Raw genomic sequence first — 144,179 nt, forward strand, 5'->3', positions numbered from 1 at the left:
AAATAAGAGGGTGGATTATTATATGGTCAATGTAAGGCTGTGTGCCCATGATGCGTTTTTGGTGCATATTTGCAGCGCGTAAACGCTCCAGAAACGCATTGCATACCTTATCCCATGACTTCCTATGACATTCTGCAAGTTCTGTGCACATTGTCAGGATTTTTACTGCGCTGATTTTACTCGCAGAAAAAATACGGACATGAACAATTCTCGTGCGTTTCTGCATGCGTATTTGCCTATACAATGTATTGGAAAAACGCATGGCAAATACGCATGCAAAAACGCGTAAAAAAACGTCAAAAATGCATGTAAAAACCGCATGCGTTTTTCTGCCAAGGAGATGCAGAAATGCTCAGGAAAATTTCTGCTTCATTTCTGCATCGTGGGCACTAAGCCTAAAGCTTAAAGGGGTTGTCCACTACAAGGAAACCCCTTCTTAAACTAAATGTTCGGCCCCGATAAAATAAAAAAACCTATTCTCACCTGCAGAGCTGGCTCAGTTCCAGCGTCAGCACTCATAGTCACAGGGCTGTGATGTGGTTGTTGTGACACGTGGTGCCCAGCGCTCAAACAGCACTGGTGTCACTGTCGCCGCCTTCGGTGACGGTGAAGAGGAAGCCAGGGCTGCAGCTGATCCCAGACTTCCTCTTCATGTTCAGTTTGTCCAAAGGCCGCGACAGTGACGCCAGCGCTAATTGGGCACCAAGCACCACGTGTCATTCCATCGCATCACAGCCCCGGAACCACGAGTGCCGACACTGCTAGAACAGAGCCGACACGGGAGGTGAGTACAGTTTTTTTTTAATTTATCGGGGCTGAACATTTAGTTTAAGAAGGGGTTGTCCTAGTAGTGGACTACCCCAATTTGGGTCTTCAGGATGATGTACACTTTCTGACCAGTGTATCCAACCCAACCTAAATGCTCTTTTCACGGGCTAACTCCTCTTATACGGCAACCCTAAAGCCATAGGTGCCCTTTTACTGCCCTCTTCCCCCCTACATACTGTGTCCTCTCCTTTCCTACATTCACTGGTTATCTGATTGACTGATCATTTGGTAATCTTGATGGATAATTTATCTCTCTAAGATGTAGAGTTGCATTCCCTGATGATGGCGTCTGACCAGATATGTGATTCAGCACTATAGGACATGTTGGGAGTTGTAGTTATACTGAATTGTCGCTGCCTGTTCTTTGTGGATGCCAGGCTTTAATTTTTCAAGGTACCCAGGCGGCACCTACTGAGCAGACAGCATTCACTTTGTCTCCATTATAGATCGGAGCTGTGCCGACTCTTCTCCGCTCAGTAATGCACTGAACAGACATCAGTGCCATCTGATACAGTGACTGCGCCGTTACCTTACCCTGAGTGACTCATCCCCCCCTCACAATTACAATTTTGAGCATTAATGCCTAGTTGGGATTATTTACTTTGACAGGACACTGCAGGATAAACAGAGTCGATGAAATCTATATTGACAGTTACCATTATGTTGCTGTTATGACTAATAGAAGCTGACGAGAAATAAAACTAAATACGAGGAGGCGGGATATCGGGTCAGAGACGGAAATTCCACCGGCCTGGAGTAGTTCTTAGTGGTAGGAGCCGAATCTGATCATTTTGGATCAATGCTGGTAATGATTGAAGCGCCTCGTTGGATGGATATCCAGACCGGGACTCGTTATCACATGTCAGGGGCTCATCACATCTGTCAATCATGACTAAATGGTGCGTTGGCCAAGAACTCCGTCTCCATGAGGGTTCACTATACTGCTCCATGCAGATGCCAATAAGCATTATGAGGAATGGCAAGTAAAAATAATCAGATCGCTGGAATAATATTGAGAAGTCATGTAGGGTACATCAACATCAGTAACTCCACATACATTAGCGGGGTATCATGTCTCAAAAGGCACCTTTATTTTTTATATCCTATTCTGATCAATCATTTTGCTGTCACCATAAATGATAATATTATTTACAAGTCTGTAATTAATATTTATTTCATTAGCACACTCTAATGATAGAACCTGATGATGCTACAGAGATAAGCAGCGCTGCATAGACTCTACTTATCTCTTCCTGCTGAAACAATCTGTCACAGATCACTTTTGCATAATGCTGGAGATCACACAATGGAGCGGAGATCAAGCAGAGATCTCCTCTCCATTTACCCTTAAAGGGAATCTGTCAGTAGGTTTTTGCTATTTGACCTGAGAGCAGCATAATATAGGAGCAGGTAGTCTGATTCCAGGGATGTGTCACTCTCTCAGCAGTTTCCTGTAGTTTCAATACAATCAGTGTTTTATAAGCAGGAGATTATGACTTGAGGACTAGGTTTCATGTGCAGACCAGTCAGGCTAATCTTTATAACTCTGTCCCGACCAGTGATTGGCAGCTTGCTGACAATGTGCAGTGTACACAGGAAGCTGCCAATCAGTGGTGGGGGCGGGGTTATCACAGCTTAGCATTGTGACCACTACTACATCTACAGCAGAGAAAACAGGGATTGTATCAAAACTACAACAAGCAGCCCATTTAGTGACAAATCTGTGGAATCCAGGTCTCAGCCCCTACATTATGCTGCTCTCAGATTCCATAGCAGAAACCTGCTGACATATTCCCTTCAATGGGATAGCTAGAGATAGCTGAGCACAGCACTCTCCAGCACTCCCATTAAGAATAATGGAATGGAAGTGTGCATGTTCGACCTCCGCTTCATTCAGACAGGCCTTTTCTCAAGATTGCTGATTAGACCCCCAGTGATCAGGGAGAAACTCATACACACCTCAGCGGCAAACCTTTTTTTTGAAAGGAATGAAAACATTAAAGAGTAACTAAACTTTAATTTTTTTTTTATAATTTTGTCTAACTTGGAAAGTTATGAAACTTTGCAAATAACAATATTAGTGGATTTATCATCATTCCTGTGAAAAAATGCATGTAAGTGGCCTCTAAACCTCAACTTTTCCCCTGTCTATGAACCTGCCTTTAGTGGCATTGATATCATACTGTACTCTTTTGGAGTACAGATCATGGCAGTGATAACACCTGTCTCCTCCTCTGAGCTCTTTGCTTATCAGAAATCCCCTGCAGCAGCTTATTCCCAGGGTTTGAGAGACACAGCTGCACTGCTGACCCATCACTGCCATCATCTGTACTCCAAATGATTACACTCTGAGATCAATGCAGCTAACAGAAGGACAATAGACTGGGGAAAAACCAGGGGTTTAGAAGCCACTTACATTGAATTGTTTTTTTAAAGGAATGAAGACAAATCCCCCAATAAACTGATTTGCAAAATTTCATACCTTTCCATGTTGGACTAGATTAAATATATATATACCGGTATATATATATATATATATATATATATATATATATATATATATATACATACAGTACAGACCAAAAGTTTGGACACACCTTCTCATTTAAAGATTTTTATGTATTTTCATAACTATGAAAATTGTACATTCACACTGAAGGCATCAAAACTATGAATTAACACATGTGGAATTAGATACTTAACAAAAAAGCGTGAAACAACTGAAAATATGTCTTATATTCTAGGTTCTTCAAAGTAGCCACCTTTTGCTTTGATGACTGCTTTGCACACTCTTGGCATTCTCTTGATGAGCTTCAAGAGTTAGTCACCGGAAATGTTCTTCCAACAATCTTGAAGGAGTTCCCAGAGATGCTTAGCACTTGTTGGCCCTTTTGCCTTCACTCTGCGGTCCAGCTCACCCCAAACCATCTCGATTAGGCTCAGGTCTGGTGACTGTGGAGGCCAGGTCATCTAGCGTAGCACCCCATCACTCTCCTTCTTGGTCAAATAGCCCTTACACAGCCTGGAGGTGTGTTTGGGGTCATTGTCCTGTTGAAAAATAAATGATGGTCCAACTAAACGCAAACCGGATGGAATAGCATGCCGCTGCAAGATGCTGTGGTAGCCATGCTGGTTCAGTATGCCTTCAATTTTGAATAAATCCCCAACAGTGCCACCAGCAAAGCACCCCCACGCCATCACACCTCCTCCTCCATGCTTCACGGTGGGAACCAGGCATGTAGAGTCCATCCGTTCACCTTTTCTGCGTCGCACAAAGACACGGTGGTTGGAACCAAAGATCTCAAATTTGGACTCATCAGACCAAAGCACAGATTTCCACTGGTCTAATGTCCATTCCTTGTGTTCTTTAGCCCAAACAAGTCTCTTCTGCTTGTTGCCTGTCCTTAGAAGTGGTTTCCTAGAAGCTATTTTACCATGAAGGACTGCTGCACAAAGTCTCCTCTTAACAGTTGTTGTAGAGATGTGTCTGCTGCTAGAACTCTGTGTGACATTGACTTGGTCTCTAATCTGAGCTGCGCTTAACCTGCGATTTCTGAGGCTGAGGCCAGCCTCTTTTTTGTTTAGGAACACTTTTTTGTTAAGTATATAATTCCACATGTGTTAATTCATAGTTTTGATGCCTTCAGTGTGAATGTACAATTTTCATAGTCATGAAAATACAGAAAAAACTTTAAATGAGAAGGTGTGTCCAAACTTTTGGTCTGTACTGTATATATATTTTATATATTATATATATTATTATATATATATTATACATATAAGTTTATTACTTTTTAAATACAAGGTTGGGGCTACCCAGTGATGTCGAGAGACCAAAAACATTTGTGCAACTCGTTGGTGACGCGCCCCTGGGCCTGCTGTGTCGCGCATCGTCTCGCGCACGGGGGCTTACCCGGAACCGGATCAGATGAGGATTGTAGTCTCCGAGTGGCGGGGACCCGGTCCGTGCCCAGGGAGTCAAACTCAGTGTGTGGCAGTCTTGATAGATGTTATTTGAGTGTCGACTACGCCACCCGTTGATTTGCAGCTATGGAGCTGCCGCTGCAGGGCAGACCGCTGAGGCCGGTGTAGAATTGTGCAGCGTGATAGTATAACCCCCAACGGGAGGGGTATGGCCTCAGGGCAGCCGACGTGGAAAATGAGGGTAGCAGGAACCACTCAGAGACGGTGCGGTGTAATTCAGGGTCTTTACTGGTAACAACGATAGACCCTCCCGGAGTACTTGCTAGCGAACGGGGCCTGGTCAGTCCTTGAGCAGATGGGATCTCCCCTGGCCAGGCGGAGTTGTAGGCCTCCCAAACTGGCTGTACTCTTCTGGCTACCTTGCTAGAAGCGGATATAAGTAGCCCACGTCCCTGAGTGTACCGTGTGGTGCTCACCCGTATGGCCGGTGACTCGGGGCCTTCTAATGGCTTCCGCTCCACGATGGCGGTGCTGGTCCCACGCGTGTGACCGTGCCTTCGGGTTTCTGGGCCTGAGGACCTGAAATCCCCTGCCGGTCGGCTTCTGCTGCTGGGTAAGAGTTAGTCCCCACAGCCTCGGACGCCGGGTCCGGTAAGAAAGCTTCTCAGTCAGGGCGAGCTCTGCAGCTGCCAGCCCCTGACTTGTAGTAGTATTGCTCCCACTGAGCTTCTGCTGTTTCTTGTCTCTACTTTCCTAGACTCCTAACCCTGCTTCAGCCCCGGGTTTATATAGGGGAAGTTCTTCCCCTCCCAAGACTGGGCAGGAGGTGTGGCATGCACAGGATCCCTGACCAAAGGACCTCCCACCTGCTCTCAGACATAACATTACATTACTGTGGGAAACCAGACCCCTGGGGTGCCACATTCCCCCCTAGTGAAATTTAGTACTCCGGGACTAAACATATCTTAGAAAAATATAACAAGATATAACAACAATAATAGTACAATAAGAAGAAACACATAAAGGTGGTCACGGCATGTCCGCAACCGGGTGCAGTTTTTGAAGAAAAGCAAGGTGTCCATTTCACCAAAACAGGGAGACGTAACCAGGTAGGGGTTTGTCCTGCCCCGAGTCCTTAACAGTCTTTAGTCCGTCCTGGGTTACGCTCCAACTATGTACAAAGGATTCCCGGTAAATCCACCAAGGATTCCTACAAATAACTAGAAACACAAAATTATACACAAGCAACAATACACAGGTAAACATAAATAAAACAATTTATACACCTCAAATCCTCCAACGTGCGGGTAACTGGCCTCTAGTGGCCCTAGTGGACCTACGGAGCTGACTGGCTAGCCCTGAACTACAGGGTGTAGGAGCTGTCAAGGGTAAACTGGGCAGCTGTCTACCGGCTCTTTGGCTCACTAGGGATATGGCAGGCTCACTGCAAGCAGAGGGTTGATCCTCCTGGTCTGCGGGTGTGGGGTCTTCTGCCTCCTGGACCGGCTGATCTTCCAGCTCTACCTGTTGCTCCGTAGGTGCTTGGGATGCTGGTTGGAGGAAGGTGAGTACGGGTACCACAACTGCACCATTGACTTGAGTCCAAGACCGAGGGAAGTCCCCGAGCACAGTACTAACCATATCTTCCCTTTCCTCTACGGGTCGATGGTCTTCTGGTTCCTCTTCAGGGTTCCTCAGTTGTTCGGGACACTTCTTCAGGTGGTCCCGGGATACAATGGCTGTGGTTTCCCCTCCGTCTTTACTGATGGTACAAACCTTCGGGTTCTCGTGGCTTGAGGGCAGTACGGTGTACGGGTCCTTCTCCCACTGGTCGTCCAACTTGTGGAGCCGTCTCTTCCTCTTCAAGACCTGCTCTCCGGGTACCAGGGGAATAGCGGGAGCATACTGGTTGTAAGTTTTCTCTTGTCTTTCCCTAGCCTGACAGAGACTTCGCTCCACGCTCTCCTGTACTCTCCGGTACTGCTGCTGCCTCTCTGTGTCCCAGTCTGCTTCTGGTGAAGTGTCCTCGGGTGTCAGGACTCCCATTTCCAGGTCAACAGGTAACTTACCAGGTCTTGCCCTCATTAGGTAAGCCGGGGTACAGTTGGTGGAACCTACCGGGATGTGGTTGTATAGGTCCACCAGATCGGGCAGCTTCTCAGGCCACAGACTGCGTTCTTCCAGGGGCAACGTTTTCAGAAGATCCATTACCACCTGGTTCATTTTCTCACAAAGTCCATTAGTTTGCGGATGATAGGGTGTCGTCCTTATCTTCCGGCAGCCATACAGAGTGCAGAATTCTTGGAAGACCTCCGCTTCAAAGGCAGGTCCCTGGTCTGTCAACACTTGGTCCGGGTACCCGTGTGGACGGCAGAAATGCTGCTGGAAGGCTCTCGCTGCTGTCCGAGCTGTTAAGTCCTTGACGGGGACGACAACCAAGAACCGGGAGTAGTGATCCACGATGGTTAGTGCGTAGACGTAGCCACTTCTGCTTGGGGTCAGTTTTACATGATCCAAGGCTACCAGTTCCAACGGCTGCCGGGTGACGATGGACTGCAGGGGAGTCTTCTGGCTGGCACGGTCCTTCCTTCTTAGGTTGCACGGGCCACAGTCTCTGCACCACTTCTCAATGGTTCCCCTCATGCCTACCCAGTGGAATCGCTCGCGCAGCAGGAACTCCAGCTTCTTCCACCCGAAGTGTCCAGCTCCGTCGTGGTATGCCTCCATCACCATGGCTGCGTCTCTTCGTGGCACCACTACTTGCCAGAGTAGTTCATGCGTCCGGGAGTTAACCATTCTGCGGCACAACTTCCCCTTGTAAAGGAACAGTCGACTCCTCTCTGCCCATAGTTGTTTGGCTTCCTCCGGAGCGTCTGGTTCAAGGCAAGCCTCCGGGCGAGTCAGCATCTCCTTCACCAGTCGGACGGCAGGGTCGCTGTCTTGCGTTTCCGCCCAGTTGTAGTGAGGTAAGGGGTTCAACGTAGCAGCCTGCTTACTCCTTACCCGGTGGGAATACTGGATAGTCCCATGACGGTGGAACGCAGGGAGTTCAACTTCTTCCAGTCCCTCCGGATCTTCTCCTTCGTCCGGCAGGTTGGGCATCCTGGACAGGGCGTCCGCGTTGGTATTGGAGCGTCCGGCCCGGTATTTGATTGTGAACTCGTAGTTGGACAGACGGGCCATCCACCTCTGCTCCAGGGCACCGAGTCTTGCCGTGTCCAGGTGTGTCAACGGGTTGTTATCCGTGTACACGGTGAACCGGGAAGAAGCGAGGTAATGCTTAAAGCGCTCGGTGACTGCCCATACTACGGCCAGGAACTCTAGCTTAAATGAGCTGTAATTCTCGGGGTTCCTTTCAGTGGGTCGCAGCTTTCGGCTGGCGTAGGCGATTACTCGTTCCTTCCCCTGCTGGATCTGGGACAGTACGGCTCCTAGCCCGATGTTACTGGCGTCGGTGTAGAGGATAAAGGGCTGGCTATAATCCGGGTACGCCAGGATTTCTTCCCCTGTGAGGGCCATCTTCAGCTGGCGGAAGGACTCTTCTTCCAGCTCCTCCCATTTGAAGGGCGGCTTCTGGTTCTTGGCCTTCCGGGACTGGCCTATCAGGAGGTCCTGCATAGGTGCTGCCTTTTTGGTGAAACCGGGAATAAACCTTCGGTAGTAGCCTACCAACCCGAGGAACTGCCGCACTTCTTTTACGCTGGAGGGGCTTGGCCATTCCTTAATTGCGGTGATCTTATCAGGGTCGGGAGCCACTCCGTCAGCGCTCACCACGTGTCCCAGGTACTGCACCTTTGGTTTCAGGAGGTGACACTTGGAGGGTTTCACCTTTAGGCCGTAACTCGCCAGAGCTTCGAACACTTCTGCCAGGTGTTTCAGGTGGTCCTCATACGTCGTGGAATATACGATGACATCATCCAGGTACAACAGGACCGTCTCAAAGTTTCTGTGGCCCAGACAACACTCCATTAGTCGTTGGAAGGTTCCTGGTGCGTTGCAGAGTCCGAACGGCATGCAGGTGAACTCGCTAAGTCCCATCGGGGTGGTGAATGCGGTCTTCTCCCGGTCCGCCTCTGCTACAGGAACCTGCCAGTACCCGCTAGTGAGATCCAAGGTAGAGAAGAAGTTAGCAGATCTTAAAGCAGCCAATGACTCCTCTATCCTTGGTAAGGGGTACGCATCCTTGTGTGTGATACGGTTGATTTTCCGGTAATCTACACACACCCTCATGGTGTTGTCTTTTTTTTTGACTAAGACTAGTGGAGCTGCCCAGGGGCTACAGCTATCCCTGATCACCCCAGCCTCCTTCATGTCTCTAAGCATCCCCTTGGCGTGTTGGTAGTGTGCAGGGGGTACGGGTCGATACCTCTCTTTTATGGGAGGATGGTCTCCCGTGGGGATGTGGTGTTCTACCCCCTTGACTCGCCCGAAGTCTAACGGGTGTTTACTAAACACTCTCTCGTACTCTTGAACCACCCGATAGATTCCCTGTTTCTGATGTGAGGGAGTGGAGTCAGTACCCAAATGTAGTTGCTGACACCAGTCCTCCATTGTTTTCTTAGAGCCGTTACCTTCCTCCGGGTGAGATGGAGGCAAGGGTTCCACAGATTGTATAGCATTTTGGTTAATGGTATATAATTTGGCTAGCGTGGCATACCGGGGCAGGTACACTTCCCTCTTCCCGATATTGATTATGCGAACGGGCACCCTCCCATGGCGTACATTAACCACCCCCCGTGCTGTCAAGATGGTGGGCCTACTGTCTGAGTAAACTGGTTCTACCATTGCCTGGTAATCTCTACCTCTCAGACCAATAGCTGCCCGGCACCAAATCATCATTTCACTTTTTGGGGGCATGGCAATAGGAAAAGGGTCACACATTCTTACGCTACCAATCTCACCGCCGGAGAGTTCCACCTGTTGCCGTCGCATCAGTGCCCGGATCTCTTTCTGGAGCACCCGCTGCTCGCCGGAGCTGGCGTTCTTGGCAACCTGTTGTAAAAGGAAAATCACCTCTGCAAGACAATTTTCAATTACATTAGTTCCTAGCGTTATCTTTGGGTGACTCTCGTGTTTGTCAATGTCTACAATAATCAGTCCCTGTGCTGCTAGTTCGACTCTACCAATTTTAATGGTCGCCTCTTTAAATCCGATCTGTGGCACGGGCTGACCATTGCTGGCGATGATACTCAAGTCGTCGTCAGGGTAGCGGGTTATATCCGAGTCATTCCAGTACTGCTTGAAGAGCACGTACGGGATGGTGGTGACCTGTGACCCGGTGTCCAGTAGGGCACTCATAGGGATGCCATCCAGTACCACAGGCAAGACTGGACGTCCTCCGACATATTTGTCGCGCCAGTTCGATGGGCCTGGTGATCTTTTTCCTGGGCGTTGGCCCTCCACCCCCAGGCTGTGCCAGTCTAAAGGACAGTACCTTGCCATATGTCCGGGTTGATTGCAGCGGCGGCAGATGGGTCGTCCGTCCTCGTGGTACCGGTCACTGGGTCTTCCTCTGGCCGGTGGGGTCCTCCTTGGTCGACGCCACGGGATGTTCTCCGGTCCGGATGCCAGCTGGATCTTCCCTGGAGTGGAAGCCTGTAAAGACTGCACAGTTCGGGTTAACGCAGCAACGCTTTTAGCTAGCTCTTGGACCTGATGGTGCAGGTCTGGAGCCGGGTCATTGTTCAAAGCCTGCGCATCAGCCCCTACAGGCTCTGCCGACAAGGGCGCCGCCTCCTGGTGGTAAGTGATAGCTGGGCGCCTGTGGGTCACAACGCCATCCGGTGCCGGTTCTCGGAGCACCCGGATGGCTCTGTCCTTGAACTGTGCAAATCCCAGATGAGGGTCCTGTAGGGCCATTGCCCGCAACTGGGTTCGGTGGGCATTGCAATATAAACCCTCTATAAATTGTTCAGTCAACAGCCTGTCCTCGTCTCCCACGCCATCAGGGTCGGTCTGCTTAACGGCTCTCAGGGCCTCTTGTAGGTTCAGGGCATAGTCCCTTATACTCTCATGGGCCCGCTGTTTGCACCCGTAGAATCTAAGCTTGATCTCGGCTGAGGTGCGGGTATCAAAGGTGTCCCTCAGCCGGGTTAGTATCCCTGCGACAGTCCTCCCCCCAGGTGGCCAGGACTTTACCTCCCTTCGGGCTGCTCCGGTTAATTGGGCCACCAGGATGCTCACTTTTTGCTCTTCTGTGAGGGGGTACACCTGGAAGAGGCTATCCAGCCTTTCTCTAAAGTCCTGCAGGGTATGTGACTCCCCTGAGTACTGGGGTAGCCAGGCTGCCCCCGGGATATAGGGCATGGTGAAAGGCATGACCGCGACAGCGGTGGCGCTGGCGGGGGTTGAAGCGGTGAAGCTCTCCTCCGTATCCGACATCCTTCTCCCCCCTAGTGGACCGTGGCCTACCTTGCGATGATCCTCTTCCGTAGGCCGCGGCTCCGCAGTGGATCGTCAGGGTTGAGGACCTTCCGTCGCGCTCCGGTGACGTCGGCGTCTGCTGGGCTCCTTCCAGGACCTTACGCAACGTCCGGACGTGAGGCGGGGCTTCAGTTCTCGCGGGCTTTTCGGAGTCCACGCCCCTCTTCTTCCCGCGCGGCGTCCTCAAGATGGCGTCCAACGGCGGGAAAACTCCACGGATGGCGGGAAGAAGGCTGAAGATGGCGCCGGATGGCGGGAATCTTCACAGATGGCGGGAAGAAGGCTGAAAATGGCGCCGGATGGCGGGAATCTTCACCGATGGCGGGAAAACTTCACGGATGGTAAGTTTTAAAAGTCTCTTTTTCAGGCACGCAGTACCCGGTGGTTGCGGGCATGAAATCCTGCCGACTACGCCAAAAGTTGACGCGCCCCTGGGCCTGCTGTGTCGCGCATCATCTCGCGCACGGGGGCTTACCCGGAACCGGATCAGATGAGGGTTGTAGTCTCCGAGTGGCGGGGACCCGGTCCGTGCCCAGGGAGTCAAACTCAGTGTGTGGCAGTCTTGATAGATGTTATTTGAGTGTCGACTACGCCACCCGTTGATTTGCAGCTATGGAGCTGCCGCTGCAGGGCAGACCGCTGAGGCCGGTGTAGAATTGTGCAGCGTGATAGTATAACCCCCAACGGGAGGGGTATGGCCTCAGGGCAGCCGACGTGGAAAATGAGGGTAGCAGGAACCACTCAGAGACGGTGCGGTGTAATTCAGGGTATTTACTGGTAACAACGATAGACCCTCCCGGAGTACTTGCTAGCGAACGGGGCCTGGTCAGTCCTTGAGCAGATGGGATCTCCCCTGGCCAGGCGGAGTTGTAGGCCTCCCAAACTGGCTGTACTCTTCTGGCTACCTTGCTAGAAGCGGATATAAGTAGCCCACGTCCCTGAGTGTACCGTGTGGTGCTCACCCGTATGGCCGGTGACTCGGGGCCTTCTAATGGCTTCCGCTCCACGATGGCGGTGCTGGTCCCACGCGTGTGACCGTGCCTTCGGGTTTCTGGGCCTGAGGACCTGAAATCCCCTGCCGGTCGGCTTCTGCTGCTGGGTAAGAGTTAGTCCCCACAGCCTCGGACGCCGGGTCCGGTAAGAAAGCTTCTCAGTCAGGGCGAGCTCTGCAGCTGTCAGCCCCTGACTTGTAGTAGTATTGCTCCCACTGAGCTTCTGCTGTTTCTTGTCTCTACTTTCCTAGACTCCTAACCCTGCTTCAGCCCCGGGTTTATATAGGGGAAGTTCTTCCCCTCCCAAGACTGGGCAGGAGGTGTGGCATGCACAGGATCCCTGACCAAAGGACCTCCCACCTGCTCTCAGACATAACATTACATTACTGTGGGAAACCAGACCCCTGGGGTGCCACATTGGCATTTAGAGATACAATTTTGCTGTAAAAAAGAAAAACAGCTAAATCGCAGACAAGTCTCAATTGCATGCAGCTTTCTATAGTAAGTGATATGTATGCGACCTGCTACATATTCAACACATTTAGAATTATTTGCTACCTTGTGTTGCAGTTGCACGATAGAAAATCATTATCTCAATGTCATGTAGCCCTAGCCTAGATCAATGGTGAAAAGGAATTTCTGCCGTACACTTCAAAAGAGGTTCTGTAGCAGCTGAGGTTTGTATTATAAAGAACAATATTATTATAAATGTTAAGAATAACTGAAGTCACTTTAGAGCATTGTGATCACATAAAAATATGAGGTTGTAGCCAGACTGCATTCATGCAGATCCCAGAACTCGGAGGCAAATCCTAATATTATTATTATTTGTAGCAGACCAGAAATTATTCCACATAAAAAAATAAGAAATTATATCTGAGTGTGTTCTTCCAATTTTGCTGCAGACAATGATAGTGTAGCTGAATCTTTCAGTTGTGTGATTACTGTACGGCATTCCCACTACTGGTCAGATCCGCATTTACATTATTTATAAGGAATATTGTGTTTTTGGTGTTTGGGAAATAAACATGTTATTATCAGGAAAGGCGGCTTTAATTTCCGCTCGTCTCCCTATTAGTGCAGCATGATCATTAACACCCAGTTGTTCAGTAAACCAAAGCAGATAGCCAATTAAATTAAATGAGTAGAGCGAGGGGCCGGGAGATGTTCCTTCATCACTTCCACGCCGACAGCGCGCTGAGAAATGACAATAGAATCTTTTACAAGCAACTAAAATTAACATTTTCATTTCATTGTCTTCTGCGAGCACTTAAAGCCCATTGTCCACATAAAGCTGCGTTCATGAATTTCTCAAACTGGTTAATGGGATGGAACCTGATCGCGATTTTGTGTTTAACTAGTTCAAAGCTCTAGGATTTACTGATAATATAGAAAAAAAGGCAGGATTGTCTCTGTGTGTGTCGAGGGCTCCTGCCAGTTTTTGTGGTCTCTCCTGTAGATTCATTAATTTTTCCATATATATAAATTCTAGGATCCCTTTTCAACATTTGAATCATAAACTATGTTAGGAAAAAATTCAGTGTGGACAGGGTCCTTTTGCAGAAATGGCCATGCATGACATAATGTCTCACCTGCACGTATGATCGGGGAGGTTTCTGTTAGGCCTTGCACACCTACAGTAGTTGAGCACTACAAAAGCCTGATTGTCAACCATGCGTAAGAATCATTGTATGGCAGTTTATAGGAAATATGGTTGTCAATATACTTCTACTGTATGTTTTTATGGACAAGTGGTAGGCAGAGTAAGCAGCCGCAGAGGGCACTTTTGGAGAATGGTGCATCAACACCTAAAAAAAAAGAATGTCTTGTGTCTGGGGTGTATACATGGGCTTTAAAGGTCTGGTGGGTCCCAAAAGGTTCCTTTGCCCTCTGCACACCTTTGTTGTGTGTGTGTATGCATATGATTAATGAGAGCTTCTGGCAGTGTTCCTAAGGAATCTTGGTACTTGTCTCATTCTCAATAGCTTCCAGTTGACTTATACTGTATTCTTGGGTTGTCCAGAGAGAGGTCCAAAGAGTTAAGATAAGATATCACTGCTTTGTAAAAATGAGGAAAAGGATACAAAAAACACAAACACAGTTGGATCATAGTTTGCAAGCTCAAAGTTACAGAAACACTGACTATACTACCAGGACATGGCAGAAAGAGGAAGCTGTCACCGGCTGCCACCAGATTATTGAGGAGGCTGGTGGTCAAAAACCATCAAGTGGTTGCAAAAGAGAGGCACAAAGAATTGCTGGCAGCAGGCACTGAGATTTTTGTTTCCACAGTAAGGCACATCTAAATTCTAAAGATCTCCATGCTCGAACTCCAAGACGTCAACTCTAATGACCCAAAAGCACAAAAAAAGTTAATACCAATATGCTAAAAATATAAATAAATGAGTCTCCAAAATTTTGGGATTTTATTTTGAGGAGCTCTGAAAAAAATTGGAACTTTTCAGGCCTATGGTATGTCTGGAAGTGGAATGAAGCTTGTGCTGAAAAAACTCCCTGACTACAGTGGAGCATGATGTTGGGTCAATGATACCTACATTGAAGCAAGCAGTGGTTTGGTGATTCCTAGAGTGAAGCAGGATGGTGGCTCAGTGATGCCTATAGTAAAGAATGGTGCGGGCTTGGTGATACCTACTGTGAAGCTTGGTTGTGGATCGGTGATGCCTACAGTGAAGCATGCCAGTGGATCAGTGATGTCTACAGTGAAGCAGGGTGGTGGCTCAGTGATGCCTACAGTGATGCATGGCAGTGGTTCAGTGATGCCTACAATAAAGCATGGTGGTGGCTTGCTGATGTTTTGGGCCTGTTTAGCTTCCTTTGGCACTGGAAACCAAGCAATGTGAACTGAGGTCTAAGATGGTACACATGCAAGAAATAGGAGCATGTTCACACTAGCAAAAAGAAGCAAAACCTACAAAAGACAAAAAATATCTCTCATACCATACCATCATTATATATAAATGTAAAGCAAAGTTGCATATGACATATAGGGTACTTAGTGAACTATTTTTGATCAAAAAAAGTATACAAGCCGTCCCACCAGCGACAAGGTGACCCTAAATTGGGACGGTACCTACACTGTCTATATTAAAAACCTTACTGTATATCAAAGTTGAAGTAATGCATATAAAAGGGTAGACAAATAGGACCGGGTCCCAACTTCAGACCACCTAGGCCTGTGGTAAGCTACATATATACTAACCAGCTCAACAAGGGGGATGCCACACCCTTAATTTGCACAGAATGTCGCTGGTGGGACGGCTTGTATACTTTTTTTGATCAAAAATAGTTCACTAAGTACCCTATATGTCATATGCAACTTTGCTTTACATTTAGATATAATGATGGTAGGTTATGAGAGATATTTTTTGTCTTTTGTAGGTTTTGCTTCTTTGGCACTGGAAGCCTGCAGCATGTGGAAGTAAAATGGATTCAATCAAGTATCAGGAATTCCTAGAAGAAAACGTCATGTCTTCTGCGAGGAAGCTGAAGCTTGGACAACATTGGACCTTTCATAAAAACAAAAGCCCCAAACATACCTCAAAGTCCACCAAGGGTTGGTTTCAGAAGAAGTCCTGCATGATTCTGGAGTGGCTATCACAGTCACCTGATCATTTTTGGTGGAATTTCAACTGGTGGTTGCAGCACGCAAACCCAAGAATATTAGTGACCTGCAGGCCATTGCCCATGAGGAATGGCATAAGATCTCTCAGGAACATGGCCAGAAGTTGGTGTCTAGCTATGCATCACATCTGCAGCAGGTTATAACAGCCAAAGGTGCTCTGCTAAGTATTAAAGATGCTTGTCAAGAAGAGGTGAGTAATTCTGAGACAGCAGTAGTCAGTAAAAGTGGCATTTTTTGCAACTGTTATTTGAATTTTATTGAGCTATTTACATTGTTCATATTTCAAATGGAAGAAAGTTTTATACAAATCTTTAGGATAGGAAGAAGGGCTGGAGTTCAGGAGTCTGTAAGAAAAAATTATAAAGGCTTGAACACCCAGTTACATCCCTGTTATTATAATGGTTTGACAAATGAGGCACTTTAAAGACCACACAAAAGAGTATGAAGAGTAATAACTAAATTAAACTAAAATAATTTTGTATAAGGGATAAAAACAGATTTTTATTATTAGTTTGGTGGGGGGGGAGGGCTGCCCTCTGTGCTCAGAAAGGGTTAATATTCTAAATATCATCATTATCATATTACAAAATTATCACTTATCATATGGGTCCAGGTTAAAATCTAAGAGTATGATCCAGGTTAAATTATGACAATGAGATTTTGTTATGAGCTTCAGTAAATCCAATGGGCGCTTGAGATAATAATATTGTCCTGTAATACCGTTGGGCGGCACTAAATCAGCGGGATTCACGAGCAGCAGGAGGGGTGCATCTTATTGAAATTCATAAGGTCAAAAAGAAAGCTAAAAATCAATTTAGAAGCTATGAAAATTTAGGTTACAACTATATTCAGCAGCAATAAAAAACACATAGGAAAAAATCAGTTACAGAACATGAGGGGCCGGGGGATGAGAGAATTATTATCTGTACATATGAAGGAGGAGGAGAACATTTCATTTTGTCAGATATTACCAAATTCCTGAGTGTAATAGAGGAGACTTTGTGATATGCACCTGGCTGGTATAACCTGAGCATCTTATGTCTATACTTCTCTATGAACAGCTTGTATAGGGTTATAGAGCCTTTTAAATTGATATGGAGCATGCTGATATATCCTGGGTATATTCTATATAAATATATGTACTGTACAGCTGGTATAAGTTATACATCTACTCGAATACAGTGATATGGTGCATGCTCGTGTACCCTGGGTATATTCTGTAAATATATAAATATATATATATATATATATAAATACACAGTGGTGTGATTTCGTATTATTTTGCATGTTTGTCACACTTAAATGTTTCAGATCCCAAATCAAATTTAAATATTAGACAAAGATAACAAGTAAACACAAAATGCAGTTTTTAAAAAAGGTCTTCATTATTAAGAGAAAAAGAAATACCAACCTACAGGGTCCTGTGTGAAAAAGTGATTGCCCCCTAAATCTACTAACCGGTTGGGCCACCCTTAGCAGCAACAACTGCAATCAAGAGTTTGCGATAACAGGCAATGAGTCTTTTATACCGCTCTGGAGGAATTTTGGCCACTCATCATTGCAAAATTGTTGTAATTCAGCCACATTGGAGGGTTTCCGAGCATGAACCGCCTTTTTAAGGTCATGCCACAGCATATCAATCAAATTAAGGTCAGGAGTTTGAATAGGCCAGGATATATACATATGCAGCTAATATAAGCAAGTATTTGTGAAGTGTAAAGGAAATAATGCACTGTTTTCTAAATATTTTAAAAATATAAATCTGAAAATTGTGATGTGCATTTGTATTCTGCCCCCCTGAGTCAATACGTTGCAGGACCACCTTTGCTGCAATTACTGCTGCAAATATTTTGGGGTCTGTCTCTACCAGCTTTTCACATCTAAAGGCTGAAATGGGTCCCCCTTCTTCTATGCACACTCGCTCTAGCTCAGTAAGATTGGATGGAAGCATCTGTGATCATCAATTTTCAAGTCTTGCCACAGATTATCTGTAAGATTTAGGTCTGGACCATGACTGGGCCATTCAGACCCGTATGTATTCTTTGATCTAAACCATCCATTGTAGCTCTGGCAGTATGTTTAGGGCCCTTGCTGCTGTAAGGTGAACCTACTCCCCAGTCTCAAGTCTTTTGCAGCTTCTAACAGGTTTTCTCCATCCATCTTCCCATCAGTTCCGACAACTTCCTTATCCCTGTCGAAGAAAAGTCTTCCCCCAGTGTTAGGTTTCCGTCACACATAGCGTTTTGTATTTAGCCCCAAAAAGTTCCATATTGTTCCCATCTGACAATAGCATCTTCTTCCACATGCTGTGTCCCTTTGTTCATTTTTTTAAACTGCAAACAAGACTTCTGTGAAGACCTGGGGTCTTCCATGGACATACACTACTCAGACAACACAGGGTGTGGGTAAAACAGTGTGGCAATACTTTATTGAACCACAAAGAGGACAATAAACATATAGAACTGTCCCAGCAAGTACCGAAGATGGTGCAAATTACAGAGTCCTCACCCTTCCGCTGGCACACCTGGGATAGAACAGCTGCGATTTCGGGGCTTCCAGTGCCGACTACCCCCACCAGTGGCACCCCGCTTTTGGCGGGCCTCCAAAGAGAGGAGGTAACTACAAGCTTAGGAAACTAGCCGAGGGCAGTGAGGTCTGGGGCCAGGTGACCTGTTTGTCCCAATGTGGATTCTTCAAGACGTCTCTGAGGGTTCAGCAATGGTCAATGGAGCCGATCTGTATTCCTCCAGCTGGGGCCAAAGTCCCCTAAGCTGACATGCTGTAGAATGACACCGAATAGAGGCAGAGACCCCTTTTTTATAAATCACATTTGTCCTTGCAGCCATCATTCACAGGTCAAGGGTCAGGGATGAAGATGGAAAGAGCTCATGACTCATTGTTTGAGCATTTAATCAACTTGCATAGTTTTTCCTGCATTGCTCGGCAAATCAACAACTCCCTTTAACTGGTATAATACATAATCAGCATATTATCAAACAGTATTGCTGACCCTATGTTGCAAGATTTGCAGACAATAAGTTGTAGTACATCTTAACTCAAGTGTCAACATTCAGAATTATTCAAACAATAGTCTGTGCTAATCAACCAACGAAGATCACAGGTTAAAAAGTCAACAGAAAAATAAAGGTATACTGCTCTTGCCATCAGAAAGTATGTATGGCATAATTAAGAAGAAAAGCTGTGTTGTCACAACTTCTTATGGCTTGCTTTCAAAAATGGATTCCTTCTTGCCACTTTACTGTACCATAAAGGCCAGATTTGTGAAGTATACAACTAATAGTTGTCCTGTGGAAAAATTCCCCCATCTGAGCTGTGGATCTCTGCAACTTCTCCAGAGTGACCATGGGCCTCTTGGCTGCTTCTCGAATAAGTGCTCTCCTTGCTTGGGATGTCAGTTTAGGTGGATGGGCATGTCTTACTAGATTTGCAGTTGTGCCATACTCCTTCCATTTTTGGATGATGGATTGAACAGTGCTCGGTGAGATGCTGAGAGCTTGGGCTATTTTTTTTTTATAACCTAACCCTGCTTTACTCTTCTCCACAACTTTATCCCTGACCTCTCTGGTGTGTTCCTTGGTTTTCCTGATGCTCTTTTATCCCTAATAGTCTCAAATAAACCTCAGAGGTCTTCACAGAACAGCTGTAGTTATACTGAGAAAAAAATCACACACAGGTAGACTCAGTTTACTAATTATGTGACTTCTGGAGGCAATTGGTCTCTCAGGATTTTATTTAGGGGAACAAGACTACAGATGGCTGAATACAAATTCACGTCATTATTTTCCTATTCATATTTTTAAAATAATTAGAAAACCATGTATCATTTCCTTTAGACTTCACAAATACTTGCTACTTTATGTTGGTATATCACATAAAATCCCCAAAATAATACATTTGAGTTTGTGGGTGTAACATGGAAAAAATGTGGAAAAGTACAAGTATGAATACTTTTTCAAGGTGTTTACTGTGAGCTGCTCCTATAAATATAGATTTTCTGTGGTGGAAGTTTACAGTCATTAGCTGGTGACTACTAATAATCAGAGTCAGTGAATTACAAGCGAAAAGAAAAAAAGGTTTTATTCAAATATTCTTTGAGTCCTTTAAACAAATCTTTCCAGTTTTATTAACTTAAATCGGCCATTTTGTAACACATCTATAAGTAGTTGTGTTCCCTTTCAGTTATTTGTGATCATCAGCTCATTTAATGTTGCTTTTTTCACAATAGCAATCTTTTTGCAGATTTCCCCTCTCTGCCGTGTGATGACTTCTCGCCTTTAGTAATAGAAGGGACATCGGGAAAGGTGAGCGCGCTGCCTCTAAATGACTCTCTAATCACTACAGCCATGCTCTTATGACCCTTTTATCTAATTTCCTAATTGTTGATTTAGCCCTATGACCAAGAAGTCAAATATCACCAGTAATGGAAATGAAGTAAAAACTCATCTTTCAAAAATTAAAAAAATAAATAAATAAAAAATTAGACCCTTCTGAATTTGTAGCTATGGACTGCGAATATGTTAAAAAAAAAAGCTTACTACAGACTTTGCCCATATTGAAAACCTGCAGAATGAAAAAAGAGAAAATCATTCATATGCAAAAAACAAAACATTAAAGAAGACTTCACATATGAGACGCAGAAATGAAAGAATAAATTAGAGAAGGTTAAGATCCTCGTAGAGTTTTACTAACAAAGCTCGGGGGGATTCTGAAATTCTGTGTTCTTTTAATCAAACAGGGTAAGCGACCATAGAAAGTTGAGATAAATTAGCATGAGGAATAGAAGCTTCACAGAACCATGGTCCCAAATATAGATCAAAGGAGCAGGTTTAGACACTGGTGGATGAGCGCAAAAATAATGTTTAGCAAGTCCTGGTGCTCCAGTCACCATGTACCCCCATGTATGGCTTTATCAATGGTTCAAGGGGCAGACATTTTTTGCAGATGTCAGCAAATAGCTAGAAGTTATATCATAGGGCATGTTGAAAAAACTTCATAGTTGACCTCATTTTTTAGAGATCTGGGCCATAGCCAAAATTTACCTGCATAGTTGATGATGTTCTAAAACTTTCATTTAACAAATTCCTCACGAAATCTAGAGACATTTTCTGTAGGTTCCATATGGGGAAAGGTACTGGTGATAAATCAATGTCCTGCCATTTCTCATCTTCTTTCTGATCACCCATCTTGACAACCATCATAGACTCACTAGGTAAGATCTACTGGGTCTTCTGATCTTTATTCTTCCACAGGTTTGTTGCAAGGACCAGATTGTAGATGTGAGCAGATCAATTCATGGACGACCGAGGTTGAGATGAATTTTCTGAAATGCGTAGTTTCATGTGAATTCAAATACTTTGAGATCTGATTCGTGGTTCACATAAAAAAAAAAACTGTCTGCACCATTTCCCACACTGTTGAAGCATTAGAGAGTGGTCTAGCATCATATTTCATGACAGTGCAGGCTTCCCTATAATGCCCTGCAGCCATGACATCTAGTGGATTATCATACCTTGTTCAGTGGTGGTCAGATCACAGATTAGCGGTTCCCAAAAAAGCACAGTTTGTTTGGCTGTTTTCCATCTTCAGAGTCACTGGTTAAGTCTCGTGTAGAGACTGTAAGGTCAGACTCAGCGGGGTCCTCTTACTCTCTCTAGTAGAGTAAGCTCTTATGATTAACTGGATTCTCTCTCTCCTGTAGAGTGTAAGCTCTTATGGTCAGCAGGGTCCTCTTTCTCTTCTGAAGAGTGTAAGCTCTTATGGTCAGCACGGTCCTCTCACTCTCCCCTGTAGAGTGTACGCTCTTATGATCAGTAGGGCCCTGGCTGTTTCTCCTGTAGAGTTTAACCTTTTACGGTCAGGGGGTCCTCTCTCTCCTCTATTGTGTAAGCTCTTATGGTCAGGGGGTCCTCTCTCTCCTCTATTGTGTAAGCTCTTATGGTCAGGGAGTCCTCTCTCTCCTCTATTGTGTAAGCTCTTATGGTCAGGGGGTCCACTCTCTCCTCTATTGTGTAAGCTCTTATGGTCAGGGGGTCCTCTCTCTCCTCTATTGTGTAAGCTCTTATGGTCAGCAGGGTCCTCTCTCTTCTGTAGAGTGTAAGCTCTTATGGTTAGCAGGGTCCTCTCTCTGCTGTAGAGTGTACGCTTTTATGGTCAGTGCGGTTCTCTCTCCTCTAGAGTGTAAGCTCTTATGGTCAGTGGGGTCCTCTCTCTCCTGTAGAGTGTAAGCTCTTATGGTCAGTGGGGTCCTTAGTAGGTTCTCTCTTTCTCCTTTAGAGTGTAAGCTCTTATGGTCAGCGGGTTCTCTCTCCTCTAGAGTGTAAGCTCTTATAGTCAGTGGGGTCCTCTCTCTCCTGTAGAGTGTAAGCTCTTATGGTCAGGTGGGGTCCTTAGTAGGTTCTCTCTTTCTCCTTTAGAGTGTAAGCTCTTATGGTCATTGAGATCCTCTCTCTCCAGTAGAGTGTATGCTCTTATGATTAACAGGGTTCTCTCTCTGTCCTCTAAAGGGATAATTCAGCCATGATTCCTGTAGAATCCATTCCACTGTCATATTAAAGTGATTGTCCCATAAACAACATAGATCAGCTTTTCACAGGACAGGTGATACATTTACAATCATTTGGCAGTCTGTTCTTGGGATCTGTGGAGTCTTGGGCAGCCGTTCCTCCAGTAATTATACATTTATCACCCATCCTGTGGATAGATGACAAATGTTATTCCTTCAATGTACTGTACAGTACCTGTTGTAATGATTTTACTTCCCAAATCTTTGATCACTGGAGCAGTCACTGAAAAAATTGAGATTTCTGGAAGGTTTTAGCTCCGAAGTTGCAAAAGTAGGGTGCAATGAATTTATAAAGTTACTTAAAGAGTAACCATTGTTCTAATTTTAATTTCATGAATCAATAGCACACATGAAAGAAAGAAACTTTGCAATATATTTTAGCTAAGAAATTTGCTTCTTTCTCCTCCTGGACTGATCTTTCACTCTCAATTCATTGGTAAAATATGTATTCGGTTTGTACAGGTTTTAACATTACTGAGATAGGAGATGACAGTTGCTGCTCATGAAACTCTATGAAGGAGGGAGGAGCTAGAGGCACAGACAGACATTCTGCTGCAAGTTCTCATGAAATGACAGATACAGCTCTCCAAAGAACTTTATGAGCACCAACTGCCATCTCCTATCTCAGTAATGGAAAGTCTGTATTCACTGAATACAGATTTTACCTGTGAATTCAGGATTTTAAGAGTGAATGATTCAGTACAGGAGGAGAAAGAAGCAGATTTCTCTAATAAGATTTATTACAAAGTTGCTTCTATTCATGTGTACTATTGATTTCTGAAATAAAAATTAAAACTGCAGTCATTATAATTTTTATTTCATAAATCAATAGTACATATGAATAGAAGCAACTTTGTAATATATTTAAACTGAGAAATCAGCATTTTTCTCTTCCTGGACTGATCATTCACGTTTAATTTATGGGTAAAGTCTGTATTCGGTGAAGACAGATGTTTCAATTATTGAAAAAGCCCCTGAAGAAGCCACAGTTGCTGACGCAATGTGTGGAGCTCTTTCTCACACCCTCCTAATTCTTTTATTAGGGTTCATACCATTTACTGTAGGTCACACGCAGGGCCGGCTCCAGGTTTTTGTGGGCCCTGGGCGAAAGAGTCTCAGTGGGCCCCTTTAACACATACCACGATTCATGATGCACAGATACCGCAGAGAAATATATATGTATAGTACAATGACAAAGATTTCACTTCTTACATTACATGAGTGATATCTATTGTAAATTCCACAATAGCTCAGAAACCAGAATCGCACCATACAGAATACTGGCCTCCATAAAATGCTCCATACAGGATACTGGCCCCCATATAACGCTCCATACAGGATACTGGCCCCCATATAATGCTCCATACAGAATACTGGCCCCCATATAATTCTCCATGCAGGCTGTGCCCCCACATAATGCTCCATGCAGGCTGTTTCTCCCACAAAATGCCTCATACAGGCTGTTTCCCCCACAAAATGCCTCATGCAGGCTGTTTCCCCCACATAATGCCCCACGCAGGCTGTTCCCCCCCTTATAATGCCCCATGCAGGCTGTTCTCCCCATATAATGCCCAATGCAGGATGTCACCCCCCCTTATAATGCCCCACGCAGGATGTCACCCCCCCTTATAATGCCCCATGCAGGATGTCACCCCTCCTTATAATGCCCCATGCAGGATATCACGTTCCCCCATATAATGCCCCATGCAGGATGTCACTCCCCCCATTATAATGCCCCATGCAGGATGTCAACCCCCCCCTCCCTTATAATGCCCCATGCAGGATGTCACCCCCCCTGCTTATAATGCCCCATGCAGGATGTCACCCCCCCTCCCTTATAATGCCCCATGCAGGATGTCAATCCCGCTCCCTTATAATGCTCCATGCAGGATGTCACCCCCCCCTTATAATGCCCCATGCAGGATGTCACCTCCTCTCCCTTATAATGCCCCATGCAGGATGTCATCCCCCCTCCCTTATAATGCCCCATGCGGGATGTCACCCCCTCTCCCTTATAATGTCCCATGCAGGATGTCACCCCCCCTCCCTTATAATGCCCCATGCCGCCATACATAAAAAGAAAATCAAATACTCACCTCACTTCTCACCTGCTGCCGCTGCTCTGCTCTGGGCTCCAGCGTCGCCGGCGTCTTCCCGCTCTACGCTGTGACGGCTCAGGAGAGGGCGCGGTGGAAAGACGTCATCGCGCCCTCTGACCTGAGACGTCACAGTCAGAGGACGCGGAAGAGACCGGAGCTGCAGTGGAGGCACGGGGAGAGGTAAGTATTGTGCCGGCTGTCAGGGCCCTGAGCAAGCGGGGGGGAGCGGGCGCTCACACCGCTCTCCTCCGCTCACGGGTACCATAGCGCGTTGGGGTGCCCGACGACAAGTGGGCCTCCCGCCTGCTCATGGCACCGGCACTTGCCCGGGTGCTCCGGGTGCTGGCGCCGGCCATGGTCACACGCCTATTGTTCAATCTGGTATTAATATTTATACGTATTTAACCATTTTTTGGGGATCAGGTTTTCTGTGATCTGTTGGATATTATATGTAGCCATCTACTATTGTAATCTGTATAACTGCTGTTGTATTTGCAACATTTTGGCTACTTCTGTCTATACCACATGGGTCACATGTTCATGATTTCTTTATTTGGTATTCACATTTATACTTAATCTTAAACCTTTACATTATTTCTTATGTGACTTGTTTTTGATATATTGGTATATTACAGCCATTATTTACTATTTTTTATTATTGCCATTTTTTTCGCAGTGTTTGCAATATTTTGCCTATTTCTGCTCTCACCCTAAGAATTGCATTTATGTTTAGAATTACTCATGGGCCATAAGGAGTTTGTCTTGATCTCCCTCTATATTTTTATATGGAAGAGCTGATTCTGTGCAAAAAAACTTTTTTTTGCATTTGAAATGTTTTTATGCCTTGTTGTTCACCATGGCCATTTAATAAGATATGTCACTGATTTTTGTATGCAGGGTGTCTCATACGCTCACTTATTTTTTGGGTTACAAGTGCTTTTTGTCCACCATCCATCTACTTGTTACAATTACTGAAATAGGAAATGACAGTTGCTGCTCATAAAACTCTATGGAGGAGGGAGGAGCTAGAGCCAGACACAGACTTCTGCTGCACGTTCTCTTGAAACAACAGATCCAGTTCTCCATAGAACTTTATGAGCACCAACTGTCATCTCCTATCTCAGTAATGTGAAAATGTGTATTCACTGAAGAAACATTTTACTTGTGAATTGAGAATTTTGAAAATGAAAGATCAGTCCAGGAGGAGAAAGAAGCGTATTTCATTAATAAGATATATTACAACGTTTCTTATTTTCATGTGCACTATTGATTTATGAAATTGGAATTAAAGCGACAGTTCTTCTTTCACATTTGAACACATTATTGTATGTATAAACTGCACAATGGTGCTCGAAGGTGGATATAAGGGACTGTCTATGTTCTTATGTTTTATATCATACATTTCTAACATATTTATTATTATTTCTTAATATGTTACTATATTGGTAATACCTTATAACACTTGCAGGGCAGTCATCTATGCTTATCAAGCGCATTATAACTAATGACTGTTCATGTGATGTGCAGAAGCCATAACGTTCCCCTCCCCCAACATAAAGACCATCACTTATCATGTACAAAGCGGAACCTGGTGGGAGCTGTTAGTATGCGTATGGATGGGAGCAGGGCGTGGATGTCCCCAGCAAGGTAATAATTGTCTCGGAGCCTCACACCATGGACACCAGCATCATCCTCAGCCGTTCACACATTAATAATAATTCCTTTTATTTCTCTTGGAGGCAGATATGAAATATGTTTTCAATTTGCCCTGGAATCCTGTATATAGCGCACGTATCACAATGTGCGCACGGCATCCTCAGCGTTCATCATTAACAAACTGTCCTCTCTCTCCTGCATTAGACCAAAGCTAGCACATCAATCTGACCATTTCTAATGAGATATGGGATAATACTGCATGGCGTACATTCGCTGTCAGCCACTGGCTGATGGCTTTAGAATAAGAAACGATCCTTCATTAATTAACCTTCACTTTCTATGTAGATTCACTCATTGAGATGCAGGTAATTAAATCAAGGTCACCCCAAGGACTGACAAGAAAAAAAAAAAGGAAATAAAAAAAAAAAAACAGCCGTGTCTTATGTAGTCGTAGTCCAGACGTTTTGGTGAAAAGAGGGAAAATTCTGCAGAAGTGTCTGATTCTGTAACCTGCTTCAGTTTCAGGTCGTATTCTGCTTTCATACCTTTATCATACAGTGAGATGATGAGCGAGCGATGGTGCCCTCACGTTTGCTGAGAACAAAGCCACCATAAATTACTTTAGCACTAATGAAATGTTCCCGTATAAATAAAGTAAGCGTCTCAAGTCCCATCATCATGCCATGTGGTTCACAATTGGGACATTGTAATCTTATTGTCTCCAGGAGTGTTAAAGGACTTGTCCGGGACTTTAACACAGATGGCCTATCCTTAGGATAGGTGATCAATGTCTGATCAGAAGGGGTGCGACACCTGACACCCCAGCTGATCATCTGTTCTCGGTGTCTGCTCAGTTGCGGAGCTACACACAACAGCTCTGTCGATGGAATGATGGCCGCGGCCGGATACTGCACATCCAATCCCTATTGTTTCGACTATTGCGTCGACAGAGTTGTAACTGAGCAGTTCCTAGATGTCGCTGACACCGGGAACAGCGGATCGGCAGAGGAGCCGGATGCCACACTCCCACCGATCAGACATTGATGACCTATCCTAAGAATGGGCCATCAATGTTAAAGTCCAAGACAACCCCTTTAATAAATTAAAGGGGATGTCCAACAAAACAAAATATCCTGAAATGTGGATAAAATTGTGATAAAATGGTTCAATTATCCAAGTTTTTGACTTGTGCTAAACACATGAGAGCGTTTCCTGTATTGGCACATCATTAATGCTGTATGAGAAGGGGGCTGGCTGGCTGGCTTATTTCAATAGCTAGCCAAGCCTGTGAGCCAGCCCGCTTCACACACAGCACTGACGATGTGCCAACACAGAAAAGGCTGTCGAGCACACTGCAGAACGCGGATTGCCTGGACCCAAGATTTGAGCTGATGTCTGAAGATAGGTGCACCATAGATAATAAAACTATATTAGTAAGTTGTACCACATACCATTTAAAGAGGAGCTGTCACCAGGTCAAAAGTAGCCAGTTTTTGCTCTTATTTTATTCCTGATCTTCCTCTTAGTAGTCCATCTTACTTTTTTTTAATCAGCCATATTGTTCCAGGGATATGGGTTTTCATTGTGCACACCAGTCATAATGATGGGCTCGCTGAAGTAATATGTGCCTAATTCATTAACGAGGGCACATCACTTAATGAATTCAGCGCATCTTACAATTGCAGTGCGTCTCCTGCAACCCCTTCCAGAAATATTACTCCAGTCGAAGACTGGAATAACATTTCTGGCAAACTTTACACCACAACTTGTTATGAATTTATCTGGTAAGCTTTGCCACACCCCATTTCACTCCAGTTCCGCCCACTTTAGCAGATCTGGCAGAAACTGGCGTGAAAGCATCAAAAGTCAACACATTTTTGAGTAAAAATTTGGTAACATTTGAAGGTGTTTTATAACAGAAATTCATTTTATTTCCAAGATCTCTGCTTGCTGTCAGCGATTGGGAAGGGAATTTCTGCCCAACTGGTGCAGCCTTCAGCTTCGTTAGGATATGTTTACACTGCATTTGTAATGGATGTTCTGCGCATGCACCAGAAAAACTCTGATCTATAAGCTCTAATCAAATTATATTGGCCAAAAGAGTGTCCCATTTGGGTAATTATATTCTGCCACGATGTTCTTTTCTGTACAAAGGCGTCCCACATAAAAAAAAAAAAGTATACTGTGCAGTATATGTATTTTTTTTAAAAACGGATAGCTATGTGTGATGTATGGCACTATATAGACATATAGTAGCATAGACACAAAATATAGACATCTTACAAAGAGATACATCACCAAAAGTAATTAGAATATAAATAATCATCTTTATTGAATAAATATAAATACATAATGAATGGGAAGGGGGGAAATTTCATCCACATGAAATATGCACTTTAACTGTATCCATAATAGAACTGATATGTATGCATGATGTATAGAATACTAATTGTTAAACATCATACCTCTCACTATTTGATGTACTTACTGTTTTAATTTATCTGTGGATGAAATTTCCCCCTGTCCCCTTCATTATGTTTTTTATATTTCTTTCAATAAAGATTATCGTTTATATTCTAATTAGTTTTGGTGATGTATCTCATTGTAGGATGTTATATTTGAATTTGCTATATGTCCATATAACACTTACGTTATTTACTATGCTTTGTGTCTATGCTATATAGAAGCATAGGTCAGAGCCTTCCATTGGAGGTACACATATACAGTGAGAAGAAAAAGGGTAACGTTGTTTTGAACTTTTGACTTTCAGGCTCCATATCTCACCATCCACTACTGCTTTTAGCGTGAGTCTACCATCATTTCATAGACAATCATCCTGGCTATCTCATACATAAATTAGACTTGCAACTATTTAGCATATGATTAGTTCTGCAGATTCTTGTCATGTCACTACACTGTCACTGTTTTGCTCCTGGTGGTGAAAAACTCTTTTTCTTCCTGTACACTACTTACAACCTGTTCTCACATTCCCTAATAGCTCAGTGTGTTATTAGGTTGATTCCCAAGGGAAAGGTCACTGGTTTGAATTAAGGAGCAGTCATAAAGAAGATTTTACAAGAAAAGAGAAACAGCATCATCCAGGTCATCAATAGCGGTCTCTCGGCCAAGAAAATTGCCAAACTGCATCATGTGATGCCATGAAAGTTGGAAGAATGCGAAATGAAGTCCGTCCATCCAAAAGTCAAGAGGTGGATGTCCAGGCAAAATATCGGAGTCAATAAGTCAGCTCATCACAAGGTCTATCAGTTCTTGCGTGACAAACACGGCAGTGGAGGTGACTCGTATGCGTCATAGTAGTGAGATCACAAACGTTCATGCAAGCACCGTACGACGCACGTTACACGAGTCTGGAATGGTGGCTCCAAAATAGGTGAAGAAGCTTCGACTTCAATATCGTCATAAGAAGCGTCGGCTCGAGTTTGCAAAAAGTAGCATAGTTACATAGTAACGTAGGTTGAATAAAGACCTAGGTCCATGCAGTTCAACCTTTCTCACCCAATTGTACTCCCTACACTAAGACTACACTAACTTACTAACTTACTAGGACTTGGCCTCACAAATGTATTATTACCATTTTTATTATTAATGCACTATTACAATTAAAAATGAACAAGTTTGTAATTTTTTAATTAGTTTTATATTTTGTGTTACTCTTGTGATTCTAATAATGGTATTACTAAAATCCATATAACTAAATCTGTTGATCCAGAAGAAGGCAAAAACCCCAGGACACCTTCAGCCAATATGCATCATGGGGAAAAATTCCTTCTTGACCCCGAGAAAAGGCGATCAGTCCTAGAACCCTGAATGAAACCTAATTACTAGTTATGTAATTACTATTATCATATTAAATGTACTACTATAGGTATAATATTTTGTCTAATTTAAGTGTAGCCCACAATGTTATCTGTATCGAGGAAATCATCCAGCCCTTTTTAGAAAGCTGTTATAGTGTCGGCCATTACTACCTCTTGTGGTCGGCATTCCATAGTCCGACTGCTCTGACTGTAAAGAACCCTTTCCTGTTTAGGTGCCGGAATCGCCTTTCTTCCACCTGTAATGAGTGCCCCCTGGTTCTTAGTATGGTCTTTGGAAGGAATAAGTCATGTGCTAGTCCTTTGTACTAACCACACATATATTTATACATGTAAATGAGATCCCCTCTGAGGTGTCGCTTTTCTAAGCTAAACAAGCCCAACTTTTTCAACCTCTCATCATATAAGAGGCCTTCCTTCCATCCCTTGTAATAATCTAGTTGCTGCCTTTGAACTGACTCTAACTTCTGAATATCCTTTTTAAAAAGTGGAGCCCAAAACTGGATCCCATATTCCAGATGTGGCCTCACCAGTGATTTATAAAGGGGTAACAATACCTTGGGATCGCGGGATTTTATTTCTCTTTTTATACATCCTAAAATCTTGTTTGCTTTTGCGGCTGCTGCTTGACATTGAGTACCGCTGCTCAGCTTACTTGTAACCAGAATACCCAAGTGTGGTGCCCCTGAGGGTTCAGTCGCCACAGAGGTACTGCACCTCACCCAGAGGTGTGGCATCTCCTTCTCTCAGGTAAGGATGGAGTACTGCCCGGGACCCTAACACCTGCACTCAACACTACACTACTCCAGGCCGACTGGAGGGGCAATATGCACTGCTTTCTGCTGCCCCGTCTCTGGCTGGAGTGAGGGGGAACCAAAGTGAGGGGGAACCATGTAGTGGGTGTGGGTGGAGGACGCAAAACAGGGGAGAACTTGAAGAAGATACATATATATATGGGGGAACCATCTTTTTAGGGAGTTGAACGGAGGGAGAGAGAGTGTGAGGACGAAGGGAGCAGAGGCTCTTCATGAGCTCTGCTCGGGAGGCAGGCTCGGCCTGTCATGCCCAAGGCTGAGAGAGGAGTGGGAGCAAGGGAGGAAGGCTCCAGTAACAGAAGGGATCCCAGGGGGTACGGTGAGTGCAGGACGGCACCTGTATGCCCGAATCTGCCAGGCGGTAGAGGGATCAGGCCGCAAGAAGGGAACCGGTCCCTGGATTAGCCGAGTTACTTTAGGTCTCAGCTAGAAAACCGGAGGCTTCTCCACTTTCAAGGTGCAGTTGCCACATCCGCACCGAAGTCGCTGAAAAGGGCACCAAGCAAGGTCTGGGAACTCCAGGTTGCCCAGAGGGATCTCAAGGTACCTGATCGGGACTTTGTGTGGCGGGGCGCAGGGCAGGAGGGAGAGACCCAGCGGGGGAAGTCGGCTAAGCAAGGAACATACAGAGAGGGGTCCCGTTAAGTGCTCCTGAGATACTTGAGGGAGTGCTGAACCCCTGCCTGGTAAACGCAGCGCGACGTGGGAGATGGTCACCTGTATAGTGCCACCTGAGGAACCTAATAACTGTGAGTAAATTCGGATGACTGCACCCCACTGTTTCTGTGAGTTACTTCTACCACGTTATCGCTCCTGCACTACAACGCCCAGCATCACCAACTGCACCTACACTGCACTGGAGCTGAGCTCTGCCTGTGGAGAGCCGCACCAACCCAACTGCCCTAACACCTGCTCCAGAGGTCTGCAGCAGCGCCGGTACCTATTACCGGGAACCACAGGTGGCGTCACGAGACAAAACTGTTATTCATCCCTTCAAGTAACAAACCCCTTTTAAAGAGTGACCCCAGGTTACGGGCCCGGGAGTCGACTGCCGTGACATCCCAAGAAGGTAAAGGCCCGGGTACCGAGTCCCCATAACCCCCTGGGCGAGTCACAAGTCCTTCTCCTTTTCTGTAGTCCCGAGTATACTCCCATTTAATGTGTATGCAGCAATAGGATTACTCCATCCTAGGTGCATTACTCTACATTTATCTACATTAAACCTCATCTGCCAAGTGTTTGCCCATTCAGTCATCTTATCCAGATCGTTCTGCAATATTGTAACTTCAAGATCAGATTTTAATATCCTACATAGTTTGGTGTCGTCAGCAAAAACTGAAACTTTACTCTCAATCCCATCCACTAAGTCACTAATAAGTTAAAAAGAATTAGTCCTAGCACAGATCTCTGCGGCACCACACTGCTGACTATGTCCCATTTAGAGAATGTACCATACCATTTATGACGACCCTTTGTTTTCTATCATTTAACCAATTCCTTACCCATCTACATATAGTTCCCCCAAGTCCTTGCTTCAGTAGCTTCAGTATAAGGCTGCTATGTGGTACAGTATCAAATGCCATCCCAAAGTCCAGATACAGTGGGGGAAAAAGTATATAACAATGTATTAAGATGAACTTTTGTAATTGACCAAATACTTATTTTCCACCAAAATTTGAAAAAAAATTATTTCCAAATCAGACAATGTAATTTTCAGGATTTGTTTTCTCATTTTGTCTCTCATAGTTGAGGTCTACCTATGATGTCAATTACAGGCCTCTCTCATCTTTTTAAGTGGGAGAATTTGCACAATTGGTGGCTGACTAAATACTTTTTTTCTCCACTGTAAATCACATCAGCCGCATTACCAACATCCAGATTTGCACTTACCTCCTCATAGAACCCCAACATGTTGGTTAGACATGACCTATTTTTCATGAATCCATGCTGATTATCACTTATTATATTATTCTCTGCGATATAACTCTGCAAGTCATCTCTTATGATGCCCTCAAAAACTTTGCACACTACTGATGTCAGACTTACCGGACGGTAGTTACCTGAATCCACCTTTTTACCTTTCTTAAATATCGCTACCACATCGGCTATCCTTCAATCCTGTGGCACTAACCCTGTTGCCCAAGAGTCTAAGAATATGAGATATAGCGGTTTGTCAATTACTGAGCTTAATTCCCTCAGTATCCGTGGATGAATACCATCTAGGCCGGGGGATTTGTCAATGTTTAATTTGCTCAGACGCAGGCATATTTCTTTTTGTGTTAAACTAGTTATATTAGGTGGTGAACTTTGATTTTTGCCCTGTTGAAAGTACGAAAAGTGGACCGTAGAAGATTGGAAACGAGTGATTTGGAGTGATGAGATGAAAGTCAATAGATGATGCTCTGATGGGTGCAAATGGGTCTGGAAGAAGCAAGGGAAAAAGGAGCTAACTGATGGAGAAACTGAAGGAACTGTCAAGTACGCTGGAGGAAACCTGATGATATGGGGTTGTTTCACAGCCAAAGGCGCTGTAGACTTGACCAGGATCGATGGTGGTCTAAATGTTGAACTATATGTGAGTATCCTGCAAGGCGAGTTACTTCGTACACTCGAGTATTATGGGTATGAAAAGGACGATAGGACAGCAGGACAACGACCCAAAGCATATGTCGAGATTGGCAAAGAAATGGTTCAATGAAAATGAAATAGAGGTGCCTCAAACCAATGGAACATTTGTATGTAGAGTTGAAGAAAAAACTATATACATATACAAGTGAGTCGACCAGTATGCACCAACTTTGGAAACGTGTAGAAGAGACCTGTGATCAGATTTCGGTCTAGACATGTTTGAATCTGATGGAGGGCATGCCCAGAAGGATTCAGGCAGTATCGAAAGCCAAAGGTGGATTTACAAAATACTAACAAAATAAGAAAAATTTAAATTTAGATTTTTAGGAGCAAAACAATAACAATGCAGCGACATAACAAGAATCTGCATAATAAATCATATGCTAAATAGTTGCAAGTCAAATTTATGTACAAGATAGCCAAGATGATTGTCTATAAAATGATGGTAGTCTCACATTTAAAGCAGTAGTGGAGGGTGAGATATGGAGCCTGAAAGTCAAAAGTTCAAAACTTTTTTGCCCTTTCGCTTATCAGTGTATGTTGGGATATCTCCAACAAAAGGCTCCATTTTAATTTGAACATAGCTTTAGTTTACTGTAAGGGACAATGTTTCTGTCCATTGGCAACAAGAAGAGATCTTGAGAATAGTTACAAATAAAAAATAAACATATTTATGGAAGTTTGGCAGCACAAAATGACTGGTCAAACCAAGCACAGGCACTCAGTGCACCCTTATTGTGGCCAAATAGTTCAGTGCGCCCTTGCCATTGCCAAACAGATCAAGGCAACTCCCCACCTACTTGTTTTTCCTTAATCTCCAAATTCTCTTGCTTGTGTATAGCTGGTGCTGTCAATCAAGTAAGAGGAGATACTTGTTTTACATCTAAGTGGGAAGGTGCACTGAACTGTTTGGCCACACCAAGAGTGCACTGAACTGTTTGGCCACACCAAGAGTGCACTGAACTGTTTGGCCACACCAAGAGTGCACTGAACTGTTTGGCCACACCAAAGGTGCGCTGAGCGCCTATGTTTGTGACGCGCCCCCTGGGCCAGTGCTGTAGTGCGGCGCACGTGTGCGCGGGGGAATACCCGGAGCCGGATCCGATGGGGGTAGTAGTCTCCGAGTGGCGGGGACCCGGTCCGTGCCCAGGGTGGTCAAACTAAGTGTGTGGCAGTCTTTGTAGATGTTGTTTAAGTGTCGACTACGCCACCCGTTGATTTGCGGTCGCAAGGCCGCCGCTGCAGAACAGTCCGCTGAGGCCGGTGGTATGTGTGCAGCAATGGTGGTATAACCCCCAACGGGAGAGGTATGGCCTCAGGGCAGCTGGTGCGGGTGAAGGGAGTGATAGAAAGGGCGTCCCGGTACCTTTAGTGCTGGTAGTGCGATGGAACACAGAGACTGATTGCAGTTTTCAATGCTTTACTCACAGATGTTATCAGTGTCAGTCCTGCAGGTGATGACGACCCGAGCCGTGCTGCGTCCACCAGGTACGGGGCTCGACTAACCCCCAGGCAGTTCCAGAGTGTGACCTTGAACTCCTTTCTCCGTTCCTTTCTCTGGCCGTCCCCACTAGGGACCCACCCATGTCCAGCTTCCTCGGGCCTTCTGGTGGCGAAACCTATCTCCAGTTTCCCTGACCCTATGTGGCGTGCCTTCGTGGTGAGTGTAGTGAGTGGTTGCGCCAAGACGTGGCCACGACCTCCGGTTCCTGGCTGAGGATAAGTGGCCTCCACCAGTTCGGGATCCGGTACCCTGATCTGCCAACCCTTCACCCGCTGACTCCTAGCGTGTTCGGGTTCCCTCTTCCTTCATGTCTCTGGGCCTTTCTCCAGGTTCCATTCCTTCCTTGTTCCTTGTTCCTTTCCTCTTGTCTTTCTCTCTCTTGCTCCCTTCAGGAGCAGCACCCAGACAGGGCTGCTGCTCCCTGTCACTACTCTTCTCCTCTTCTTCTGTCTGACTGAACTCCTAAGATGGTGCCCACCTTTTATACTCCCTCTGACACCCGAGCCCAGGTGACTAGCCACCAATGGGCTCCTTCCTATGCCCAGAGTCCCTCCCCTCTCTGCTCCTGCACCACTGGGATATTCCTCCCCCCCTCCCACTCCAGCCAGGGACAGACGCTGTCGTACCTGCACATCTATCTGGTGGGAGTACCGTTGATCTGTCCCCCGGAAATGGGATGTATGTGGTGCATGCAGCTAACTGAGTTCTAGTCCACACTCCATCCTTACCCGGGAGTGGAATACCACACCTCTGGTTCGAGGTGCAATACCCCTGTAGCAGCCGAGCCCTCGGGGTGCTACATTTGGTTTGGACATTGGTCATTTTCTGCTGACTGACTCCCTTTAACTTATGTACAAGTAGAAAAATACATGTGGATTCTGACCAGATTTTATATATTATGCTCAGTACAACCATAAAGCAAGTGTCTTGTGTCTGTAATAAATTTGGCATAATCGGCCCCTGGTGCCCCGAATGAAGGGCTCTAAGCCTGAGACATCAATGACAGGCAATATCTGGATTATTTCCCAGATTCGACAGGAAGAGCAGAACAATCATGGTCGTCTCCTATTTCCTCTCTGTGTTTGTCTGTTTACAGTTTTCCCTGAAAATCTTCGCAGCTCAGATGAGCCTGAACACGGCTCTAAATATTTCAGGCTTCTGCCAAAAGTGTTTCGAGCTTAATTAGATTATGATATTTCAAAGCTCGCCCAGTTGTTGTAATTTGTTTATGATACAGAGCTGCTCTTTGATCATGCAAGCTCATTTTTATGGAAACCATGTTAGCGAGCGCAGGATAAGAAATTAAGTGCATTGAGTTTGTGGTAGGAAAATACAGGAAATTAAGCACTTCTTAAAACGAGCTTATAAATAATAAATTGGGCCATGTCTAGCTCAGGAAGATTTAAGAAAATATTTTGTCTTTTACATCAGCCCAAGTTCATAAGTATGCAGATTAACCTATATTATTTCCTCAGATGTCTTATCGCTGGGTATATTATTAAACTTACACTAGAAGTATAATCAATAGGACACCTTCCCAACCTTAAGTAATGTAGACCGGCTGAGGGTTTGCCTATTAAGCCTGCAGTTGTGTTTATTAGTCTTGTTATGTCTTATGCACATGGCAGACATACAGGGAGTTGCAGCGGCTGTGTACTGCTGTAGGCACCCCGTGTGCCGCTGCATGTTTTCTCCATATGGCGTCTGATGGAACATGACACAGAACGAGCCTCCGCCTGAAATCAGCAGTATTTGGAGGTAAAGTCAGTCCTATTAGAAGTCTACACAAGCTATTTTACTGTTTTTTTACAGAATAGGTTGTATGGAGCTGGAATATACCTGTGCCCCCTATATGTGTGTAAGAGTAGGGCTACATAGCATTTTTCCTTTGTGTTTGGCATATGTCAAACATATCCATTGGGCCCTACATATCTAACAGATGCCAAAAGAGTGCCAGTCTGGTATATCTTATTCCTAAAAAGCATAGCCTCCAGCACTTTCCGAAAAAGAGATGTGACTTTAAAATGTGTGATTCTATTGGTATATCATTAAGTAAACCTAAGGCCATTAAGTTTCCCCACCCTAACTGAAATAGATAAAAATACCATGCCACATGACATTGGCTGTAATGGCCACAGCATTGATTACAGATCAATATGCATACATAGCATAGCCACCAGAAAGGAGGGGGATTGAAGGTTCAAAAATACCTTTATCCGCAATTAACAGCTCCTCCACATCGCCACAGCTGCACCGCACCTTCTCGAGGGCACCCCAGCTGAGTGTTGTCCATACAAAAATGTCTCCCGTTGAGACCTGAGCCCTGTAGGGACCCTCTTACAATTCTGTAACCACATGGAAGTCACCTATTCCTGCACTGGGCTCCTTTTCCGCTAACTGCTGCGACAAAGTGAACAAACCCCCTTTAGCAACCCTTAAGAAAAGAATCCTATAGGGTGGCCAAATGGGATGTTCCCAGTACAAAGGCCACAATTGGAGAATGGATGCCCCCTCAGTGTCCCTTCCTTATATATTCTCCAAATAGGACCCTCTTACCCCCCCAATAAGGTAAGCACAAAAACCATTCAGTTCTTAGGCTACGGTCACATGAGTGTATATTCTCTCATGTGAGAGAATCAGGTTGATTATTTAATTAAGACTCGGATCAAACTCCGATCATAGTGTTAACTTAGTGTGATCCGATTCTCTCGGATGAGAGAATCGTAGCACAGGTGAGGAGAAGAATTAGGCTGTTGTCACACGATAATATATTCTCTGTGCGAAAGAATCAGATCGATTATGTTAATGACATTCTGCTCAAACTCTGCTCCAAATGCCGGCTTAGTGCACACAAATGTCAAACTCCGGCCCCTCAAGACAAATCTGGCCTGCAGGGTGATTATATTTAGCCCGCGACGCCGACACTGCCCCCATTATACTATATGGAGGACTATGTGGTGCCATTACACTGTATGGAGGACTATGTAGGGCCCATTATTCTTTATGGTGGACTATGTAGGGCCCATTTTACTGTATGGAGGACTATGTGGGGCCCATTATTCTGTATGGAGGACTATGTGGGGTCCATTATTCTGTATGGAGGACTATGTGGGGTCCATTATACTATATGGAGGACTATGTAGAGCCCATTATTCTGTATAGAGGACTATGTGGGACCCATTCTGTATGAAGGGCTATGAGGGGTCTTCTATACTGTATGGAGGACTATGTGGGGCCCATTATACTGTGTGGAGGGCTGTGTGGTGATCGCAGCTGGGGCATCATAGTGTGTTGAGGCCACCATACTTTGCTGAGGGGATAGAGTAGGGTCATCATACTGTGTGTGTGGAGGAATTCACTGTGGGGTATTGTGACACCCCAGGGGTCTGGTTGTCACAGTGATAGAGATATTACGTCTGAGAGCAGGTGGGAGGTCCTTTGGTCAGGGATCCTGTGCATGCCACACCTCCTGCCCAGCCTTGGGAGGGGAAGAACTTCCCCTGTATAAACCCGGGGCTGAGGCAGGGTTAGTGAGTCCAGGAAGAGTAGAGACAAGAGCAGCATAGGAAGCAGCAGAGTCACAAGGAGTCAGGGGCTGGCAGCTAAAGAGCTCGCCCTGACTAAGAAGATTCTTTACCGGACCCGGAGTCCGAGGCTGTGGGGACTAACTTCTACCCAGCAGCAGAATCCGTCAGGCAGGGGATTTCAGGTCCCCTGGCCCAGAAGCCCGAAGGCCCGGTCGCACGCGTGGGACCAGCACCGCCATCGTGGAGCGGAAGCCATTAGAAGGCCCCGAGTCACCGGCCATACGGGTGAGCACCACACGGTACACTCAGGGACGTGGGCTACTTACATCAGCTTCTAGCAAGGTAGCCAGAAGAGTACAGTCAGCTTGGGAGGCCTACAACTACGCCTGGCCAGGGGAGATCCCATCTGCTCAAGGACTGACCAGGCCCCGTTCGCTAGCAAGTACTCCGGGAGGGTCTATCGTTGTTACCAGTAAAGACCCTGAACGCTACCATACCGTCTCTGAGTGGTTCCTGCTACCCCCATCATCCACGTCGGCTGCCCTGAGGCCATACCCCTCCCGTTGGGGGTTATACTATCACGCTGCACCATCCTTCCACCGGCCTCAGCGGTCTGCCCTGCAGCAGCAGCCCCCTGGCTGCATTCAACGGGTGGCGTAGTCATCAACCATTTTCTACCGCTAACAGACTGCCGTCCAGTTTGACTCCCTGGGCACGGACCGGGTCACCGCCACGAGACTACAACCCTAAACAGATCCGGCTCCGGGTAAGCTCCCGCGTGCGCAACGCAGCGCGACACAGGCCCAGGGGCGCGTCAACTTTGGCGTAGTCGGCAGGATCACGTGCCCGCAACCACCGGGTACTGCGTGCCTGAAAAGCAAAGACTGTTCAAACTTACCAGTGGTGAAGATTCCCGCCATCCGGCGCCATCTTCAGCCTTCTTCCCGCCATCGGTGAAGTTTCCCGCCATCCGGCGCCATCTTCAGCCTTCTTCCCGCCATCCGTGGAGTTTTCCCGCCATTGGACGCCATCTTGAGGACGCCGCGCGGGAAGAAGAGGGCGTGGACTCCGAAAGCGCGCGAGAACTGAAGCCCCGCCTCACGTCCGGACGTTGCGTAAGGTCCTGGAAGGAGCCCAGCAGACGCCGACGTCACAGGAGCGCGACGGAAGGTCCTCAACCCTGACGATCCACTGCGGAGCCGCGGCCTACGGAACAGGATCATCGCAAGGTAGGCCACGGTCCACTAGGGGGGAGGAAGATGTCGGATACGGAGGAGAGCTCCACTGCCTCAACCCCCGCCAGCGCTACCGCTGTTGCAGTTATGCCCTTCACCATGCCCTATATCCCGGGAGCAGCTTGGCTACCCCAGTACTCAGGGGAGTCACATACCCTGCATGACTTTAGAGAAAAGCTGGATAGCCTCTTCCAGGTGTACCCCCTCACAGAAGAGCAAAAAGTGAGCATCCTGGTGGCCCAACTAACTGGGGCAGCCAAAAGGGAAGTAAAATCCTGGCCACCTGGGAGGAAGACTGTCGCAGGGATACTAACCCGGCTGAAGGACACCTTTGATACCCGCACCTCAGCCGAGATTAAACTTAGATTCTACGGGTGCAAGCAGCGAGCGCATGAGAGTATAAGGGACTATGCACTCAACCTACAAGAGGCCCTGAGGGCCATTAAGCAGACCGACCCTAATGGAGTGGGAAACGAGGACAGGCTGTTGACCGAACAATTTATAGAGGGTTTATATTGCAATGCCCACCGCACCCAGTTGCGGGCAATGGCCTTACAGGACCCTCATCTAGAATTTGCACAGTTCAAGGACAGAGCCATCCGGGTGCTCCGAGAACCGGCACCAGGTGGCGTTGTGACCCACAGACGCCCCACTACCACTTACTACCAGGAGGCGGCGCCCTTGTCAGCAGGGCCTGTGGGAGCTGATGCGCAGGCTTTGGACAATGACCCGGCTCCAGACCTACACCATCAGGTCCAAGAGCTAGCTAAAAGCGTTGCTGCGCTAACCCGAACTGTGCAGTCTTTACAGGTTTCCACTCCAGGGAAGATCCAGCTGGCATCCGGACCGGAGGACATCCCGTGGCGTCGACCAAGGAGGACCCCACCGGCCAGAGGAAGACCCAGTGACCGATACAGCGAGGACGGACGACCCATCTGCCGCCGCTGCAATCAACCCGGACATATGGAAAGGTACTGTTCTTTAAACGGGCACAACCTGGGGTAGAGGGCCAACCCCCAGGAAAAAGATCACCAGGCCCATCGAACTGGCGCGACAGATATGTGGGAGGACGTCCAGTCTTGCCTGTGGTACTGGATGGCATTCCCATGAGTGCCCTACTGGACACCGGGTCACAGGTCACCACCATCCCGTACGTGCTCTTCAAGCAGTACTGGAATGACTCGGATATTACCCGCTACCCTGACGACGACTTGAGTATCATCGCCAGCAATGGTCAGCCCGTGCCACAGATCGGATTTAAAGAGGTGACCATCAAAATTGGTAGAGTCGAACTGGCCGCACAGGGACTGATCATTGTAGATATTGACAAACATGAGAGTCACCCAAAAATAACTCTAGGAACTAATGTAATTGAAAATTGTCTTGCAGAGGTGATTTTCCTTTTACAGCAGGTTGCCAAGAATGCCAGCTCCGGCGAGCAGCGGGTGCTCCAGAAAGAGATCCGGGCACTGATGCAACGGCAACAAGTGGAACTCTCCGGCGGTGAGATTGGTAGCGTAAGAATGTGTGACCCTTTTCCTATTGCCATGCCCCCAAAAAGTGAAATGATGATTTGGTGCCGGGCAGCTATTGGTCTGAGAGGTAGAGATTACCAGGCAATGGTAGAACCAGTTTACTCAGACAGTAGGCCCACCATTTTGACAGCACGGGGGGTGGTCAATGTACGCCATGGGAGGGTGCCCGTTCGCATAATAAATATCGGGGAGAGGGAAGTGTACCTGCCCCGGTATGCCACGCTAGCCAAATTATATACCACTAATCAAAATTCTATACAATCTGTGGAACCCTTGCCTCCATCTCACCCGGAGGAAGGTAACGGCTCTAAGAAAGACATGGAGGACTGGTGTCAGCAACTACATCTGGGTACTGACTCCACTCCCTCACACCAGAAACAAGGAGTCTATCGGGTGGTTCAAGAGTATGAGAGAGTGTTTAGTAAACACCCGTTAGACTTCGGGCGAGTCAAGGGGGTAGAACACCGCATCCCCACGGGAGATCATCCTCCCATAAAAGAGAGGTATCGACCCGTACCCCCTGCACATTACCAACACGCCAAGGGGATGCTTAGAGACATGAAGGAGGCTGGGGTAATCCGGGATAGCTGTAGCCCCTGGGCAGCCCCACTAGTTTTAGTCAAAAAGAAAGACAACACCATGAGGATGTGTGTAGATTACCGGAAAATCAACCGTATCACACACAAGGATGCGTACCCCTTACCAAGGATAGAGGAGTCATTGGCTGCTTTAAGATCTGCTAACTTCTTCTCTACCTTGGATCTCACTAGCGGGTACTGGCAGGTTCCTGTAGCAGAGGCGGACCGGGAGAAGACCGCATTCACCACCCCGATGGGACTTAGCGAGTTCACCTGCATGCCGTTCGGACTCTGCAACGCCCCAGGAACCTTCCAACGATTAATGGAGTGCTGTCTGGGCCACAGAAACTTCGAGACGGTCCTGTTGTACCTGGACGATGTCATCGTATACTCCAAAACTTATGAGGACCACCTGAAACACCTGGCGGAGGTGTTCGAAGCTCTGGCGAGTTACGGCCTAAAGGTGAAACCCTCCAAGTGTCACCTCCTGAAACCAAAGGTGCAATACCTGGGACACGTGGTGAGCGCTGACGGAGTGGCTCCCGACCCCGATAAGATCACCGCAATTAAGGGATGGCCAAGCCCCTCCAGCGTAAAAGAAGTGCGGCAGTTCCTAGGGTTGGTAGGCTACTACCGAAGGTTTATTCCCGGTTTCACCAAAAAGGCAGCACCTATGCAGGACCTCCTGATAGGCCAGTCCCGGAAGGCCAAGAACCAGAAGCCGCCCTTCAAATGGGAAAAGCTAGAAGAAGAGTCCTTCCGCCAGCTGAAGATGGCCCTCACGGGGGATGAAATCTTGGCGTACCCGGACTATAGCCAGCCCTTCATCCTCTACACCGACGCCAGTAACATCGGGCTAGGAGCCGTACTGTCCCAGATTCAGCAGGGGAGAGAACGAGTAATCTCCTATGCCAGCCGAAAACTGCGACCCACCGAAAGGAACCCCGAAAATTACAGCTCATTTAAGCTAGAGTTCCTGGCCGTGGTATGGGCAGTCACCGAGCGCTTTAGGCATTACCTCGCTTCTTCCCGGTTCACCGTATACACGGATAACAACCCGCTGACACACCTGGACACGGCAAGACTCGGTGCCCTGGAGCAGAGGTGGATGGCCCGTCTGTCCAACTACGAGTTCACAATTAAATACCGGGCAGGGCGCTCCAATACCAACGCGGACGCCCTGTCCAGGATGCCCAACCTGCCGGACGGAGGAGAAGATCCGGAGGGACTGGAAGAAGTTGAACTCCCTGCGTTCCACCGTCATGGGACTATCCAGTATTCCCACCGGGTAAGGAGTAAGCAGGCTGCTACGTTGAACCCCTTACCTCACTACAACTGGGCGGAAACGCAAGACAGCGACCCTGCCGTCCGACTGGTGAAGGAGATGCTGACTCGCCCGGAGGCTAGCCTGGAATCAGACGCTCCAGAGGAAGCCAAACAACTATGGGCAGAGAAGAGTCGACTGTTCCTTTACAAGGGGAAGTTGTGCCGCAGAATGGTTAACTCCAGGACGCATGAACTACTCTGGCAAGTAGTGGTGCCACGAAGAGACGCAGCCATGGTGATGGAGGCATACCACGACGGAGCTGGACACTTCGGGTGGAAAAAGCTGGAGTTCCTGCTGCGCGAGCGGTTCCACTGGGTAGGCATGAGGGGAACCATCGAGAAGTGGTGCAGAGACTGTGGCCCGTGCAATCTGAGAAGGAAGGACCGGGCCAGCCAGAAGACTCCCCTGCAGTCCATCGTCACCCGGCAACCGTTGGAACTGGTAGCCTTGGATCATGTAAAACTGACCCCCAGCAGAAGTGGCTACGTCTACGCGTTAACCATCGTGGATCATTACTCCCGGTTTCTGGTTGTCGTCCCCGTCAAGGACTTAACGGCTCGAACAGCAGCTAGAGCCTTCCAGCAGCACTTTTGCCGTCCACACGGGTACCCGGACCAAGTGCTGACGGACCAGGGACCTGCCTTTGAAGCGGAGGTCTTCCAGGAATTCTGCAATCTGTATGGCTGCCGGAAGATAAGGACGACACCCTACCATCCGCAAACTAATGGACTTTGTGAGAAAATGAACCAGGTGGTAATGGATCTTCTAAAAACGTTGCCCCTGGAAGAACGCAGTCTGTGGCCTGAGAAGTTGCCCGATCTGGTGGACCTATACAACCACATCCCGGTAGGTTCCACCAACTGTACCCCGGCTTACCTAATGAGGGCAAGACCTGGTAAGTTACCTGTTGACCTGGAAATGGGAGTCCTGACGCCCGAGGACACTTCACCAGAAACGGACTGGGACACAGAGAGGCAGCAGCAGTACCGGAAAGTACAGGAGAGCGTGGAGCGAAGTCTCTGTCAGGCTAGGGAAAGACAAGAGAAGACTTACAACCAGTATGCTCCCGCTGTTCCCCTGGTACCCGGAGAGCAGGTCTTGAAGAGGAAGAGACGGCTCCACAAGTTGGACGACCAGTGGGAGAAGGACCCGTACACCGTACTGCCCTCAAGCCACGAGAACCCGAAGGTCTGTACCATCAGTAAAGACGGAGGGGAAACCACAGCCATTGTATCCCGGGACCACCTGAAGAAGTGCCCCGAACAACTGAGGAACCCTGAGGAGGAACAGGAAGACCATCGACCCGTGGAAGAAAGGGAAGATATGGTTAGTACCGTGCTCGGGGACTTCCCTCGGTCTTGGACTCAAGTCAATGGTGCAGTTGTGGTACCCGTACTCACCTTCCTCCAACCATCATCCCAAGAACCTACGGAGCAACGGGTAGAGCTGGAAGAGCAGCCGGTCCAGGAGGCAGAAGACTCCACCCAAGCGGAACAGGAGAATCCACCCTCTGCTTATAGTGAGCCTGCCGTACCCCTAGTGAGACAAAGAGCCGGTAGACAGCTGCCCAGTTTACCCTTGACAGCTCCTACACCCTGTAGTTCAGGGCCAGACAGTCAGCTCCGTAGGTCCACTAGGGCCACTAGAGGCCAGTTACCCGCACGTTGGAGGATCTAAATGTTTAAGTTGTTTTACAATGTTTACCTGTTTATTGTTGCTTGTGTGTAATTTTGTGTTTCTAGTTGTTTTTAGGAGTCTTCGGTGGATTTACCGGGAATCCTTTGTATATAGTTGGAGCGTAACCCAGGATGGACTAGAGACTGTTAAGGACTCGGGGTAGGACAGACCCCTACCTGGTTACGTCTCCCTGTGTTGGTGAAATGGACACCTTTACTTTTCTTCAAAGACTGCACCCGGTTGCGGACATCCGTGACCATCTTATTGTGTTTCCTTATTGTATTTTATTGTTCTTTGATATACCTTGTTATATTTTTCTAAAAAGTGTTTAGTCCCGGAGTACTAAATTTCACTAGGGGGGAGTGTGACACCCCAGGGGTCTGGTTGTCACAGTGATAGAGATATTACGTCTGAGAGCAGGTGGGAGGTCCTTTGGTCAGGGATCCTGTGCATGCCACACCTCCTGCCCAGCCTTGGGAGGGGAAGAACTTCCCCTGTATAAACCCGGGGCTGAGGCAGGGTTAGTGAGTCCAGGAAGAGTAGAGACAAGAGCAGCATAGGAAGCAGCAGAGTCACAAGGAGTCAGGGGCTGGCAGCTAAAGAGCTCGCCCTGACTAAGAAGATTCTTTACCGGACCCGGAGTCCGAGGCTGTGGGGACTAACTTCTACCCAGCAGCAGAATCCGTCAGGCAGGGGATTTCAGGTCCCCTGGCCCAGAAGCCCGAAGGCCCGGTCGCACGCGTGGGACCAGCACCGCCATCGTGGAGCGGAAGCCATTAGAAGGCCCCGAGTCACCGGCCATACGGGTGAGCACCACACGGTACACTCAGGGACGTGGGCTACTTACATCAGCTTCTAGCAAGGTAGCCAGAAGAGTACAGTCAGCTTGGGAGGCCTACAACTACGCCTGGCCAGGGGAGATCCCATCTGCTCAAGGACTGACCAGGCCCCGTTCGCTAGCAAGTACTCCGGGAGGGTCTATCGTTGTTACCAGTAAAGACCCTGAACGCTACCATACCGTCTCTGAGTGGTTCCTGCTACCCCCATCATCCACGTCGGCTGCCCTGAGGCCATACCCCTCCCGTTGGGGGTTATACTATCACGCTGCACCATCCTTCCACCGGCCTCAGCGGTCTGCCCTGCAGCAGCAGCCCCCTGGCTGCATTCAACGGGTGGCGTAGTCATCAACCATTTTCTACCGCTAACAGACTGCCGTCCAGTTTGACTCCCTGGGCACGGACCGGGTCACCGCCACGAGACTACAACCCTAAACAGATCCGGCTCCGGGTAAGCTCCCGCGTGCGCAACGCAGCGCGACACAGGCCCAGGGGCGCGTCAGGTATCATACTGTGTTTGGGGCACTTTTGTTGACATCATACTTTATCTGTATTATTTATTAAGGTTTCTTATCCTGTGTTATTACATATTTGAAATAGGCCATTGGGCCATATGCTTTTCACTGTTCTTACATGACATATTATATTATTCCAGTATGCCCCATTTGTGATGTTTTTTTTTATTCTAAGATCTATTAATTAAAATGTACTTTGTTCATGGGACAACCCCTTTAAGTTTGTTTACATATGAAAAGGTTCATTGTTATATTTGATAAGAAAAAATTTCCTCAATTGTAGACATTTTTTTTAATAGATATCAAGGTTGGCCAGCGACTTTGTAGAAGTTTTTTATTTTGGCCCGCTGTGAATTTGAGTTTGACATCCCTTGCTTAGTGTAACCAATTCTCTCCGAGAAAATCGGAGCACAGGTGTGGGGAAGATGGGGAACTTAAGGTCCGAGTGCTGTTTGATAAAACATCGGATATCTCTCATCCGCTGTATATGACGCGCCCCCTGGGCCATGTTCAAGGGATACCCGGAGCCGGATCTGGATGGGGGTAGTAGTCCTTGTGGCGGTGACCCGGTCCGTGCCCAGGGTGTCAAACTAAGTGTGTGGCAGTCTTGGTAGATGTTGTTTCTGTGTCGACTACGCCACCCGTTGATTTGCGGTCACAAGGCCGCCGCTGCAGAACAGTCCGCTGAGGCCGGTAGTATGGGTGCAGCAATGGTGGTATAACCCCCAACGGGAGGGGTATGGCCTCAGGGCAGCTGGTGCGGATGATGGAGGTAGTGGTAGTGCAGAAAGGAGAGTCAGAGACGTGAGATGCAGTTTCAGGGTTTTCACTCACTGATGTTGCTTTAGTCACTTCGGCCGGGAGTGACCACCCGAGCCGTACTGCATTCACCAGGTGCGGGACTCGGCTAACCCCCAGGCAGTTCCGGAGCGTGGTCCTGAGCTTCCCTCTCACTCTCTTTCTCCTGGCCGTCCCCACCAGGGATCCACCTTTGTCCGGTTCCCTTGGGCCTTCTACGGTAAAACCTTCTCTGGCTTTCCTGACCCTACTCTTGGTGTACCTTCCTGGTGGATGTGGTGAGGGTCGTGGCAAAACTTGACCACGACCTCCGGTTCCTGGTTAAGGGTTACTTTTGCCTCCGCCAGCTTGGGATCCGGTGCCCTCTTCTGCCAACCCTTCACCCTTTTGGCTTAATTCTGGGATCTTAGGGTTCCCTCTTTTCTGCGTCTCTGGGCCTTCCTTCTTCCTCTCCACTACAAGCCTGGCCCTGGAGCTGGGCCCAGCCGGAGCCACAGCTCCTAGTCAGCCCTCCTGGCTGAACTCTCCTTCAGCTTCTCCTCAGACTGACTGACTGACCCTATCCTAAGATGGTGCCCACCATATATACTCCCTCTATGTGTGAGCCCAGGTGACCAGCACCCAATGGGCTCCTATCTCTATGCCCAGAGCCCCTCCCCTATCTGCCCCTACACTACTGGGATGTTCCACCCCCCCCACTCCAGCCAGGGACAGACGCTGTCGTACCTGCACATTTACTTGGTGGGAGTACCGTAGTTCTGTCCCCCGGAAATGGGATGTATGTAGTGCATGCAGCCTACTGAGCTCAGTCCCACACTCCATCCTTACCCGGGAGTGGAATACCACACCTCTAGAGTGAGGTGCAATACCCCTGTAGCAGCCGAGTCCTCAGGGTGCTACATATACGCTCATGTGAGGGAGCCCTAACTCTAGCTCCATTCTCTTTAGGACGTTTCACTTTGAAGGAAATATTAAACAAGCTTCTTTGGATGATGGTTATTCTTCCTTATCTCCACCCTCAATACACATCAAACCTACAACCCCAAAAAAATCGACACCAAGTAATAATTTAAAAACTGAAAAAATATCAAAATCTTTAGTTAATAGAAAAGGGAGTAAATATGTGATTAAAAAGGATATAAATGGGAATAATAGGGAATACACATGCAGGATCGAGCTTATCAAGTTGGCATGCTAGGAAGGAATCCACTGCCCAATACTCTTTGCCAATCTCCTTTGGAAAAAAAGGCACATTGAAATCTTAAATTCCACACCCCTTTCTGAAATCAACGGGATGCTAGTTATCTAGCGTGTATGAGACTAACCTAAAGGCTCCCATACACATTAGATAGTTCAGTCAACAGCTATTTCGTTCGGTTCGCCCACATACAGGGACGGTCTTTTCGGCTGAGCGCTCTAGTGCGCTCTATAAGAGAGCCTCTGTAAAACTTTTCTGGCAGTGACTTATCTTGTCATCGAACAAAAGGATCCCAACAATGGGTGTGGATGTCATGTAACTAGTTAGCTTGCAGGAGTCCTGTTTGTTATCCAAGCAGTGAATGGCTGTTTCTTGGTGGAGCGATTTGTCTGGTTAATTCCAATAAGGGCTCATTCACACATCAGTTTTTCACGTATGAGTGCTCGTTGTGTTTTTCACGGATAAAACTCGTACCTATGATAGTCTATGAGGCTGTTTACATGTCCGTGACTTTTTATGGTCCATACAAAATTGCGGAGACATGTCAGATACTGATCACAATGTCAAATCAAATTCGGCAATGAAAGTCTATGGGTCCATGAAAAAAATCGGACAGCACTTGGATGCCATCCCAGTGAGTGCCGTCCATTTTTCACAGACTGATAGATAAGAGAAGGTAGAGAAACTTTTTTTTTCTCATCAGAGAGAAACTGATGAAACTCTGACCGATTTTCTCGTTTGAGAAATTCACTGACATGTGCATGAGCCCTAGCTGCGCTCCACCTGCACATTTTGTTGTGCTTGCACACATGATAAAATGTTTGGTATATGTATTTCAAGTACAGAATAACGTATTTGTTTATTCAACACAATATTATAGAATTGGGATCGTACTCATACACCAAAAGTGAGAGTGTGTCATCAATTGCTTTTACGATATGGGTTTTGATAAGAGGCGCTCAATCGTAATTCTGCCAAATCTGAACACATAAATAATGAACATATAAAGCTGTTTTTTAGCTGTTTTCTTTTACACTCTGAAACACAGATGCTGATAGTATGGCTGTATTCACACAATGTTATTTAAATCACAATTTTTGGTGATTTTGAAAAAAAAAAACATGCTGGAGAAACCACAATAAATATGTTATATAAAATGCCTCATGCAACTTTATATTCACACACCCCATTGTCTAATATTGCTGGAAGGAACTCACCTTACTGCACTATGTTTGGAGAGCGCAATAATTGCAATGTATTATGACCATGGAGCCTGGGCCTTTAAAGAAACCTCAAGGCCTCATTCAGACAGTCGTAAAACATTTACATGTTCCATCCTTGTTTTCCATTTACACATCATTATTGACATGTCCATGTTTTTTGTGGACCAAATGGTCTGAAAAAAAAAAGGAGACGTTTGTTTTTGATTAATATCACCCATACAAGTCGATATGTCCATCAACAAATCACTGAAAGGACACAGATTGCATCAGTGTACAATTGTGTGCTGTCCATGATTTTTTCTCGAATCCATAATTTCATTAATCCATGCACACATCAGTTTTATGGCTCATGCACACGACTGATTATATTGGACGAGTGATATCCGTGGTTTGGATAGCTCTTGTACCCATGTTATTCTATGTAGCCGCTTTGATCCAAGTTTCAGATCAAAATCGGCAATGCGAGTCTATGGGTTTGTGGAAAACATCGAACCGCACTCGGATGACATCTGAATGACATAATGAAGAAGGTGGAGAAACTTTTGTTTTTCTTCTCCACCTCCGAGAAAAAATGATACCACTCTGATCAGACTCTGATCAGAAAAATCAGACTGTTTTTCTTCAATGTAGAGAAAACAATCGTGTGCACCTACCCTTAAAAACAGATCCGTGCTTTTGGTCCGTGAAGATATACTGGAAAAATAGTAGTCCAATAGGGTCTTATCCAGTGTAAGAGGGGGATCAGGGTACTGGGATTTGCTCACCGGATAGAGTTGTGTGAAACACAACAACGCAAATCAGCTTGAAAATATCGGCTGCTGCAGAACCACAAGTAAATTAGAGGAGAAGAAACAATGGAGAGATTAGGTTCACTGTGCTGCCAAAGATACCAGTAGATGAAACCAGGAGATACCGGTAGATGAAACCAGGAGATACCAGTAGATGAAACCAGGAGATACCGATAGATTAAACAAGGAGATACCGATAGATTAAACATGGAAACCAAGAATATTTTTGTGCAGTTTATTGTGAACGCATTTCAAAGTTAACAAACCTCTTCATCAGGACAAATCACTAAGGTGCACATAAATATCCTTGGTCTCCTTCTTTCATCTACCGGTATCTCCTGTTTTCTTCTACCAATATCTCCTGGTTTCATCTACCGGTATCTCCCGGTTTCATCTACCGGTATCTCCTGGTTTCATCTACCAGTATCTCCTTGTTTCATCTACCGGTATCTCCCGGTTTCATCTACCGGTATCTCCTGGTTTCATCTACCAGTATCTCCTTGTTTCATCTACCGGTATCTCCCGGTTTCATCTACCGGTATCTCCCGGTTTCATCTACCGGTATCTTCTGGTTTCATCTACCAGTATCTCCTGGTTTCATCTACCGGTATCTCCTGGTTTCTTCTACCAGTATCTCCTGGTTTCATCTACCAGTATCTCCTGGTTTCATCTAGCGGTATCTCCTGGTTTCTTCTACCAGTATCTCCTGGTTTCATCTAACGGTATCTCCTGGTTTCATCTACCGGTATATTCAGCAGTGCAGTGCACTATATCTCTCCATTGTTTGGTCCGTGACCCTCAGAGCATGTCCTATTCTCATCCGTTTTGTAGATGAGATTTTTGGCCATAAAAATATAAAATGGAAGACACAGACTTTGTACTTTAGTTTTCCATCTGAGATTTACAGTTTTTTTCGGATCCATTGTTAATAGTCAATGAATTAAAAAAGTTCAAACAGTGTACACCTGCTTCATTGAAAAAAAACGGATGAGAAAAAACATGGAAGGAACAAAGATGCAACTAAAATAATACCTGTAAAAAAAGTGTACTGTTTCTCTAGGATGGTTATACTCACACGGATGTGCGAATGTAGAGTTAATGTGATCATGCACTTGAGCGTTTTATGGACAAGAAGAGTGCATGTTACGGCACACAACTACTGCACGGAGCAGCACGCGGACTGAGACACATCTGCAATTTGGGAAGGTGACCGGCCCAATAATTTCAATGTTCATCTGAACCTGGCCTTTCTTTCACCCCAAAGGTTCACGACTGGCACTTTTTATGCTTGTGCAAGCGACGGCTTCTTTCTCTGGTAAGCAGCTGCTCTCAGTTACTTGGCGGGAGCCATCATACAGACGCTCAGAGTAATAATTCACACTAGAGGCCAGAAGGCCTGTCATGTAACAATGACACTGACGCGGCAGTACTTCATCATGGAGCCGGTAAATCAGGTATTTGTGGGCCCATATGCCAGCGATGCTTGATCCCTCAGTCACCGTAATAATCTGCTTCTGTTTTGATTGATTCCTGTACATCACCGCTCATCTGGCTGCCAGAAAATAAACTGCCCTCCTTTTTTTATCGCCGGTCTTTCATGGAGGGCAATGGGGCAAGGAAGGCTTATCTGCCCGGGAATCGAGAGGATTCTGTAGCTTGGGGTGAACTTTATCATGTGCGGCAGAAGCCTGAGGCCAATATATCAACAAGAGCAGGATTGAGTGCGCCATAAATACCTCACTGCGTATCTCTCACAAGAATGCAAGAATAATTCATAGAAATAGGCAAGGTAACTTTGCAGCAGAGAATTACAGCCTCTATAAAGCAGAGATGTGCCACTGTATTACAGCTCCTCTGTGCTGCACGCGCGCAAGAAGAAAGGAACTTTCCAATAATATTTGGTTCCTTGCAACCAGGAAATATATCACCCCAGAAGCAAGGACCCCAGAAGTGACCAAAACCCAGGCAGACTCTGCAGGTACATGGCAGCTTTTTCTGTATGTAAAAAAATAGGAAAATGTGTTCAAAATTGACATTTACCAAATTCACGTAAATCAAAGTTTCTCCTCGCTGGAGGTAGTTTTACATGTTGAATGTCTCAGTCAGCGTACCATGCACCCAATTACCGCAGGCAAAACTGCACACTCTTTTAGGCCACGTGCACACGTTCAGTATTTAGTGAGTTTTTTACCTCAGTATTCGGTGAGTTTTTTACACCAGTATTTGGTGAGTTTTTTTACCTCAGTATTTGGTGAGTTTTTTACCTCAGTATTTGGTCAGTATTTTACCTCAGTATTTGTAAGCCAAAACCAGGAGTGGATGATGAATACTGAAGTGGTGACGTGTTTCTATTATACTTTTCCTCTGATTGTTCCACTCCTGGTTTTGGCTTACAAATTCTGAGGTAAAAAACTCACCAAATACTGATTGTGTGTGTACATGGCCTAGAGTATGTGCACACTGAGTCTTTTTGCTGAAATTTTGGAGGGGAAACTGAGCAGAAACTCTACAAATCCTTCTCAGAACCTCAAAACTTTGGTGTTTCTGCTCAGTTTCTGTACCGAAAATTCATAAAAACCCCTCAGAGTGCACAAATCCCTAGGATTTGTTCATATGTAACATTTTTGCAGCATTTTTTTAATGCAAATAAGAAGCTACATTTTACAGTACCAGCAAAAGCTATGGGAATTCAGAAAACTCATGAACATGCTTGGCTTTTCTTCCTTACTGAATTTGAGAATAGCGGCATTTTTGAAATCTGAAGGAATAACACTTTTTTCGGCTTTTTTTTTAACCATAGAAAGCGATGAGACAGCGCAAAAATGTTGCAAAAAATACACTAGACAGATTTGCTGCGGTTTTGCACCATTTTTTGTTGCATTTTTGGTAAATAAAATTAACTTTATTAAACGTGTACTGTAGACAAATCAAGCGTGTTCCACACAAAAAAAACCCTGTTAAGATGACACAAAAATGCATCAAAACTTCCGTTTGAACATCACATTTTTACTGTCAAAAGAGCAGGTTTTGGCTGCAGAAAAAAAAATGTCTGCACGTGAACATTGTGTTAGGCTATTTTCCCACAACTGTAGGCAGTTTGTATAAGTACACAGTGAGTCACTATATCCAATAAACTCAGTATTTTATTCCATTAGTACTTTAAAGCCATGGTCCCACTATCAGTATTTGGTCAGTATTCGGTCAGTATTTTTTCTCAGGAGTGGGAGCCAAAACCCATGTCTATAGGGCTCTTCAGATGAACGATTTTTTTCTTTGACCGGCCTTCCTTGAGATAAAAATCACACCATGCACTACTTTCTTGTATATAACAGATGAGACTTGCCCATTCAAGTCTATGGGTGCATAAAAAACCTCAATTTTCATACAGAACATCCGAGGCATCCGATAATTACGGATACATTTCCATTATTAACCAAGGAATCCGTATTTGATCATGTACATATTTGAATGCAAATGTATGGAAACGGATCGCAATTGGATCAGACAGGGAAATTACAAGAATACTAAACAGACATAAAAACTAGACTCATGGATGCAATATGGATGAAAATTGGCCAACAATCGCTGTGTGTCACTACTACATTGCAGCTCGATACATGTCAATGTGAATGCATTGCAACCCTGAGGGTACTGCGACCACGGCAAACAATATGCCAAAAATCCAATGGGGTCTGATTTTTGGCGACATTCTTCTTGCAGTCTCAGTACCCTTTGGGTCGCGATGTGACCCCACTCACTTGTATTGAGCTGCTATGTAGCAGTAACACATGATGAACAGATGTCGTGGCCAAAGTCGCCATGTATCCATAGCCTAATACTACTGCTACATGGTGACACTGATATCGCTATGTTGTAGTGCGACATCGCATCTAATGATTTACTATGATGTCACACTGCAACCTGCAACACTGACAGAGTCAAAAATGTTTCCAAATGAGTTGGACTTTCAGTTGCAAGTCACCCAAGGACTCACTTGCAATAGACTTCAAAGCAAGTCATGTGTGACTGTGACTTGTGTACGAATTATCTGCAATTTAGCCATTTTTGTTTTTACAGGTGATAACTTACTGATTGATGGGAGTCTGACCGTTGGGACCCGCACCAATTGGCAGAACGAGGAATTTTTTATCCCTGATTTGGAGCTTTTAGCTTAGCTACAAAATGGAGCGGCAGACCGGACACCCATATGCCACTCTAACTATGGGGCTGCTGGAAAAAAACTAGTGCAGCGCTCGACTGATTCTACATTCTAATGGGAATACTAGTGCTCCGTTCTGCCAATTGGTGTCCCCTGCCGATTAACAAGTTATCATCTATTCTGTTTATAGGTAATAACTTGTTTTCATCTGATAACAACTCATTTAGGGTGCAGTCAGGCTGCCGTATTACTCATGTGAGGATCGCATTGCAATCCTGGGACTGGCCATCTGCTCTCCTGACCTAAGGGTGACTGCATGTATTTCTATGCAGCTGTCATGTTCAGGTTAGTAGAGCCAACAACCAGTCCGAGCAGTGCGATGTGATCCGCGTTTGAGTAATATGGCAGTCTAACTCACCCTTAGGCCACGGCCCCACTATCAGTATTTGGTCCGTATTCGGTCAGAATTTTTTTTTTCTCAAGAGTGGGAGCCAAAACCAGGAGTGGGTGATTAATGCAGAATTGGTGACTTGTTTCTATTATATCGTTTCTCATAAAGTTCCTCACCTGGTTTTGTCTCCCACTCCTGAGAAAAAATACTGACCGAATACTGACCAAATACTAATAGTGGGGCCGTGGCCTTGAAGTGATTGTCAAAGATTTTTAAAAACAATGGCCACAAAGCAGGGGATGTGATAAAATAACAAAGTAACTGGAGGGGGGCTACACGGTGACTTGAGCAAAGTTTGTTGTATGGTGCTGCTACATCATAGCATAATATGGGTCATTGTGACCCTCAAGGTACAGCGACAACCAAGTCGAAAAAATTTGGAGTTAGGCTGTGTGCCCACAATGCGTTTTTTAAGCATTTCCGCAGCGGCAAAAGCGCTGCAGAAACGCTTAAAAAACGCATGGTAGAAGGCCTGCCATGTTGTGCACATGCTGCGGAAATTTCCGCTGCGGGTTATCATTGCGGAAAAAAACGCAGCACTACCAATTATTTTGCGGAAGTGCTGCGTTTTCGCCGCCATTGACTTGCATTAGATTGCATGGATTACGCATCACTGCATATGTAGATGCGCATTCCATGCATTCTAATGTGCGGATGGTACCCAGGTCTAGAGAAGAGGAGACTCTCCTCCGGACATGGGTACCATAGAAAACTGTAAAAAAAAGAATAAAATAAAAAATAAATATATACTTACCTTCTGGCGGCCCGCGATGCGCTCCTCCTCGCTTCCCGGCAATTCGCGATGTACTGAAGGACCTGCGCTGACGTCATAGTCATGTGACGGGTCACGCGACGCTGACGTCGGCAGGTCCTTCAGTGTAGCGCTGCCGGCAGCCGGGACAGAGGGAAACAAGACACCGGGGCCATCGGAAGGTAAGTATAGATTTCTTTTTTATTTTTTACCATTCTTTAAGGTCACAGTATATAAATCCATGTTGTTTGCATGGATTTATATAGTGTGACCAAGTTGACAAGCACTTTCCAAGTGATGCTAAAATCGCTTGGAAAGCGCTTGTCAGCCCGCATGCGGAAATGCAAGTGAAGAACGCTTCACTTCCGCATGTCCCTGGCAGGAAAACGCATGTACAATCCGCATGTTCAATCCGCATGCATTTTTTTCTGCCAGGGAGATGCAGAAACGCTCAGGAAAAAATCCTGAGCATTTCTGCATCGTGGGCACATAGCCTCAGTTGGATTTCTTGCAGCTTGCTTGACACAGCTGCATAACCTTTTGGGTCACAATGCCACCCAATTCACCTGTATTATGCTGCGATGTAGCAGTGGCATAAAGAGATCTTTGTCTACACAATCTGTTGAGTAGCCCCAGCTTTATCCTCACCGAGAAAATTTCCTGCCGCTGAGTTGTGACCATCAGTTTTTTCTGCAGTAACGATCTATTGGTTACCCCCAAGTGCTGCAGCTAATCACTGGATTAAGTGGTGATGAGCCAACCGCGCCTCCAGCACCACTGAGGGTAGTCAAAACATCACCCTGCAGGACAGCTAACAAAGAGTAGTGGGGCCGTTTTTTAGCACATCCCATGATTTGTGTTTATTTTATAAAACTAAGCTCGGCCATTTTTGTGGGAACCCTTCCCCATCTAACCCTTCAATTGTTTCCATTTAGTCCACTGTGTTGAAGGACTGAATCTTCCAGATAATGTTGTTGTAGGTCTCCTGGTGGCTGTTCTGCTATAAGCTGGACCCAAATTCATCTGGTTCCAGACACAGTTATTGCCTTTCCAGGGATTGAAGCCTCTCACAACCATAACTACTTTCGCTCCTGGACAGGCTGATGTCTCTCACAAACCCTTGCAAACTCCTAAAACTGATTCCTTCCAAGGATGACAGCATGCTCAGCCAATGCAGCTTTAACCTACCCTACAAGTAGTCCCTTCCTGTGGCTAACCTATCCCAGTCTAACACAAACCCCTTGTCACTCACTCCAACCATGGTCTAGCTCACCGACCAGCCACTTATGGACATGCCCAGGCCAATTAATCACATAGACCAAAAACAGGTCTTCTGAATGTCATACGCTAGCCACCAGCACTCTGTCTATTGGTGCCAAATCGTTTTCTTTTATCAACTCCCGTTTTCTGCTTCTATCAGATTTGTGTTGCAGAGCTCCAGCATCACAACGCACGCATCCACACCACCATCAGGATTTGGTCCAACGCTGATGCTGTGTCTCCTGCTATAATCTGACAGCTAAGAAACCATAGTACTGGACATGGCAAATCTGCCGAATATAATGGCCACTCATCCGAGCAAGTAGGCCAACATGCATATATGCATGTGCATATAGCATGTACACTTCGTTTCTTCGATTACAAACAGATATTATTTTTATTGCTGTGCTAGTGACTCGCCCCCTGGACCGTGGGGTACCCAGAACCGGGCTTCTGTACGATGCTGGGGGTAGTAGTGGCAACCCGATCCCGTGGCTCAGGGTGGTCAGACCAAATTGTGGTAGTCTATTTATCAGTGTTTTGAATGTCCAACTACGCCACCCGTGGATTGCGGTCAGGGATAACCGCCGCTGCAAGGCAGACCGCTGAGGCTGGTGTTGGTGTGCAGCACAGGGGTAGGATAACTCCCCACGGGAAGAGTGTAGCCTCAGGGCAGTGTAGGTGGATGCTGGGGGTGATAGTGCAGGCCGCAATAGTAAGAGTTCAGAGTCCGCTTCAAACAGTCCAGGGTCTTTATTGTAGGTATTATTAATGACCCAACAGTAGTACCGGTTAGGAATGGGCCTGGGTGTCTGAGAGCATTTGGGCGAGCCCCACTGGTTAAGGTGAGTGTGTAGGCCTACCGTTCTCTCTATGCTCTTTCTGACTATTCCCCTCTTCGTGGTGTAATAGCCCATGTCCCTGAGCTGGCCGTGTACTTCTCGCCCGTATGGCTTGCAACTTGGGTTCCTTTTACCTTTGGCCTCTCTTGGCCTTGCTGGTCCCTTCTTTTGTGGCGGAGCCTCGGGGCTTCTTAGGCCAAAGGACATGAAATCCCTCGCGGGTTGGTTCTCTGCTGCTGGGCTTATAACCCTGACAGCCTCGGACCCCAATGTCCGGTAGATTGGTTCTCTGCCAGGACCGGCTCTCGCCGCCTCTGTCCCTGGCTCGCAGTCTCTCCTCTGCCTCACGGACTCCTCAGCTACAGCTGAACTGTCCCTCCTTCTCTGGGACTAGTCTCAGTCCTGAGCTAGGTCTTCCAGTTCTCTCTAACCCTGCCCCAGTTCCAGCTTTTATAGGGGCAGCCAGCTCCCCCCTACTGGCCTGGGACAGGAGGTGCTGTATGCTAATTGTCCCTAACCAGGGAACTTCACTCCTGCTCTCAGACACAGCCTTTATTATTTGTGGCATCCAGACCTGGGGTGACACACTAGGACCTATTCAGCCATAGTACTAGATGTAGTAGTAAAATCATCCTGACAGATTCACTAATTAAAAACATGCAGTTTTATGTGGTTAAAAGGGTTGTCCAATCTTCTGATAAAAGTTTGCAGTCACTCTGTGACTGCTGACCTCTGAATTCTAACAGTGTGCGCTGTGCCCAAGGTCAGGATTCTCAGTTGAGAATGAGAGGGGTTGGTGCCGTGACCCTAAGAATACGATTTGCATACTTACGGTCACAATCCAACTAGCTGTGCCTGGCTTATCTCAATACAAGTAAATTGAGAGAAGCGAGCATGTCTAGTAGGCATGTGACCGCATTTATACAAATTTCTTACTTGGGTTCAAGTGACTGCATTATAGCCTGCTCTCGGTGCTCTGAAGCTCTCCAGATGGCTGGATTTGGCCAGCTTCAGTCCCCTTGCGCTTCTCCCATGCTGCAAAAGCAAAGCTAGCGACCTTGGAGAGCGCTCAGTTCGGAGCAGTGTCATGAACATGCCGCTGATCCAATAGAAACAAAATCCGGCATTAGGCCTCTTTGCTAAAGCAAAAGCTGGTGCATTCCTATCACACCACTGACCTTAATGGCGGTCTTAAAAACGTTTTGGTGTTTGTTTGATAAAGGTCATGTTGACCAAAACGTCACGTTCTATGCACCATGATGGGCCTTTTATATTGAATAAATTTCACCTTCATTCATATTTTGGAGTGCCGGATTTAGTTTCTATTGTATTACCATGGGGTTAGACCCTATCCGAGCACCCGGAAGCCTAGGAATGATGTATTTTCTACCTATACTGTTCATGCCACTGATCAGTCAATCTTTAGGAGTGCACCGCCATAGGAAAACAGGAAGCTGGGAGCCGTGTGCTCCTGAAGAATAGAAGTTGAGACAACCCCATTAAGGAGAGAAAATGCTGTTTTACAGTAGTACATAAGTATTAGTATTTGTGTCCCTCGGCTTCCTCTTTCACTGATGTCGATGCGATTGTGGTGACATGACGTTGTTTAGCATTTTCATTTGCAATTTGCATTGTGCATTCGATAGCAGCTTTTCATCCAAATCACCAGCGAGGATCCAGATCTTATCTGCATATCAAAGGAAGTCAGTATATAATATATACAATGGGAGCTTTCCCCTAATAAGGAGTAGCAGATGTACATAGACTGCAGCGAATCTACACAAAGGAACCTAGAATTATTAATTAGAGGTATATGATACTGAGTGGTCTGTTGCATTTTTACCTAAAGCCACATTCACATGACCATATCTGTTTCTTTGCGGAAACTTCCATCTGCCATATACTTTTTTAACATAGACATGTAGACTTGAATGGTTGAGTCTAATCTGCAATAATTGATCAGGCTAGGACATGTACAAATGTCCACATGGATCCATTAACCCCTTCACCCCCGAGCCTGTTTTCACCTTCATGACCGGGCCAAATTTAACAATTCTGACCAGTGTCACCAGGTAACAACTCTGGAATGCTTCAATGGATTCCACTGATTCTAAGAATGTTTTTTCGTGACATATTGTACCTCATGATAGTGGTAAAATTTATTTGATATGACTTGCGTTTATTTGTGAAAAAATCGGAAATTTGGCAAAAATTTTGAAAATTCCGCAATTTTCAAATTTTTACTTTTTATGCCCTTAAATCAGAGAGATACAGTATGTCACACAAAATAGTTAATAAATAACATTTCCCACATGTCTACTTTACATCAGCACAATTTTGGAAACAATTTTTTTTATTTGGAAGTTATAAGGCTTAAAAGTTGACCAACGATTTCTAATTTTTCCAACCAAATTTACAAAATCTTTTTTTTAGGGACATCACATTTGAAGTGACTTTGAGAGGCCTTTATGACAGAAAATACCCAAAATTGACACCATTCTAAAAACTGCACCCCTCAAGGTGCTCAAAACCACATTCAAGAAGTTTATTAACCCTTCAGGTGCTTCACAGGAATATTTGGAATGTGGAAGAAAACAATGAACATTTAACATTTTTTCACAAAAATGTTATTTTAGACCCAATTTTTTTTATTTCGCAAGGGTAATAGGAAAAAATGGACCAAAAACTTTGCTGTGCAATTTCTCCTGAGAACGCTGATACCCCATTTGTGGGGGAAAACCAGTGTTTGGGCGCACGGCATGGCTCGGAAGGGAAGGAATGCCATTTGACTTTTTGAATGTAAAATATGCTGGAATAATTAGCGGGCGCCAAGTCGCATTTGGAGAGCCCCTTGTGTGCCTAAACAGTGGAAACCCCCCACAAGTGACCCCATTTTGGAAACTAGACCCATCAGAGAATTTATCTAAAAGTGTGGTGAGTACCTTGAATCCCCAAGTGCTTCACAGAAGTTTATAACGTAGAGCCGTGAAAATAAAAAAATCCCATTTTTCCCACAAAAATGATTTTAGCCCCATATTTTTTATTTTCAAAGGGGTAACAGGAGAAAATGGCCCCCTCATATGGTCAAAAACTACTTTTGATACACAGTGCAAAACTCAGAAGGGAAGAAGCACCATATTGGAGTTCAGATTTTACTGGACTGGTTTGAGGGTGCCATGTCAGATTGGCAGAGCCCCTGAGGCGCCAGAACAGCAGACCCCCCATAAGAGACCCCATTTTACAAACTGCAACTCTCAATGAGTTCATCTAGGGGTGCAGTGATCATGTTGACACCACAGAATTTTATACCATTGGGCAGTGAAGAAAAAAATAATTACATTTTTACCACCAAAAGTTTGTTTTAGCCCCAGATTTTTCATTTTTACACTGGGAAATGGGTAAAAATGGCACCATAATGTGTCCCACAATTTCTGCTGAATGTAAAAATACTCCATATGTGGCTGTACAGTACTACTTAGCCACTCGGAGAGACTCGGGAGGGACGGAGTGCTATTTTTTACCTCCTGGAGCGCAGATTTTCTAGAATAGTATGCTGACTCCATATACAGAGCACTTTAGTGCTAGAATAGCAGAATCCCCCCTCTAATGACCATATTTTGGAAATTATACCCCTTTAGGAATTTATTTATAGGTGTAGTGCCGATTTTGAGTCCATGGGTGTTTCTCAGAAGCAAGCAGCATTGCATGTTGCTGAGTGAAAATTGCAAACTGCTGTTGCAGTGACCAGTACGCTGTAGTGCCCAGTATGTTGTAGTAACCAGTACGTTGTGCCTTGCTCATGGTTCTGGAGACAGGCACCTGTAAATTAGGTGGGCTGTCATCGCTACAGAATTGCCAAACATTTGGACGCTAACTGCAGTTTAGGCACACTGTGAAGCTCAGAAGGGAGGGGAGGCATTTGGACTTGGGAGTACAGAATTTGCTGCATTTCTTTTGGGGGACGAGGAGTCATAGCACTTTTCCAGAGCTTTTGTGCTACCAGTAGTGTGGAAGCCCCCTATATTTCCGATAACAGATGATGGACCTGAGTGGGGACTTGCTTTTTTTGTGGATTGATTTGAAGCTTTTGTTAGGAACATTTTACATAACATTTTGGATCACATTTATCCGGCACTCTATGCTGAGCACTTATATCAGGGTTTCCATCTAAATCTCCGAATTACATGATTCATATGAAACCCCCGAGAGATCCATTCACTATAATGAGGCAGCAGAGTTACTCTGGACTCCGTCTGGCCTCTGTTCAGCAGTGTCCGTCTTGTCAGAAGAGCACAAAACTGTGGCCAAGGGCACTTTCATGCACGCCTAATAAAAAGACGGACACTGCTGTATCACAGGTCCTACGGCATCCACAGTGCCTCCATCTGCCTCAGTACATGGAATCTTCCACGGGGATTCCGTCTGATTAACGTATTTCAGAGATTTACACGGAAACAACTGTGCAGAGCGCAGGATAAATGTGAGCTTTACTGAAATTTTTGGGAGGCAGAATGAACAAATCAACAGCAGGTGAAGAATTGGTTTTATTTATTTTTTACGCCGTTCCTCATGCAGTATAAGTGATTAGATGACTTTACTCTTCGGGTCGGTACGATGCCAGATTTATATCGGGTTTTTATGATTGCCAGCTGTCACACACTAAAAGACACTTTTTATTGCAAAAAATAGTTTTTGCATCGTCATGTTTTGAGAGCTATAATTTTTCCATATTGGTCGACAGTCATGTGAGGGCTTGTTTTTTGCGGGATCAATTGACATTCATATTGGTACCATTTTCGGGCACGTGACATTTTTTGATCACTTTCTATTCTGATTTTTGGGAGGCAGAATGAAGAAAAACCAGCAATTCAAAAATTGTGTATTTTTTTTTTTATGCTGCTCCATGTGTGGTAAAATTGATAAGGCAGCTTTATTGTTTGGGTCAGTACATTTACAGTGATACCACATTTATATAGTTTTTTTTATGTTTTGGCGCCTTTACAAAATAAACCTATTTTATAGAAAAAATAATTATTTTTGCATCGTTTTATTCTGAGAGCTATAACTTTTTTATTTTTCCGCTAATGGAGCTGTATGGTGGCTTGTTTCTTGCAAGACAATATGACATTGTCAGCCATACAATTTTTATTTACATTAGTTTTTTTGATCGCATTTTATTCCACTTTTTGTTCGGCGGTATCATGATAAAGAATAATTTTTTGCCTCGATTTTTATTCATTGTTTTTACGGTGTTCACTGAAGGAGTTAACTAGTGGGACAGTTTTATAGGCCAGGTCGTTCCGGACGTGGCGATACCAAATATGTGTACTTTTTTTTTTCCATCATAAAAATATTTATTTATGGGTACAATATATATATAAATATATATATTTTTATTATTATTATTTTGTAATTTTTAAAAAAATATTTTTACAAGTTTTCTTTTAATTTTTTAAATTTTTTTAACACTTTTTACTTTTTCACTTTGTCCCACTATGGGACTTTCACTTTTTGCAGTCTGATTGCTTGTATAGCATAGGGATGCAGCAGCATTCCTATGCTATGCAAACTGTCAGCCTTGCACTGACAGGCAAACTTGTTAAATCATGCACTGTGCATGATGTATCAACTTTGCTAGCTCTGGTGACCCGGATGTCGTCATTATGACATCGAGTCACCATGGCAACGATCGGGGTCTCCGATTCAAGGGCAGAGGGGCTTTCTTCCCTCTGCCAGCTCCTCTGCCTGCATGCAGCATTTAGCAGGTTAAAGCGCCAGAAGCGGTGCTGGCACCGCTCCTGGCACTGAGTCCCAGGTGTCAGCTGTCAGAATCAGCGGTGGTGATAGCCTGCGCAAAGACTTTTGTGCACGGGCAATCGCCATGACCGATATATACTGCATTGGTTGGGAAGGAGCTAAAAGAAAAAATGAATTTCTAAATAATTATTTTAAATTGTATGGGTCCATGTGCCCTCCATGCCTGCTGATTACCTATTGCATCAGCCCCTGCAGTTTATGATTCTACAAACCTTGGAAGACAATATATGCAGGTTAATTGAACACTCGAACAATGATAAATTACCTCTTCCCACCTTCCCCCAATCCTGTGGAAGAATGCCCTGAATAAGAGCTGTGGAATACAAAAGGGGAATCTGCCTCTTTTCCAGTGAGACTCTACAGGACAGCAGCCAAGGAACCATGGCCCCAGCTAGTGGAATACAGATCTGCTCCACTGCATATCACTGAACCCACAAAGACATTTGGAGAACCCGGGTTGGGACAATTATGTCACCTGGCCACATACCTCACTGTACTCGGTCAGCTTCCTAAGCTTGCCACAGCTTCTGTGGGCGCCCGCCAAAAGCTGGGGGGAAGGAGACAACTTGCTGGGTAGTTGGCCCTGGATGCCCCAAAGTCGCAGATGTTCTAATCCCCGAAGAGCCAGCGGAAGTGTGAGACTCTGTCATTTGCAACATCTTGTGTATTTGCTGGGACTGTACTATATGTTATTGACTGCTGGTGATCCCATAAAGTATTGACAAACTGTGTTAACCTCACCCTGTGTTCTCTGAGTAGAATTCTGCCCACGGGGAAGGCGTGCTAGCATTCAGTGGCATGAGCCCTGGACCATGCGGTCTTTCTAAAGACAGACAGACCAGCAGATGAGAGCACCCACAGTCATGTCCGATTTTGGACTGCTGATTAGTGATGAGCAAGCATACTCGCAAGTACTCGGTACTCGCCTGAGCATCTCAGTACTCGAGATGCTCGGAGTTCGCTGAGTACTTGCAAGATGCTCGGGCGGATGCTTGGGTCCCATCCGTGCCTGTTTGGCGCTCTTTAGAGCGCCAATCAACATGCAGGGATTGCCTGCCACTAGTGATGAGCGAGCATACTCGCAAGTACTCGATACTCGCCAGAGCATCTCAGTACTTGAGATGCTCGGAGCTTGCCGAGTACTTGCGAGATGCTCGGGCGGATGCTCGGGTCCCCTCCCTGCATGTTTGGCGCTCTTTAGAGCGCCAATCTACATGCAGGGATTGCCTGCCACTCATTGTAATGCCACGGCCATGCTGGTTGTGGTATTACAGTGATTGGCTGGCCGCACAGCGTCATCAGGTCTATATCAGACCTGGCGCCGTTGTGCTCGTCACAGTCTCTCCAGAATCAGGCAGAGTAGGGAGAGGTGCTGCTGTGTCACGGAGAGATTTGCTTGTGTATTAGGTAGTGTAGGGAGAAAAACCGTACATTACACATATCCATCTTAACAAACAGTCCTTCTGAGGACTAATCCATCTGCAGAGATATCAGGCAGGCAGGGTGTATAGGCAGGCAGTGTATATAGCAGACTGCAGTGCATATAGCACAAGAGGCTCCATTCCAGTTCTGTCTGCTGCTGCTGTTAGATATTTCTATACAAAGGCCCAGGTCTCAGGGGCCAGGAATAATTTTTTTGGATCTTAATCCTCATTATTTGCTTAAAAAGCAATCCAGAGAACACCATTTTTCTGCGCCAGTTGCTTCTTGGCACTGTAGAATACAGCCGGGTCCTTTCCATATTACAACGCTAGAAATCCAGCTATTTAAAACTGTGTTTTCTCTGTCACATGGATCACATATACGTTTTCAGAAAATACTGCCATTTTTGGCCTCCATTCCAATTTTTTTTCACTGTGTCAGCGAAGTTTTTGACACCGGTTTGCTGTTCAAACTAGTTACCTACAGGCCAGGTATTTAAAACTGTTTTCTCCATCACACGGATCACATATACATTGTCAGAAAATACTGCCATTTCTGGCCTCCATTAAAAATTTCTTTCAGTGCGTCAGTGAAGCAATTCATACCAGTTTTCTGTTCAAACTAGCTACCTAAAGGCCAGGTATTTAAAACTCTGTTTTCTCCGTCACACGGATCACATATACGTTGTTAAAAAATACTGCCATTTCTGGCCTCCATTAAAAATTTCTTTCAGTGTGTCAGTGAAGCAATTCACACCAGTTTGCTATTCAAACTAGTTACCTACAGGCCAGGTATTTAAAACTGTGTTTTGTCCGTCACACAGATCACATATACGTTGTCAGAAAATACTGCCATTTCTGGCCTCCATTAAAAATGTTTTTCAGTGTATCAGTGAAGCAATTCACACCAGTTTGCTGTTCAAACTAGTTACCTACAGGCCAGGTATTTAAAACTCTGCTTTCTCCGTCACACGGATCACATATACGTTGTCAGAAAATACTGCCATTTCTGGCCTCCATTAAAAATTTCTTTCAGTGTGTCAGTGAAGGAATTCATACCAGTTTGCTGTTCAAACTAGCTATCTACAGGCCAGGTATTTAAAACTCTGTTTTCTCCGTCACACGGATCACATATAAGTTCGCTCCAAACTCAGTCATTTGTAGTGAGCGTGGAAGATACTGTCCTCCATTTAAAATGGGCAAGGCACGTGGCAAGGGACGGGGAACTGGACGTGATGGTGATGGTGCACGCAGAGGCCGAGGACAAGGCCATGGGCAAGCTAAAATTGTGCCACAACAAACACACACATCTTCTCGCCCGACCTTCCTGTCACAATTCCTAGGGGACCGCAGCACACCACTATTGAACCTAGAGCAGTGTCAAAAGGTTGTTGGTTGGATAGCGGATAATGCTTCCAGTCACTTAGCCACCACCACCCTGTCTTCCACACGGTCAAGTCTCAGTAGCCGTGAGTCTGGACCGCATATTCCTCATCCTGATCCTCCTTCCTCCCACCATGCCGAGTACCCAGAGACAACTGATCCCACACTTGGACACTCTGAAGAGCTGTTCACTTTTCCATTTATAGATTCGGGCCTCTTGCCCGGTCCACTTGAAGCAGGGCAAGAGGATCGCATGTAGTGATGCCCAAATATTTGAGCAGCCACGGTCACACGAAGGCGACGGTGGGAAAGTGTCACAAGAGGTGGACGATGATGAGACACAATTGCGAGAAAGTCAGGAGGAGGACCAGGGTGCGGAAGTGGAAGACGAGGTGGTGGATGATATAGAGACTGACCCAACCTGGCAGGAGGACATGCAGAGCGAGGAGAGCAGCACACAGGGGAAGGGAGGCAGAGCACCCCAACAGGCAGGAAGAAGCAGTGTGGTGGCCGCTGACAGAAGGAAGGCAACCGTTCCCCACAGCACCAACACAAAGGAAGTTGCCAGTAAAACTATTAGGTCTTCCCGAGTCTGGTTGTTTTTTAAAGACTCTGCCGATAACCCCAAAAAGGCCATTTGCACCACCTGCCAGGCCAGCATCAGTAGGGGTGGCAAAACGACCAGCCTGACCACCACCAGCATGATCAGGCACATGGCAGCAAAGCACCTGACTTTGTGGGCCGAACCCCAGGGTCCAGGAATAGTGTCTGCGGGTGGCACCATTGCTTCTTCCACTGTTGTGCATGCAAGCCAATCCCCTGTCCATGGTGCATGCGAAGATGCCTCCTGCCCTGCACCTGTCGTTGCACACTCTCAAGTAGCAGCATCAGGAAGCATTTCCACGTCCTTGTCCCAGCGCAGCGTTCAGTTGTCCATACCCCAGTTCTTGGAACGCAAGCGCAAATACGCAGCCAACTTCCCACAGGCCACACTACTAAATTCTCACATTTCACGACTGCTTGCCCTCGAAATGTTGCCTTTTAGGTTCGTGGAGACGGAAGCATTCTGCAACCTGATGGCGGCGGTCGTCCCTCGGTACTCTGCCCTCAGCCACCACAATTTCTCCCGGTGTGCTGTCCCCGCATTACACAAGCATGTGTCCCAAAACATTAGCCGTGCCCTCAACAACGCAGTTACCGGTAAAGTCCACTTAACCACGGATACGTGGACAAGTGCTTGTGGGCATGGACGGTACATCTCGCTAACGGCACATTGGGTTAACATAGTGGAAGCCGGGACCCAGTCGGACCTTGGGACGGAACATGTCCTCCCGACGCCAAGGATTGCGGGCCCTAGCTCAATCAGCGTTGCCCTCACGGTCTACAGCTCCTGCACCTCATCCTCCTCAGCCTCCTCCTCCTCTTCAGCTTCCATCTCTGAAATGACCACATCAGTCACAAGCTGGAAGCTCTGCAGCACTGCCTCGGCCAAGCGGCAAAAGGCTGTGCTGAAGCTAATATGCTTAGGTGACAAACCGCCAATGCTGAAGAGTTGTGGACAGCTCTGAAAGAGCAAGCAGATCTGTGGCTCACACCACTGAACCTACAGCCAGGCATGGTCGTGTGTGACAATGGCCGGAACCTGGTGGCAGCTCTGAGGCGAGGCGAGCTCACACACGTACCATGCCTGGCCCATGTGCTTAACCTCGTGGTTCAGCGGTTTCTCAAATCCTACCCAGAGCAGTCAGATCTGCTTGTTAAAGTACGCCGCCTGTGTGCCCATTTTAGAAAGTCATCTACAGCTTCCGCCGCCCTTGCCGTGTTTTAGCAGCGTTTGCAGCTTCCGGCTCACAGACTGGTGTGTGATGTCCCCACGAGTTGGAACTCTACACTGCAGATGTTGGGAAGGATTTGTGAGCAGAAGAGGGCAGTTGTTGAGCACCAGCATCAACAAGGCCGTCGGTATTCAGTTCAGACTCCACACATAAGACCTCAGGAGTGGACATGGATGTCAGCATATGTACCATCCTCCAAAACTTTGAGGACTCCACCAAGATGGTGAGCGGCGATGACGCCATAATTAGCGTCACCATCCCGCTTCTCTGTCTTCTGAAATGCTCTCTGCTCACAATCAAAGAGGATGCATTGCAGGCGGAGCACGATGAGATGGAGCAAGGAACCATACAGGGTGATTACACACAGCCCAGCCTCATCCCAACGTGGATTGGGTGACAATGAGGAAGAGGAGGAAGAAGGACAGGAGCTAGTTTCATGCGCTATAGACGATACTACCTGCACAGCTGTCATATCGTCTGTTCAGCGTGGATGGCCAGAGGACAGAGAGGAGGAGGAGGAGAGCATGGTCAGTCATCCTCTTTGTGAGGACACAGAAGTCTTGCCTGTTAATAGTCTGGCACGCATGGCTGAGTTTATGTTACGCTGCCTTTCCCATGACCCTCGCGTTCTCAAAATTTTGGGTGACAGTCATTACTGGTTGGTGACACTTCTAGACCCACGCTACAAGGAGAACTTTATATCTCTTATTCCTGAGGCGGACAGGTCTACAAAAATGTCGCAGTATCAGAAGGCCCTTGTTGCGGAACTATTAAAAAAATTCCCATCTGAAAACGCTGGTGGCAGAGGGCACACTTCATTGGGAAACCAAGGAGTACAGGCGAGAGAGACACAACTCCAATCCAGCAGAGGCAGGGGAACACTGTCAAAGTTCTTGGTGAGTTTTCTCAGCCCCTCCCATCGCACAGGCCCTGAGGCGTGGGGTACTATCACAAGGAGTGCAAAGTTTGGGAAGATGCTGAGGGAGTACCTTACCAACGTCCTCCGTGATTCCTCTGTGCCTTATAATTATTGGGTATCCAAGCTGGATACGTGGAATGAACTAACTCTCTATGCCTTGGAGGTCCTGGCCTGCCCTGCCGCCAGCGTTTTATCAGAGCGGGTTTTTAGTGCCGCTAGTGGAATTATAACTGATAAGCGCATCCGCCTGTCAACTCAAAATGCTGACAGGCTGACTCTTATAAAAATGAACAAGGGCTGGATTGGGCCAGACTTCTCAACACCACCGAATGATAGCAGCGTAACATAAACTCAAATCCAGTGCCTTTTCTTGGGAGGTGTATTCCGATGCACCTTTCAACACCCACATATGGGTATACGTTTCCTGATTTTGTCTATTTGTCCTCCTCCTTCTCCTCATCCTCCACCACCATATCACCAGGGTGACCGTGGTCCGTGATGTAACACCCACATAATTTTTGTAAAGGGTGTTTATGATGCCCGTAAAAAAATTTTTTTATACAGTATCTTCATGTATACCCCCCAGGGGTAAATGTTTGTCAGCCCATACACTTAGTGCATGGGCATTACAAGTATAGAAGGCTCGCTCTTTTCTAATGGGAACATTTTTTTATGAGGCCCTCCTCCACTTCCTAATAATGGGAACATTGTTTTCAGGAGGCCCTCTGACCTCCACGTCTCTTCCAAGAGTCATTGGAGTGCCTCCCAATTTTTGGCAGCCCTTGCATTCACTGCATAGGCCAACACTACGGGAGACCCACTTCCTAATAATGGGAATATTTTTTTATGAGGCCCTCTACGTCTCTTCCAAGGGGCATTGGAGTGCCTCCAAATTTTTGGCAACCCTTGCATTCACTGCATACGCAAACACAATGGGAGACCCACTTCCTAATAATGGGAACATTGTTTTCAGGAGGCCCTCTGACCTCCACGTCTCTTCCAAGGGGCATTTGAGTGCCTCCAAATTTTTGGCAACCCTTGCATTCACTACATAGGCAAACACAATGGGAGACCCACTTCCTAATAGTGGGAACATTGTTTTCAGGAGGCCCTCTGACCTCCAAGTCTCTTCCACGGGGCATTGGAGTGCCTCCAAATTTTTGGCAACCCTTGCATTCACTGCATAGGCAAACACAATGGGAGACCTACTTCCTAATAATGGGAATATTGTTTTCAGGAGGCCCTCATCTAAGTCTCTTCAAAGGGGTATTGGGGTGCATCCAAATTTTCAAATTGGTATTGGGGTGCATCCAAATTTTGGGCAGCCCTGCCACTCACTGCATATGCAATAGCAGTATAGGAGACCCTCTCTTTAGTAATGGGAACAATAAAACATGCCTGTTTTTCCAGCATTCCTCACATGTATTAAATCTGTCAAACAGTTGCAAATCATGTTCATGGAGCGACGAAAACTTAAAGCCCGAGCACGCTATAAATACTCGGTGCTCGGCCGAGTATACTCGGCGAAAGGGTTAACAAAACATACTCGCTCATCACTACTGCTGATCCTTTTGTTCACCCTCACATAAGCCGCTGTCTGTGGCGTCTGGTAGCTGCTCTCTCATAGATAAAACAGGAGTGTTCAGCAGAATGAGAGTTCCTGTGTATGGAAGAGTCGGGAGCTGTCTATTGCATATGAGGCCCCTTAAAAGCAATGCTGATAATCCCTCCAGAGTATGCAATCCAGTAGAGCATGGCACTATTTTTTTAGAGCTTGCAATGAACTTTATTTTCTAACTTAAAGTTCAATGGAGAAACATTTTTACAAAAACACCAGGTAAATGAGACAAATCATCAAACTGCCTCTGTCACCACATCACTGCTGTGGCTCCTCTACCTGCGGTAAAGAGCTACCAAGTGGCTATGAATATTTAAAGGAAGCCTATCGAGAGAACACTTTTCTTTCAATACAAGACATCTTCCCTGATACACGTGTCGCAAAGGTGGACATACAGTGGTGGCCAAAAGTATTGGCACCCCTGCAATTCTGTCAGATAATACTCAGTTTTTTGGTATTATTATCTTCATTTAATTTGTCTTCAATGAAAAAACACAAAAAGAATTGTCCTAAAGCCAAATTGGATATAATTCCACACCAAACCTAAAAAAGGGGGTGGACAAAAGTATTGGCACTGTTTGAAAAATCATGTGATGCTTCTCTAATTCGTGTAATTAACAGCACCTGTAACTTACCTGTGCACCTAACAGGTGTTGGCAATAACTAAATCACACTTGCAGCCAGTTAACATGGATTAAAGTTGACTCAACCTCTGTCCTGTGTCCTTGTGTGTACCACATTGAGCATGGAGAAAAGAAAGAAGACCAAAGAACTGTCTGAGGACTTGAGAAACCAAATTGTGAGGAAGCATGAGCAATCTCAAGGCTACAAGTCCATCTCCAAAGACCTGAATGTTCCTGTGTCTTCCGTGCGCAGTGTCATCAAGAAGTTTAAAGCCCATGGCACTGTGGCTAACCTCCCTAGATGTGGACAGAAAAGAAAAATTGACGAGAGATTTCAACGCAAGATTGTGCGGATGGTGGATAAAGAACCTCGACTAACATCCAAACAAGTTCAAGCTGCCCTGCAGTCCGAGGGTACAACAGTGTCAACCCGTACTATCTGTCGGCGTCTGAATGAAAAGGGACTGTATGGTAGGATACCCAGGAAGACCCCACTTCTTACCCCGAGACATAAAAAAGCCAGGCTGGAGTTTGCCAAAATTTACCTGAGAAAGCCTAAAACATTTTGGAAGAATGTTCTCTGGTCAGATGGGACAAAAGTAGAGCTTTTTGGGAAAAAGCATCAACATAGAGTGTACAGGAAAAAAAAGAGGCATTCAAAGAAAAGAACACGGTCCCTACAGTCAAACATGGCGGAGGTTCCCTGATGTTTTGGGGTTGCTTTGCTACCTCTGGCACTGGACTGCTTGACCGTGTGCATGGCATTATGAAGTCTGAAGATTACCAACAAATTTTGCAGCATAATGTAGGGCCCAGTGTGAGAAAGCTGGGTCTCCCTCAGAGGTCATGGGTCTTCCAGCAGGACAATGACCCAAAACACACTTCCAAAAGCACTATAAAATGGTTTGAGAGAAAGCACTGGAGACTTCTAAGGTTGCCAGCAATGAGTCCAGACCGGAATCCCATAGAACACCTGTGAAGAGATCTCAAAATGGCAGTTTGGAGAAGGCACCCTTCAAATATCAGGGACCTGGAGCAGTTTGCCAAAGAAGAATGGTCTACAATTCCAGCAGAGCATTGTAAGAAACTCATTGATAGTTATTGGAAGCGGTTGTTTGCAGTTATTTTGGCTAAAGGTTGTGCAACCAAGTATTAGGCTGAGAGTGCCAATACATTTGTCTGGCCCATTTTTGGAGTTTTGTGTGAAATGATTAATGATTTGATTTTTGCTTCATTCTCTTTTGTGTTTTTTCCTTGCAAGCAAATTAAATGAAGATAATAATACCAAAGAATTTGTGATTGCAATCATTTTCAGGAAGAAACTGAGTATTATCTCACAGAATTGCAGGGGTGCCAATACTTTTGGCCACCACTGTATCATTGGTGCAACCTGTGCAGGGTCCCAAGAGGTAAAGCAGATGGAATTGTGCATTATGATTTGCTATAGGATGGCAAAGGGCCCATATATTGTTCTTGCACAAGAGGTCCTTTCTGTCTGTGTTTGCCAGTGCTATCTCGCATCCACCACTTGCGACAGCAGGTTTAGACCACGGACGTTTTTTGCTGTCCATGCTATGGGGCGTCAGCGAAGGGTTGGCATAAGGAAATATGTCTAGAACATCTAGTGAGCTGTGGAAAGTTTACTCTGTCATTGCACCATTTTAATACATTTGGCTCAGTTTATACAATTTTACCAACTCTTGTGTTTTCTTTTTATTGGTGAATTTCCCTAATTGTTTCATATGGAGGAGACAATTATCGAGCAAATATGCAGTCTGTTCAGCCATTAAGTTTCGTTTTTCATGGCGGAAAGTTGAGCAAGTGACCAACTGAAGGCCCCCGGTCTGTCCCTAATATACAACCTCCCATCTCTGCAGTTTTTTTCCCTCCTCCCGCAGCCATAGTGCCAGTAAATAAAAGCAGCGGCTGATAACGTGGAACGACCAGAGTGCTTATGTCTGCCCTGAGAGATCGTTTACATCAGCCCCGCGATCAAAGAGCGGCGCAGATAGAATTTGTCATGGGGGATTTCCTTACAAAAGAATTACAGTAGAGAAATGGCCAAATCGATAGCATAGATTTTCACTGCAGGGGCTTATAGTCCAATTGCTGCTCGACGTACACACACAGATAAGAGGGCACGACGGCCACTTTGGCAGGCAGCTGATTCAGCACCCGGACTGTCAGGTATTTATAGCGAAAATGTTACAGAATTATCACCTTGCAGTGCCCAGGCTCTTGTTAGCTCCTGATTGCCTTCCTTTATGGGGCCGCTAAATGCAGGTGAATGGTGAAAAAAATGATACCTTTCAGCCTGTCAAAATACCACAAAACTGCAGACCTAAATCTGCTCTCCCCCAACCATTAAATGGGTAACAACCTTCTATATATCACAGCTCAGACACCGCACAGCTGGAATTTACCAGCTCTGCTCCACTTAAAGGAGAACGATCAGCAAGATTAGATAGATAAATATGGGAGGGTGACAATCAGTCGTAGCAAGATACATTACATCTAGTCTGGTAGATTGGCTTTGTAGGATAGGACTGTTAGTAATGGTCCTCCCAAACTTATGCCCTAGACATCCCCAGTGACGGCCTTCCATTAAGAGCATGTGCAGACGACCGTACGTTCAGTCTGAGCACAATCCGCCGAAAAATCGGATTGCACTCCGAGAAATTTATTCTATGGGGCCGTGCACATGTCCGATTTGGCGGAATGTACAATTTGAATCCGATTCGGATTGCATACAACCATTCAAGTCAATGTGTCTGTGGGAAACATCGGACTGCATTCGGCTGACATCTGAGTGCAATCCGATTTTCACATACTGACAAAATGGAGAAGAAGATGAATTGTTTTTTCCATCTTCTTTTCACTGGAGAAAATCGGATCACACTATGATTGTGATTAGCTTAATCAGCCCGATTCTCTCAAATGAGAGAAAATACAGTCGTATGACCCTAGCCTAAATATCAGCAATGTCTTTTTTCCTGTACCATGCTAGATAATAGTGATGATACAGACAACCCATGGGAATTTAAATGTATGGACACATCTGTATTAACAAAGGGAGATTTTTTTTGCAAATACGCTTAACCTGCACCACAGATGAGGTGTGGACTTAGACTCTTCTATGAATAGCAAAATATTAGTTTTTTTAGCTATTTTGCTCAATTATTTAGCACCATCATATTCCACAGCACTCTACAGATATCATCCTCACTGTCCCCACTGGGGCTCACAATATAAATTCCCTATCAGTATGTCTTTGGAGTGTGGGAGGAAACCAGAGAACCTGGAAAAAACCCACACAAGCACAGGGAGAACATACAAACTCCTTGCAGATGTTGTCCTTGGTGGGATTTAAACATAAATCCCCTGTGGAAAACTTCAGCTTTCCATGGTCATTTATGTGGTCCAATGAAATACACCAAGATTTCCACATCAAACAGGTTCCAGGTAAAAGACAAGCACATGGGTCCACGAGGTGGTACCCAGTACTTAGAACACAATCTACACTCATTGCCTCAATCACACCCATCCTCAAAAAGCCATCCCTTGACCCATCCTCTCTGACTAGCTATCGCCCCATATCACTTCTCCCTTACGCCTTAAAACTACTGGAACAACACGTCCATTCTGAACTGTCCTCCCACCTGTCCTTCTGCTCCCTTCTTGACCGCTTACAATCTGGCTTCCGACCGCATCACTCCACTGAAACTGCCCTGACTAAAGTCACCAACGACCTACTAACTGCCAAATCCAATCGACACTACTCTATCCTTCTCCTCCTGGACCTGTCATCTGCCTTTGACACAGTGGACCATTCCCTCTTACTACAGACTCTCTCATCTCTTGGCATCAAAGACTTGGCCCTATCTTGGATCTCCTCATATTTAACAGACAGGACATTCAGTGTCTCCGGATCCGCACATTACTCAACCACAAATCTGCAAAAACACTAGTGCACGCCCTTATCATCTCCCGCCTCGACTACTGCAACCTCCTGCTCTGTGGCCTCAATTTTACCACTCTCGCATCCCTCCAATCTATCCTAAACTCTGCTGCCCGACTAATCCCCTTGTCCCCCCGCTATTCCCTGGCCTCTCCTCTCTGTCAATCTCTTCACTGGCTTCCCATTGCCCAGAGACTCCTGTTCAAAACCCTAACCATGGCATACAAAGCCATCCACAACCTGTCTCCTCCATATATCTCTGACCTAGTCTCCCGGTACTTACCTGCACGCAACCTCCGATCCTCACAAGATCTCCTTCTCTACTCCCCTCTGATCTCCTCCTCCCACAATCGCATACAAGATTTCTCCCTTGCATCCCCCCCTTCTCTGAAACGCTGTACCCCAACACATCAGACTCTCGCCTACCGTGGAAACTTTCAAAAGGAACCTGAAGACCCACCACTTCCGACAAGCCTACAACCTGCAGTAACCCTCGCTCCTCAGTACTGCTGCACGACCATGTTGAGCTCCAACTTAAGCAGGGCCATCCCGACCGGAATTTGTACCCCGGTGACCGTGTCACCTATACTAGACACCACGGGGAACGTGGGTGGTATGCCCTCCAGGTATACCACGTCGTCGAGGAGGAAAAGGACATGCCCCCGCAGTTCATGGCTGATGACCCGGCTGGGTCAGCCAGCAAGAATCAGAAAGACCCCACTACTAGGTACCAGTAAGTGAAACTGAACATTGTAAATAAGTTGCCCATAAGGGTACAAACAGAAAATTTTGTGTGCATAATTACCCGTCAGGGTATACAGACTTCAGGCTGAGGACTGTAAGCAGCCAAGGACTGACTTTGTATATAGTTTGCACTTCTTAAAGTGCCCTCTATTGGTTTTATATTGCAACCGAACATCTCAGAACAAAAACCCGTTTGGCGTGGCCGAAGACGTGGTCCAGCACCAGGATCACTTAAGCCCTGCAGCCACGCCCAGGGCCTACGTTGAGGGTTTTCGGATGGGTCCCTCATGCTGCTTGATTGGCACCTTTACCAGTGAGATGGACACCCTGTTTGGGATCTTACTGCAAGATGTGTGAGAAAATGTATATATGCCAGTGAAAAGTTTTATACTGTTTGTAATAATGGTAACCTGTAACGTTTAAAGAAAAGTGCCTCCCATAAAGGGAAGAAATGTTTTGTTTATAATCTTATATGCGAATGCATTCTAAAAAAAATTATATGTCTAAATGCCATGTTTTTGCTCAGTTCCAGCCCACGGACGTGCTGTGTTTTACCAGGGGGGAGTGTGGCGCCCCTGAGGGTTCAGTCGCCACAAAGGTACTGCACCTCACCCAGAGGTGTGGTGCCTCCTTCTCTCAGGTGAGGAGGGAGTGCTGCCCGGAACCCCAACACCCACATTCAACATTACACTACTCCAGGCTGGCTGGAAGGGCAAGATGCACTGTGTCTCCTGCTGAGCCCTGCCCCTAGCTGGAGTGGGGGGGGGACCAAAGAAGGGGGAACCAGTAGTGGGTGTGGGTGGAGGATGCAGAGCAGGGGAGCACCATAATAGGAGGTATATAAAGGGAAGCCATCTTAGGGTGGCAGGTCAGGTCAGTGAGGACAGTCAGTCAGTGAGTAGTAAGGGGAGCAGAGTCTCTTCAGGAGCTCTGCTCCACAAGTGGGCCTAGTGGTAGAGGCCCAGGAGGGGAGCAGAGGAGAAAGGCTCCGTTTTACAGAAGGGATCCCAGGGGGTACGGTGAGTGCAGGACGGCACCCGTACGCCCCGAAACTGCCAGGTGTCAGAGGGATCAGGCTGCAAGAAGGGGACCGGCCCCTGGACCAGCCGTGTTACTCCAGGTCTCGGCTGGAAAAACCGGAGGCTTTTGCACTTCCATGGTGCAGTTGCCACAGTCTCACCCTAGTCACCGTGAAGGGCATCAAGTAGGTTCGGGAACTCCAGGTTGCCCAGAAGGACTTCAGAGCACCCGATCGGGACTGTGTGTGGGAAGCGCAGGGCAGGAGGGAGAAGACCTAGCGTGAGAAGTCGGTCTGGTAAGGAACATAAAGAAAGCGGGGTTCCGTCAAGCGCTCCTGACACATCTGAGGAAGAGCTGAACCCCTGGTCTGGTAGATGAAGTGCGACGCGGAGGCGGACACCCGTACAGTGTAACTGAGAACCTTGAACAAGAACTGTGAGTAAAACTCGGATGACTGCACTGCATTGCCTCCGTCAGTTATTTCAGCTGCGCCATCCCGACTGCACTACAAGCCCCAGCATCACCACCCACCATCAAACTCTACACTGCCCTGAGGCCCGCTCCACCTGTGGGGAGCTGTTCCATCCTAGCTGCCTATCAACTGCCTCAGAGGTCTGCAGCAGCGCTGGTACAAATTACCAGAAACCACAGGTGGCGTCATGATCAAACTACAAATCCCATATAAACTATCCCCTTTTTGTTGACCGCCCTGGGCCACGGACCGGGCCAGCCACTGTGACATATTCTCCCCCAGCATCCATAGGCCCAGACACCGAGTACCCCACTGCCCTGGGGGGCGCGTCAACCAGCTCTATCCTCACCTACTGTATCCTCACCTATCCCTGTAGATTGTGAGCCCTTGCGGTCCTCACTCCTCCTGTACCAGTCGCCGACTTGTATTGTTCAAAATTTATTGTAATTGTTTGTGCTATGTAAATCCATTTCAGATGTAAAGCTCCATGGAATGAATGATGCTATAATAATAATAATAAATAATAATAATTAGTTACAAGCAATTAAGCCACATAAATGCAAATACAATTGTTTGCATTCATATATACTACTTAAAAACCTATAACGATGACTACAAAAAATTTTTTATAGAAATTTGTTATTTTATTATATCGCACGATAACTACACAATAATATAAAAATCATTAAAAAAGCGGTTCGATCATCCATTAGTGAGTAAAGAGATATTAACTGAATTGGTAAAAATCTGCAATTTACAGAGATTTGGCACAGTAGTCTAACATTTAATAGACTATATGTGGTGCCAACAAGAATGCCTAAGTGACATATACAGTGCCTACAAGTAGTATTCAACCCCCTGCAGATTTAGCTGGTTGACACATGCGGAATTAACTTGGCATTGTGACATTTGTACTGTAGATCAGCCTGGAAGTGGGAAATGCACTGCAGCAAATTTTTTTTTTTTTTTTTTTAAACGTAAAAAGTTAATTCAGAGTGTCATTTATTATTCAACCCCTCAAACCACAAGAATTCTGTTTGGTCCCCCTAAAGTATTAAGAAGTAGTTCAGGCACCAAGAATAATGAACTTCACATGTGTGGATTAAAGATCTCTTTTGCCAGCCTTTTCTGACTATTTAAGACCCTCCCCAAACTTGTGAACAGCACTCAGACATGGTCAACATGGGAAAGACAAAGGAGCATTCCAAGGCCATCAGAGACAAGATCGTGGAGGGTCAAAAGGCTGGCAAGGGGTACAAAACCCTTTCCAAGGAGTTGGGCCTACCTGTCTCCACTGTTGGGAGCATCATCCGTAAGTGGAAGGCTTATGGAACTACTGTTAGCCTTCCACGGCCAGGACAGCCTTTGAAAGTGTCCTCCCGTGCCGAGGCCAGGCTTGTCCGAAGAGTCAAGGCTAACCCAAGGACAACAAGGAAGGAGCTCCGGGAAGATCTCATGGCAGTGGGGACATTGGTTTCAGTCAATACCATAAGTAACGTACTCCACCGCAATGGTCTCCGTTCCAGACGAGCCCGTAAGGTACCTTTACTTTCAAAGCGTCATGTCAAGGCTCGTCTACAGTTTGCTCATGATCACTTGGAGGACTCTGAGACAGACTGGTTCAAGGTTCTATGGTCTGATGAGACCAAGATCGAGATCTTTGGTGCCAACCACACACGTGACGTTTGGAGACTGGATGGCACTGCATACGACCCCAAGAATACCATCCCTACAGTCAAGCATGGTGGTGGCAGCATCATGCTGTGGGGCTGTTTCTCTGCCAAGGGGCCTGGGCATCTGGTCCGCATCCATGGGAAGATGGATAGCACGGCCTACCTGGAGATTTTGGCCAAGAACATCCACTCCTCCATCAAGGATCTTAAGATGGGTCGTAATTTCATCTTCCAACAAGACAACGACCCAAAGCACACAGCCAAGAAAACCAAGGCCTGGTTCAATAGGGAAAGTCAAGTCAAGGTGTTGGAGTGGCCTAGTCAGTCTCCTGACCTTAACCCAATTGAAAACTTGTGGAAGAAGCTCAAGAATAAAGTCCACATGAGACACCCAAAGAACCTAGATAACTTGGAGAAGATCTGCATGGAGGAGTGGGCCAAGATAACTCCACAGACCTGTGCCGGCCTGATCAGGTCTTATAAAAGACGATTATTAGCTGTAATTGCAAACAAGGGTTATTCCACAAAATATTAAACATAGGGGTTGTATAATAATTGACCCACACTTTTATGTTTAAAATTTAATAAAATTCAACTGAGCAACATAACTTTTTGGTTTGTAAGATTTATGCTTCTGTTCATAAAACCTACTCTCGTTTGCAGTTTGAAGGCTCTAACTTATTTGCATCTTATCAAACCAGCTAAATCTGCAGGGGGTTGAATACTACTTGTAGGCACTGTATACTAACAATAAAGTCAAAACAAATGTGCATAGTTCTGGCTAATCCATGTGGTTGCATGTATATGTAACACTATGCAGGTGTCCATGTAAAGTACTAGAGTACAAGAGCATACAAGCTCATATCCTGGTAAGGTGTACAGTGCTAGATAGGAAAAAATATGCTGAGTATTAAGTACATAGCAAAACTATGGCTATAAGTTAAGTATAGGAGTAAAACCAATTCAGAGTGATGGCGTAAACAATTCAACGCCTGACGTGTGTTTCGCCTCTGCTTCTTCCAAGGGTTCACACCAAAGTTCACCTTAATTTTGATGTTACAGTGGTCATAAATCAACAAAAATGAGTTCATAAAAAGACAGATAAAAGAGATGCAAACTCTCCCTTAGAAGAGCTCACTGACAGATTCTCAGTTAACTCATACTATAAGGTGTTGATGTCCGTTATAGAACTCTGATCACAGACATATGGACAAGCAGTTGCACAGCAGGACACAGTTTTTTGGAGACCTTGCAGTATAAAGTTAAGTCTGTGTGCCACCTCACGGTGCATGCCATGCATAATGCCACATTTGTTTTCTGAGAAATAGAAAATACAGTAAGAGCCCATAGAAAGTCTTTGGGTGTCCTATAATGTCCGTTTACATCTCAGATGCGATGCTGAGATGTAATATTGCCGTGTGCATGACACCTTAGCTTAGTATGGTCATCTTGATATTTTAGGAGTAGGTTCTAGCATCTTCTGTGTGTTCTGTACATGATCCAAATAAACTGCTCAGGTCTGATTATAAAAAAGTCTTCTATTCACTGACAGCAAGCAGACATATTGAGGATAGTGAAAAATTGCTACTTAAAGATTGTTAGAAAGTTGCAGAACTTTCATTATACACTGATGAACCTTCGTTTACTAGTATTACTAGCTGAATTTAGATCCGGACATAACTTTTAAGTCAGGCTGCAAAAGAGAAGAAGAATCCATCATGATAAAACCCTATGAACATTTGTCTTCTAGTCGCATATTTTAGATGCTAAAAACAAATGAATGCCAGCAAAATGGTGGTGGAGATAGAAGCATTGAGCTTGAGGAATGTCTCAGCCTTTGTAGAATAAACTGTGTCTTTCCTGTGCTGTGCCTGTGACATATAGCGTATACCTTCCATATTCATATGGATGAGGAGATCCTTTGATCTATTTTAGATAAGACACTGCAGGATCTGCTCCTGGATACTTTTTGTCTCTTATGTGTCCTATATTTGGGATTTTGCCGTTATGATATTTACCTTTTTTTTTTTTGTTCGGAGGAACTCTGGCTTCAGATGAAGGTGAAAAGAGCAGAGTCGAGACAGACCCTTTTATGTGCATTGTAACCTGCTAGATTTAGGTTTGATGGACAGATTTGTACATCTCTATGATATTTATAAGCAGAATGTCTGAAATTAGAGTGAACCTCTTGTCTTCTCTTCTACTTAAGCTTCTTTCACACACAGTTTTTTGTTGTTTTTTGCAATTTGCCATAAAAACGGCATGATTTTCCATTTATTAAAAGCATTATGTGGGTGATGTTTTTATTAATTCAGACATTGTTGTTTTCATGTGTTGTTGTCCTACAGTAAAATGTTCTAAAAGAAAAAATGCCAAACCTATGGTATGCTTAGAAAAAAAAGCCAAGATACTTAAAAAACTGACAAAAAGTGTGCAAAAAATGCTTTAAAAAATCCCTCTGTTTGTAGTGCATTTAATATTCCACTATAAATTCTCAATCATTTGTCCACAAAACTCACAAACTCCAAAAAAGGCACCAGAAAATAACACCACAAAAAAACTCAAAGAAGTTTTTCACTTTCAGATTTTGGCACATATTTGTACCAAAATCCATGTATTAACCACCCGCAATGACAAATCTGTGTTCATACAGCCACCTACAAGTGTTCATTTATTGAACACTAAATATATTACCTGAATATGAAAAAAAAATTCTGAGAAATTTGAATTTATTAGTTTTCAAGGTAATCCTCTTTCATGTCAAGACACTTATTCCAGTTTGCCTTCAGTCAGGGCCAGTTTTAGACAAAATGGGGCCCTAGGCAAAAGTTTAAAGTGGGGCCCCAAATGCTCACATATTGCACCATCTCACACAGAAACATTTCAGTTGTATTTATAATGCACACCCCATAGTCCTCAATATTGTATAATGCACACCCTATAGTCCTCAATATTGTATAATGCACACCCTATAGTCCTCAATATTGTATAATGCACACCCTATAGTCCTCCATATTGTATAATGCACAGCCCATAATCCTTCATATAGTATAATGCACATCCCATAGTCCTTCATATAGTATAACGCACTCTCAATAGTCCTTCATATAGTATAATGTACTCTCCAGTAGTCCTTCATAGAGTATAATGCACTTCATAGTCCTTCATATGGTATAATGCAGCCACCTCCCAGAGTATAATGCAGCCACCTCCCAAAGTATAATGCAGCCACCACCCAGAGTATAATGCAGCCACCTCCCAGAGTATAATGCAGCCACCCCATAGAGTATAATGCTGCCACCCCATAGATGCCGATACAGTTGAATGCGCGATGCGGAAAAAGGGGGTCAGCGCTGCCGTCCCCCTGACTCATGGGCAGCCTGCTACTGGTTGGGGGCCCCTGGAGGAAAGGTGGCCCTAGGCAGAAGCATAGTCTGCCTGCCTCTAACGCCGGTCCTGCCTCCAGTGATCGAATACCCTCAGAATAGGAGACTTCTTCTGCTGCAAGAACTCTGTTACTGCCTCTTTGACTGCATTATCTTCAGGAAGTTGTTGCCCACACAGAAATTTCTTCAGATTCTGAAATAGAAAGTAATCACTGGGAGCCAGATCTGGACTGTAGGGTGGATGGTTAAGATCCATGAAGCCGCATACCCTAATAGCAACTTGCGATTTGTGAGACTTGTGAGCTGGCACATTGTGGTGAAGCAGCAACACACCAGCTGGCACCTTCCCACAGCGTTTCTCTTTGATTGCCCTACATAATTGTTACACGCACGCCGCTAGGTTCAGATAGGGCGAGACGGGTTTCATGAAATCTTTGGAATCCTGGGGGAACCGTTACTCAGAGCAACCATAGGCTGCAGCTTCTCTCAGGCACACGATAGATTCAATTGCTGACCAGACACATCTGACAAGAGTATTTTTCAACAGTTTAACAGTGGAATTTAATGTGAAGCATGGCCAGTGCAATTCAGTGATATTACAGCAACAATCTTCATTACAGTACAGTCTGAGTTTCTTGAGCAACCAGCTTCAGTAACAATATAGTAGTTTCTTCCTAAGGCACAGTATTACAGTCTCTTCAGTAGCATAATTCAGCATAGATTAGATCTCTTAGCAGCACACTTCTTTGCATATGTGTCACCCTGGCCTGGATGCCACAAATATAATAAAGCTGTGTCTGAGAGCAAGGGGGAGGTCTTCTAGTCAAGGACCATTAGCATGCAGCACCTCCTGTCCCAGACCAGTAGGGGGAGCCGGCTGCCCCTATAAAAGCTGGAGCTGGGGGCAGGGTTAGGGAGAACTGGACAACCTGTCTCTGGATAGAGAAGTGTCCCAGAGCAGGGACAGACAGTTGTGTTGCAGCCTAAGAGGACGTGTGGCAGTAGGAGAGCAACGAGCCAGGGACAAGAGGTGAAGTGCGCCTGTCCTGACAGACGAAGAGACTAATCTACCAGACTTTGGTGTCTGAGGCTGTGAGGATTCCACGTCCTACAGCAGATAACCAGTCCGCAGGGGACTGTATGTTCCTTGGCCTAAGAAGCCCGGAGGCTCCGCCATAGCAGAAGGGACCAGCAAAGCCGTACCAGGCCGGGAGTAGAAAGGGACCCAAGTTGCAAGCCATAAGGGCGAGAGGACACGGCGAGCTCGGGAACGTGGGCTGTTACACTACAAGGAGGGAAATAGCCAGAAGGAGCACAGAGAGCACGGTAGGCCTACACCCTCACCCTGACCAGGGCAAGCCTCCCACTTGCTCTCAGACATCCAGGCCCCCTCCTAGCCGGGCCTGTTTCTGGGTCATATTACCTGTTCTAATAAAGACCCTGAACTGTTTAAGAGGCCTCCGTTTCCTGGCTATCGCGGTCGGAATCATCTCCTCCATCATCCATTATATATTCTGCCCTGGGGCCATACTCCTCCCGTGGGGAGTTGAACTATTCAGTGCTGCACATTTATATCAGCCCCAGCGGTCTGCACTGCAGCGGCGGTTAGCCCTGACTGCAATCCACGGGTGGCGTAGTCGGACATTACCTACAGCACATAGCAGACTACCACTGGTCTGACCACCATGAGCCACGGGACCGGGTCGCCACCACTACTCCCAGCATTGCCCTGAAGTCCAGTTCCGAGTGCCCCATGGCCAAGGGGGTGAGTCACATACACAACCACAGGCTTTTCCTTCACAAGGACACAACAGTACACAGCATTCTTTATCCTGCATGGAGATGGAGGGGGGGGGGGTATGATGAGTTAGATGATCCCTGTGAGACAATCCCTTCCAGTCCTTATCTTGCTGCCCAATAATACTCTGCACTGTTAGTTCAGGGAGTTTATCTGACCTGTGTTTAGTTTCTCTCCTGATCTGAATCCTGTTCAGTTGCCTTCTGTCAGATCCAGATAACACACCACCTTTGTCTTCGGCCTCAGCCAGACTACAATAACAAGTTCCCCACAATCCCCCTGGGGCTCTGCTAAAACACTCCCTGTCTCCTGTGACTGTGTTAACACCTCTAGTTGATGGATGCTTCTGAGCACAACACTTCCTGTCTCTTGTGACTGTGTTAACTCTTATAGTTGTTGGATGCTTTTGAAGTAACAGCACTACTTCTGCATGTCACATAATACCTTCATTGTTGAAGCATAGGTGTCTCCAGTAATTGTTGCCTTGTATGGCATGAATTCTAGTAATAATACGCCTTCTGTATCCCAAAAAATTGTTGCCATGATCTTTTCAGCTGACTGCTGAGCACAAAATTCCTTTGGAGTTGGTGACCCCTTGTGCTTTCGTAGCATGGACTCTTGTTTGGTCTCAAGATCATGATGGTCGACCCATGTTTTTTCACCCGTAATAATTTGAGAATAGAAGTCTCCTGGATTTTACTTTCAGTATATCTAAATTCTCTTGGCTGAATTGTTGGTGACATGTTTTTTGCTCAGGTGTTAACATTTATGGCACCCACCGGAAACTGACCTTTGACATTATCAAAACATCATGAATGATACTGGAAACCGTGCCAACTGAAATGCCTAATTCATGAGCTATAACACAGACTTTGACCTGACGGTCCTCCAAATTCATGGCCTCCACTTTACGGCACATTTCCACTGAAAATGCTTCGACAGGTTGCCCTGAACAGATGTCATCTTCAATTGATTCCTTACCTCATTTAAACTGCTTGGCCCAAACTTTTCTTGGTAGTAGGAAGGTGCATCATCACCATACATAGCAATCATCTTTTCTTGGATTTCTTTAGGCTTCTTTTCTCCTTTTGTAAGGAATTCACTCACGAAACGAAACTCCAAATTCTTCACTTTTTTTGTAGAACCGCACTGTACTGCACTTGCCGTCCCATCACTTTCAGTCAGACTGAACTTCTACTGTGTCTGTTGTTTGTCCATGCATGTCATAGAAAAGCTCAGCTCCCTAATAGTGATGAGCGAGCGTGCTCAGATATTGTGTTATCCGAGCATGCTTGGGTGTTACCTGAGTATCTTGGGCGTGCTCGAGCAATATGTTCAAGTACTCGTGGCTACATGTTTCGCGGCTGTACAAGTCTTTATACCCTTACGGATCACTAAATGAACACATTATTTTCAGTTCACACAATAAATAACAGTAGACAATACCCAACTGGGTAACTATTTACACTGTACGCATTTTGTACCTTATTCCCTATACCTGGCAGGGATTTGGCCTTGTGTGCTGCGTGTGGACCTTCGTAGCACTGGGGTGATACTGGTGTCTGTGCATGCACTATCCGCTAACCTATCAGATCTACGTGCGGGTAAATTATAAAACTGCCTCAATCTCTCTATAGGACTGGCAAGTACACTGTTTGCTGGGCCTTCAGGCTCTGCTTCAACTGGTGATCCTCCTCTTACTGGGGACTCTTCCTGTTCCTGAGCAGGTTCTTCTAGGGCGCTCACAGGTTCTTCTTGTGGTGGAGGCTCTTCTGGTGGTTGACAGAAGTGTATCACTGGTATAATAACTGCTCCATCGAGTTGAGGCCAGTCTGCTGGGAAGTCTCCTAGAACTGTATGAATTACATCTTCTTTGTGTTTTTCTGGTATTATAAGAGGTACTTCTTCCTCCTGTGTCTTCAGTAGACCTGGGCACAATTTCAAGTGGTCTCTTGAGACTGTTGCAGTTGTCTTACCTCCATCCTTGCTGATCAGGCAGGTTTTAGTGTTGTCAAATCTGGAATTTAACATGGTGTAGGGCTCTCTTTCCCACTGGTCATTCAGCTTGTGACCTCTTCTTTTCCGCTTTAGCACTATTTCTCCGGGTGCCAAGGGATCTGCTGGTGCATGCTTGTTATACTGATCTTCTTGTCTTTCCCTTACTTTGTTGAGGCTGTCTTCAACACAGGCCTGTACTTTCCTGTACTGCTCTTGCTGACTTGTGTCCCAGTCTTCAGTGGACGTATCTGCAGCAGGTTCTACCACTCCGAGCTCCAGGTCGATGGGCAATTTTCCAGGTCTTGCTCTCATGAGGTACGCTGGGGTACAGTTAGTAGAACTCACAGGTATGTGGTTATACAGATTCACCAGGTCAGGTAGCTTTTCCGGCCACTGGTTCCTCTCTTCCAAAGGTAGGGTTTTTAGCAGGTCAATGACGATGTTCTTCATTTTCTCGCACATACCGTTGGTTTGAGGATGATATGGTGTAGTCCGGATCTTCTTGCATCCATACAGGTGACAGAATTCTTTGAATAGCTTGGCTTCAAACGCAGGGCCTTGATCTGTTAGCACCTTGTCCGGATATCCATGGGGTCTGCAGAAGTAGGCTTGGAACGTTCTTGCTGCAGTTTCTGCTGTCAGATCCTTGACAGGGGCTACCACCAGGAACCGGGAATAGTGATCCACCATGGTCAGGGCATAGGAACAACCTGATCTGCTGGATGACAGTTTGACGTGATCCAGAGCGACAATCTCCAGGGGTTGTTTTGATGGACTGCAAGGGTGCTTTCTGGCTGTCGTAGTCTTTCCGTCTGAGGCTACAGGGCCCACAATTCCGGCACCACCTTTCTATGGAGCTCCGCATTCCAACCCAATAGAACCGATCCTTCAGCAGGGTTCCAGTTTCTTCCAGCCAAAGTGACCTGCTTGGTCATGGTAGGCCTCTAACACCATCTGGATATCCGTTCTGGGTACAACAATCTGCCACACCATTTCATGGGTTCTGGGGTTGACATACCTTCTGCACAGCTTTTCTCTGTAGATGAACAGCCGGCTTCTCTCATTCCACAGGTGCTTGGCTTGTGGAGGAGCATCCTTCTCCAGTTGAGAACCTTCTTGGGTTATCAGTCCTTTGATGAGGCTGACAACCGGGTCACTGTCCTGGGTCTCCTTCCAGCTGTGATGAGGTAAAGGGTTTAGCGTCTTACCATGACGTCTTCTGGAGGTGTGTTGCTCGTGGACCATTCCATTTCTGTGGAAAGCAGGTAATTCAATTTCTTCTAGGTCATCCACTTCATCCTCGGTGTCCGATTGGTGGGGCATTCTTGACAGGGCATCCGCATTGGTGTTCTTGTGACCTGCCCGGTACTTGATTGTGAACTGATAATTCGACAACCTGGCCACCCAACGCTGTTCCATGGCTCCCAACCTGGCTGCCTCCAGTTATGTCAAGGGGTTATTGTCGGTAAAGGCTGTGAATTTAGTTGAGGCTAGGTAATGCTTGAATCTTTCAGTGATAGCCCAGACCAAGGCCAGGAACTCCAGCTTGAAGGAACTGTAATTCTCCGGGTTCCTTTCAGTCGGGCGAAGCTTTCTACTGGCATAGGCAATTACCTTTTCTCTGCCGTTTTGCTTCTGGGACAACACAGCTCCCAGTCCCTCGTTGCTGGCGTCGGTGTACAACAGGAAAGGTTGGCTGTAATCAGGGTAAGCCAGGATTTCCTCACCGGTTAGGGCTTCCTTCATTAACGCAAAGGACTCAGCCTGCTCTTTGCCCCACTGGAATGGGGGACTTTTACCTCTTTTGGACTGTGCTACCAGGAGATCTTGTAGAGGTGCTGCCTTTTTGGTATAGTCCTTAATGAACCTCCTGTAGTACGCGACCAGTCCCAGAAATTGACATACCTCTTTGACGTTCCTTGGTTCAGGCCACTTCTGGATGGCAGTGACCTTCTCCGGGTCTGGTGCTACTCCCTCTGAGCTGACCTTTTGTCCCAGGTACTGAACCTTCTGTTTGAGCAGGTTGCACTTGGAAGGTTTTAGTTTCATCCCATACCGGGACAATGCCTCAAATACCTCCGCCAGGTGCTTTAGATGGTCTTCATAGGTCCTCGAGTACACGATAACGTCATCCAAGTATAGCAGCACTGTCTCAAAGTTCTGGTGTCCCAAGAAACACTCCATCAACCTCTGGAACGTTCCGGATGCATTGCTGAGTCCAAACGGCATGCTGTTGAATTCGCATAATCCCATTGGGGTGGTGAAGGCTGTCTTCTCCCGGTCTTCCTCAGCAACAGAGACTTGCCAGTAGCCGCTAGTGAGATCCAATGTGGAGAAATAATTGGCAGATTTTAGTGCAGCCAGGGATTCCTCTATACGGGGCAAAGGGTATGCATCCTTATGTGTTATTTGATTAATTTGTCTATAATCTACACACATCCTCATGCTACCGTACTTCTTTCTGACCAGGACCAGGGGAGCTGCCCAGGGGCTACAGCTATCCCTTACTACCCCTGCCTTTTTCATGTCATGCAACATTTCTTTGGCTTTTTGGTAATGTGCTGGTGGTATGGGTCTGTAACGCTCCTTAATGGGTGGATGGTTACCTGTGGGTATGTGGTGTTGTACCCCTTTAACCCTTCCAAAATCAAGTGGGTGTTTACTAAACACCTGTTCATATTCCTGAACCACTCTGTAGACACCGTGTTTTTGATGGACAGGAGTGGTGTCAGTCCCAACATGGAGCTGTTGACACCATTCCTCCAGTTGAGCTTTGGAGTCATTGTCCTCCACTGTATCTGGTGGGGTCAAGGATTCCACTGTGTGTATGGCAGTATTATCCACAGTATACAACCTTGCAACAGTGGCGTATCGTGGCAATTTGACTTCCTCCTTCCCACAATTTAGGAGACGTACGGGTACCCTTCCATTGCGCACATCAAGTACCCCTCTAGCAGTTAGGAGTGTAGGTCTGTGTTCTGAGTTAATGGGCTCTACTACCGCCTGTTAGTTTTGTCCCTTGAGGCCTATTGCTGCCCTTCACCAAATCAGCATTTCACTCATTGGGGGAATCACAATGGGTATCGGGTCTGTCACCCGTACATTACCAATCTCACCACCTGTTAGTTTTACCTGTTGCTGGTACAGGAGGGCGCAAATTTCCTTCTGGAGCACCTTCCTCTGCCCTGGTTTGGCAGTGTCAGCAATCTGTTGGAGTAAGAACAACACTTCTCCCAAACAGTTACCAACAACATTTGTACCAAGTATCATATATGGATTTGTATCACCAGGGTTAGACTCTATGACAATCAGTCCTTGGTCCTTTAGTTCCACTCTCCCCACCTTCACTGTCACGTCTTTAACCCCAACTAGGTTAAGAGGAAGGCCATTAGAGGCATATACAGAGAGGTTTGGGGCTGGCGGGTGGAGTTCATCTATGGACCAGTACCTTTTGTAGAGGACATCAAGTATGATGGTTCCCTGTGAGCCGGTGTCCAGTAGTGCAGGTGTTGCTATGCCGTCCAGCACGATGGACAGGAAAGGCCTTCCTCCTACAAACCGGTCGTACCAGCTTGATGGGTCTGGTTGATCTACTCCTGGGTGTCGGCCCTTGGGTTTGCCCGTTCAAAGGACAGATCCGCGCGGTGTGGCCTGCCTTGTGGCAATGGTAGCAGATGAGTTCTCCTGGAGGGCAACGTTGGTCGTTGGTCCTCCCACGGGGTGGCGTTGTCCTCCTTCTTCTCCTCATCCAGGGGACATCCTCAGGACTGTCGGCGAGTAGGATCCTTCCATCCGGCTCGGGCTCCGTCTGTAGCTGCAGGGTGCTCAGGACAGTGGTCAGGGTTTTACTTAACTGACGCACTTCAGAGCGCAGGCTGTCCAGCTCGCTAGGGGGCGCTGTTTGCACTTTTGTCTCAGCCGCTAATGAAGGGGCAGTGAGTGCTGTGGCCATTGGGGTGGCCCCACCCTGGTAACACTGGATAGCAGTATCTGATGTTTCCAGGGGCTGAAGGCCCTTAATAGCCATGTCTTTCAGGGTGTCGAAGGTGGCATTTGGATGATCTAAGGCCCACCACCGTACAGTTCTGCTCTCTTCCTGGGACCTTAACCCCCGGATGAATTGTTCTATCAGCATTTTGTCCTCATCATGTATGCTAGCTGGACTAACCTGTTTCAGGGCCCACAGGGCCTCTTGTAAACGCCAGGCATAGTCCCGGATACTGTCCTCAGGTTTCTGGGTACAGTGGTAGAACCTCATCCGAAGCTCTGTCTCAGTGCGGTTTTCAAAGACAGTTTGCAGTCTCTTAAATATGACAGCTTCTGATTCCTGGTCTGCGGCTGGCCAGGTTTCAACTTCCCGCTCTGCGCCACCAGTCAATTGTCCCAGCACAACAGCGGCTCTCAGTTTACCAGTCATTGAGTACATGTCCAATACACCGCATATTTTTCTTTTGAACCCAGACAGGATGTCTGGTTTACCGTCATACTGGGGAAGCCATTTCGCTCCGGGAACATATGGCAGGGCCATTGGTATCACTGGAGTCACGACCCCTGCTGGTGGGGCGGCCGCTCCGGCCTGAGCAGCGCCGGGCACGAGTTGAGCAGCGGGAACATTAACCGGTGCTCCGGCATCTTGCTGGTCGTCGGCCATGGTTGCGCCCCCCTAGCAAACCGTAGCCTACCTTCTTTGCTTTTATCAGGTAGGCCGCAGCTCCGCAGACGACTGTCTTCTTCCAGGACCTGACGCTTCCTGGAGCTGCGTCAGAGCGCGAGGCGGGGCTTGAACTTTTCGCGCTACCAACGGTCACGACTCTCTGGTTCCCACGGTTACGCCCCTCTTCTTCCCGCGCGGCGACGCGGTAATGGCGGCGATGTTCACCACAGTTTAAACACAGTTCAATTATGGCACACAGTACCCGGTGGCAACGGGCACGAAATCCTGTTCGTGACGCCAGGAAGAGTATGACTCGCCCAGGGGGATATGGGGGGAACTCGGTACCCGGGCCTTTAACTTCTTTGTAGGATGTCAATGCAGTCGGCTCCTGGGCCCGTCCTCTGGGGTCACTCTTTAAAAGGGGTTTGTTAACAGTTTTTGTTTCGTGACGCCACCTGTGGTTTCTGGTAATGGGTACCAGCGCTGCTGCAGACCTCCGGGGGTGATGGGATGGCAGCTCAGATGTTTCTGCTCCCCACAGGCGGAGCGGGCCCCCGGGGCAGGGTTGATGGAAGGGATGCAGGTGAGACGTGGCCAGGTCAGGGGGAATGACGGACACGCACACAGGGGATTCGCTTCAGTACCTTTACTGGTGTAATGGCAGGTATGGTCCAGGGTACTTAGTAGGAAGGGTGCACTTCTGGACTCTCCCAAGTGAGCGGGTATATGGCCTCCTGATCCGTTTCTTCCTCTCCCTAAAACTTCTGGCCAGCCTGGAATTGGGCCTAGCTTCTATGCTGTTTCACTCTCTCACCTGTCGGCTTGGTAGTAGGTCTTTTCTCTGGCAACCACTATCCCTGGATGCTGGGGCCTTCGTGGTTCCTAGTCCTGTAAATGATGATAGCTTCAGGTTGACCAGGGGTCTGGAATCCTCCTGGTATGCCGGTTGTCCCTACTGGGTGTAGAGGACCCTGTAGGCGCAGACCCGGTGTCCGGTTTGTGTTCTGGGGTGAGCTCTAGATGCTCCTCTGCCCCCTTACTCCTCTCTCCTCTCTCCTTGCCTCGGCCACACTCGGGGCCCTCAGCACAGCAGCAGACGTGCTGCTCCTTCACTGATCTAAGTGTCAGCACACTCTCCCTCACACTAACTGCCTAACTCCACCCTCCAGTATATTTATATCCCTAACAGGGCTCCCTCTGGTGGTATGAGGTGGAAGGGTGGAGGTGTCTGTTTGTAGTGAGGGCCTCTTGTGGAGAAGTCCATCCATGCACCCTTTTAGGTCCTGTGGTACCTGTAATAGCAGGGTGCCACACCTAACACTAACAGAACATGCTGGGGTAGATAACAAATTAAACACCCATTGTCTTTTTCCACTGTGGATTTAAAGAGTAACTAAACTTCCATTTTTTTTAATAACCTTGTCCTGCATGGAAAGTCATGAAACTTTACAAATCACTTTATTAGAAGATTTATCTTCATTGCGGTAAAAAAAAATTGCATGTTAGTGGTTTCCAAACCCCTGCTTTCCTCCAGTTTATTTGACTGCCTTTAGCTGCATTGATATCAGAATGTACTCATTTGGAGTACAGATAATGGCAGTGATGGGTCAGCTCCTGTCTCCTCCTCTGAGTTTGGTGCTTGTCAAAACAATCTCCAACAGCAGCTTATCCCAAAAGTAAGGGCCCGTGCAGACAATCGATAAATCATACATGTACTGTCTGATTTTGGATCAGATAGCACAAACACACTGACCCATGTTGTTTAATTCAGATGAGTGATTTTTCTCTCAGTCCAACTGTCCGTGAGAAAGAAATTTCAGCATGCAATTGGCTGCGTTTAAATAATCATATCCCACACAGAACATCCAAGTGGCATTATATTTTTACAGATACCTTTCTACTACAGTGGCTTACGAAAGTATCCACCCCCTTGACTTTTTATCCATTTTGTTACATTACAACCCATGTTTAAATATTTTTGTAATCTGATCTGTGTGTGATGCATCATCACTAAATAGTCTAAGTTAGTAATGTATAAAAATATATGTATGTAAAAATATAGGCATAAATTAAATTTATGGGATCAAATATCTAAAAATTGCCATGTGCATATGTATTCATCCCTTTTGCTATGAAGCCCCAAAAAATTTCTGGTGCAAGCAATTACCTTCATAAATCACATGCTTAGTGAAATGAAGTCCACCTGCAATCTAAGTGTTACATGGTCGATCAGTATATATACACCTTTTCTGAAAGGCCACAGAGGCTGCAACACCATTAAGCAAAAGGCACCACTAACCAAACAACACTATGAAGACCAAGGAGATCTTAAACAAGTCAGGGACATAGTTGCTGAGAAGTACAAGTCAGGTTTGGGTTTAAAGAAAAATATCCCAATCTCTGATGATCCCCAGAGCACCATCAAATCCATTATCATCAAATGGAAAGAACATGGTACCACAACAAACCTGCCAAGAGAGGGCAGCCCACCAAAACTCTCAGCCCGGGCAAAAAGGGCATTAATCAGAGAGGCAGCACAGAGACCAAAGGTAATCCTGAAGGAGCTGCAGAGTTCCCAAGCAAAGACTGGAGTATCTGTCCATACGACCACAATAAGCCGTACACTCCATAGAGGTGGCCTTTATGTAAGATTGGGCAGAAAAAAAGCCTTTACATACAATTTGTGTGCAAGGCTCGTTTTGAGTTTGCCAAAAGACATGTGGAAAACTCCCCAAATGTATGGGGGAAGGTGCTGTGGTCAGATGGGACCAAAATTGAACTTTCTGGCCACCAAGGTAAATGCTATGTCTTGCGCCAAACCAATACAGCTCATCACTCCTAGAACACCATCCCCACAGTGAAACGTGGTGGCAGCATCATGCTGTGAGTATGTTTTTCGACAGCAGGGACAGAGAAAATGGTCCTAGTCGAGGGGAAGATGGATGGTGCAAAATACAGGGATATTCTTGAGCAAAACCTGTTTCAGTCAGTCTGATTTGAGTCTGGGACAAAGGTTCATCTTCCAACAAGACAATGACCCAAAACATGGTGCTAAAGCAACACTCAGGTGGTTTAATTGGAGTGGCCTAGTCAAAGTCCAGACCTTAATCCCATTGAGAATCTGTGGTCACACTTGAAGGAGCTGGAGCAGTTTTGGTTTGATGAATGGGCAAAAATCACAGTGGCAAGATGAGGAAAGCTCATAGAGACTTATACAAAGCGACTTGCAGCTGTAATTGTCGCAAAAGGAGGCTCTAGAAAATACTGACTTTAGCGGGTGAATAGTTAAGAACACTGAAGTTTTGAGTTATTTTGTTCTATTTGTTGTTTGCTTCACAAAAAAAGAGAAAACAAATTGTTCACAGTTGTAGGCATGTTTTTTACATGAACTGATGAAAACCCTCAAAACAAAATAGTGAAATTTCAGGTTGTGAGGCAATAAAATGCGATAAACCTAGGAAACTATTTGATCATGTACATTTTTTAATGTACATGTAAGAAAATGGATTGCTTGCGGATGTAAAAACAGACACACGAATGATGCGGCTACCACACACGGATTTGTTTAATTGAACTGGGTGAATCTGCTGGCAGACTTGCAGCGGTTCAGATTACAAATCAGTGGCAGAAATCAAGAGTCAGCCTCAGATTTCTACTGCTGATCGCAGTATAAATGCTATTTGAGTGTATAAAGTAGACTCTCCTGGGCTGTTATACAGTAAAATCTAAGATTCTGGAAATGGAACATTCCACCTGGCAATATATTGATATTACTGCCATTTGTACCTTGGAGCAGACAGCAGATCAGATAAACCCAAGCCATGTAATGAATAGATGTAGATAACTGTCCTACATAACCACTAGGCTGAGTGGACCTATTACTGTATACAGCAACGTGGAGAAGTGACTGCCAAACATCTTAACTCCACTTATCTCCAGGGATAGCTATAGCCCCCATACACATTAGAAAAATCGTATCTTCTACCAGAGATAAGCCGCCACCAGACATGTTTGTCAACAGCTTTCTCAACTATGAGAGAGATGGCTGAGTTCGCCGCTGGCTGAACTATCTCAGTCGATGGCCCTCTAAAGTGTATAGCCAACTTTAGATTGGACAGAACAATCCTTGTTTTGCCCAAGACTAGACATCAAGATACAGTTCCCATTGCCTTCTACAAAAGTTAATTTGTTTGTCAGAACCCATCACTACCAATGCCAGCAATTTGCCATGATCAACACCACCGATTTGTCACAATTACCACTCGCTTGTGACACATGGGCCTTGAATGTTACTGTAAAGGGGGGACTCTGCTTCCCATTCACTCGTCCACTCACCTACAGTGGTGGCCAAAAGTATTGGCACCCCTGCAATTCTGTCAGATAATACTCAGTTTCTTCCTGAAAATGATTGCAATCACAAATTCTTTGGTATTATTATCTTCATTTAATTTGTCTTCAATGAAAAAACACAAAAAGAATTGTCCTAAAGACAAATTGGATATAATTCCACACCAAACCTAAAAAAGGGGGTGGACAAAAGTATTGGCACTGTTTGAAAAATCATGTGATGCTTCTCTAATTCGTGTAATTAACAGCACCTGTAACTTACATGTGGCACCTAACAGGTGTTGGCAATAACTAAATCACACTTGCAGCCAGTTAACATGGATTAAAGTTGACTCAATCTCTGTCCTGTGTCCTTGTGTGTACCACATTGAGCATGGAGAAAAGAAAGAAGACCAAAGAACTGTCTGAGGACTTGAGAAACCAAATTATGAGGAAGCATGAGCAATCTCAAGGCTACAAGTCCATCTCCAAAGACCTGAATGTTCCTGTGTCTTCTGTGCGCAGTGTCATCAAGAAGTTTAAAGCCCATGGCACTGTGGCTAACCTCCCTAGATGTGGACGGAAAAGAAAAATTGACGAGAGATTTCAAAGCAAGATTGTGCGGATGGTGGATAAAGAACCTCGACTAACATCCAAACAAGTTCAAGCTGCCCTGCAGTCCGAGGGTACAACAGTGTCAGCCTGTACTATCCGTCGGCGTCTGAATTGAAAGGGACTGTATGGTAGGATACCCAGGAAGACCCCACTTCTCACCCCGAGACATAAAAAAGCCAGGCTGGAGTTTGCCAAAACTTACCTGAGAAAGCCTAAAACGTTTTGGAAGAATGTTCTCTGGTCAGATGAGACAAAAGTAGAGCTTTTTGGGAAAAAGCATCAACATAGAGTGTACAGGAAAAAAAAAGAGGCATTCAAAGAAAAGAACACGGTCCCTACAGTCAAACATGGCGGAGGTTCCCTGATGTTTTGGGGTTGCTTTGCTGCCTCTGGCACTGGACTGCTTGACCGTGTGCATGGCATTATGAAGTCTGAAGACTAGCAACAAATTTTGCAGCATAATGTAGGTCCCAGTGTGAGAAAGCTGGGTCTCCCTCAGAGGTCATGGGTCTTCCAGCAGGACAATGACACAAAACACATTTCCAAAAGCACTATAAAATGGTTTGAGAGAAAGCACTGGAGACTTCTAAGGTGGCCAGCAATGAGTCCAGACCTGAATCCCATAGAACACCTGTGGAGAGATCTCAAAATGTCAGTTTGGAGAAGGCACCCTTCAAATATCAGGGACCTGGAGCAGTTTGCCAAAGAAGAATGGTCTACAATTCCAGCAGAGCATTGTAAGAAACTCATTGATGGTTACCGGAAGCGGTTGTTCGCAGTTATTTCGGCTAAAGGTTGTGCAACCAAGTATTAGCCTGAGGGTGCCAATACTTTTGTTCGGCCCATTTTTGGAGTTTTGTGTGAAATGATCAATGATTTGATTTTTGCTTCATTCTCTTTTGTGTTTTTTCCTTGCAAGCAAATTAAATGAAGATAATAATACCAAAGAATTTGTGATTGCAATCATTTTCAGGAAGAAACTGAGTATTATCTGACAGAATTGCAGGGGTGCCAATACTTTTGGCCACCATTGTATTGCAATAGGCTGACAATGAGCTGAGCGCGTCCCATAGCCAGTTCTTACATCCAAAGCACACTTTTTGCTGCCACCACTCACCGTTTTGATGGGCCAGTGAGACGTCTGCACTGGGTCACAGAGTAGCACATGAAGAACGAGCTAAAAAGCTTGTAAAAGAACTTCAAAATTATGTTTCAAGGATGGAGCGAGACTGCCATCTACTGGCCAGAGACAGTCAAGCGGAACCAAAATATACAAAGGAAGTTGCAGGGAGGGCGGATTCAGAGGCTGGACCCGATCAGGTGACTTCCAGGAAGGAGTTCAGAGAGATAAGAGGCCAGCGCGCCAAACCTGAGGGGTCTTTGGCGCCAAGCAGCAGAGAGAAGCAGACGTGCTCCCTGCGTCCTGAGAAACCCCGCGTGACAGGCCAAATCCAGAGGCCTGAGAGGTGCTCCAGCCGGGCACCGGTAAAAGAGCTCCGGATCCCTCACAGTTGTGACTCGAGGGCTGTGCCTGCTGAGGATACTAGGAACCTGATCGCGGTGCTGAGTGAGTTCGCGGAACCCGACGTCGGCCGCCGACAGACGAGGCCTGGACCCCCCTATCCAAGGCTCGAGAGACTGCCCCCAACAGCCAAGCAGAGAGGAGCTGCATACGTGAGCAGGGCCGTCACTTCCACTGCTCACCCATGGTACCGGGGACAATTGGGTTTAAGTACTCAGGTTGGGAGGGGGACGGTTGGGGCTAAAGTAGCACAACGTGATTTAATTGAATTCATCCGGAAAGAGACTCACAGCCTAGCGGGAACAACCGGTGACCCCCGCTAGGGCCAAATTCACGGTTAAAGAACTTGTGTGGTGCTTCTCATGCTTGAGGGCATCACCTTACTTTAAGAGACTGCGCCTTATTTTAAGAGACTGCGCCTTATATTAAGAGACTGCGCCTTACTTTGAGAAATTTCGTATTTTTCTGATATTTCAAACCACTGTTCATTACCCTTGTTGCTAATCCCTTGTTTCAGTATACCTGTTGTATAAAACTGTTTACAAACATCTCTGACTGTTCTCGCCTTGTGTCTCTGTGCGTTGCATTCCGGTACCTGCATTACACACACACGCCACTGAACTTTCTTGAACACCTGATAGGTACTCTTCTTGTACTCTGACATAGACAGAGTAACACAACCAAGCTATTTTCACCCTCCTCAGGGTTTGTGGGTATACAGTATTAGAGCAGCAAGCAACAAACTAATAAACAAAAAGAAGTACAGTGCTTAAAAAAGGTTACAAAGATGAAAAACACAAAGACATACATACAGGTAAAAACAGTATCAAATAAAAGGGATAAAATACAGATATGTCTTACAGATTGGATCCTTGAGAGCTTCTGGCAGAGGAGAACGCCGCATGAAATATGGAAAGATCTGCAATACTTGTTGCTACTCCTAGGGTCTGACAATGATATTCGGTAGGTGAATTGTCATAAAGGGGTCTAGGAGACCCTTCACTTCTCCCTCTGCTGAGGTCAGAGCAGGATATGATTAAACCTCAGTTTTGTCCTTCATTTCTACTTTGGGTCATATTATTCCACACAAACCTCCCAATTAAACAATATGGCCATCATCTTATCGAACACACTTCACAGGCATTCTATACATACCACACATGATACTACTGTATAATTCAGGGAGATATTGTGTTCCTGTGGGTTGCTAGCTACCTGTCATGTTATCTCTCATGCATACTACTGGTTTTTTTTTCACAAGTGTCTTTGGTTCCCAAATCTGGACCAATAATTTGCTTTAGATCTCATTGACAGCAATTTTGCTATCGAGTGTGGGTACACTGTTTCAACTCTCGGTCATCCTATTCAAGTATCCCCAATTGATAAGTCTCCCCTTACCCCATAGTCATGTTATTTCTAAGGTTCAGTAAGTGTGCATGAGAGTTGGAGCATTAAACACAGAATCTCTCTCATTCATGTTGTTTCATTCCTTACCAGCTAAGGTTGTGTTGAGTATGCCCTGGTTGGTGAAACACAATCCTACCATCAATTGGGAGACTTGTGAGGTTAAGTCTTGGGGGTATTTTTTGATTTTCCAGTTGTTTATCTGAATCCCTGGCATCTATGAGATCTCTTCTTCTAGATTTTATTACGGATTTTTAGAATGTTTTTTTCTGAGACTGAATGTGAAGTTCTTCCCTCGCATAGGTCATGATTGTGCTATCAAATTTTTACCAGGGGCCAAAATGTCTAAAACTCATCTGTTTAACCTCTCACTTCCTGAAAGAGATGCCTTGAAAGAGTACATTCAAAAGAGTCTCTCCATGGGTGACATAAGACCTTCCACCTCACCAGTCGCCATGGGATTTTTCTTTGTTAAAAAAAAAGATGGAGGGTTGCGTCCATGTTTTGGATTTTAGAGAAATTAATAAGATTATTGAACATATGCCTTACCCACTACCTCTTATTCCTGATCTGTTTAATCAAGTATCGGGGACCAAGTGGTTTTCTAAACTGGATCTGAGAGGGGCATTTAACCTTATACGTGTTCACCAAAGTGATGAGTGGAGTGGAAGATTGCCTTCAATACACCTGAGGGTCACTTTGAAAATTAGCTGATGCCATTCATTTTGACCAATGCTCCAGAAGTGTTTCAGAACTTCATAAATGATAGTTTTTCTTTAGTGGGTAGATTTGTAGTAATATATGTAGATGACAACTTGATTTACCCAGCTTCTCGCGAGGAGCATCAGGAGCATGTTCGACAGGTGCTTCAAGTTCTTTGTGACAATCATTCATTTGCCAAGCTAGAGAACTGTCAATTTGAGGTGCAGCAGATTCAGTTTTTGGGTCATTTGGTTTCTGCTAAAGGTTTTCAGATGTATCCCGTTAAGGTATAGGCCATCCTTGATTGGGTACAACGTACTAATCTTAAAGCTTTACAGAGGTTTTTAGGTTTTGCTAATTATTATCGTAAGTTCATTAAGGCTATGTGCCCACGATGCAGAAATGCTCAGGATTTTTTCCTGAGCGTTTCTGCATCTCCCTGGCAGAAAAAAACGCATGCGGATTGTACATGCGTTTTCCTGCAAGGGACATGCGGAAATGGAGCGTTATTCACTGACATTTCCGCATGTGGATTGACAAGCGCTTTCCAAGCGATTAGCATCACTTGGAAAGTGCTTGTGACAACTAGGTCACACTATATAAATCCATGCAAACAGCATGGATTTATATAGTGTGACCCAAGAGAGTGGTAAAAATAAAAAAATAAATATATACTTACCCTCCGATGGCCCGCGCTGTCTTGTTTCGCTCGGCCCCAGCTGCCGGCAGCAGTGAATTGAAAGACCTGCCGACGTCAGCGTCACGTGACCCGTCACATGACTCTGACGTCAGCGCAGGTCCTTCAATTCACTGCAAAGTGCCGCCAGAAGGTAAGTATACATTTATTTTTTATTTTATTCTTTTTTTTACAGATTCTTTAATGGTACCTGGGTGTGGATGAGACTCTCCTCTCATCTACACCCGGGTACCATCCGCACATTAGAACGCTTGGATTACGCATCTACATATACAGTGATCCGTAATCCATGCAGTCTAATGCAAGTCAATGGCGGCGAAGATGCAGCACTTCCGCAAAATAATTGGTAGTGCTGCGTTTTTTTCCGCAATGATAATCCGCAGCGGAAATTTCCGCAGCATGTGCACAGCACATGCGGATTATCATTGGGGTACATTGCTGCCCTTCTACCATGCGTTTTTAATGCGTTTTTAATGCGTTTCCGCAGCTGCAAAAACGCTGCGGAAATGCATTAAAAACGCATCGTGGGCACACAGCCTAAGAACTTCTCAGTCATAGTCAAACCTCTTACTGATATGACCAAGAAGGGTACTGACTTTTCCCCTTGATGTACTGAGGCTGTTGACGCTTTTGCTGCTCTCAAGACATCCTTTTCTAAAGCTCCTGTCCTCAGACAGCCCGATGTTGATTTGCCTTCTGTGGTTGAGGTAGATGCCTCTTCTGTGAGGGTAGGTGCTGTTCTTTCACACAAGAAGGATGGTTACCTTCATCCTTGTGCAACTATGATATAGGTGATGAGGAACTCTTGCTTGTTAAGAGAGCTTTTGAGGAATGGAGGCATTGGTTGGAGGGCTAGGCATAGAGTAACGGTCTTTAGTGATCGCAAAAATTTAATGTATGTTGACGCCGCTAAGTGCTTGAAAACTAGACAGACCCAGTGGACCCTCTTTTTTGCTCAGTTTGATTTCTTTGAGACATATCTCCCTCGTACTTAGAGTGGTAAGGCTGATGCTTTATCACATAGGTTTGTTCTGGAGCTGAGGGACAAAAATCCAGTCAAAATTCTTAGTGAAGGGGTGGTGGTGGGTGCTCTGGGGATTGATCTGAGACAGCACATTGTGGAAACTCAGATTAGTGCACCGGAGGGCTTGCCAAACGGCAAGGTTTTTGTGCCATCCTCACTTCGCACTGATCTTCTTAACTAAGTACATGACTCTGCTGGACAACCTGGTTCCTCTGCCACCTGGAGACCTGTTTCCAGGTCATTTTGGTGGCAGAGTGCTCAAAAGGTTGTTGATGAGTATGTTCGTAAGTGCAAAGTTTGCACTAGGTCTAAAGCCTCTTGCCAGACCCTGGCAGGGTTTCTTTTGCCTAACGAGGTTCCTTCTGAACTTTGGACTCATTTGTCTGTGGATTTCGTCGTAGTATGGGTGGTGGTGGACCGTTTCAGCAAGATGGTTCACTTGGTTCCGCAACCAAAATTGCCTACGGCTAAGAGTTTAGCTACATTGTTTATCTCTCACATTGTGAGATTACATGGTGTTCCTAAAACATTATTTCCGATAGAGGGGTTCAGTTTATGGCTAGCTTTTGACGTAGCTTTTGCTACAGATTAGGAATTAAGCTTTCGTTCCCCTCAGGTAATCATCCTGAGATTAATGGTCAGATGGAGAGAATGAACCAAAAATTAGAACAATATTTAAGATGTTTTGTTTCATCTAGTCAAGAGGACTAGGTGGATTTTCTTCCTCTGGCTGAGTTTGCCCTCAATAGCCGCTCGTGTACTGCAACTGATACCCCACCATTTTTTTTGTTGTGCGGGTTTTCATCCAGGTTTTGGAAATTTTTTTAGTTTGTAGTCTGCGGTTCCAGAGGAAGAAAAGTATTCTTCTCGTTTGATTAAGGTCTGGAGTGAACTTGAAAAAGATCTTTTGATAACCTGCGATGGGACCAAGAGAACTGAGAACAGCAGACGTAAGAGGGCCTCTGTTTAAGGTAGCAGATTGTTTAGCTTTCCTCAAAAAATCTTCATCTAAAGGTTCCATCAAGGAAATTTGCTCTTAAATTTGTTGGTCCATATAAGGTAATTAAAATCACTAATCCTGTGACGGCCAAGCTCCAACTCACGATTGCGTGGAAGATTAATAATTTCTTTCATTCCTCTCTTCTTAAAAGGTTTGAGGTGACGCCGGGCCCTCATGATATCATTGAAGTAGACTTGGAGGAGGACAAGGAGTATGAGATGGAATGAGTTTTGGGTTCCAGACATTGACTACAGTATCTCGTTAAGTGGAAAGGTTTAGGTCCGGAGGATAATTCCTGGGTTAATGTGGAAGATTTGCAAGCAGATCAGATAGTAAGAGAGTTCAGTCAGTGGCGTCAGCAGTTAGGGATCCGTGGGTCCAGTGGCCCCCCATAGAAGGGGGGGGGTACTGTCATGCATGTGGGTTTGTGGTCAGTTTTTGCAAATTGGTTTATCTTTTTATCTTTGTTGACTTGTGTTATTCTCTTATGATAAAAATCCATTACTTAGGAAATACATTTTGGATGTTTCCACTCTTATAAAATATTTCCCAACCAAGGTTTCTTTGAACCCACAGAAGTCATTTGGGGGTTCTCTGACATATTGCTTTATGTAAATGCAGGGAATGAGAGCGGCTGTGTGTGCATGATTCTAATGAGATAGGTGCGAATGATACATGTTAGCAGGGGTTTTTGGATGGGAAAACATCTTCCTGGGGTTCCTCATGGTACCAATGTTGGGAATCACTGGTGTAGGGGATTAGAGGGATGATGTATCTCATTTTTCAGCGATGCATATGTTTTATAAATCACAAATAAGAGCTGTAATAAAAGTATATAGAGAAAATTGACACGAGAGGCCATGTACACGTTCTCCAGCTGCAAACATCCCACAGATCTCCCAGCTCTTGTTCTCCCTCTGTAGTTCCTATAATGTGCACTAAGAAAATAAGCTGAATAAAATCACATCTTGCAAACAATAACATAAATTCCCTATTGCTTTGACAAGTACGTAATTTTGTGCAGCGATGCTCTTCACGTTTGGAGAGTTATGAGGCAATTTCATTCCCATCTGACAAATTTACAAAGAAACATTAGAAGGAAGGGATTAGCAAAGCGAGAAAATCTTTATAGACCTTTTCCTCAGGCTTTATTTCCTTCCATCGGTTTTTTTTTTTAGCCTCTTCCTTGAGGAATTTGTGTAAATGACTCACATTGTGGTAGAAACGCTACAAGACAAAGGGGGGTAAGGAAGACTCTTTAAACAAATCTATTCTTAATATCTCCGGCTTTTGCTGGTGATGGCGTTATGGCTATGGCTGAATCTGGAAGGTGTTTCTATTTTGGTCTTTCTTCTCCTGGAATTGTTCAATTTTAACGTAGGATAAAATATGAATTACCAAAAACTATATGGGCTGGGAATGCAGATCTTCTCACTTACGGTTTCTGTGAAGGTCACACTGCTTATACTATAAATCAGATTTGATGTAGAACTCAAGAGAAGTTGTGCACCAGGACCACAAAATTCCACCCCAGAATGTTGATCAGAGGGGCCGAAGTTTCTTCTCACTATTTGGAAATCAGAGCAGGTGTTGGCTGATGTGGTCCGGTCAGGTTCATTCAGTGAGCAATCAATCACGTAAGTCCACAAGTCTAGTAAGGAATGGTCAGAAGGCCCCTTTTGGTAGGAAAGATAGTTGTTCTTTAAAGGGGTTGTCCACTATCCCCAAATAAAATAACACCTATACTCACCTCTGGTGCTGGCGTCGTTCCACCGGTGTTGGCACTGACTCTCCCGGGGCTCTCATGAAATTGTTGTGTCACGCGATCCATGTGGCAGATATGTAGCCACTTCACTGTCCACTCCTTCGGACGTAACTGACATCTGGAGGAACTTGCTGTATATTTTATATCTCAGACTAAAATTCTGGAAGAGGAGATAAACTGGAACATCTAAGTGGAGAACAATGGAGGAGACAGGTTAAAATCTTTCCTCTCGTAGTCATGAGATTGTCAGTTGAACCCATCAATATCAGCAGGATCCACAAAAATCTGAGGTCTATGGGGCAAAATCTAGAATTTTTTAGATTAGATGAACAACATTATCTATATATTGTGGCTCCACATCTTTCGTGAGACCTCATGAAAACAAAGATGGCTAAGACAAAATCCAACGAAAATAAGGATAAAACGAAGTACATGGTAACCAAACCTAAAAATCAGGTAGGTAGACTTTATCATCCAACCTAAAAAGCCTTCCTAATGGAGCCTATTTAAAAAAAGAGACTGGCATTGAGATAAAAACATGATTGACAGTCAGTACTAGTGTTGAGCGATACCTTCCGATATCGGGAAATATCGGATCGGATTTGATCGGACCGATACCCAAAAAATATCGGATATCGCAGATTCCGATACCGGAAACCAATGCAAGTCAATGGGACACAAATATTGGAATGAAAATAAACCTTTTCTTTCCTTGAAGGTTAATTCTACATGAAGGAAAACAACTAAGAATAATGTAGAATGTATTAAGGGGAGGTGGAGGAGACATTAAAGGCATAGAGGTTTAGCCCAATCAAATGGAATAGCAGGAATTAATATATTTTTTAAGACGTTCGGAGTTACAAAGATATTGACTATGTTAAGCTTTTTTATATTTTGTCAGATATTTATGTTTCACTACTTCCATGCTCTTCACCTTCTTTTTTACTTCTCCCACACTTTCTCCTTCATCATCCTCAGCAGCAGCATCTTTTTCATCAACTTCTTCTTCACCTTATTCATCTTCTTCACCTTCTTCCTATTATTCTTTTTTTTTATACATTCTTCATATTCTTCTTATTCAACTATTATTCTTCTTCATATTCTACTTCTTCATCTTCTTCATATTCTTCTTCTTCGTCATATTCTTATTTGTGACAGGCATTCCTGTAGTTGTTATCTATAAAAGTTTGAAGATTACACCTTCCGTTCTGCCTGTCACAAAAGATTTACAACAGGATTTGTCCGCATTCAGTTTGGCCTGCAACAGCAGGTATTTTCCAGGGGCACCACGAGGAGGAACGGACTCACCCCCATACCCTGCTTAGTCTTCTTCTGCTTATAATTTAGATAATATCTTTTCCTCTGACTTTAAGTCTTATGCTTAATGTTCTTCTGCTTTTTGTTCTGCAGCTTCTTGTTCTTCTGCTTCTTGGTCTTCTGTCTCTTGTTCTTCTGTATCTTGGTGGTTGTCTTCTTGTTCTTTGTCCTCTTGGTCATCTTCTTCAGGGTCATCTTCTTGGTCTTCTTGGGGTGGTCTTCAGGGTCGTCGTCTACGGGGTCCTCGTCTTCTTCGGGGTGGTCTTCAGGGTCGTCGTCTTCAGGGTCGTCGTCTTCGGGGTCCTCGTCTTCTTCGGGGTGGTCTTCAGGGTTGTCGTCTTCAGGGTCGTCGTCTTCGGGGTGGTCTTCAGGGTCGTCGTCTTCAGGGTTGTCGTCAGGGAGATCCAGAGTGATTACCAAAAACCATTTCAAAAAGCTTGAACTTGGAAATGTAGCAGAAGATACAAGAAGGCTGAGGAACTGCCGAGAACCAGCTGACGGTACTGGAACCCGGATGGGTAGCAGAAGGTACAAGAGCCAATGGAACTACCGAGGACCAGCTGATGGTACTGGAACCCGGTTACTAAGTAGGAGGTACCTGTGCCAGAAAGCACTACCAAGGACCAGCAGGCGTTGGTGGAACTCGGATACCGAGAAGGAGGCACCTAAGTCAAAGGCACTGCCTGGGACCAGCTGATGCTACTGGAACCCAGGGGGACATATTCAAGATTGACTTCCAAAGAACCAGCTAATGGTACTGGAACTCAGATAGGCAGCAGAAGGTACACATGAAAAAAAAAGTTGCAAGGCCGCGAGCCGGCCGGAGTTACCGAAACGCACAGTCCTACAGGGGGTGCTTGTCCTATTGGCACTATGGAACCAGCCTCCATTGCCAGATCCCGCAGCCCACATAGGAGTCACCTAAACTGCAGGCACCATAGAGTCGGCTAACCCGAACGCAACACGACAGGACAACGTATTGGAGGCAAAGTGACGTTGACACTACCCAGAAACAGCTGGCGTGCTGGAACCAGGCTGGGCAGGAGGGAGTACCCGTGCCAAAGACACTGCTGGGAAACAGCTGGCGGTGCTGGAACCCAGGGTAAATACTAAAAACAGAGTGGAGCCAGAGGCCTAATTGGAGCAAGTTTAAAATCAGTAGTAGTGTCAATGTGGACAGAGCAGGAGAAATTGCCGGACACACAGCAGGGGATCAGCTGACGTTACTGAACCCCAATAACACTTGAGAAAGTGTTGACTGTGCAGACGGCACTTCTGAGCAGCAACTGGCGGTGTTGGAGCCCAGGGTAAATACTGAAAACAGAGAGGAGCCAGAGGCCTAATTGGAGCAAGTGTAAAATCAGTAGTAGTGTCAATGTGGACAGAGCAGGAGAAATTGCCGGACACACAGCAGGGGATCAGCTGACGTTACTGAACCCCAATAACACTGGAGCAAGTGTTGACTGTGCAGACGGCACTTCTGAGCAGCAACTGGCGGTGTTGGAGCCCAGTGATTACAGTTCAGGTGGTAGAAACATGAACACAACAGGAGACCTGGATACTGTTGCCAACCAATTATTTAATCTGGAAGAGGACTGGCAAATTCATGCGAGATCCAGGCCTTGTTCATTTTCAGAAAAGTAAGCCGGTCAGCGTTATCGGAGGATAGTCGGATGCGACGGTCTGTTAGTACACCACCTGCGGCACTAAAGATGCGTTCCGATAATACACTAGCAGCAGGGCAAGCCAGCAACTCCAATGCATACTGGCTAAGCTCTGGCCATGTATCCAGCTTAAAGACCCAAAACTTGAAGGGGGAAGAGCTGTCTGGGAATACACTGAGAGGGCAAGACATGTAGTCTGTCACCATCTGACGGAAACGTTGCCTCCTGCTGACTGGAGCCGTCTGTGATGGTGTAGACATTTGTGGCGGGGACACAAAGCTTTGCAACATTTGGGCCATACTGGTCTTGCCTTGTGCTGAGGCGCTGCTTCTGCTCCCTCTTTGTGCAGAGCTTCCTCCACTGCCTCGATGCACTGAGCTGCTTTGTAAAGCACTGGCAGCACTGCTCTTGGGTAGAATGGAGAACATGATGGAATGCACCAGTGTGTCTTGGTACTCCCGCATTTTACACTCCCGGTTCAACGGTGTTATGAGGCTTTGTAAGTTGTCCCGGTAGCGAGGATCTAGGAGGGTGGACACCCAATAATCAGCCGTGTTGAGAATGTGGGCGATGCGGCGGTCGTTTCTCAGTCACTGCAGCATGAAATCAACCATGTGCTGCAGACTGCCAACTGGCCAAGAAACGCTGTCCCTTGCTTGAGGCGTGATCTCTGCCTGCTCTGCATCACCCCACCCTCGCTCTAGATACTATACTGACTACTAGAGCATTGTGTACCTCCCTCCTCTGGACAGATGTCTTCCTCCTCCATTGACTCCTCCTCATCGTCCTCACAAAGTGTCCCCTGCCTAGGCCTTTGTGAGGAACCACGTTGCGCAGACTGTACAGAAGCAGATGGCATTTGTGACTCCTCATCCTCCACCTCTTCCAAAACCTCCTCCCTTAGTGCTTGCAGTGTTTTTTCAAGCAGGCAGATAAGGGGGATAGTCATTCTGACTAGTGCATCATCTGCACTCGCCATCCGCGTGGAATAATCGAAGGCACGCAAAATGTGGCAGATGTCCTTCATAGAGGCCCACTCAGTGGTGGTGAAGTGTGAACGGCGCGCAGTGCCACTTGTTTGCGCCTGCTGCAGCTAGTACTCCATTACTGCAGCCTGCTGCTCACACAACCTCTCCAACATACAGTACAGACCAAAAGTTTGGACACACCTTCTCATTTAAAGACTTTTCTGTATTTTCATGACCATGAAAATTGTACATTCACACTGAAGGCATCAAAACTATGAATTAACACATGTGGAATTATATACTTAACAAAAAAGTGTGAAACAACTGAAAATATGTCTTATATTCTAGGTTCTTCAAAGTAGCCACCTTTTGCTTTGATGACTGCTTTGCACACTCTTGGCATTCTCTTGATGAGCTTCAAGAGGTAGTCACCGGAAATGGTTTTCACTTCGCAGGTGTGCCCTGTCAGGTTTAATAAGTGGGATTTCTTGCCTTATAAATGGGGTTGGGACCATCAGTTGTGTTGTACAGAAGTCTGGTGGATACACACCTGAAAATCCTACTGAATAGACTGTTAGAATTTGTATTATGGCAAGAAAAAAGCAGCTAAGTAAAGAAAAACGAGTGGCCATCATTACTTTAAGAAATGAAGGTCAGTCAGTGCAAAAAATTGGGAAAACTTTGAAAGTGTCCCCAAGTGCAGTTGCAAAAACCATCAAGCGCTACAAAGAAACTGGCTCACAAGAGGACCGCCCCAGGAAAGGAAGACCAAGAGTCACCTCTGCTTCTGAGGATAAGTTTATCCGAGTCACCAGCCTCAGAAATCGCAGGTTAACCGCAGCTCAGATTAGAGACCAGGTCAATGCCACACAGAGTTCTAGCAGCAGACACATCTCTTCAACAACTGTTAAGAGGAGACTTTGTGCAGCAGGCCTTCATGGTAAATTAGCTGCTAGGAAACCACTGCTAAGGACAGGCAACAAGCAGAAGAGACTTGTTTGGGCTAAAGAACACAAGGAATGGACATTAGACCAGTGGAAATCTGTGCTTTGGTCTGATGAGTCCAAATTTGAGATCTTTGGTTCCAACCACCGTGTCTTTGTGTGACGCAGAAAAGGTGAACGGATGGACTCTACATGCCTGGTTCCCACCGTGATGCATGGAGGAGGAGGTGTGATGGTGTGGGGGTGCTTTGCTGGTGACACTGTTGGGGATTTATTCAAAATTGAAGGCATGCTGAAACAGCATGGCTACCACAGCATCTTGCAGCGGCATGCTATTCCATCCGGTTTGCGTTTAGTTGGACCATCATTTATTTTTCAACAGGACAATGACCCCAAACACACCTCCAGGCTGTGTAAGGGCTATTTGACCAAGAAGGAGAGGGATGGGGTGCTACGCCAGATGACCTGGCCACCACAGTCACCAGACCTGAACCCAATCGAGATGGTTTGGGGTGAGCTGGACCGCAGAGTGAAGGCAAAAAGGCCAACAAGTGCTAAGCATCTCTGGGAACTCCTTCAAGATTGTTGGAAGACAATTTCCGGTGACTACCTCTTGAAGCTCATCAAGAGAATGCCAAGAGTGTGCAAAGCAGTCATCAAAGCAAAAGGTGGCTACTTTGAAGAACCTAGAATATAAGACATATTTTCAGTTGTTTCACACTTTTTTGTTAAGTATATAATTCCACATGTGTTAATACATAGTTTTGATGCCTTCAGTGTGAATGTACAATTTTCATAGTCATGAAAATACAGAAAAATCTTTAAATGAGAAGATGTGTCCAAACTTTTGGTCTGTACTGTATGTAACATTGAATTCCACCTGGTGGGTAGGTCACATATGATGCGATGTTCCGGAAGGCGTAATCGGCGCTGCAGAGCTGCAATGCGCGATCTTGCGATGCTGGAACGCCGCAAGTGAGCGCACTCTATGCGGACCTTGTGCAGCAGTGCATCAAGATCCGGATAGTCCCTCAAAAAACTCTGCATGACCAAGTTGAGCACATGTGCCAGACATGGGATGTGAGTGAGGTTGCCTAGGCCCAGAGCTGCCACCAGATTTCGGCCGTTGTCACACACTACCATGCCTGGCTGGAGATTCGCTGGCACAAACCACACGTCGCTCTGCTGCTTGATGGCATGCCCAAAGATGTAAAACCGATAGTATCACAAACTTTTTGTAGCTATTACAATGCAGGAAGGTAACCTACAATGCAATAGATGAGGCTACAAAAAATAGGCTAATACTAATCTGGCTGGGGCTGCAGGGCACAAGGCTGCAGAAAGGCTCCTCTATCTACTCCTATATAGTTTGTTTGCAAGCAGTCTAGCTGGATACGGATGGAACCACACTAATAGGAGAAATCAGGAAAAATGAGCAGCACTAATGCAAAAAAGGACAATGTATGAGGCAGTGATGCATGCTAAGCGGACTACAACCGGACGTGGCTGCAGAACTCACTACAGCGTGAGCTGCACTCACACACAGAGACCTCGCAGACAGCCGTGAACAGTGCAGAGAACTGTGCACTAGCGCTGCAAGGCAAAAGAAAGCTTCTCGCACAGCGGTTTATAAAGTAGCCTGGGTAATGCACAATAAAGCAAATCGCTAGCTCAAACTGTCCCTCAGAACAGCAGTGTCCTGTCCCTAACTGAATTCACAGCAGAGTGAACCCAAAATGGCGGCGGCGGCTTTTATAGTGCATCATGATATCATTTCAGCAGCCAATCACAGCCATGCCATTAGTTAACATGCCTAACAGGATGCGCCCACACTTCTTAGGATCCTCATTGGCTGAATAAAATCAAACTGGCTCATTGCATTCCGGTATTCGATTCCGGTATTCGATATTCTAAAAGTATCGGAACTCAGTATCGGAACTCCGATACAGCGAATATCGGTTGATACCCGATATTTCAGTATCGGAATGCTCAACACTAGTCAGTACTTAGAGCAGTGTTCCCTAAGTATAGTCCTCAAGAGCCACCAACAGATCATGCTATCAGGATTTACTCAGTAAAGTGTTAATTCCATTCTATCAATACTGTGCAATACTGAGGAAATCCTAAAAACATGATCTGTTGGTGGTTCTTGAGGACAGGAATTGAGGAACACTGCCTTAGAGTATCTCCAGCATTAAGAGAAACACATCTGGGCAGCCCATTAAAGCCAGATGGAACCATTTATCACATGTATGTTAGAGGTGGGTAACATGCGACATAATAGAACTAAAAAAATAAAAGGTCTGAGAATTTTCTGGTTGGCTGGACCTTAAACTCAATTTCCAAATCTCTAATGGGATGAGACGTCCATACATTCTTTGGGGTTTTCAGTTCTCCAGGACAACAAATTGATGAGCCATCAGTATCAGATTGTGGGGGTCATATGCTCATCAGGCCTGCGGCTAAACTGATCAAAGACACCATAGTGGCTCCAATAAGTGATAGACTCCATCATTGTTTAAAGAGTAACTAAACTTACATTTTTTTATTTTTATAATTTTGTCCACCAAGGAAAAGCTGTGAAACTTTGCAAATCACTTTATTAGGGAATTTGTCTTCATCACTTTAAAAAAAAATGGATGACAGTTGCTTTGAAACCCCTGCTTTTCCCCAGTCTATTTTCCTGCCTTTAGTTGCACTGATATCAGAACATACTCATTTGGAGTACAGATGATATGAGAAAAGGTACAGATAAGTTGTTGTAAGAGATTGTTCTGATAAGCACAGCACTAAGAGGAGGAGACAGGTGCTGACCCATCACTGTCATCATCTGTACTTCTAATGAGTAGGGATGAGTGGATCCGTGGAAGTTCGGGTTCTGGTACCCGACCCGAACTTTATTCCAAAGTTTGGTTTGGGTACCAGAAATGTAATTAATCAGAACCCGAACCCCACTGAAAATAAAGGGGACCCGAACATACGAGTCGGAAAATAAATTCTTTCTCTCCTCCCAGACTATCCCCCGGAACTCATAAACATTGCAGGAGAAATCCGTGTTTGGCATTTAGCACCGGACACTTACTGTCCGGTACGAACCCCGAACTTTTAAGTTTGGGTTCGCTCATCTCTACTAATGAGTACTTTCCAATATCAATGCAGCTAAAGGCAGGAAAATAGGGGAAAAGCAGGGATGCCACTTACATAATATTTTTTCATAGGAATGAAAACAAATCCCCTAATAAAGTGATATGCAAAGTTTCATAACTTTGTACGCTGGACAAAATTGTTTAAAAAAAATGAAAGTTTAGTTATTAATAGGCATGGCAGCTCAATCCCTTTCATTTGAGCACCACATACCTATCAATCAGCTGATTGGCAGGGGATAGGCAATAGGCAATAAATTTAGTAGTCTAGGAAAATCTCTGTAACTGTCACTTTACAAGCATCATCAATGGCTTTGGTCCAGTAACATACATAGAAATATAATTTATCAGCGACAACAATGATATTTTCCTTTTTGAGCCCCAAATTTTTGCAAAACTTGCGATCACCCGTCTACAGGATGGTCCAGCAGTGATCTTGGCTGAACTTGGAAGAGTATTGGAAGGTGCCTTTTCAGATTAACCTATCACAGGGCAGGAAATGTGTCTGTCTATCCACTTTTTCACATGCTTACTGATGAAAATATGACCTAATATAATAAACCCCCTGCGACAGCCGATCAGGCAAGGAATTATCCCTCCACTGTCATGCTGAAGTGGTAAAGTAGGTCAGATGTATTACATTGTCTCCTCGTGTAAATGAGATGGAAGAGAGACAAACTGGGTGGTCCAAATGTTTCTTATTTGCCATCAAATCCTATATTTCTATTAATAAAATTAATCTGCCAGCTCTGTCATTTTGCCTCCAAGCGAATCTGAGCGAGAGAGCTTCCATCCTTCGAGATGAAGCCAAACACAAGACATTGCTTGAGGTTCCCTTAATTGGCCAAACTGCCTCATTTAACAAGTTTAAATCTGCAAGTTGTGTGTGTGCGTGCGGCTCCCCGAACCCACTCCAGTGCGGCGTCAAGATCACATAATTAGTAACACAAGATCCTAATTGCCTCGACCAGATTTAGAAGTTTTAAAATATCGAATCCCAAGTGATTCAAGATGTTTTTGACACTAATAACAACGCCATTGTGCATAAAACATACAAGCAGAAAAAACACACAGACGTGTCACCCCAGCCGAATGCAACTCGTTGAAACTTCTCTCGACATTTCACTGAGAGCAAAGCAGAACAGTTATGCTAATGATCATATTTGTGATGGAAATTTGTGTCCCCCCCTCTTTCCAATTCTCGCTGCTAAATAACACTGAAAAGGAGTTTTCTAAAAAAAAAATGACATGAACTCAGAATTTACTTGTATGGGAAGGAAAACAAATTTTAAAGCTGTGAAGTATAAGAGACGAACTTAGTGGAGTTGAAACAATTAACTTTCCCGGATACATAGCAGTAATTGACAAATCCCTGATTGCTCCTTCTCCAATATTCATGTCTTGCAGTCTGGATGTAAGCATGTACATAGTGTACATGTGTGTGTATGTATATACCATGTATATATGTATATCTACTTTACACATAAAGGCTAGAGACACACGAGCGTAGATTCTCTAATCAGAGAAAAATGAATCAATTATGCAAATCACACTCTGATCAAACTCTGAAGTTTGTATGATCACAGTGTCCTCCAATTCTCTCGGATGAGAAGAAGATGGAATAGAAAAATGTTTCCATCTTCTTCATTCTCTCAGCTGTGGAAATCGGACTAAACTCAGATGTCATTCGAGTGCAGTACGATGTTTTCCACGGGCTCATTGAGTTGCATGGCCAAGTGCGATCCAAATATCAGATCAAACTTGGACATGCTGCGATTTTTTTTCCCCGGACCAGCTCTGTCAAAGGAAAAAATTATACACATGCATGGTCCCATAGACTAACATTGCAAGTGTGATCCGATGTTTTGTCAGATCACCCACGGACCGAAAATACACTCGTCTACACGATCCCAAATTCATAGAAATAAGGGAGATTGAATGAATGAATGAATTAAAAAATTAATCGGGTTATGCAAACTCTGACCATGGGTTTGCCTGGCACTGTAACCCTTGGTGAACCTGTGGCACCCCAGGGGTCTGGTTTCCACAGTAACAGCAATGTTATGTCTGAGAGCAGGTGGGAGGTCTCTTGGTCAGGGATCCTGTGCATGCCACACCTCCTGCCCAGTCCTGGGAGGGGAAGAACTTCCCCTATATAAACCTAGGGCTGAGGCAGGGTTAGTGAGTAGAGAAGAAGTAGAGACAGAGAAGAGAAGCAGCATAGGAAGAAACAACAGGAGCTCTGTGGGAGCAGTACTACAAAGAGTCAGGGGCTGGCAGCTGCAGAGCTCGCCCTGACTGAGAAGCTATCACCGGACCCGGAGTCCGAGGCTGTGGGGACTAACTCCTATCCAGCAGCAGAAACCGACCGGCAGGGGATTTCAGGTCCTCTGGCCAAGAAACCCGAAGGCACGGTCACACGCGTGGGACCAGCACCGCCGTCGTGGAGCGGAAGCTACTAGAAGGCCCCGAGTCACCGGCCATACGGGTGAGCACCACACGGTACACTCAGGGACGTGGGCTACTTATACCCGCCTCTAGCAAGGTAGCCAGAAGAGTACAGTTAGTTTGGGAGGCCTACAACTCCGCCAGGCCAGGGGAGATCCCATCTGCTCAAGGACTGACCAGGCCCCAATCGCTAGCCAGTACTCCGGGAGGGTCTATCTTTGTCACCAGTAAAGACCCTGAACTACACCGTACCGTCTCCGAGTGGTTCCTGCTACCCCCATCATCCACGTCGGCTGCCCTGAGGCCATACCCCTCCCGTTGGGGGTGATACTATCACGCTGCACAATCCTACCACCGGCCTCAGCGGTCTGCCCTGCAGCGGCAGCTCCTTCGCTGCATTCAACGGGTGGCGTAGTCGTACAACATCTACCACTAATACAGCGCCACTTAGTCTGACTCCCTGGGCACGGACCGGGTCACCGCCACGAGACTACAACCCTCAACAGATCCGGCTCCGGGTAAGCTCCCGCGTGCGCAACGCTGCGCGACACAGGCCCAGGGGTGCGTCAACTTTTGGCGTAGTCGGCAGGATCTCGTGCCCGCAACCACCGGGTACTGCGTGCCTGAAAAAGACTGTTCAAACTTACCAGTGGTGAAGATTCCCGCCATCCGGCGCCATCTTCTGTCTTCTTCCCGCCATCCGCGAAGTTTTCCCACCATCCGGCGCCATCTTCTGCCTTCTTCCCGCCATCCGTGGAGTTTTCCCGCCGTTGGACGCCATCTTGAAGACGCCGCGGGGGAAGAAGAGGGGCGTGGACTCCGAAAGCGCGTGAGAACTGAAGCCCCGCCTCACGTCCGGACGTTGCGTAAGGTCCTGGAAGGAGCCCAGCAGACGCCGACGTCACAGGAGCGCGACGGAAGGTCCTCAACCCTGACGATCCACTGCGGAGCCGCGGCCTACGGAAGAGGATCATCGCAAGGTAGGCCACGGTCCACTAGGGGGAAGGAAGATGTCGGATACGGAGGAGAGCTTCACTGCCTCAACCCCCGCCAGCGCCACCGCTGCTGCAGTCATGCCTTTCACCATGCCCTATATCCCGGGAGCGGCCTGGCTACCCCAGTACTCAGGGGAGTCACATACCCTGCATGACTTTAGAGAAAAGCTGGATAGCCTCTTCCAGGTGTATCCCCTCACAGAAGAGCAAAAAGTGAGCATCCTGGTGGCCCAATTAACCGGGGCAGCCCAAAGGGAGGTAAAGTCCTGGCCGCCTGGGGGAAGGACTGTTGCAGGGATACTAACCCGGCTGAGGGACACCTTTGATACCCGCACCTCAGCCGAGATCAAGCTTAGGTTCTACGGGTGCAAGCAGCGAGCACACGAGAGTATAAGGGACTATGCCCTGAACCTACAAGAGGTCCTGAGAGCCATTAAGCAGACCGACCCTGACGGCGTGGGAGACGAGGACAGGCTGTTGACTGAACAATTTATAGAGGGTTTATATTGCAATGCCCACTGAACCCAGTTGCGGGCAATGGCCTTACAGGACCCTCATCTGGGATTTGCACAATTCAAGGACAGAGCCATCCGGGTGCTCCGAGAACCGGCACCAGGTGGCGTTGTGACCCACAGACGCCCCACTACCACTTACCACCAGGAGGCGGCACCCTTGTCGGCAGGGCCTGTGGGAGCTGATGCGCAGGCTTTGAACAATGACCCGGCTCCAGACCTGCACCATCAGGTCCAAGAGCTAGCTAAAAGCGTTGCCGCGCTAACCCGAACTGTGCAGTCTTTACAGGTTTCCACTCCAGGGAAGATCCAGCTGGCATCCGGACCGGAGGACATCCCGTGGCGTCGACCAAGGAGGACCCCACCGGCCAGAGGAAGACCCAGCGACCGATACAACGAGGACGGACAACCCATCTGCCGCCGCTGCAACCCGGACATATGGCAAGGTACTGTCCTTTAAACTGGCACAACCTGGGGTAGAGGGCCAAACCCCAGGAAAAAGATCATCAGGCCCATCGAACTGGCGCGACAAATATGTGGGAGGACGTCCAGTCTTGCCCGTGGTACTGGAAGGCATCCCCATGAGTGCCCTACTGGACACCGGGTCACAGGTTACCACTATCCCGTACATGCTCTTCAAGCAGTACTGGAATGACTCGGATATCACCCGCTACCCTGACGACGACTTGAGTATCATCGCCAGCAATGGTCAGCCCGTGCCACAGATTGGATTTAAAGAGGTGACCATTAAAATCGGTAGAGTCGAATTGGCGGCACAGGGACTGATCATTGTAGACATTGACAAGCGCGAGAGTCACCCAAAGATAACTCTAGGAACTAATGTAATTGAAAATTGTCTTGCAGAGGTGATTTTCCTTTTACAGCAGGTTGCCAAGAACGCCAGCTCCGGCCAGCAGCGAGTGCTCCAGAAAGAGATCCGGGCACTGATGCGACGGCAACAGATAGAACTCTCCGGTGGTGAGATTGGTAGCGTAAGAATGTGTGACCCTTTTCCTATTGCCATGCCCCCAAAAAGTGAAATGATGATTTGGTGCCGGGCAGCTATTGGTCTGAGAGGTAGAGATTACCAGGCAATGGTAGAACCAGTTTACTCAGACAGTAGGCCCACCATTTTGACAGCACGGGGGGTGGTCAATGTACGCCATGGGAGGGTGCCCGTTCGCATAATAAATATCGGGAAGAGGGAAGTGTACCTGCCCCGGTATGCCACGCTAGCCAAATTGTATACCATCAATCAAAATTCCATACAGTCCGTAGAACCCTTGCCTCCATCTTCCCCGGAGGAAAGTAACGGCTCTAAGGAAACAATGGAGGACTGGTGTCAGCAACTACATTTGGGTACTGACTCCACTCCCTCACACCAGAGACAGGGAGTCTATCGGGTGGTTCAAGAGTACGAGAGAGTGTTTAGTAAACACCCGTTAGACTTCGGGCGAGTCAAGGGGGTAGAACACCACATCCCCACGGGAGACCATCTTCCCATAAAAGAGAGGTATCGACCCGTACCCCCTGCACACTACCAACACGCCAAGGGGATGCTTAGGGACATGAAGGAGGCTGGGGTGATCAGGGATAGCTGTAGCCCCTGGGCAGCTCCACTAGTCTTAGTCAAAAAGAAAGACAACACCATGAGGATGTGTGTAGATTACCGGAAAATCAACCGTATCACACACAAGGATGCGTACCCCTTACCAAGGATAGAGGAGTCTTTGGCTGCTTTAAGATCTGCTAACTTCTTCTCTACCTTGGATCTCACTAGCGGGTACTGGCAGGTTCCTGTAGCAGAGGCGGACCGGGAGAAGACCGCATTCACCACCCCGATGGGACTTAGCGAGTTTACCTGCATGCCGTTCGGACTCTGTAACGCACCAGGAACCTTTCAACGATTAATGGAGTGCTGTCTGGGCCACAGAAACTTTGAGACGGTCCTGTTGTACCTGGACGATGTCATCGTATATTCCAAGACTTATGAGGACCACCTGAAACACCTGGCGGAAGTGTTCGAAGCTCTGGCAAACTACGGCCTAAAGGTAAAACCCTCCAAGTGTCACCTCCTAAAACCAAAGGTGCAGTACCTGGGACACGTGGTGAGCGCTGACGGAGTGGCTCCCGACCCTGATAAGATCACCGCAATTAAGGAATGGCCAAGTCCCTCCAGTGTAAAGGAAGTGCGGCAGTTCCTCGGGTTGGTAGGCTATTACCGCAGATTCATCCCCGGTTTCACCAAAAAGGCAGCTCCTATGCAGGACCTCCTGATAGGCCAGTCCCGGAAGGCCAAGAACCAGAAGCCGCCCTTCAAATGGGAGAAGTTAGAAGAAGAGTCCTTCCGCCAGCTGAAGATGGCCCTCACGGGGGATGAAATCCTGGCGTACCCTGATTACAGCCAGCCCTTTATCCTCTACACCGACGCAAGTAACATCGGGCTAGGAGCCGTACTGTCCCAGATCCAGCAGGGGAAAGAATGAGTAATCGCTTACGCTAGCCGAAAACTGCGACCCACCGAAAGAAACCCTGAGAATTACAGCTCATTTAAGCTAGAGTTCCTGGCAGTGGTGTGGGCAGTCACCGAACGCTTTAAGCACTACCTCGCTTCTTCCCGGTTCACCGTGTACACGGATAACAACCCGTTGACACACCTGGACACGGCAAGACTCGGTGCCCTAGAGCAGAGATGGATGGCCCGTCTGTCCAACTACGAGTTCACAATCAAATACCGGGCAGGACGCTCCAATACCAACGCGGACGCCCTGTCCAGGATGCCAAACCTACCGGACGAAGGAGAAGATCCAGAGGGACTGGAAGAAGTCGAACTCCCCGCGTTCCACCGTCATGGGACTATCCAGTATTCCCATCGGGTAAGGAGTAAGCAAGCCGCTACGTTTAACCCCTTGCCTCACTACAACTGGGAGGAAACGCAAGACAGTGACCCTGCCGTCCGGCTGGTAAAGGAGATGCTGACTCGGCCAGAGGCTCGCCTTGACCCAGACGCTCCGGAGGAAGCCAAGCAACTGTGGGCTGAGAAGAGTCGACTGTTCCTTTACAAGGGGAAGTTGTGCCGCAGAATGGTTAACTCCCGGACGCATGAACTAATCTGGCAAGTAGTGGTGCCACGGAGAGACGCAGCCATGGTGATGGAGGCATACCACGACGGGGCTGGACACTTCGGATGGAAGAAGCTGGAGTTCCTGCTGCGTGGGCGGTTCCACTGGGTAGGCATGAGGGGAACCATCGAGAGGTGGTGCAGAGACTGTGGCCCGTGCAACCTAAGAAGGAAGGACCGTGCCAGCCAGAAGACTCCCCTGCAGTCCATCGTCACCCGGCAGCCGCTGGAACTGGTAGCCTTGGATCATGTAAAACTGACCCCAAGCAGAAGTGGCTACGTCTACGCGTTAACCATTGTGGATCATTACTCCCGGTTCTTGGTTGTCGTCCCCGTTAAGGACTTAACGGCTCAAACAGCAGCTAGAGCCTTCCAGCAGCACTTCTGCCGTCCACACGGGTACCCGGACCAAGTGCTGACGGACCAGGGACCTGCCTTTGAAGCGGAGGTCTTCCAGGAATTCTGCAATCTGTATGGCTGCCGGAAGATAAGGACGACACCCTATCATCCGCAAACTAATGGACTTTGTGAGAAAATGAACCAGGTGGTAATGGATCTCCTGAAAACGTTGCCCCTGGAAGAACGCAGTCTGTGGCCTGAGAAGCTGCCCGATCTGGTGGACGTATACAACCACATCCCGGTAGGTTCCACCAACTGTACCCCGGCTTACCTAATGAGGGCGAGACCTGGTAAGTTACCTGTTGACCTGGAAATGGGAGTCCTGACACCCGAGGACACTTCCCCAGAAGCAGACTGGGACACAGAGAGGCAGCAGCAGTACCGGAAAGTACAGGAGAGCGTGGAGCGAAGTCTCTGTAAGGCTAGGGAAAGACAAGAGAAAACTTACAACCAGTATGCTCCCGCTGTTCCCCTGGTACCCGGAGAGCAGGTCTTGAAGAGGAAAAGACGGCTCCACAAGTTGGACGACCAGTGGGAGAAGGACCCGTACACCGTACTGCCCTCAAGCCACGAGAACCCGAAAGTCTGTACCATCAGTAAAGACGGAGGGGAGACCATAGCCATTGTATCCCGGGATCACCTGAAGAAGTGTCCTGAACAGCTACGGAACCCTGAAGAGGAACAAGAAGACCATCGACCCGTAGAGGAAAGGGAGGATATGGTTAGTACTGTGCTCGGAGACTTCCCTCGGTCCTGGACTCAAGTCAATGGTGCAGTTGTGGTACCCGTCCTCACGTTCCTCCAACCAGCATCCCAAGTGCCTACGGAGCAACAGGTAGAGCTGGAAGAGCAGCCGGTCCAGGAGGCAGAAGACTCCACACAAGCAGAACAGGAGGATCAACCCTCTGCTTATAGTGAGCCTGCCGTACCCCTAGTGAGCCAAAGAGCCGGTAGACAGCTGCCCAGTTTACCCTTGACAGCTCCTACACCCTGTAGTTCAGGGCTAGACAGTCAGCTCCGTAGGTCCACTAGGGCCACTAGAGGCCAGTTACCCGCACGTTGGAGGATTTGAAGTGTATAAATTGTTTTATTTGTGGTTACCTGTTTTTCTTGTTGCTTGTGTATAATTATGTGTTTCTAGTTATTTATAGGAGTCCTTGGTGGATTTACCGGGAATCCTTGTACATGGTTGGAGCGTAACCTAGGAATGGACTAAAGACTGTTAAGGACTCGGGGCAGGACAGACCCCTACCTGGTTACGTCTCCCTGTTTTGGTGAAATGGACACCTTTGTTTTCTTCAAAGACTGCACCCGGTTGCGGACACGCCGTAACCATCTTTATGTGTTTTTCTTATTGTATTATTATTGTTTATACCTTGTTATGTTTTTCTAAAAATATGTTTAGTCCCGGAGTACTAAATTTCACTAGGGGGGAATGTGGCACCCCAGGGGTCTGGTTTCCACAGTAACAGCAATGTTATGTCTGAGAGCAGGTGGGAGGTCTCTTGGTCAGGGATCCTGTGCATGCCACACCTCCTGCCCAGTCCTGGGAGGGGAAGAACTTCCCCTATATAAACCTAGGGCTGAGGCAGGGTTAGTGAGTAGAGAAGAAGTAGAGACAGAGAAGAGAAGCAGCATAGGAAGAAACAACAGGAGCTCTGTGGGAGCAGTACTACAAAGAGTCAGGGGCTGGCAGCTGCAGAGCTCGCCCTGACTGAGAAGCTATCACCGGACCCGGAGTCCGAGGCTGTGGGGACTAACTCCTATCCAGCAGCAGAAACCGACCGGCAGGGGATTTCAGGTCCTCTGGCCAAGAAACCCGAAGGCACGGTCACACGCGTGGGACCAGCACAGCCATCGTGGAGCGGAAGCTACTAGAAGGCCCCGAGTCACCGGCCATATGGGTGAGCACCACACGGTACACTCAGGGACGTGGGCTACTTATACCCGCCTCTAGCAAGGTAGCCAGAAGAGTACAGTTAGTTTGGGAGGCCTACAACTCCGCCTGGCCAGGGGAGATCCCATCTGCTCAAGGACTGACCAGGCCCCAATCGCTAGCCAGTACTCCGGGAGGGTCTATCTTTGTCACCAGTAAAGACCCTGAACTACACCGTACCGTCTCCGAGTGGTTCCTGCTATCCCCATCATCCACGTCGGCTGCCCTGAGGCCATACCCCTCCCGTTGGGGGTGATACTATCACGCTGCACAATCCTACCACCGGCCTCAGCGGTCTGCCCTGCAGCGGCAGCTCCTTCGCTGCATTCAACGGGTGGCGTAGTCGTACAACATCTACCACTAATACAGCGCCACTTAGTCTGACTCCCTGGGCACGGACCGGGTCACCGCCACGAGACTACAACCCTCAACAGATCCGGCTCCGGGTAAGCTCCCGCGTGCGCAACGCTGCGCGACACAGGCCCAGGGGTGCGTCAAACCCCTTTAGTAAATAATTAGAACTTTGCATCCAACCTGCACACAATTCTAATATCCAATTATCAAAAACCAGAGGAGGGGGGCAGATGTTACCTCTAAGTTACATATGTCAAACTCTGGCCCGCAATTCCGGGTGGGTCCCACAAGTATACTTGGCCCACGAAGCCAGGCGGGTCTCCCGCCCAGCATCGCTCTTTCATCTATTCCGGCTTCCTAGTTGCCAATACAGTGGAAAGCAATGATGAAGAAGGGAGCTCCCTCTCCCATCATTCTCCCTCTGCCTCTAACATCTTAGTGCAGCGGGCATGATGACGCCATTACAAGAGACCAGAGCAGCAGGGCGACGGGCTGAGGTGAGTACTTTTTTATGTGGGGCCTATTATACTGTATGGAGCACTATGTGGGCCATTATACTGTATGGAGGACTATGTTAGTCTATTATACTGTATGGAGCAATATGTGGGGCCCATTATTCTGTATGGAGCACTATGTGAGGCCATTATTCTGTATGGAGCACTATGTGGGGCTCATTATTCTGTATGGAGGACTATGGTGGGCGCATTATTCTGTATGGAGGGCTATGTGGGGCCTATTATACTGTATGGAGCACTATGTGGGGCCATTATACTGTATGGAGCAATATGTGGGGCCCATTATTTTGTATGGAGCAATATGTGGGGCCCATTATTCTGTATGGAGCACTATGTGAGGCCATTATTCTGTATGGAGCACTATGTGGGGCTCATTATTCAGTATGGAGGACTATAGTGGGCGCATTATTCTGTATGGAGGGCTATGTGGGGCTTATTATACTGTATGGAGCACTATGTTAGTCCATTACACTGTATGGAGCACTATGTTAGTCCATTATACTGTATGGAGCATTATGTGGGGCCATTATACTGTATAGAGCATTATGTGGGGCCATTATACTGTATGGAGGACTATGTGGGGCTTATTATACTGCATGGAGCACTATGTTAGTCCATTATACTATATGGAGCATTATGTGGGGCCATTATACTGTATGGAGCAATATGTAAGACCATTATACTGTATGGAGCAATATGTGGGGCCCATTATTCTGTATGGAGCATTATGTGGGGCCATTATACTGTATGGAGGACTATGTGGGGCCCATTATTCTGTATGGAGCATCATGTGGGGCCATTATTCTGTATGGGGAACTATGTGGGGCTCATTATTCTGTATGGAGGACTATGGGGGCCCATTATTCTGTATGGAGGACTATGTGGGGCTCATTATTCTGTATGGAGCACTATGTGGGGCCATTATTCTGTATGGAGGACTATGTGGGGCTCATTATTCTGTATGGAGCACTATGTGGGGCAATTATACTGTATGGAGCACTATGTGGGGCCATTATACTGTATGGAGCACTGTGTGGGGCCCATTATACTGTATGGAGCACTTTTTGTGGCCATTACACTGTATGGAGGACTATGTGGGGCCCATTATTCTGTATGGAGCATTATCTGGGGCCATTATTCTGTATGGGGAACTATGTGGGGCTCATTATTCTGTATGGAGGACTATGGGGGGCCCATTATTCTGTATGGAGAACTACGTGGGGCCCATTATTCTGTATGGAGAACTACGTGGGGCTCATTATTCTGTATGGAGCACTATGTAGGGCCATTATTCTGTATGGAGCACTATCTGGGGCCATTATTCTGTATGGAGCACTATGTGGGGCTCATAATTCTGTATGGAGCACTATGTGGGGCCGTTATACTGTATGGAGCACTATGTGGGGCCATTATACTGTATGAAGCACTGTGTGGGGCCCATTATACTGTATGGAGCACTTTTTGTGGCCATTATACTGTATGGAGCAATATGTGGGGCCCATTATTCTGCATAGAGCATTATGTGGGGCCATTATACTGTATGGAGGACTATGTGGGGCCCATTATTCTGTATGGAGCATTATGTGGGGCCATTATTCCGTATGGGGAACTATGTGGGGCTCATTATTCTGTATGGAGGACTATGGGGGGCCCATTATTCTGTATGGAGAACTACGTGGGGCTCATTATTCTGTATGGAGCACTATGTAGGGCCATTATTCTGTATGGAGGACTATGTGTGGCTCATTATTCTGTATGGAGCACTATGTGGGGCCATTATACTGTATGGAGCACTATGTGGGGCCATTATACTATATGGAGCACTGTGTGGGGCCCATTATACTGTATGGAGCACTTTTTGTGGCCATTATACTGTATGGAGGACTATGTGGGGCCATTATACTGTATGGAGCACTATGTGGGGCCATTGTACTGTATGGAGCACTGTGTGGGGCCCATTATACTGTATGGAGCACTTTTTGTGGCCATTATACTGTATGGAGAGCTGTGTGGGGATCACAGTTGGGGAATCATACTGTGATGGGGTCACCATTCTTTGTCAGGGGGATTGATGGAGGTGGGTACAGTAGGATCATCATACCTAGCATGTGGAGAGTACTGTGGAGGAATTCACTGTGGGGTATCATACTGTGTTTGGGGGCACTTTTGTTTGCATCATACTTTATCTGTATTATTCAAGATTTTTTATCTTTTGTTATTGCAAATTTAAATTAGGCCATTGGGCCATATGCTTTTTACTGCTCTTACATAATATATCATATTATTTCAATATTTTATTTTAAGATCTATTAATTAAAATGTACTTTGTTCATTGTAAGTTTGTTTCCATATGAACAAGGAAAAACTTCTTCAATTGAAGACATTTTTTTAACAAATATCAAAATTGGCCTGAGACTTTGTCCAAGCTTTTAATTTTGGCTCTCTGTTTATTTGAGTTTGACATCCCTGCTCTTAGTCAATAGGCAAATATTAAAGGGGTTGTCCGGTCAAAACCGATGCAGGCTTATGAATCCCCCTGCACACGCACTGTGCGATGCGGGAATTCGCCGGTTTCAGACCCAGTAACGGAGGGTATGTATGAGTTATATATACCCCCAGCCAGTTGGTGCAGCCTCGCTCTCCATACACCTGTAGTATATAGTAGTAGTAGTAGTATAACTCATACAACCCCTTTAAACAATACTTTTTTCGGGGAAGAATTTTTCTTCACTTTGGGTATCCCTGCTTTTTTTGGGGGGGGGGTGGTTGTTTTTCCTTAAGTGCTGCAAAAAAATTAATCGGGGACATTTATTTTTGCACCCTGGTTTCGTTAAAAATTTTGCATTGTTTGGCTTTTTCAGGTTATTCATTCAGATTCTACTTTAATGTGGCATTTGGTCGTAAATCACATGAAAGGAGCTCAGAAAAAGGCAGACAAAGGAAAAGCTCTCTAGTAAGACGGTAAGAACGAGCTCACTGATGGATTCTCAGTTAACACATTCTGCAACTAGCCATGAAAACAGTGCAACATTTTTAATGAAACACAATTGGAACAATGATATTTAGCCTAAAATACATGCATTTAAGTTAAAAAAAAGTTAATTGTCCCCAAAGAAATAACATTCTAGTAAAAAGTTAAACAACTTTCTAATATACTTTCTGTGTTTATTCCTCACTCTTGTCAAGACTTTTACTTGCTACTATTCAATAAAAATCTCCATTGCTTACTTCCAGTGGATACCAATCTGCCATTGGTCCTTTGATAGTCGGGTGCATGGATCCCATTAGCAGTAACATGCTGTGCGTCTGGAAGAACATTTCCTCTACTTTTAAATAATTTATTAATAAGTCTAAGGTGGTGCAAAGGCAAAAATCAGGTACAGGTGCCGACATCCCTTACCGATCTCCTGTCTTCCTCCTCCAGCGGGAGAACCAGGTGACCACTACAGCCAGATTTCGGCCCCTGATGAGTTGTAGTCTTGACATTTCAATAATCTAGAAGAGAAACTGTTTATTCCTGCTCCAATAGAATGTCAAGGCTGCAAAAATCAAATGACTTCCTATGCCAGGAGAGGAAGCCAGGACACCAGCGGTGACACCGGTAGCATTACAGAAAAATGGCGCTAGTCCAGATGGGGAGTATTTTTTTTTTACTTTTGTACCACCCTGAGTTTAGAAAACTCTTTAAAAAGTAGCTGACAACCCCTTTAAATAACCAATGGCATAATTCTATCTATTGGAAATATTCAATAAAGGTTCCTATTAAATTTCAACAACACAAAAAAGCAATGAAGAAATACACAAAATATGTTAGAAAATTGTTAAAGGGAGTCTGTTAGTAGGTTTCTGCTATTAATTCTGAGATCAGCATAATATAGGATGAGAGAGCCTGATTTTCAAGAATGTGTAACTTACTAGGTTGTGTGTTATAGTTTCAATATAATCAGTGTTTTATCAGCAGCAAATGATCACTGCCTGACTAGGTCTCACGTGCCAGGCAGTCCAGATAATCTGTGTAATTCCAACCCCAATACTGATTGGCAGCTTGCTCACAATGTACAGTGTACACACGAATCAGTGGTGTGGGAGGGGTAACACACAGCTCAGCATTTGAGCACTGCTACATCTACAGCAGAGAAAATAGGGATTCTATCAAAACTGCCACAAGCAACCTAGTCAGTGATACGTGGCTGGAATCAGGCTCTCTTGTCCTATATCATGCTGCTCTCAGATTACATAGCAAAAACCAGCTAACAGTTGCCCTTTAATCATTCTAAAAACAATGTTTATTTGCTAAAACTGGAATATCCCTAAAGCTTTACATTGTGTCTCAATCAACAGAAACTCTCGCCTGCCTAAATTAGAAGTAATTAAACAACGACAGATTGTGAGAAAGACGGAGATTATATGTAGCTGGATAATAACTATAAACCAGGCCTGTTCAGTGTCATGTTCCATCTCTAAAATTCTGTTTCTTACCATTAAATTGAGCTGCAGAGACGTAAACTCAAAATATATTATGGCCGTCTTGGTTCCTCATTGGCAATAAGTGCTTTCTCATATGGTAGCGATATTATTCTATATTGTCTATTATGGTACATCTTTTGATGTAAATCCTATTAGGAGGTAGGGAAATATTTTTGGGGGTATTTGCTCTCAATTTGGTAAAGTAAAATAAACATCTGTATACACACGTGGTCAAAATTGTTGGTACTCCTCGTTTAATGAAAGAAAAACCCACAATTGTCCAGAAATAACTTGAATCTGACAAAAGTAATAATAAATTAAAAATCTATGAAAATAAACAAATGAAAGTCAGACATTGCTTTTCAACCCTGCTTCCACGGAATTTTTGATAAAATTAAACTCATGAAATAGGCCTGGACAGAAATGATGGTACCCCTGAAAATAATGTGACAAAAGGGACATGTTAAATCAAGTTGCATCAACTAATTAGCATCACAGGTGTCTACAATCTTGTAATCAGTCAGTGGGCCTGTATATAGGGCTACAGATACTCACTGTGCTGTTTGGTGACATGGTGTGTACCACACTCAACATGGACCAGCGGAAGCAAAGGAAAGAGTTGTCTCAGGAGATTAGAAAGAAAATGACAGACAAGCATGTTAAAAGTAAAGGTTATAAGACCATCTCCAAGCAGCTTGATGTTCCTGTGACTACAGTTGCACATATTATTCAGAAATTTAAGATCCATGGGACTGTAGCCAACCTCCCTGGACATGGCCGTAGGAGGAAAATTGATAATAAATCAAAGAGACGGATAATACGAATGGTAACAAAAGAGCCCAGGATAACTTCTAAAGAGATTAAAGGTGAACTTCAAGCTCAAGGAACATCAGTGTCAGATCGCACCATCCGTCGTTGTTTGATCCAAAGTGGACTTCATGGGAGACGACAAAGGAGAACACCATTGTTGAAAAAAAATTATGAAAAGGCCAGACTGGAATTTGCCACACTACATGTTGACAAGCCACAAAGCTTCTGGGAGAATGTCCTATGGACAGATGAGAAAAAAATGGAAGTTTTTGGCAAGGTACATCAGCTCTATGTTCACAGATGGAAAAATGAAGCATATCAAGAAAAGAACACTGTCCTTACTGTGAAACATGGAGGAGGCTCTGTTATGTTCTGGGGCTGCTTTGATGCATCTGGCACAGGGTATCTTGAATCTGTGCAAGGTACAATGAAATCTCAAGACTATCAAGGGATTCTAGAGAGAAATGTGCTGCCCAGTGTCAGAAAGCTTGGTCTCAGTCGCAGGTCATGGATCTTGCAACAGGATAATGACCCAAAACACACACCTAAAAACACAAAGGAATGGCTAAGAGGAAAACATTGGACTATTCTGAAGTGGCCTTCTATGATCCCTGACCTAAATCCTATTGAGCATCTTTGGAAAGAGCTGAAACATGCCGTCTGGAAAAGGCAACCTTCAAACACGAGACAACTGGAGCAGTTTGCTCACGAGGAGTGGGCCAAAATACCTGTCGAGAGGTGCAGAAGTCTCATTGACAGTTACAGGAATCGTTTGATTGCAGTGATTGCCTCAAAAGGTTGTTCAATAAAATATTAAGTTAAGAGTACCATCATTTCTGTCCAGGCCTATTTCATGAGTTTAACTTTTTTTAAAATTCTGTGGAAGCAGGGTTGAAAAGCAATGTCTGACTTTCATTTGTTCATTTTCATAGAGTTTTAATTTATTATTACTTTTGTCAGATTCAAGTTATTTCTGTGACCATTGAGAATTTTTCTTTCATTAAACGAGGTGCACCAACAATTTTGACCACGTGTGCATGTGTCCCTAAACACTTTTGAAAATTGACTTGTAGACTTGGGGAGTTTTTAGGGGCAAATAAGTTGCCTAAAGTAAGCCAAATAAAACTGAGAAAGTGTCTAACTTATAGCAATGTACTATAGATGATAAACATACAATAGATTCTAGATTTCGTTTAAGCTGCCTAGTCATTCAACAACATTAGCAAATGTGGGCCAATATGCTTTCTCTGGGGTTACCATAGTAGCATCGTCAAACTTCTTGTGCATTGTTTCCTGTTATGTGCCCTCCACTGATAAGATTATATTCATGAGACTGGAGCTCACATGACATGTGTCATGATAGAGTAGAAACTCATTCTAGAAAATAGGTAAAGCTAAAATCTGCAACTGTTCTTGTACAGAATAGAGATCGTGATCATTTAGTCCCTAGTGGTTTCTGCGTGAGCTGAGGTAGCCCTAACCACAGGCTAAACAATGGCAACTCGGACCTATGCTGCCTGAAAGGCAGTCGTGCACTTCACGTTCCTCCTAAAGTACTGGAGGGCAGAGAAGAGTGCAAATTACCTACAGAAGGGAAAGTGTGCTGAAATAGAGATTCCAGAGTGAATAAAAGAAACCACAAAATACAAATACATAAAGAATTAAGTACGTACTGTTAAAGAATATGCTGCTTACTTGCTAAAAAGACACAGAAGATAGGTGCAGGGTAAAGAACATAAATCGCAAAGAGAATAAATCTTAGCTGGTCTTTCACTGACTGGATATAAACTACAGCAGTATGGCTGGACATCCAAATGAGACTATCACCAACAGGAAATGCCAGCAGGGGGAAAGTATATAAAACCGCACCTGAAAGGTGATAGGGCAGAAAAATGAGTAAATGAAAACACCAGTTTCCTTAAACAGACTGCAGCCAGGATAACAGAAACTAAATACCAGGAGAAAAGGTGTATCTACTGTGGCTCGGCAGACAGAGAAGCCGACCACAAAGCGCAAGCTCAAGGGTCGGTACCCGGAAGCATGACAACAGGAAGAATGATGTTACCATGGCAACCCCAGAACAAACACAATGAGGAGGTCCGTATTTGAAAATAACTAGAAAGAGCAAATTTCTTCAGGTGAAATTGAATGCTCTCCGAATTTTACCAAAAAGATGTGACGCGCCCCCTGGGCCGTGGGGTACTCGGCAACCGGGCCCCTGGATGCCGGTGGGGGAGTATCACGGTGGCTGTCTCAGTCTGTGACCCAGGGCGGTCAATCAAAAGGGGGATATTTATAGGGGATTTGGAATTGCGGCTAAAGGGTGCCGCCGCTGCGAAGCAGTCCTCTGGAGCTGGTGTTACAGCAGCAGAGATGGTGTGGCTCTCCACAGGTAGACCTAGCTCCAGGGCAGTGTAGGCAGTGTAGGTTGCGCTGGGCGTTGTAGTGCCGGGAGGGGGAGATGGCGCAGATGAAAGAAGGAGCGGAGGCAGTGCGGTGCAGTCATCCGAGTTTTTACTCACAGTTCTCGTGACAGTTCCACTGGTGCACTGTACAGGTGTCAGCCTCCCACGTCGCGCTGCGTTCACCAGGCAGGGGTTCAGCACTTCCTCAGGCAGATCAGGAGTACCTGACAAAACCCCACTTTCTTGTGTTCCTAGCTAGACCGTCTTCACGCTGGGTCTTTCTCCCTCCTGCCCTGCGCTTCCCCACTCTCAATCCCGCTCGGGTGCTCTGAAGTCCCTCCTGTCTTGTCGGAGTTCCCAGACCTGCTTGACCCTCACGGAGATTGGAATGAGGCTTCGGCAACTGACTATATAAGCCAGAAGCCTCCGGTTTTCCCAGTCGAGACTTGGAGTAACACGGCTGGCCCAGGGGCCGGTCCCCTTCTTGAGGCCTACGATCCCTCTGTCTTCTGGCAGATTCGGGGTGTACAGGTGCCTTCCTGCACTCGCCGTACCCCCTAGGACCCCTTCAACAGAATGGAGCCTACTCCTCTGTTCCCCATCTGGGCCTCTAGGACTGGGCCCTACTTGTGGAGCAGAGCTCCTAAAGAGACTCTGCTCCCTGACTGACTTCTCCCACTTACTGTACTGTTCTGACTTGCCACCCTAAGATGGCCTCCCTTTTTATATCTCACTCTATAGTGCTCCCCTTAACTGCTTCCTCCACCCACACCCACTACTGGTTCCCCCCTACCTCTGGGTCCCCCCCCCCACTCCAGCCAGGGACAGGGCTCAGCAGCTGCGCACATGCATCTTGCCCTTCCAGCCGGCCTGGAGCAGTGTAGTGTTGGATGTAGGTGTTGGGGTTCCGGGCAGCACTCCCTCCTTACCTGAGAGAAGGAGACACCACACCTCTGGGTGAGGTGCAGTACCTCTGTGGCGACTGAACCCTCAGGGGCGCCACAGATGTATTCTCCAGAACACAGTTTGCTTGCAAATTGTTTAAAAAAAAAATACTAATCTCATTACGCACTTGTCCCTGCAGTCCCCCATCCAATCTTCCAAACTTTTTCTTTCCCTGTCGCATGCATCATCTTCAGCCTCTTTACTCCAGGCCCTGGCTGCTTGCTCGACTAGGCCTCTGATATCATAGCGTACCATGCCATCTTGGAGAACATTGTGGTGTCATATTATGACGTGCGTTGCCCAAGTAACAGCCTTGCGCGCAAGTGATGTCAGAGGCCTAGTGTCACGGGTGTGTCGCCACGAAGATCGTCACGATTACACAGCCTGACTTCTCGCAGCTGAGGTTTTGGTGCTTTGTGTTTTTCGGCAGTGAGGGAGTTAACTCTCTCTCTCTCTGTGCTAGACGAGGTCCAGCCTCGCCCAGCTGCAATCAATGCTGCTGTAGTGGGACTCCTTCAAATGCCTGCCGGTCTGTTAGGGTCAGTGTCGGTGAAAACATTTCATGCAGACTAACAGAGCGGATCGTGGTATTTGGAGTTTCAGAGCTAAGCGTATTTGGAGTGTTTTTTCCCTTCCTCGCTTTATCATTTATCTCCTTTCCCGTTGGTGTTCCCTCTGTTGTAGTTGTGTAGTTTTTGTATGCAAGGTGGTTTTGGTTTTACCCTTGTACTGTCTTGTTCGTCTAAGTACTGAGTGTGGGCATATTATTACCTGTCCCCTTTTGTTGTGATCAGGGGTCCTTCTCAGGACTAGATTACTTAGGTGCAGGGATCCTCAGGAGGTAGGGGTTACGCTGGCGGCCTGGACCTCTGTACCTTTAACAGTACCTCCAGGTAGAGGGATTAGTCAGGGCCCCAGCTTAGGGTCAGCTTAGGCCCCCTACCTCCAGTACACAGAGACAGCGTGACATTTTCACCGACCACTTAGATTTTCTCCAGCTACAATGGATCAAGTAGCCGGTCTAGCTCGGCAGTTGCAGAGTTTGTCCATGGAGATGGCGGACGTTAGGTCAAAGGTTTTGTATCCTCTGGAGCAAGCCGGACCAGAGCCTAAAGTAGCTCTCCCTGACAGGTTCACTGGGGGGCGGGACAAGTTTTTTGTTTTCCGGGAGGCATGTAAGTTGTACTTTCGGCTGCGGCCTCGGTCATCGGGGAGTGAAGAACAAAGGGTGGGAATTGTCATCTCGCTCCTACAAGGGGACCCACAATCTTGGGCGTTCTCTCTTCCCCCGGGCTCCCCGGCTCTCCAGTCAGTGGATAGGTTTTTTGCTGCTCTGGGTCTTGTATATGATGACCCGGATCGGATCTCCCTTGCTGAATCTAAGTTACGTAGGATCCAGCAGGGAGATCGTCCGGCGGAGGAATTCTGTTCGGAGTTCCGTAGGTGGGCCACTGACACCCAGTGGAATGACCCGGCTCTTAGGAGCCAGTTTTGTCAAGGTTTATCCGACAAATTACAGGATGTGTTGGCACAGTATGACTCTCCCGCGTCACTGGAAGCCGCTATGGCCCTTGCTATTCGCATTGACAGACGGCTTCGGGAGAGGTGCGGGATAACTCCACCCCCTGTGATGACTCCACCTCCTACAAGGTCCCCTCATATGGTGGTTCCCCTGGTCAGTCCAGAGGAGCCTATGCAATTAGGAGGGACATCATTTCGGGGGAGGGGACCGGTGGTGCGCCATAAGACAGGAAGGTGTTTCTTCTGCGGGAGAAAGGGACATTTTATTGGGGGGTGTCCATCCCGTCCCTTGCAGAGTGAAGAGTCGTCGGAAAACTGTTGATCCCAGGTTGTGTGGTGGACGGCAATCTGGGAGTAGGTATTTCGTCCCTAGGTTCGTCTCAGTTTCTCGTACCGGCGGAGGTGGTGGTGGGTACGAGAACTGAGAGGATATCTGTTCTTCTGGATAGTGGGGCCGGGGCTAATCTGGTGGACGCTCGGTTTGCCCGGGTTCAAGGTATGCGATTGAGTGAGTTGGCTAAACCCATCCCCATATTCTCGATCGATGCCAGGCCTCTCGGTCAGGGAAGTTTTTTGCAAGCTGTGCATAACGTAAAACTTCAAGTGGGGGCGATACATAAAGAACTGTTGTCTTGCTACGTGTTGGAGGGTCTTCCCACTCCTATAGTGTTGGGCCTTCCTTGGTTAACTAAGCATAACCCGGTTATTAATTGGCAACCCAGAGAGATAAGCCAATGGAGTAAATTCTGTAATAAAAACTGCATGAATACGGTCATCGGTGCGGTTACTCCTAGGGTCTTACCTCCATTTCTGGCGGACTTTGAGGATGTATTCTCGGAGAAAGGGTGTCAGGAACTACCTCCTCATCGCGAGTATGACTGTTCTGTAAAACTGCTCCCTGAGGCCAAGTTACCTAAAGCTAGGTTGTATAACCTTTCTGGTCCTGAGAGGCAGGCCATGAAGGATTATATTTCAGAAAGTCTGGCTAAGGGGCATATTAGACCTTCATCTTCACCGGTGGCCGCGGGGTTCTTCTTTGTTAAGAAGAAAGATGGAGGCCTACGCCCTTGCCTGGATTTCCGTGAACTTAATCGGATTACGGTCCGAGATCCGTATCCGCTCCCACTTATTCCCTATCTCTTTAATCAGATCGTGGGCGCCAAATGGTTCTCTAAGTTGGATCTCAAGGGGGCGTACAATCTGATTAGGATGAAGGAGGGGGATGAGTGGAAGACGGCGTTTAACACTCCGGAGGGGCATTATGAGAACCTTGTCATGCCATTCGGTCTGACTAATGCCCCGGCAGTGTTCCAACACTTTGTTAATGACATTTTTCGCCGCCTGGTGGGACAGTTTGTTGTCATATATCTGGATGATATCTTAATTTACTCGCCGGATCTGGTGTCTCATCAGGAGCACGTTAGGCAGGTGTTACAGATCTTGCGGGATAATAAACTGTATGTCAAATGGGAAAAGTGTGTGTTCGCCGTACAGGAACTCCAGTTTTTAGGCTTCCTGGTTTCAGCGTCCGGTTTTCGTATGGACCCTGGGAAAGTGCGGGCAGTTCTTGAGTGGGATCGGCCAGAGAATCTTAAGGCACTACAACGTTTCCTGGGGTTTGCTAATTATTACCGGAAGTTCATTCGTAATTTCTCGTCCATAGTTAAGCCTCTCACAGACATGACTAAAAAGGGGACGGATTTTTCTAGGTGGTCTGACAAGGCTTGTCAAGCATTCTCCTCCTTGAAAAAATGTTTTGCCTCGGCACCCATACTCATTCAACCTGATTCATCACAGCCATTCATTGTAGAGGTAGACGCTTCCGAGGTAGGGGTGGGAGCAGTATTGTCACAAGGTTCGTCCCCTGGTAAGTGGCATCCGTGCGCCTTTTTCTCTAAAAAATTGTCGTCCGCTGAGAGGAATTACGATGTCGGCAATAGGGAACTCTTGGCCATTAAGTTAGCTTTTGAGGAGTGGCGCCATTTTTTAGAGGGGGCAGTCCATCCGGTCACCGTCATCACTGATCACAAGAACCTGCTATATCTGGAGTCCGCGAAACGTCTGAATCCCAGACAAGCTAGGTGGTCATTGTTTTTTACCAGGTTTAATTTTGTCGTTACATATCGTCCTGGGTCAAAAAATGTAAAGGCGGATGCCTTATCTCGTAGTTTCCCTGGGGCCGGGAATACGGACGACCCGATTCCTATCCTTCAGGAGGGGGTGGTGGTTTCGGCAGTATGCTCTGAGCTTGAGGAGGAGGTATTGGAGGCTCAGGGGGACGCCCCTGTTGGACCTCCGGGGAGACTGTTTGTTCCAGATCAGTTGCGACAAAAGGTGATCGAGGCACACCATAACTCAGTTTTTGCAGGACACCCGGGGAGTAAAGCAACTGTGGATCTCCTCTCGCGTCGGTTTGGGTGGCCTAACTTACATAAGGAGGTGGTAACTTTTGTCGCGTCCTGTGGGGTTTGTGCGCGCTCTAAGACCTCACATACCCGTCCGTCTGGGGCCCTCTTACCTTTGAAGATCCCGGAGCGTCCTTGGACTCATCTGTCTATGGACTTTATTACGGACCTCCCTCCGTCTTCGGGTAAAACGGTCATACTCGTTGTAGTGGACAGGTTCAGCAAGATGGCACATTTTATCGCTCTTCCTGCTCTTCCTAATGCTAAAACTCTTGCGCAGGTGTTCATTGGGGAGATTGTGAGGCTTCACGGGGTACCCTCCGAGGTGGTGTCAGATCGGGGGTCTCAGTTTGTGTCCAAATTCTGGAAGGCGTTTTGTACACGGCGGGGGATGCATTTATCGTTCTCATCGGCTTTTCATCCTCAGACCAATGGTCAGACGGAACGTATGAACCAGAGCTTGGAGACATATCTCCGGTGTTTTGTGTCAGAGAACCAGGAGGACTGGGCTTCTTTCTTACCTCTGGCAGAGTTTGCTCTTAATAATAGGCGGAGCGAGTCCACTGGTAAGTCCCCGTTTTTTGGGGCATATGGTTTTCACCCCCAGTTTTGTACTTTCAGTAGGGGGGGCTCTTCGGGGGTTCCTGAGGAGGAACGATTTTCCTCATCACTCGCTTCAGTATGGAGAGGGGTGCTGAAGAATCTGAATACTATGGGGAACCGATACAAACGTATGGCTGATAGGAGGAGAGTGTCTGGTCCGGACCTAAGTGTGAACGATCGGGTATGGTTGTCTACCAGGAATATAAAACTTAAGGTTCCCTCCTGGAAACTGGGTCCCAGGTTCATCGGGCCGTACAGGATCAGTTCTATAATTAATCCGGTGGCATTCCTCTTGACCTCCCCCCTACGTTTAAAATTCACAACGTGTTCCACAGATCATTGCTTAAGAAGTATGTGGCGCCGGTGGTACCGTCACCTTTACCTCCCCCTCCAGTGGTGGTCAATGGTAACTTGGAGTTCCAGGTATTGAGGGTCATCGATTCACGCTTTAATCGCCGGTCCCTTCAGTACCTGGTTCATTGGAAGGGGTATGGTCCTGAGGAGAGGATGTGGGTTCCTGAGTCGGATAATAACGCAGACCGATTAGTTCGGGCCTTCGACACGACTCACCCGAATAAACCTGGCCCTGAGGGTCCGGAGGCCCCTCGTAGAAGGGGGGGTACTGTCACGGGTGTGTCGCCACGAAGATCGTCACGATTACACAGCCTGACTTCTCGCAGCTGAGGTTTTGGTGCTTTGTGTTTTTCGGCAGTGAGGGAGTTAACTCTCTCTCTCTCTGTGCTAGACGAGGTCCAGCCTCGCCCAGCTGCAATCAATGCTGCTGTAGTGGGACTCCTTCAAATGCCTGCCGGTCTGTTAGGGAAGTGTCGGTGAAAGCATTTCATGCAGACTAACAGAGCGGATCGTGGTATTTGGAGTTTCAGAGCTAAGTGTATTTGGAGTGTTTTTTCCCTTCCTCGCTTTATCATTTATCTCTTTTCCCGCTGGTGTTCCCTCTGTTGTAGTTGTGTAGTTTTTGTATGCAAGGTGGTTTTGGTTTTACCCTTGTACTGTCTCGTTCGTCTAAGTACTGAGTGTGGGCATATTATTACCTGTCCCCTTTTGTTGTGATCAGGGGTCCTTCTCAGGACTAGATTACTTAGGTGCAGGGATCCTCAGGAGGTAGGGGTTACGCTGGCGGCCTGGACCTCTGTACCTTTAACAGTACCTCCAGGTAGAGGGATTAGTCAGGGCCCCAGCTTAGGGTCAGCTTAGGCCCCCTACCTCCAGTACACAGAGACAGCGTGACACCTAGTCAAGCTGGAAGCCAGGGCCTGGAGTGAGGGCCATAGATGATGCGACGAGGGAGTGGGAACATAAGAGGCACAGAGGACCGCACAGAGGACCGGACAGTGGCACAACAGGTTAGTAGGGAGGTATTATTTTATTATATTCTGGGTTCTGAAAAGACCCTGGAGCATAATATGGAATATTGAAATTGCAGAGAAAAACTTCATGTGAATCAAATTCCCTGTAAAATCCATGTGATTTGGCAAATTTGAATCTCTACAGATTTGATCATTTCAGGAAATAACATTTGGATGTGTTATTTTCATAATCTCCTGAACCACATTTATTTGTACGTGGCACTTACTCTGGTAATCATGTAGATGTTATTTTTGGACTTATGTAAATAAGATATTATGTGACCATAAACAATAATAAAATAAAAGTTTAACCCCTTAGTGACGGAGCTAATTTTGACCTTAGTGACCAGGCCAAGTTTTACAATTCTGACTGTTGTCACTTTATGAGGTAATAAGTTTGGAACGCTTCAACGGATCCCACTGATTCTAAGATTTTTTTTTCGTTATATATTGTACTTTATGTTAGTGATAAAATGTGGTTGATATGATTTGCGTTTACTTATGAAAATATCAAAAATGTGACAAAAAATTTGAAAATTTTGCAATTTTCAAACTTGTAATTTTTAATCCCTTAAACCAGATAGTTATCACACAAAATAGTTAATAAATAACATTTCCCACATGTCTACTTTACATCCACACAATTTGTGAAACATAATTTTTTTTGTTAGGAAGTTAGAAGGGTTCAAAGTTGACCATCTATTTCTAATTTTTCCAACAAAATTTTTTAAAAAATCTGTACCTCTCAACAGGGCCGGTGTCAGCACCCGGGCAAGTGCCGGGGCCCTGAGCAGGCGGGGGGGCCCACTCATCGTCTGGCACTCCGCCGCGCTACGGGACCCGTGAGCGGAGGAGAGCGGTGTCAGCGCCCGCTCTCCCCCCGCCTTGCTCAGGGCCCCCGGCAGTCGGCACAATACTTACCTCTCCCCGTGCCTCCGCAGCAGGTCCAGTGTCTTCCGCGGCTGCTGCGCTGTGACGTCTCAGGTTAGAGGGCGCGGTGACGTCTTTACACCGCGCTCTCTCCTGAGCCGTCACAGGCAGCGCAGAGCGGGAAGACCAGAGGAGTCCAGAGCAGCGGCAGCAGGTGAGAAGTGAGGCAAGTATTTGTTTTTTTTTTCTTCATTGTATGGAGGCAGAGTGCATTATAAGGGAGGAGGGGGTGTGACATCCTGCATGGGGTATTATAAGGGAGGGGGGGGTGACATCCTGCATGGGGCATTATAAGGGAGGGGGGTGACATCCTGCATGGGGCATTAAAAGGGGGGGTTACATACTGCATGGGGCATTATAAGGGGGGTGACATCCTGTATGGGGCATTATAAGGGAGGGCAGGTGACATCCTGCATGGGGCATTATAAGGAGGGGGATGTGTGACATCCTGTATGGGGCATTATAAGGGAGGGGGAGGGTGACATCTTGCATGGGGCATTATAAGGGAGGGGGGGTGACATCCTGCATGGGTCATTATAAGGGGGGGTGATGTGGCACCCTGCTGCGCACAGGTACCACAGGACCCAGGGTGTATGGACAGACTTCTCCACAAGAGGCCCTCATTACATACAAACACCTCCACCCTTCCACCTCATACCACCAGAGGGAGCCCGTTAGGGATATATATATATATATATATATATATGGAAGGTGGAGCCAGGCAGCTCAGTTTAGTGTTTAGTCAGAAGGTAGCGTGCTGGCACTTAGACCAGTGAAGACGCAGCACGTCTGCTGCCAAGTTCTGAGGGCCCCGAGTGTGGCCGACGGCAAGAGGAGAAAGGAGAGAGGAGTTGAGGGGGCAGAGGAGCATTATAGGCTCACACCGGGTCCGCGCCTACAGGGTCCTTCATACCCAGTAGGGATAACCGGCATCCCAGGAGGACTACAAGTCCCTGGCTGACCTGAAGCTAGACCCACACAGGACCAGGAACCACAAGGCCCCAGCGTCCAAGGAGAGTGGTTACCAGCAGAAGGTCCTACTACCGAGCGACAGGTGAAGGAACAGCATGACACATAAACTAGGCCCAGTGGCAGGCTGGCCAGGAGCATACAGAGAGGCAGACACGGACCAGGAGGCCTTATACCCGCTCACTGGGGAGAAGTCCTGAAGTGCACCCATCCTACTGAGTACCCTGGACCGTACCTGACATCAGCACCAGTAAAGGTATTGAAACGAATCCCCTGTCTCTGTCAGTTACTCCTGCTGTGCCATCCGCCTGCACTACAAGCCCCAGCATCACCACCATCAAACTCCATACTGCCCCGGGGGCCCACTCCACCTGTGGGGAGCAGAAACACATAAGCTGCCATCACATCACCCACCGGAGGTCTGCAGCAGCACTGGTAAACCTTACCAGGTACCACAGGTGGCGTCACAAACTATTTATTTATTTTTGTCCAAGTTACCAATTCCCCTTTTTGGTTGATCGCCCTGGGCCACGGACCCAGCCAGCCACCGTGATATCACCCACCAGCATCCATAGGCCCGGCTGCCGAGTACCCTATTGCCCTGGGGGCGCGTCAACTTCTGGCGTCACGAACAGGATTTTGTGCCCGTTGCAATGAACAGGATTCCGTGCCCGTTGCCACCGGGTACTGTGCGCCTTAAAAGACTGTAACACTTACTGTGGTGAAGATTTCCCGCCATTCCCGAGGTTTCCCGCCATTATCCGCCATTTTCCTGTCTCCGCGCGGGAAGAAGAGGGGTGTAACCGCGGGAATCGGAGAGGCGTAACCACTGGAAGCGCGCGAAGCCCAGGCCCCGCCTCGCGCATTGACGCCGAACCAGGAAGCGTCAGGTCCTAGATGGAGACCGTTGTCAAGCTCACGGTCTGACGTCAGCCGCGAGGGAGACGCAAGGTCCTGGAAGGAGACCGACGCCTGCGAAGCTGCGGCCTACCTGATCCAAGTAAAGAAGGTAGGCTACGGTTTACTAGGGGGGGCGCAACCATGGCCGACGACCAGCAAGCCGCCGGAGCGCCGGTTAACGCTCCTGATGCTCAACTTGCGCCCGGCGCTACACAGGCCGGAGCGGCCGCCCCACCAGCAGGGGTCGTGACTCCGTTGATACCCATGGCCCTGCCGTATATCCCTGGAGCAAAATGGCTTCCCCAGTATGATGGCAAAGCAGACACCCTGTCTGGGTTCAAGAGAAAAATATGCGGTGTACTGGACATGCATTCAATGACTGGAAAACAGAGAGCCGCTGTTGTGCTGGGACAATTGACTGGTGCCGCAGAGCGGGAAGTTGAAACCTGGCCAGCCGCAGACCAGGAAGCAGTATCCATTATCTTTAAGAAACTGCAAACTGTCTTTGAAAACCGCACTGAGACAGATCTCCGGATGAGGTTCTACCACTGTACCCAGAAACCTGAGGATAGTATCCAGACTACGCCTGGCGCTTACAGGAAGCCCTGCAGGCCCTGAAACAGGTTAGTCCAGCCAGCATACAAGATGAGAATAAAATGCTGACGGAACAGTTCATCCAGGGGTTGAGGTCCCAGGAGGAGAGCAGAACTGTACGGTAGTGGGCTTTAGATCATCCAGACGCCACCTTTGACATCCTGAAGGACATGGCTATTAAGGGTCTACAGCCCCTGGAAACATCAGGGACTGCTATCCAGCGTTACCAGGGTGGGGCCACCCCAGTGCCTGCAGCACCCACTGCTCCTTCATTGACGGCTGAAACAAAAATGCAAACAGTGCCCCCTAGCGAGCTGGACAGCCTGCGCTCTGAAGTGCGTCAGCTAAGTAAAACCCTGGCCACTGTCCTGAGCACCCTGCAGCTACAGGCAGAGCCCGAGCCGGAAGGAAGGATCCTACTTGCCGACAGTCCTGAGGATGTCCCCTGGATGAGGAGAAGGAGGACAACACCACCCCGTAGGAGGACAACGCCACCCCGAAGGAGGACAACGCCACCCCGTGGGAGGACCAACGACCAACGTCACCCTCCAGGAGACTTCATCTGCTACCGTTGCCACAAGGCAGGCCACACAGCGCAGAACTGTCCTTTAAACGGGCAAACCCTGGGGCCGAGGGCCGACGCCCAGGAGTAAATCAACCAGGCCCATCAAGCTGGCACCATCGATTTGTAGGAGGAAGGCCTTTCCTGTCTATCATGCTGGACGGTATAGCAACACCTGCATTACTGGACACCAGCTCACAGGTAACCATCATACCTGATGTCCTCTACAAAAGGTACTGGTCCATAGATGAACTCCAGCCGCCAGCCCCGAGCCTCTCTGTGTATGCCTCTAACGGCCTTCCTCTTAACCTAGTAGGGGTTAAGGACGTGACAGTGAAGGTGGGGAGAGCGGAACTAAAGGACCAAGGACTGATTGTAGTGGAATCTAATCCTGGTGATACAGACTTGTATATGATACTTGGTACAAATATTGTTGGTAACTGTTTGGGAGAAGTGTTGTTTTTGCTCCAACAGATTGTTGACACTGCCAAACCAGGGCAGAGGAAGGTGCTCCAGAGAGAGATTAGAGCCCTCCTGTACCAGCAACAGGTAAAGCTAACAGGTGGTGAGATTGGTAATGTATGGGTGACAGACCCGATACCCATTGTGATTCCCCCAATGAGTGAGATGCTGATTTGGTGTAGGGCAGCAATAGGTCTCAAAGGACAGAACTACCAGGCGGTAGTGGAGCCCATTAGCTCAGAGCACAGACCTACACTCCTAACTGCTAGAGGGGTAGCAATGGGAGGGTGCCCATACGACTCCTAAATTGTGGGGAGGAGGAAGTTAAATTGCCAAGGTATGCCACTGTTGCTAGATTGTATACTGTGAATGATGATGCCATACACACAGTGGAATCCTTGACCCCACCAGATGCAGTGGAGGACAACGACTCCGAAGCTCAGCTGGAGGATTGGTGTCAACAGCTCCATGTTGGGACTGACAACACTCCTGTCCATCAGAAACACTGTGTTTACAGAGTGGTTCAGGAATATGAACAAGTGTTTAGTTAGCACCCACTTGATTTTGGTACGGTCAAAGGGGTACAACACCACATACCCACCGGTAACCATCCACCTATTAAGGAGCGTTACAGACCCGTACCACCAGCACATTATCAGAAAGCCAAGGAAATGTTACACGATATGAAAAAGCCAGGGGTAGTAAGGGATAGCTGTAGCCCTTGGGCAGCTCCCCTGGTCCTGGTCAGGAAAAAGGACGGTAGCATGAGGATGTGTGTAGATTATAGACAGATTAATCGCATAACACATAAAGATGCATACCCTTTGCCCCGTATAGAGGAATCCCTGGCTGCACTAAAATCTGCCAATTACTTCTCTACACTGGATCTCACTGAGGAAGACCGGGAGAAGACGGCCTTCCCCACCCCGATGGGACTGTGCGAGTTCAACAGTATGCCGTTTGGACTCTGCAATGCACCCGGAACGTTCCAGGGGCTGATGAAGTGTTGCTTGGGACATCGGAACTTCGAAACAGTGCTGCTGTACCTTGGTGACGTTATCGTGTACTCGAGGACATATGAGGACCATCTGAAGCACCTGGCGGAGGTATTTGAAGCATTGTCCCGGTATGGGATGAAACTAAAGCCTTCTAAATGCCACTTGCTCAAGCAGAAGGTTCAGTACCTGGGACACGTAGTCAGCTCAGAAGAGGTAGCACCAGACCCGGAGAAGGTCACTGCCATCCAGAAGTGGCCTGAGCCGAGAAGCATCAAAGAAGTACGGCAATTCCCGGGACTGGTCAGGTACTACAGGAGGTTCATAAAGGACTATACCAAAAAGGCAGCACCTCTACAACACCTCCTGGTAGGACAGTCCAAAAGAGGAAAGAGTCCCCCATTCCAGTGGGGCAAAGAGCAGGCTGAATCCTTTGCAGTAATGAAGGAAATCCTGACTGGTGAAGAAACCCTGGCTTACCCTGACTACAGCCAGCCTTTCCTGCTGTACACCGATGCCAGCAATGAGGGACTGGGAGCTGTGTTGTCCCAGAAGCAGAATGGAAGAGAGAAGGTAATTGTGTATGCCAGTAGGAAGCTTCGCCCTACTGAATGGAACCCGGAGAACTACAGTTCCTTCAAGCTGCAGTTCCTGGCCTTGGTCTGGGCTATCACTGAAAGGTTCAAGCATTACCTAGCCTCAACGAAATTCACAGCCTTTACTGGCAACAATCCCTTGACACACCTGGAGACAGCCAGGTTGGCAGTCATGGAACAGCATTGGGTGGCCAGACTGTCAAATTATCAGTTCACCATCAAGTACCGGGCAGGTCACAAGAACACCAATGCTGATGCCCTGTCAAGGATGCCCCACCAGTCAGACACCGAGGATGCTGTGGATGATTTAGAGGAAGTTGAATTACCTGCTTTCCACCGAAGCGGAGTGGTCCATGAGCAACACGTCACCAGAAGACGTCAGGGAAGGATGCTGAATCCTCTACCCCACCACAGTTGGAAGAAGACCCAGGACAGTGACCTGGTTGTCAGCCTTATCAAAAGACTGATCACCCAGGGAGGTTCTCACCTGGAGAAGGATGCTCCTCCACAAGCCAAGAAACTGTGGAATGAAAGAAGCCGGCTGTTCATCTACAGAGAGAAGCTGTGCAGAAGATATGTCAACCCCAAGACCCATGAAATGGTGTGGCAGATTGTTTTACCCAGGACGGATATCCAGATGGTGTTGGAAGCCTACCACGATCAAGCAGGTCACTTTGGCTGCAAGAAGCTGGAAACCCTGCTGAAGGACCGGTTCTACTGGGTTGGAATGCGGAGCTCCATAGAGAGGTGGTGCCGGAATTGTGGGCCCTGTAGTATCAGAAGAAAAGACTACAGCAGCCAGAAAGCACCCTTGCAGTCCATCAAGACAACCCAGCCCCTGGAGATCGTCGCTCTGGATCACGTCAAGCTGTCACCCAGCAGATCAGGTTATTCATATGCACTGACCATGGTGGATCATTATTCCCGGTTCCTGGTGGTAGCCCCTGTCAAGGATCTGACAGCAGAAACTGCAGCAAGAACGTTCCAAGCATACTTCTGCAGTCCCCATGGATACCCGGATAAAGTGCTGATGGATCAAGGCCCTGCCTTTGAAGCCGAGCTGTTTAAAGAATTCTGTCATCTGTATGGGTGCAAGAAGATCCGGACTACGCCGTACCACCCTCAGACCAATGGTTTGTGTGAGAAAATGAACAACATCGTCATAGACCTGCTGAAAACCTTACCCTTGGAAGAAAGAAACCAGTGGCCAGACAAACTCCCTGACCTGGTAGATCTGTACAATCACATACCTGTGAGTTCTACTAATTGTACTCCAGCGTACCTCATGAGAGCAAGACCCGGAAAGTTGCCCATGGACCTGGAATTC

The sequence above is a fragment of the Phyllobates terribilis genome, unplaced genomic scaffold (assembly GCF_046119375.1).
Source record: "Phyllobates terribilis strain yellow unplaced genomic scaffold, ASM4611937v1 Scaffold_5__5_contigs__length_657084704, whole genome shotgun sequence".
NCBI lineage: Eukaryota > Metazoa > Chordata > Amphibia > Anura > Dendrobatidae > Phyllobates > Phyllobates terribilis.